At 41.7% G+C, this 114,105-nt stretch overlaps 1 protein-coding gene across 3 annotated transcripts; it reads right to left on the bottom strand.

Moving 5' to 3' along the window:
* Nucleotides 1–219: 219 nt before the first annotated feature.
* ZNRF2 (zinc and ring finger 2) lies at nt 220–70,597 on the bottom strand. Of its 3 annotated transcripts, none has more exons than XM_054991022.1 (5): nt 69,641–70,597; nt 40,160–40,255; nt 10,653–10,758; nt 6,973–7,053; nt 220–6,023 (listed from the first exon to the last, which is right to left on the bottom strand). In XM_054991022.1, the coding sequence occupies exons 1-4, from the start codon at nt 70,116–70,118 to the stop codon at nt 6,996–6,998; spliced, it is 738 nt and encodes a 245-aa protein (XP_054846997.1). In that variant the 5' UTR covers nt 70,119–70,597; the 3' UTR covers nt 220–6,023; nt 6,973–6,995. The 3 variants fall into 3 exon arrangements, with proteins under 3 accessions (XP_054846997.1, XP_054846999.1, XP_054846998.1); XM_054991024.1 differs by having other exon boundaries at nt 220–5,995; XM_054991023.1 differs by having other exon boundaries at nt 220–5,974.
* Nucleotides 70,598–114,105: the final 43,508 nt, after the last annotated feature.

Below are 114,105 nucleotides of genomic sequence, written 5' to 3'. Positions count from 1 at the left end.
ACCCAATAGTACAAAAGCCGAGGACCCTTAAAACAGTTGAACTATTTTGCCACTACAGGATGATGAGCAGAGACCAGAATGAGATCTTAAGGCACACCACAGATGCTTCTTTAATTTCACCACTGTGAAGGGCCCTAAATTGAAGAAAGGCACTCAAACGTTCTTGTAATCCATGGCTTTCAGAGATCTGAAGGCAAAGAAAGCTCAGCAGACACCAAGTCATGATGGAAAGTGTGCTTCAAAAGATTTATTAACATGTCTTTGTACATATTTTACACAAATGGAATGTTAAAACATACAACCCAGATCAGTAAAAAAAATTGTTTGATTGTATACTGGCAGACCAAACAAGATGTACCTTAAAAAATCTCAAGTCATTTTCTCAGTCGTATCACTCTATTTAAAAAAAATGTACAAGCATGTTTTACATTAAACGTTGCTAATTACATTCTTGTATATCAGCAGGGAAACAAAGGAAGACTTCTTGCCTGTCACAACTATCTCCAACAGCATTTCCTGTAGGTTGACCCATGCTCATGTCTTAGAATTGGTCATTTCTATCCAGTTGAGGGGTATTGAATGGTCCAAGGAGCCAACCATCTTGGACAGCACTCCCAAATCACTGCTTGTTAATAAAAACTATGGTTAGCAACTCACAATTAGCTTAATTCTACACATGTTCCTTTAAAAACCTGAACTGTGCCTCCCCATTCTTCAAACTACAATGGTATTTTATTAAGGCAGTAAAACATTAAAATGTAGCTGAAATGATCTTGTTTAGAACATATGGAAGTACACACATCAGACCAGTGGTTTTCAGGCTGCTGAAGTTTCCTCCATTTCAGAAGCCCGTCTGAAGTTTCCTCAGTTAGAAGATCAATAATGGTTACTGCCTCTCTTGCCCTGCTTAAGAATTCCTCTGTCACAAAGCCTGCACTCTGTTCACCCATAAAGCGGCCCTAAACCATTCCATATGATTTGATACTTGCCAAGATCCTCTGCAACACGCAAGGACTCTCCAGCAGAAAAGCCAATGCAAAAAGGATTATTTGACTACGGGAAATCTGAAAACCATTGCAGTAGTACTGTGGGGTACCATTCAATACACCATAAATCCAGGAATCCTGTTTACAGTTTTCATGAAAAAAAAAATACTCTGCCACTACTGACGCCTAAGACATAATGAAATGAGTTTTAAGGGGAAAGGGGAGGTTAATGGTTGACTACATAATTGCAATGTGCAAGGTTTAGGTCTATCAAGAGACTAGTCAATAATATGGCTTCTGATGGATTTCTGGATTGAAATAAATTTTTATATTATAAAAACTTCAATACAGGTATTTAGAGATGTAAAAGTACAAGGTAATTTACAATTTATTAAGTCATCAGCAGCAGAAAACCCAACCTTCGTTTTCTATTATGGCACACTCCAGAACCAAAGTTGCTTTTAAAAAACGTACCATTTAAGACTCAGTGTCACCAATGAAAATCGATAGTCTGTGTGGTGCAGCAGATCAAGTGCTGGGAAACTCTGGTTCAAATCCTCACTCAGCCATGAAACTCACTGGGTGACCAGCCTCCCCTCCCAGGCTACCTCAGAGTGTAACAAGGGGGAAATAGAGGAAAGAATCACATATGGATCCATCAGCTCCTTTGAGGAACAGTAGGATGAAAATGTACTGATAGATACAATTTCCACTAATGGATAATATTGGCTCCTAATGATCCATCAGCGATCACTTTAGTTCATTAAGCTACCACTTTAAAGCCTTGCAGCCCTAGGTCAGAAAGGAAAATCCTTGATAGGCAATAACCAAAGAACACAAGAACTGCCATAGGTGCATGAAAACGCAGACTGAAGGTTGCCAAAGGCAAACACTGCAAATGATTCACGAAGCCTTTTTTAAAAATAGGGAATAGGCTTTCTGGCCATTCATTGTAAACATAAAAGCGCTACTAAAACCAAGCCAAACAAATGTTGCAAGCACAACTCTGGGTTTGCTTAATATTACATTTGAACAAATGTGGCACTAACAGACTGTAAAGGGTCCAGTAGCACCTTTAAGACTAACCAACTTTATTGTAGCAGCTCTCTTCGTCAGATGCATCTGATGAAGAGAGCTGTGGTCCTCGAAAGCTTATGCTACAATAAAGTTGGTTAGTCTTAAAGGTGCTATTGGACCCTTTACTATTTTGTAACTACAGACTAACATGGCTAACTCCTCTGGATCTACTAACAGACAGGGTTCTCTCTATAGAACACCACCGGGTAGTCTGAACAATTTTGAGGAACAACAACGTAAGAGATGGGCTTTTCCCATTCTGCTTCTATACACCAGAGTTTGGCTTCACCATTGAGCTATTTTAGAACAAAGCACTTCTCTCTTTTCAATATATCCAGCAGAACATGGTGCAGCCGCTATACCTAATAATAAATAATAAAAAGACAACCTAGCTACAGTTTTAAGCATTTTGTTCTGCATTTCTTTGCCCAGGGCTGGATCAGAAACTAGAGTCAGCCCTATTCGACACCAAGGAATAGCCACTGCTTAAGTTATGGGGGGAAACGCCTCTTCTGTCAAGGACTGTGCAATGAATTGCTGAGGTCAACAAGAGAGTTGATTGGAAAAAGGAAGAGTAGAAAGAAGTTCAGACTGTACAGTGAGATGGGTTAGGAGGAGGAAGGAAGAAGGAAAGATTTGAGGCTTAAAGTCTGAGACGAGGAAGTATAAATAGCAAGGTATGCTACCAAGATCAGCACTGAGATTAACTCATTGGCAACAATGAAGTGGGGAATTTCCATACCAGCACATTTGCATCATAAAGCAAAACGTAGAACAGTGTTGGGAAATTCCCACTCTGGCTCAAATGCAGATAAGGACACAAGTATGGGGGGCAGGGGAGACATTAGAGGTGGACTTCTGATTTTAAAAAAAATGTATTAGAACAAGCAAGCAATATTAACGAGCCTCACTGAATACATCTGCTTTTACTAGCAGATGAATGTAAATGAGGAAAAAGCTTTCGAGTTCTCAGATGATAAGAGTGCTTTGCAGTTCCTTGAAAGATTTTGAATTGGCCACAAAAGATCCAACTGAGAACCCTATTTTTATTTCAGAGCCATTTTTCACATTACTTGGGATGAAAACCAGGTTGCCTGTACACTTGACAGAGAACCATAACCAATTCGGGTGTGCTGAGTTATTATTTATCAGGCATTTTTATACTCTGTTCTTCAAGGAAACTCACTGCCTCCTTTTGCGATGTTGTGTCTCTCACATTAACACTTCACATTTTTAGGTATTTTTAGATGTTTGTGTAAGACGTTAAAACAGGTATTTGAGAAAGTCTGAAAGGTTAGTATAGAGTCAAGCCCATTCAAATTTTGTTTGCTTAAAATTTCCCTGCCTCAGCACAAAATATCTCAATAGTTCTTCTTGTAAAATTATGGAATCCCAGCTGATGCAGCAGAGATTATTTAAACTCACAGGAGGGAATATTACAGAAAAGTGTGTGTGTGATGTTTCAAAGTACAACTGCAAAATTTAAAGCCAGTGTTACTGCAAGCCTTTACTGTTGGTAGACAAAGAATTTAAATTATAACAATAGAAATATGATCATACTATGTAGCTGCCTAATAAAACCTTGCACTACTTTTCTGTACTCATTAAAGCCTAGAACCAAGGCTTGCCTATCAGAAACCGCTATGTTGCTGTCTTTCAGAGGACAGGCGTTGAGGGATCCCTGTTTGTTGCCCATCTTCAGTTTGTCTCTGACATATAAAGATTGGTGGGGGGGGGGGGTTTGCTCTTTATCAACCCACTGTTTTTCTTTTTTTCCTGTGCAATCTTCTTGCTGGCTGGTTACCCTAAGCCTGGTTCTGACTAGCTTTTTCAAATCAAACAGGGAAAATTAACAGGTGCTGGAGGCATGAGAAAAATTGCAAAAGAAAATAGCCCCTTCCTGCTTCTTCTCTGCATATATCCGCTCTTTGTCCTGTGTAGATTGGAAAACCCGCGTTTTCCAAGCCTCTATTTCTGTCAACAACAGCATGTTGAATACGGTCAGAGTGATACAGAAAGTGGCTATTAGTCTTCCTGAAGTCAGCTATGACTCTTAACTACAGAACTGGACACATAAGTCACTGGATGGGGAGCAGAAAATTTTTTTGTGGAAAATTTCCCAACTCACATATATAAATATAATTTATCTATAGTTGTCGGCTGTTGTGTTGCAAATCAATCTTGTTAAGTGGGCTAAATGTGGGACATGAAGCATGAGCAAAGCCAGTGCTTATACATGATTCACACTAATGCATGTTGTATTTGCCTTTTTTTGCTAACATTATCTAAATCTTGCTCATGTTAAATAAATTATTTATTTAAACTTGGATCAGAAAATTTTCTGGAAATTTTCCCAGAACACCCACATCACTGCAAGCAGCTGATACTGGTTTAGCTACCGACTGAAGTCCTTGGTGGGCTGCGGACTCAGCCTGGGATTCATCATGAGTTCAGATGAGCACCAGGGCACTGAGTGCCTGCAGAGGCATGCGTTTATGACAAGGTAAATGCACCAAGTGCCTCTACCTGCATCACTGCAAGTTAATAGATAAGAAGAGAGGAGAAAAAAATACATCTTGACGTCAAGTCAAGTCAGAAAGGTAAAGGATCATAAAAATAATGTGACATACAGCTTATTTCTTCTATTTAAACATTTTAAAATTTTCAGTCACCTTTATTCAATATGTTTTCACCTTAGTATAAACTTCATAAGGTACTTTAATAAATTCCAAACAGCCCCTATTTCCTTGTGAAAACAAATATATTAAACTCACAATTTTTCTTAATGAGCCTCATCCCTCCCCCCCAATCCCAGATACCTCAATTTAAAATTCATATTAAGCTACAACAGCACAGTAAATGACTGAAGACAGAGTCAAATCTCTTCCCAGCTAGAGATGCTTAAACCCATATCAGTATGAATTATGAGCCACTGGACGTAGAATATCACCTGACCAACTGTGTTAGATGCAAAGTAGTACGATCTGTTACTGAAACAACTTTTGATTTAAAAACAAAATACAAATCAACCAAGGTCCCATCGTCCTCATGAAAACTTCAGGAATCATACCGCTTTGCCCATTTTTGTGGCTACACAGTCTGAAGAGTAAAGTATTATAAGAAAATAACTACCTGAAACATTAAAAAAAATACCCGTTATAATTACCTTAACTGGCAGCACTTAAGATGGTAACTCTTATTTCCCCATGATCTTTTTTTAAAAAAATTGCATAGCTGCTAAATTATCCCCCCCCCTTCAATTTCTGCTGCTGTACTGACACCCACAAGCAGTAAAGGTGGATTTTAGTATATTTATATAAGAATGAACACAGTATGCAGATTTCAACGACTCTTTAGCCTGATTAACAGTTTCAATTAACAATCTGCCCAGGTTATGTTTTGCTTTTGGGGCTGCATTTTGGCATATAGTTACTTACTTTAAAAAACTCGGAGTCAAAGAATGTCGCATTCTTCCACAGAAGAAGTGTGAATAGCATACTGAGGGGGATTTCATGAGCAAGGTCACATAATTTGACTGTCCTTCACTGTTTGCCATTTATTTTTCTTTTTGAGGGAGGGGTTTTTCCAACCCAAGAATGGCATCTTCCTTGTGTAAATGTTCCAGAACGTTGATCTAGAGTACACAGCTTCAATTAAAAAAAGAATGCGACAACATCCTGCTTCTCTAGATAGCATTTAAAAAATTAAAACTGAAAATTAGTAACTTTGGCCTGTAGATACAAAATGTTGTCCATAAAGTCCATAAAGGAAGAGGATTGTTCCTGAATGTGCAGCATTTTCAGAATCCCTGTGTCTCCTTTAGGCGAACTCTTGGGACAATGCAGGATGTGGTCTGTGCAACATTCCCTTTCCAGTCCAAAATGAACACAAGTCCACTTTCAAATCAGCTCCTGAAGATGAAATTTCAAATCCTTTACATGTGTTAATCAGTGTAAGAGACTACAAGGAAAGCCACAGAGAAGGAAGTTACATTTCTTCAAAGCTCAGTAAAATCTGTAAACTACACACTCTATAATTTGATGAATTTAGTAGTACCTTAGAGATCAACAAGATTTTCAGGGTATGAGCTTTCAAGAATCAGAGCTCCCTTCTTCAGATACTGGCTGACTTTTAGATCAAGATGGGTAGCCGTGTTAGTCTGTCTGTGGCAATAGAAAAGAGCAAGAGTCCAGTAGCACCTATAAGACGAGCAAAATTTGTGGTAGGGTATGAGCTTTCATGAGTCCCAACTCACATCTTCAGGTACCTGGCTGACTCTTGAAAGCTCATACCCTGAAAATCTTGTTTATCTCTAGGGTGCCACTGGACTCAAATCCTGCTGCTCTACTGCAGACCAACACTGGTACCCATACAAAACACTCTACAGTTTGCCTTTTATTCAGTCCTCAACAAAAGGCTCCTGAATTATCTCAGAAGTCATGAATAAGAGAGATGCCCTTTAACAGCTTAAAGATCACGAAGCAGAAAGTAGGAGTTCCCATGACACAGGGAAATAAGCAATGGAGTCCGTCTCCAGGGATCTGTTTTACGACATGTACTATTTAAATATGTTCATAAATTAATTGGAATCAGTGATGAAAGAGCAACGTAAGTTAGTATCCCACTACTGCCATGTTTATCCAAAGGAAGTTGCTGACTGTAAGACAATCCCCTTAAAGGCTTTACATAAAAGGGATTTCTATTAGTCTACCTAACTAATTCTGTATGTAGCACATGTAGAAAAAAACCCCCGTCTTCCTCCTTTTAGATAGTGTCCCCCTTGTGGCCTGAAGCCACTGCAATCAGCCATTGAAATAATGTAATTTTGCAGATTATAAACGGTACAGCTTTGGCTAGCAACACTTTTTTTTAAAGGTTAAAAGTAATATGAAGAAGCAACAATAGTTACCTATAAAACAGAAACCTCCACCATTAATCTGAGGGATGCTCAGGACAAGATCGGTTTACTTCAAACCATTCATCTATGCATCTATTGGAATGAAAGACAAGAAGAAATATCACTAAGGCTGCAGGATGAAGAACAGTTACTTGGAAGTGTTCTCCAACGAAGTTCAGAATTGTATATCATTTTTACTATCAGAACACAGGCATTTAGCCAGGGCTGTTATTGCTAATGACTTTTTCATCAATCAACTGTGTTTACTTAGTGAAGGAACTGAATTTACTTATTGCCAACCACAATGAAGGCAGGATCCTGTGAAAAAAAGACAGTGTTTCTTCTCATTGTTAAGGTGAATCACAGTTAGAAAGAGAGACTATCACCCTCCTTTTATTTTTCATAAAATATAGGAAAACCAAATGTTCCAGTTTAAGTAATTTCCCACAACCAAAATGGATTCAAATATAGCTAAGTTTATGACCCATCATGAGGCTTATTTACTCATCAAAATATTTATATTCCACCTTTCCCTCTGCACTTCAAGGTGACTCACAAATCATTTCATTCAAATTGAATCAAATAAAAACCATCCTGAAAACATACCTGTGTTAGGCTGCATTTCTCAAATCCCATTAAATACCTTCACATTTAGGAAGCGTTTAAACAGGGAAGTTTAAAAGATGTATTGAGTTTCCACTGGCTGCAAATCTCACACTTACAGGAAAAGCCGTAAGTTTTCCTCTTAACAGCAAAGTCATTAGTTAGCTTTGGACATAAATTAGAAAAAAACCAAGAATTTCCCCCATAAAGTCTGGCTTAGAGAGGAACAAGACAGCGGTCCTGTCTGTGAAGCCTGCAGTGATCAGTAGGGGTATGCACTGAAAAAAATCCTGTTTCCATTTTGGTTCTGGGGGTTCCAGAATAATTCTGTTCCATCACTGGTTTATTCTGGCTGGGGCAATGCCAGCTCAGATCTGATCCATTTGGTTTTTTTTAGTTTTCATGAATTTCAGTCCATTGAGTGTGAGCAGATGTACACTGTTCTTGGGGAGGGGGGAATAAGGCTTTTGGGCAGCTGTTTTTGCACCCAATGGCACCAAAATCACATAGAACACACTCCTCTCTCTAAAGCATTGACCCACAGAGTTTGAGATCACCAGGGTTCTGTGTTTATGAACCCCGAGGAATGCCTGGGGCAGGTGCACATCAAGATGAGTACTGGGCAACTGTGCATACGCGCACTGTTCTTTTCGGGGGGGAGGGGGTTGGGGAAATGAAGCTCTATTTGCATTTAACCAAAAACCTCATCATCCAAAAACCCATCGATCCAATGAGTTTCTCCTCAAGCACATGGATACTCACAACAATGGCCCCCAAAGAAACAAATGTTGGCAGGGCACACAAAGGCAGGAAACTTACTGACAAAATGGCACCAGCTTGGCACACTGGCCAGGCATGCAAGCAGGAAAGTGCTCCACTGCCAACTGGCACAGCACAGCAAAATTTTAAAAAATTATTCCTGCTTCAGTGACAAAGCCAATAAATTATTACCTTTGAGCCTTGCTGTTATGCCATGTTTCCCTGTGCCTTGCAGTCTCGTTTCTACAATAAGTAGTGAATCTTCTTCATCCTAATCTGCTCTGCAGCAGCCTGGGACTCCCTGTTTAAACCTGTCAGCCTGTCCTTGCACTGTGTGTAAAAGTGCACAAATAGGGAGGGCTAGATGTAGATTTTTGGACCAGATGAAATTCCTCCTAATGTGCTCCTCAACCCCTTACCTTTGGAGGACTACTTTTGTCACCTAAGTGAAGGACAGCATCAGCAGAAGGCCACTGAATGGACATGAATCAGCTCCATGTGCCTGGGACCTCCTCAGTGCAGTTCTTTAACAATTGCCTTTTCTTCTCAATATTAATGGTTCTATACTGAACTTTCCAATTTTCAGCCTAATCTGCATAACATGAGCCTTTGCAGCAGCTGGGGGCTCAGAGTCTGAAGAAGACCCCTCTCTTCTCAAACACACATGTGCATGCCTGTATGGGTGCTGCTTGCCTTTTTTCCATTGTGTGTCAAAATGCAGAGAAAGGGATGGTGGCTGGTGATGGCAACATGGCACTGATGGCACTGCACCCTCTGCTGCAGTCATGCGCACAAACCCTTCCAGCCAATGGAGTTAATGCTAAGGGCTTGGTCTCACCCCTTTGGATCCAACTGGTTGCATAATGAGTGGAGACAGAATTTCTATTAGACAGTCCACCTCTGCCTGACCTGTCTCCATGGTCTGTGCACAGTACGAACTAAACAAAACACATGAACTTTTTGCAGGGGAGGAGTCATTACAGCCTTGTTTCCTGATTTTTCCCCGCCTTTCTGAAAGTTGCTTTAATGAGCCGAACCAGCAAGTTCTGTGTGTTTTTGGCTTGTTTTTTTCCATTTGCACACCCCTAGTGATCAGCCCTTCCAAGTACCTCAAGCCCTAGAATCTTTGCTTGGTGTCAGCATCACCAGTAACATTCATGCTCCCATTAGAGGTCATATATATGGCTCTATTCTTGTGAATGGTCCTAATAATCAAAGAGAAAGCCCCATCTCTATCTATGAACAGATAGATCTTATCTTGGGTAGCTGACACTAGGGCTTGCTGTTGTCTCCAACTTAGAATGGTCTTCCTCAGACATTTACCAGTTTTGTAGTTCCCACTGACTACTACTCTAGATACTCTGCAGGTACCAAAAGGAGAAGGGGAAGGGGATCATAAAGGGAAACCCAGATCAGCTGGAGGTAAGGGGGTTTGCAAGAACTACTTCTCAGCTTAGATTCAAACCACAGGAACCCTTCCCATTTTAATGGACCTCTGCGTACAGCAGCAAATTTTAAGCAGCCATCTGGCCCAGTACTCAAATTCAGATGAAACAGCCACTGAAGCCAGTTACACTAATGGAGAGTTTAGCCTTATTTTGACACAAGAGTACTTGCTCCGCAGAAAACATGAATGAAAAGAAATTTCTGAAACACCAAAGATGCAGGTCAATGCCATGAATTTTGGGACTGCTGTTCCAAGGATAATTTTAGATATATCTTGTTCCTGCTTGCAGTTTTATCTCATTTAATTTGTTTTGTATGTTTTAGTTGCATTATATTATTTATTGTTTGATTTGGATATATACAAGCTGCCACAATGATATAATTATGGAATGCTCAGGGAATGTTCTAAATGAAGACTATAAGAACTCAAACCAAAGGCTTCCTATATGGTGTGGTGACCAAAAAGAAAATGGAGCTTGATGACACCTGCATTACCCTTAACATGCACACAAGACAGACACTCAAAAACTCCTTTTGTAAGGATGAGAAAATGACCAGTAGCTGCTGGATCAAGATCTAAAATATTTCCAAAGTTGGCTCTACCCAGGTCCAGAGCCCTCAAATAATTTTGAAAGCATTCTTCCATTTTTACCCAAAGCACCTGACAATATTTGCACCAGATCACTTTGTTGTAACTACTTATACTCTAATTGCTTCATGCATTTTGGAAGTTTTACATATTATTAGGCCAAAGAAGGACAAATTGAATATGTTGACAGGACAGAGCAGTGACAGACAAAAATAATGCTGAAATCATTACAAAATCAGACTCTGTAATGAGTTGTTTCAATGTTCTTATTGAATTGGATTCTGCATGTACTTACCCTTTATGATATATGCATAGACAAGGCAATCGTGCTATTGTATCCCCTTGCTGTAGCTCTTCCAGGCATATTGCACACTCCCCAGCATCCTTACTCAGCACATCCTCTACAGAAAACAGGCCAAAATAAAGAAGTTAAGAAAGCAATATTTGATTTCTGAAGTTAATAATATTCTAGAAACACACATACAGGAATAGTAGGGTCCATCAAGTTTAATGCCATAAATAAATCCTTTGAGACCTTTGCGGAGAAAAGAGGGTTTAAAAGCAGGTCTTCTTCAAAACCATGACACAAACAAACTGTACTGTGGCTTTGGTTTAATTCTAATGGAAATGTGCTCAAGCTATTAAGGAGCAGGGCTGATAACAACTCTAGCCACGCTTCGCAGATAAAAATACAAAACAAAGTTTTATTAATATTTCGAGTCAGATACAGACAGGAAAGACAATTTCAACTTTTCCCTTAGTTCTAATATCAGTCTTTATACTGTACACATCTATACTTAAGTATTTATTGCATTTAAATCCCACCTTTCTTCCACCATAGAAGTCACAAATGGGTGTATAAGGAGTTCCCTAAAGCTGAGCACTTCAACAAGGTTACTATATCGGCAACCTTTCAAGGAAACCCTGCAGCCATATCCCACGGACTGCTGCCTCCCATGTCTTTAACCCAGGAAAAAGCTTCTCTGACGTACTAGTCCCAGATCACTAATCAATTCTAACACATCATACTGCTTAGACTGCCACTGTTCACTTATTTTTAAGAACAAGATCAAATACAGAAACTAGATGCATGTTTTTCTGTAGACTCCAAATTGTCCCTTATGGTTTCCGGATTGCTTGCAAGAGAGGATAAGTAAAACCTGTAAACAAGTCACTGAGCTTAGATGAAGGTATAGAATTTCCGCATACCTACTCATTCCTAGATTTTCCTCAAATGAGAGTGTGACAAGGGGACACAGAGAATCAGCTGTATGTCCTGTGCTAATAATTGAGTATGAATGATTTCTAGTGTTGCCAATCTTGACTGAGTGACTACAGAAGCCACCATCAGGGTGCACTGGCATTTAGCCAGACAACAGCCTACACAGATAGTTGTCATGTATGCCTACCTGCATACATGCCAGTAATGTGTTTTGCATTTTGTGCTGATCATAAATGTTTGCTGAAGTTATATCCTGTGCGCTATACTAATCATCTGAGAGTATGTTAACTGCTAACATGAAATGTGCAGGAGAGTCAGTGGGGCCTCTCTGTTATCTGTTGAAGGTATTTACTTTCATTTTTACAGTAAGTGTCCTTGGATGCAAGCTGCAGGCAGCGAGCAATGTATCTTTTCTCAGAGATTGAGATGATTTCATTCTGTACTATGTCTAGCCTAAACTAATCAGTTCTCATGTAACTCTTTGGAGTTTTCGTGCCAGGACGTCAATGGACCCAAAGGGTGGGAAGTTTCCCTATAATGAGTAGTGCCCTTTTTTGAATAGTCACTTCTGCCAATTGCTACCTTTGTGTGAACACCCTGAACTGTATGGATCTCTAATAAAGTTGCCTCAACTGGAACACCTGTGTGTTAACTGTGGAGAACTTGAGGGACCTAACTGCCACGGACTGACAATAGTGTAAATTGATCCGGCAAGCTGTCCCTGCATTAGTCAATAGGGCAGGAGAGGTGGTGGGAAGGTCTGTTCTATACAATCCAAAACTAGCAAGGTCCAGAAACCTGCTGAAAATATTCCCACTTGCTTGGCCAAACCAATTCCACGAGTCTTTCCACATGCCCTAGAGCTCAAAATGAGATCCAAATTCCATTTGGGCAGAATTTGCTGGCATCTCTGCTTGTAGTTCAGAAATGAGTTTAAAAACCAAGGACAATACTTCAAAGCAAGTTACACAGGATAGAGCATAAACTGACACTTTTATTCCCTAAAAGCTTTTTGTGGGTCAAGTGAAAAAACCAGACCCCTCCCCCAACCCTTTAATTGTACTCCAAATTCTTAATGGATAAAAAAAAACAGAATATTGAATCATGCTGTATATTTGAGCAGAGTAAGGAATGTGGAATTATTTGGAATAATGCATATAGTTCCAGTCAGTGTATCTCAATAAAAATAAAAATACTTTAGTGTTCAGAAAAAGTGCAAAAAGTCTTAGGCAATTTATTTACAATAATATGGACTTGCAGGGTGTTGTAAAGATTATTAAAATAACGTATGCAAAGTACTCTGAACATTAAGATGCCATGTAAATGCAAATCATTATCTTCAACCACAGGAAGTTGCTAACTTTCTTTTTCTGTTACAGGAAACACCTGATTTAGACATTTGTCTATACAGGGCACTTCACCAAAACATGCAGCAGGGAAAAAGAAAAAGATGAATGGTCCTATTACTGCTGGTTCTATTCAGTTTGTGCAGCAGACACTCTGTGCTTCAACGCTACTTACATATTAACATCAGATATAAAGATTTTGGGGAGAGATACACCACAATGGCAGGTAACTGATCAAAAACCAAAGTATCAACAAAACCAACCCAATAAAGAGACTGGAGAAGAAACGACCTTAGAGTGTTCCAGTAAAAACCATTTAGCATGGCTAGATTACCAACAGAAAACTACAAAGTGCCACTTACTGCTGGTCTATTAAAAATCCCACTGTACTCTTAACAGAAAAACTGTGTTTCTGCTAGTCCACAGTAGTGATCAAGAAACTTAGAACCTTTTCCTCCGTGCCACATACAATACACATAAATGAACAGTCGATAGCTAGACTAGTTGAGAAACAGAGCGATAGTGCCAGAATAGAAACAGCTGGACCAGTGTGCAATTTCCTCCTTTCCCTTCCCCCCAAATCCCTCCACAGTGCCAAGAAAAGCAGAACTATGTAAATCTATAAAGAATGTACAATTACCCAAAATAAGCTATAAGGCAACCATGCTTAGTTTGCTCAATTAGACTTCTGTTAGGCACAGAGAGGACGAATGCAGAGCACCAAAACCCAGCACAGTACCTGTTGCTACCTCTTGCCCGACATCTTTTTAGTCATAAAGGCATGAAGTCTTTTTTTAAACATGAACAGTAACAGGGCTTTTTTTCTGGGAAAAGTGGTGGTGGAACTCAGTGGGTTGCCCTCGGAGAAAATGGTCATATGGCTGGTGGCCCCGCCCGCTGATCTCCAGACAGAGGGGAGTTGAGATTGCCCTCCGCGCCGCATGGCGCGGAGGGCAATCTCAACTCCCCTCTGTCTGGAGATCAGGGGGTGGGGCCACCAGCCATGTGACCATTTTCAAGAGGTTCCGGAACTCCGTTCCCCCGCGTTCCCCCTGAAAAAAAGCCCTGAACAGTAACATATAATTCTTCAGGCCTTACAAAATGACAGAAGCACAGAATCTCTTCTCCCTCAGATGTTTCTTGGAACATCTAGTTGAATGCACTGCCTGATGCAAGGCCACTATTCTGCACCTTGATCTCACATTACTGGCAATCAGCAAGAGGGGCAGGGCAATGCTCAGCATGACAACATCATGTGTTATGTTTAACTAGATGCTTCAACAAACAGGGTAGGGACGGGGAGGAAGACATGGAGCAGAGATAGCTGTGTGTCTCTCAAAAAGCCTTGTTAGGTCTTCAGAGCACTGAATATATTTAGCATTACATTCTAGTGGGAAGTCTAGAATATTCAATGCCTTATATTTTTCTAGGATATAAAACGGTGTTTCATCCTTTAAGAACTTGGAGACAATGGCTTCCTTTGCCTTCACACAGGACTAGCATTTTAGACAGTTAGGCTACAGCTCTCCTCAATTCCTGTTCTTCCGTGCAAAAATGTTTTATAAGCAAGGACATTTGATCAATTGTCATTTGCAATCTAAAGCAGGCAGTCCTGAAATGATATACTTTCCCACCAAAATATTGTACTACAGATTTTACTTTGATCTCTACAAGGAAAAGTCAATCTGTTTTTATGCTCTAGGTCACTGCTTTTCAACTCACTTGCTGGGGCCATCAGGATGGTCATGGATCCCATCAGGTGGGTCATCAGTCTTTCTAAAGATACTTTTTGGAAGGACTGGTTACTAACTAGCTTGTAGACAGCAAGGGTACTTCCTGCCTCTCCGTGCACACATGCAGAGAAAAGCAGCAGGATAGTGGGTCACTCAACAGAGGAGAAGACTGTTTCATTTTCATACAGGCTACAGAGACAGCTTTGCCTTTGCTCTTTCTCCTCAACCGCGCTCAGTCACCCTCTCATCCAATGCTCTGTGCATGAGTTTGCACCATGGAACCCACTCCTTCTGATGGCATCTCCTTGACTGTCTCTTCTCCCTCCCCCAGTTGCCTGACAAAGCACAACCATCTGCCCTCACCAGCCAGGTCTTCAATGCTCTGTGCATGTGCTCTTGGCACACAACCCCCTTGTTCTGAGAAAGCCGATCTTTTGCTGATGGGGGACCCTTGTGCCACAAGAGAAGCTCTCTCGTTTGGGCAACTAAGAGCTAATCATCCAGGCAGGGGTAGATAGAACAACTCTGTGATCAGAGAAGAACAATTATTACAGCCATAAATTTGGTAAAGACACGAGCTGCTGACACTAGCCCAAAGGGGAGGGCTGTATATACTGAGGAGTTTCATTTCCGTATCGGAATATGAAATATCTTCTGCGTCTCGGGTGTATGGTAATGTAAAAATACGCATCTTTGAGATCTATTACAATGACTCAGTTATGTGGTTCTAGGAAGTATCTCACACTAGAGAGGTTAACATCCAAAATTCTTCAACTTTAATGAACTTATTCAAAGATCAAAGGTTTAAAACGGGATGAACATCACCATCCTTCTTGTCAACTAGGAAGACTCCTCCTGGGGAAATCCTCTGAATAGTTCCCTTGGCTAATAAGTCAGTAACGGCAGGTAAAGGGCCTGAGAGGGAAGTGATAAGAGTATTCCTTGGCAGAGATAAAGGAGGCAACTTTGAAAAACGTAACCAATAACCCCTCTTAACAATAAAAATAAACCAGGTGACGCTGGTAACTATGCCCCATTGGGACTCAAAGGGGACTAAGTTTGTCTAGAAATGAACTAGGTTGTACTGGCTCTGTCAGAAAAGGGACTTTTGTCCTTGAGAAGATTTTGGAGACTGAGAATGAGGGGGTTCTTTGTCCTCGTCCTTGTACTTCCCTCCTGTATGCTCATAGGAAGGGCAATTCCTCTGGGGTAGTTTTGGCTGATACGTGTACCTTGCAGAGCGATGCTGGTAGGGTTGATGGCTTTGGTAGCAGTATTTTTGTGGCTGTTGCTGCTGTTATTGGGAGGGGGCGATGACCCCAATGTAGCGAGCAGTCTGGTGATTCTTTTTCATTTGAGTGAGAGACTCATTGGTCTTTTCAGAGAAGAGGGAGGTAGCCTTGAAACCCTCAATCTTATTATGCTTGTCTTGTGGCAACACAGTAGAATGTAGACATGCGTGACAACATAGGAAAATGGTGGAGGCCATAGACCTGACTGAGCAATCAGCTGCATGTTTCCTGGCTGATATTTGTTGTCTGGCCAGTCTTATGGCTTCACCTTGTAAAACTCTAACAAGTGCCCTCTTATCTTCAGGTAAATCTTGGGTATAGTTGGTTACTCATTCCCACTGGAAGAACCCATTATGGCCTGAAAATTAGACATTTGAAAATTAAGAGCTGCAGAGGAATAAATCTTCCTGCCTAATGAATTGAGCTCGTGTCTCTCCCTGTCCACAGGGGAAGAATGAAAGCCATAGCAATATTTGGACTGAACTCTTTGGCCACTAATGATTTGAGGCGCAGATGACTGAAAAGGAAGACACAGCCCTATTGCTTCAGTCTATAATAATTCTCAGTCTTGTGAGAAGTGGCCAGTATGGATGCCAGTTTCTCCCAGATGCCGAGCGCAACATCGAGAACGTCTTCCACTGCATGGAAGGTTACGGATGCAGATGAGTCTGTGTAAAGAGCCTGGAGAACTTTGCTTTTAGGCTCTGGAGTCGAAGCAGAGACATCTATCTCCAAGGCCCTCGCCATCCTTAACATTTGTTTGCAGAAGAGGCAAAAGTCCTTATTGGGGGATGATGAGGCAACCTCCTCAACCACTTTCTCAGGAGAAGGTCTGAAGCCAGTTCAGGTGTAATGTCAGAATGAGAGGCAGCCCCCTCCTCTTCCATATCCAAAACAGCTGGAGATCAAGTTCAGAACCAGCAAAACAAAACCAAAGGATCCATTAGAACTGATGGGGCCAGAACCCAGGAAATTAAGGCCAGAGCCATAAGGGGCGCATTCTGTAGCCAAGTGTGTGGGGAAGACTGAGCCAAGCGGCCAAGCCATGGGCACTGAAGAAGCTGCAGCAGACAGAACTGGAGATGGGCCCCATGTTTGTGGATGAGCCTGCTAGCTACCCTCTTAGGGTGTTTAGTCTTCATCTTTGCTTTGAACGGGATGTAGAACAGCATTTAGATGTTTCCACCCTGCAGGTTAGGTGGCGATCAGGCGTCGAATCATTTGGAGTGGATTGAAATGGCAAGTAAGTTCTGGTCGGATCCAGCATCCAAGTCTTCAGAACCGGGGAAAGTCACTTGGATAAGAGGTTGGGATGTTGCTCAGCAGATGACTTAGCTGCCGGCCTGTATGAACCTGATAAAACCATTTCCCACATCGCCGTATTTCGCACATTACTAATGACACATTTTTCAGAGAGTGAGACAGTGTGAGAGTGAGACAGAGTGTGAGAGTGAGACAGAGTGTGCGAGTGAGTGAGTGAGTGAGTGAGTGAGATTTGCATTCTCAGCGAGTCATTTTGAATAATTCAATACAGTATGTGCCTTTGCAGATAGATCAAGTCTAGAAGCATCAGATTCCATTCAGCCAAAATCCAAAACAAAATTAGCTTTTCTAAGCAAGTGCCTATATTTTTAATATGACACGGCAGCACAAATACAGCAAGCAGCAAAACAAAGCTCTATCTTCAATACTGATTTGATGAAAGCATCCAACAAGATTCCCTGCTCTACTTCATAACAGGAATAGCTGCCATTCGCGCCAAGCATTCAACACAAAATGATCTCTTTCAGCAAACAAAAAGGAGGGGGGAGGATTGTTGGGTAGGAAAGAGAGACAAACACTAAAACTTGACAAATTAAACATCAGGCATATTACCTGAACACTTTTTTTTTGTTCTTGAACCCACACCGATTGTAAAGTACACAAAAAGAAGCACAAGTCTACACTCGCCTAGAAAATCAACAGTGATAACAGTTTTACATCAGCAGTAATACAGATGCAAAAGAGCATAAAATGCTATATCCTGGCCAATGAAAACTCCCTTGATTTGTATTGGCACTTTAAAATATTCTTAAATGTAGCCCTTCATTTATTTTAATGACTAATCCTTTGGTTGCTTTCATTTCCCAACTTTGTGTTCCTTGCATTTACATGCTACAGGCAGGGCAAGACACAATGGCGCCAACTGCTTAAAGTCCTCAAGCTATAGTTCTATTACATGCAAAAATAGTTCCAATAAGGCAGTGAGTAAATTTGTGAACAATCTTTTTGCAGTTATACACTATAGCTGCTATATATATATATTTTTACAAACTTTGTATAGCTTTAGTTTTACAAATGAAAATCAAACCCTACATGGAACCTAAAATATAATATATCATTCTAGATGCTTTGCTACTGCTTTTAATGGCAAAGCTCTGGTCACTGCTAGACAAAAACAAAGAAGTTTGTTTCACAAGTCATTCCTACTTTTGGCAAAATAAATACTGTGACTGTAGTGCAGAGGGCTAACAGGATCATATGCGGCCCAAATGGGCCCTATGCAGCCCTAATGAATAGTACATGTGCTGGGCCCTTAACTTCAGACAGCTCCCTTTATGTTTCAAGTCAAATCTTTGAGCAATTTATAATTTGGATCACTGTCAGCTGTATGCTGAGGTCACGACCTGGGCAGCGTTTCGTAAATAGGAAGAGGCAGAATTTGCAATGAACAGACATGAAACAGTACAAATTCACTTTTATTGGAGAAATACTGCACACACAAAAAGACTGGCAAGAGACAAAATAAATACCAGTGCAATTCATGTATGTTCACATATGTAATCAAAACCTATTATTTGAGATACCCAAGTTCTAGAAGGGGACTGACTGCTAAGGGAGAAAGAATTCATGTTTCAAATGTTTCAATTGTTTATTCATGATGTTTTTATTGTTCTAAATTTTATGTTGTAAATTGTTGGTTGTTACACCACCCTGAGCCCATCTGACAGGGAGGGCAGCCTAGAAATGCAATAAATAAATAAATAAATAAATAAATATGAGGCTGATCTTGTCAGCAGGAGGAGTCCAGTGGAGGGAGTCTAAGGATGTGAAATGATGCTGTGTGGGTGATCCCAGGCAGCAATTGAGGGTCCAGAGGCCAAAGAATGAAAAGTAATCAAAGGTTCCGAGACCAAGGCTTGATTAAAGTCTCCACTGACGGTCCTGTGCAACATCACAGGGGCAGTAGGTGGAATGACCCTTCTTCAAAGTTATTGGTGGGAATTGAGGTAGATAATTCTATCATCTGGGGATCTTAGTCCCCCAGAATCAGGAAGGACTGCAGGGAAAAGTTCGCTTTCTACTGGATGGTTTAGAATTAACTGCTGTCACATTGAGGACTTGGTCCAGGATGGTTGAAGAGATTTTGTTCTGCCTGAATGCTTGGCAGATTCTTTAGTGCATTAGGGCTATTATTATAGTCCCCCAGGAGATGCCTCTGGAGTTCTGAATGGGGATGTGGTTGACATGATTGCCTTCGAGTGCACCTTTTCCACAAGAAGGGCTGCTTCCCTATTCACATATGGGAGTACTCAAACAGCTCCTGGAATCTTACAGGAAGCCCAGTTTAAATGCCTACTGTACTGCAGGCTTCAGGAGAGCATGATGTCAGGAGGTACATGATCAGCTGGGGAGGGGTCCCAATGACCAGCAGCTTGGTGGGCTTTACGCACCTGTCCCAATCTATTCATGTTGGCAAAATTCTACACTTTCTATAAGGAAAAGATTAGGGTCAAACTCTGTCATTGCCAGAAGTCACACATATGAACTGAGACGTACAGAACATGTGCGGATTATGAACCAGCCAGCCTGAAGAAGTGGGGGGGGGCTGCTTTGATCTCATTGCTGCATATTCACTGTACTCATTTTTTTTAAACATATAGTAGCTCATAACAAAAGCTTCAGTACCAATGCAAGATACTACAGTGCTGTCAAGTTTTCAGACTTTAAGACTGTGATCCCTGTTCTCACAGCTTGGAAAGAAAGTCTGCCAGAAATGAGATGGCATCTGTAAGATAAGCTGCAACTCATATGTCTTGTTTAGAGTAAGTACAGATTATTATTCAGGATAATAAGGTTCTAACAAAATAAAAATATGCAACCTTAAGGATAAACACTGGGGCTTCAGAAACTCGTATTAAGAGCATTTTCTAACTTGTTAATGTGGAAAAACATAGAAAAAGCTATCAATTTTCTATGTAAAAACGTAATATATGGAGTTTTGGGTTGACTTCTCTTTTAGGGGGTCAGAGCAGTGTCCCAGGATAAAAGTGAAACTAGTACTGAGAACAACCATTGGCAGCATGGCCAACGTGTGACAAGGGGACAGATGCAGATGTTGAGACTTTGTCTGATGGGGAAACACTTGTGCTCATGACCTAACAGTATACTACTATGAGGGTGGGGAGAAAGCCTGGTCTGGATGCTTGCCTGGGGACAAAGTGTCATAATTAGGGACAGATGGCAGCATATCTTATGTGAGGAAGAAAAGGCAGCAGCTGCACAGCGCTACTTTCCCATCACAACCCAGAAGAAAAGGAGGGATGGCGTCAAACTTCTTTTGTTTTAAGGGCTATTTGCTGCTGTTTCAGAATAATGCTGCCTGGCATGGCTTACAACATCTTAAATGCAACTGATCGTTTAAAAAATCAAAACAATGAAAACAACTAGCAGCAGTCAAAACTATAACGCAAGTTATAAGACAACTCAGACAAGCATTGATAAAATTAAAACGGTCAATTCAGCATAAAACAAAGTGATCAACTAAAAAACTAGTATGTCACTTACATCTGTTTTAATGTGGTGGTTCCTATTTCATTTTAGTTTACTTCTCTGTCTAACAAGGAACTTAAGTGTTCCAGTTAGTGCTAGAGACAGACCCAAATTACTGCTGGTTTCTCTTCCTCCCTTTAAAGAATTCACAGTAAAATTTACATTATCCTGAAGAGTTCTGATGGATTAAAAAAATTGCTGTGTAACATCATCGGTCCTAATAAAAGTTATTGAACTATCGGTTCTGTATTTCTTTCCAGTGGACAATATGGCCACTCGCAATGTGCATGTCTTCATAAGAGTAGTACATGCTAGCTGTTCTAGAGTAATCCCAAGGTGATATGGACAGAACAGCTCTCTAGCTGAAAGCTTGTTGTTAGGCCTCTGGCAATAAAGGGCCCCCTGCTACTTTCTAGTAAAGCAGATGACATCTGGGAAGCTACTGGGAGCAGAATAACAATGATGTTTGAGTGACAGCCTCCCATTTTAGTGTTCACTTCCTACTGGCCAGAGAAGAGTGGGACCAATTATGTAGAGTGGTATATGAGAGTCTGAAGCAACAGTATTACTGTACTGGAATAAACAATACCATGTGGTAGCTTTGTTAATCTTGAGGCATCTTAAGGACTAACAGATTTATTAAAGTATATTCTTTCATGGGCTAGAGCCCACTTCATCTCACGCACTCCTGTCTAGCTAGTGACAGCGTAAGCTACAATAAAACTGTTAGTCCTTAAAGTGCCACAAGAGTCAGGTCTTTTCCACAAGGGTTTTTTCCCACCAGTTCTGGTCCCATACAGCTTCAATGTATCCTCCAAGCTCTGTGCACACAGTTAAAATAACAATGTGCAACTACATCCTTTCCTCCCTGTCTCCCCCCACCCAGTCGTCATCCTTTTAAAAAATGTCATTGTTTGTTATATGTTGTGTGTGCGTGCTAACCCTGGTAAATATTCTTCTGACAACACAAGAAGCTATCAGGATGACACTTTGTTTTCCTTGTTTTTTTTAAAAAAAACATTTTAACAATATTATTTTTAAAAAAAATTAAAAGGGGTTGAGACATTGAGGACAAAAAACTCTTGCAATAGTTGACATTAAAAAATAATGAGAAGATCCCTAAATATTTTAAAGTTTCCTTCCAGAACACCTCAGCCAATCATAGAACCCCCTCTAACAGCCAAACATTACAGTGTTGTTAATGCATGAGCAAAAGCCCCCCCAAACACCCCACACTGATGAAAATACTGACATGTCATTTTCCCCCAGAAAGCCCTCAGCAGACATGGGGTATTTTTATAGTGTAGAAATAAAAACCAGACACCACTTCAGTTCGACTCCTTCAAGTGCAGAATTAAATAACTGAAACTGTATGGGAGCCAAAACCGACAAATAAGCAGATTTGATTCTCATGGGCTGAATATCCAGAAAACCCACTGTAAAGCCGAGTGCATGCAGAAGAGATCTCACTTTTGTCTTTGAATGAAAGATATGACAGAGTTCCTGCATCACAGGTTGCAGTCACAGCAAGGTTTAGTAAACTGAGTCCAGCACATAACCGACTATACTTTTTGTATGCAATTGGCATATAATGATCCCATCTGCAGAAGTACCATTTTTTCACTTTTCATTGATACATTTATGCACACAAGCACCAAATCAAGAGTGCAAGCAGATCCCATGGGAACATCCCTTGAATTTATTTCCTACTGCAAACTATTTTATGACTGAATAGCTAAAGTGATTGGTTGGTTTAATTTGATCTTTATGTTTCTTATCTTCATCGCCTCCCTCCCCCAAATCCGGATTACAATATAATTGTATCTCATTACATTCTCACAAACTCCTCTACAAAGAGATCTGCCTGAGAGAGGACTTCCTAAGGACCATTTAGTAAGTTTCAGACTTCAAGCAGCACTCGTCTGAATTTTAGTCTTGGCTTCAAAGTAAAAAAAGATAGAAGATAACATCAAGGCTCTCACTTTTGAAACCCAAGTACAAGCAGTTTAAGTAGCATAAACTGTAAACCACATACAAAGAGATTTAGTCCCCTTAAGGATAAACAGACTTGAAGTCAACTATTAGATATATATGAAATGTTATCCTCAGTTAGCTCTGAGGATTTGATTTACTATGCGTACAGAAAAAGAACAGTCTGATATCTCTATGTAAAGCTCAAATGTTTACAATACGAGCACAGTGACCATTTGCAACAGTGGTAATCAGAGAAAAAGCAATCTTCTTAGCTTTGCTGTGCTAATTTAACATCTGTAGTAATAATAATAATAAGGATAATGATGATGGTAATAACAACAACATTCGATTTATATACCGCCCTTCAGGACAACTTAATGCCTACTCAGAGCCATTTATAAAGTATGTCATTATTATCCCCACAATAATAATCTCCCTGTGAAGTGGGTGGGGTTGAGAGAGCTCCTAGAAGCTGTGACTAACCCAAAGTCACCCAGTTGGCTTCAAATGGAGGAGTGGGGAATCAAACCTGGTTCTCCATGTTAGAGTCCCACGCTCTTAACCACTACACTAAACTGGCTCTAGTAGGAGAGACATATTGTATCACAATTTGGCAACTTCTGATATAACTGCAGCTTTTCAGCCAACACAGCTGACGACACATTTTGGGGGTTCAGCATCCTCTAGGACATGCTGATTGACTACTTTGCGATCCTTGCACCTTCCTGGACTGCAGCTTGTAGGTATCACTGACAGCAAAAGACTATTTGGCATGCAGAGAGAGAAGATCCATTTGAAGAGACATGGACAAGTTTTGCAAGAGGAAGCAGAGAGGGGAGACAGTTGAAGAAGTGTTAATTTCATGGATAAAAGAAATAACCCATTGTCTAACAGGCTTCGAAGACACAGGAACAGAGTTATCCGGCTGTCAACGCCTGCTGAAGAAGTGTGAAGAGGACAGAAAAGAGACAGGAGGCTCAAACAGACAGCCACAAACACAAACCCAAAGGCAGTAGGGAGGCAGTAGGAAGAGTTCAGTCTTGCACTGACCCACCCCTGCCCTTGTATACCCTTGACCACCTGGCTGGAGTTAGGGGCAGGCTATAGGGCCTTCCTTTGCCCCCACCCAACTACTATATGCTTCACCCAGGGAAGGGGGGATAACAGGCACCTATAAAGCCTTCTACTTTTTACAAAATATTTGATGGGGGGGGGGGAGAACAGAACTGCATCTCGCACAGGCTTTTCACTCCATCCATTATATGCAGGATGCTAGGATGGGGGAGTGCCCTGCAAGACTACCAGGGCCTTGACATGCAAAGTGCTGAATTCAGAATAAGCTCAAACACAACGATAATTACTTTCATAAAGATCTGACAAAAGCTCATACTCTAGAAATCTAGTTGGTCTTTAAGACCCAGATCTTGCTCTTCTTCTACAGACCAACACTACTTACCCACCCGAACTATCTTAACGGATGGCACTGCTGATCATTTTTAAAAGTTTCTTTATTCACATTCTTTATAAGGTTTGTGGCACTGACAGCTGTAGGAGTAATTTTTAAAATGCAACTGTTCTCTCTCCAACACAAACAAATTGATAGAGGTTGTTTTGTACTGTTCAAAAAGGATTTTGTGTTAAGCATTTTCAGAATGCAAAGTTAGATGTCTCACTATCCTTTCTAATCTAATGCCAGATCACATCCTGTGGCACATCTAATCCCCCCTCTAATTTTATCTTTTATTCATGTACAGCTTCTGTGAAAGCATGTCAGTCACCAAGTTGTAAGAAATACAAGCATGATGAAGAAAACCAAATTTTTAACCCAAAATGAGTTTTTTAACCTTGCACTCTCTGCTGAAAGGAGGAAAACCCATATCTTATCATATTGCTTAGTCATCACAAAGCAAGCAATATGAAATAAATCAAAAAAACTTTGTGATCAGGTCATGCTGAACATCCATACTCTGATGCAGAATTGTCAAGAACAAAACTGCAGGCATTGCTGCAGTTTTAAGAGTCAAACAATGCAAAAGTTCAATGACTAAAATAACATTCCAACGTTACGAGGCACCTTCCAGATCAGTGCAGATGTTCCAAAGAAGATGCATAATTATCTGAACAACTGCCTAGCATTCAAGCCTAGTTCTTTGATGAGCTCAGAGATATGCAAGATAAACGGGCACTCTGTCTATGTTTCAGCAGACATAACTTTAACAAGAAATGCTAGACTCTAGTGGTACCCAACACCCATAGTATTGATGTAAAGAAGGGGCTTGACAAAGTAGATGCCAATGGACCACTGGATAAACATGTAGATGTTACAGCAAATGGAGCACCTGTAATGGTGGAAAGCAAATGTAGGCCTTACAATATTCTTGAAAAATAATCCCAGATTTTCCAAGTTTCTCCCTCTTCACTAATCATCCATCAGAAACATCTTGTTGGCAAATGTTTCAAGTAAGAAAGTATTACGGAAACAGCCCTGGGCAACTGTCAATTTCATATGCTTTAACAGGAAGATTCATCATTAGTGCAGACATTTCATTGAAGAGCTACATCTGGAAGACACACCACCAGTCCCTACTCTCTCACAACACAATAGAAATAATCTAAAACAGGTTTGTGGAATCACTGGAATCTATCAGTGCTTTCCTTACGAAAAAAGTAGCATCCCTATATGGAAGATGAAGAATTGACGCAGGTTTTGATGTTTTTACTGATATTATGCAGCACCTGCACACTCTCAACCTGGCTCTCCAACGGATAGATAAGATTGTTTCTGGGCCTTACAATCTTCAGCTTCCACAACAATAGACACAATGTCACTTTCTTTCCACAAGAACAGGGCAACCATGTCTCCTGAAATGGAAGAGGAAGATCACGAAATCTGAAGAAAACAGATTTAAATTTCAAGAACTACTTGAGGATTTTCTGGGCAGGTTTGAAGACCTACAGAAGTTGATATCCTGCTTTGCTTTTCTTGTAAACCCATTTATGATCCACCTAATTGGAGACAGTTGTACCCACCCCCTTGGTACAAAATCACATATAGCAGAAATGGAACTATGAGAACGGACCTTTGGACACTTACCGTGAAGGGTCCTTCTCCTCTGAGGAAAGGAGGACATCTTGGGTGATTCCCACCATCCAATCAGGGAGGCAGGAACTAACTTTCTTCCTCTTCCTGTCTAGCCTGTGGGACCACCCTCTCTTCAGTTCAGGTGACTCCACAAAGCAGTAACATTGAATTTATCATTCAGCAACTGTTAATACTGAGAGAAAAAACACCTGTTGCATTAACATGTACTGTAAATAAAGCATAACCCGGAGGAGGTATAAGAATGAGGCAGCAGGGTAGAGAAGGACGGAGACCCGGGGAGGGCAAGATGTCCTCCTTTCCTCAGAGGAGAAGGACCCTTCACGGTAAGTGTCCAAAGGTCCGTTCTCCCTCTGAGGCGGAGGACATCTTGGGTGCTCCCAAAGCAGTTTCCAGTTTCTGGGTGGGATGTGGTCTTCATCCATGATCATGCACTGCAGTACTTTTCCACTACAGTCGGTGTCCGCTGAATCATATAGATTCGATTTGTAGCATCTTAATAAGGTCAAGACTGACAAACTTGTAGCCTTCTTCTACAAAAGTGTTCCCGTGTAACGCTGCACTGGTAGTAGCATTGCTCAAAGAGTGAGCTGGTATTCCACAAGGAACCTCTGCGAAAAGAGTTTTTAGGAGTTTCGATAGTGTATGTTTTGCTATTGGCACCTACTGCTGCTGAAGACATTTTCTTCCCTAAACTGAGATGAGATATATTTAAGAACAGTAAGACTGACTTTCTAATTTGCACTATTCGGAGCAGAGGCCTTAATCCTCCTTCTGACATCTAGGTTGTGTCAGAGCCTCTCCCTCGTCTATTTAGGGTACAGGTATAAATATGGTAGCCTTATCTCTTGCAAACTATGCAGTTTGGAATACGGTTTTGGAAGACAGCACGAGGCATCACCTTACTATTGGGAAAGATACAGAGTTCAGGTCTGACTAAATCTTCTGTCAGACGCAAACATAATAAGGAAAATAGTCTTCATTCTCAGCCTTCTCAGGGGAACATCCTTGACTGGTTCAAATGGATGCTTGGTCAGGGCTGTGTAAAATGTCTACTGAGTGAGGGCTTCCCAATAAGAGTTGTAAATTCCGAGCATAAACGGTTTTCTGAATGCTAGGAGAATGTTGGCCACCTCTCAGAAATATCCCCATCTTAGGAAGGCGTTCCTTTCTATTTCCACACGGTTAAGCAGAGTAAGTCTAAATGAGGGAGCCAAATTGGTCCCTGCTGTAACTTGACCGAAGAGGTCAGTAGGGTAAAAGGTGGAAATATCACCATCTGTTGGAGGGTGGAAAGGCATGGTCTGTTACTAGTAAGGGTAGTAATACATAGAGGAGGCCTAATGGCCACTGCAATGTCAGGGCATCTGCTTGTGAGTAGAACAAATTTTGTCATGTACCCCGGTAGTTGATGGCTGTGTTGGGGCGCACACAGGTTCATGAGGTGTTGTGAAGTGCAATGTTATGAGATGTTTCTTAAGGGACTATTCCCGTTGTCCCCTCAGCCAGTCTGCCTGGGCATTGGATATGCCTTTGATGTGTACAGTTCTGATTGAAGCTAGGTGACCATCCTCCCAGGTAAGTATCCTTGCTGCCACCTGTGTCACTTCAAGGTCTTGAATCCCCCCTGCTTGTTTATATATATTTTGTCTGCAACCTTGTCCATACAGAGCTCTGAACTGGAGCAGGGCCAGACAAATTGCTCCCCTTCCTACGTCATTGATAGGGAGACATGCCTAACCTGATTCTTACACCTGTAAATATTTGTTGTTCTCGAGGGATCATGAATCTTTTGCTTTGTATTGGGTTGGTGACCTTAGCTCAGATGGGTTTTGATCTGAAGTGGTATCTGAATGGGAAGATCTGTCTTCTCCATGATCTGTTGTTAATGAGATCTAAGAAAGGTCTGAAGTGGTCTTGCCTATAGACGACCCCAAAGGTATTGCATTGTAGGTAGCAACTAGCAAACCCATCAGTTTCAGTAGTGTTGTGAGAAGTGATTATGCACTCTGATGACAGTCTCAGTCAGCAGTTTGGTCTTCCTGACCTTTTCTTTGGTGAGGGATAGAAAAAACCCTTTTGGTGACTGTGATCTAACCCAGGTGTTCAAGCTTGTAGGGACTGAATGGTGAATTGAGTGTTGTGGTGAGATTTTCTCTTGAACCGATCAGGAGATCATCTGGGTACAAGTGAACATGAATACCCCCCGTCTCTGAAACATATGATGAGGTTGATCATGAATTTTGTAAATACTCTCGGTGTGACGGACAGGCCAAAACAGGATGGCTCAGAACTGCCAATTTTTATTTTTATTTTTTTTTTTTTTAAACATAAAATCTTAGATAATTTTGATGGGCTGTCAGAATTGGTACATGGAGGTATGTCTCTGTGAGATCTGTAGATGTCATGTGTTCTTCTGATTGATTAGTCACTGCGACTGAGCCCAGAGTCTCCACTCAGAAGTGATATAATTTGATAGACTTGTTCAAAAAACTTGAGGTCTAATAACACCCTCCAGTCCCTATTCTTTTTAGGGACTGAGAAGAAGATTGAGTAGACCCCTTTCTGGAGGGCAGCTTTCAAATTGTATGGAATAGCCTTGTGAGACTATGTGTAAGGCCTGCCTGCTTGTCAACCTAAGCTTGATGGTAAAGAGTAGTTGGCCTCTCACGGGACAGCTAGCAAGTTCTGTCTTAGAGATCTGGGTATTAAGGTTGATCTCTTTCCCCGTGTGGAGAACTGTCTGTTTGATCTTGGGAAAAGGTAAGCATTATCCCCACAATACAGCTGGAGAGCTGGGACTGAGAGGACTGGTTTATCCAAGACCATATGGAAAGTTCATGGCAGCAGTGAGAAGTAAACCTGCAGAGGACTGCATCACTGTTCAGTTATTTAACCGCTATACTACAAGTGTGGTCTTAAAAAGACCCCCCTTATTAAAGGGTTGCCTAGATTAACCTCAGGATGGCCATTTGGAATCTTGTCTGGACCTTAGTAGTGCGTGTTATGAATAAAAGGCTGAGGTCCAATGGATCTCCTCTCAGATTGTTTGAATGTTTTTGGCAACACATTCTTCTGTCCTAGGTCTCAAGCTAGATCTTTCCCAGGGCACCCCCAAATAGCTTGTCTCTCTGAAAGAGGTAAGCCAGGATGATATTTTTAGAGTGTGAATCTGCTGGCCATGCTCTTACTCAAGTGTGCCAGCTTGTCACTGCTGTCAAGACCATAATCCTAGAAGAAAAAGGTAAATGTATCCAGGATGATGTCTGCCTTGAAGGTATTGACCCTTACATTTCTGTTTGCCCCTTCAATGGGGGCAGCTATTGTTGTACAGGAGGAGTTGGATCAGTTTCCAGATCCATACTTCTGACACTCTTGAGGCAATAGAGACAATAGCTGTAGCCTTAATAGCCATGGTCATGGCCTCGTGAGCTCTTGTTAGCATGGCCTCTCTCTTCTTGTCTAAGTGGTCTCTGACTGATCCTTACCCATCTTCTGACCAGAGCCCAGATGACTGAAGAGTAGCCACTGGAGGTTCCATCGCAGGTACCTGCAACAACTCATAGCAAAGAAAGGTAGTAAGTACAGTTTTTTGGGGGGACCAAGTTTGAGGATTATTAATTGGCTTATGGTGTAGAACACTCAGCCTTGAACCTTCTCCACAAATATTCTGGAAATGGGAGGACCTTTTCTGAGGAACCTTCACGAGGAAGTGACTCGTTTCCCTGGGCTGGATTTGGTATTCCCAGTCTAAGGGTCCTACTCCCCCAAGGCTAATTTTTACAGCTCTAAGGCTGAGAATGTCTTAGGTGTAAATTCTGGTAGACCTCAGATTCTGACAGCTGGACTGACTGCTCTGGTAGGGATATTTCTTCCTTTGCCACATCTGAAGGAATTCATCCTTCTCCCTGTCATTACAAACTCTATCTGAGGGCGATCCCCCTGCTCCGTGGGGATCCCTGACTGATAAACGTTGCAAACTGCCTTATTCTGACTCAGACCATCGGTCAGTGTTATCTCCTCAGACTGGCAGCAGGTCACCAGGGTCTCAGAAAGAGGGTTTTGTTTTGTTTTTCCCCTCCTCATCTACCTAATCTCTTAAACTGGAGTTAAGGGGAACAAACATGGATCTTTTGCATACAAAGCAGAAGCTCTTCCACAGAGCTACAGCCTTACTCATGGAGGGAGGAGGAGGCAGACACCACACCACTATTTCCTCTCTCCTGGTTAGTCTTAAGAGTTAAAAGGTTCAAAGACACCAGCAAAATTGCGCCCTTTATACCTTACCCATCTGACAGGGAAAGGCAGGGCTAGATCCTGTTGTAAAAGCAGGGCTAAATCCAAAGGGGAAAGGCCTGCTGTAAAATCTCCAGGCAGGAGATTGGCATGGGCACATTCACATGGAGCCAGGGTGGAGGAGATTCCTGGAATCTTTATAGGGCCAAGGTGCTTCTGACTGGTAAAGTAACAGGATTTCCTCCCTCACAGCCAGTCTAATTGCTGACAGGAATTCTGGAGGTATAACACGCTCGGGGGAACACTTACGTGGCCCTCCTGGGCTTGTCGGCTGGAGCTCTGGGTGTCTGGATTATGTTTCAGCCATGTTTCTCCTGCCAGGAGATTGGCAAGTGCGTTGTGTTGTTTCCCGCCAAAATTGAGCTCCGCCAGGTGGCGCTGTTCTCAGCTGGCTGGCTGAGGCACGCTGTTTGAACAAGCTCCCTCTGTGGAAGAGGGGGCTGTTGAGAGGCCTGCGTCTCTTCCAAGGCCATTTCCTTGCCGGGGAACACATACAGCCTCAGAGGCATGTTGGTGCCGGCTGGGCCTGTTCCCGCCATCGGTAGGACGGCACTCCATGGGAACAGCCCATATTCTCCTTGCCAGGGAACCCATACAGCCTCAGAGGCATGCTGGTGCTGGCTGGGCCTGTTCCCGCCACCGGAAGGATGGCTCTCCGTGGGAACAGCCCAAATTCTTCTCCATGAAGCTTTCCTCAGAGTCCGATGACTCTCTAGAGACCATCTCGTCCTCTTGTTTTCATTCTTTGGCAAGAGGAGTAAAAGAAGAGGAAATGGGAGGAGAGTAAGGTAATGAAGTAAGTAAGGAGTAAGGTAAAGAATGATTTGAGGAAGAAGAAAGATAAATAAGAGATAAAGAGAAAAAAAGGCAGCAGAGCTAGTCTGCTGCAGAACTGCTCTCCCTGGAGGCAGGAACAGAACTGGAGAGAGGGTGGTCCCACAGGCTAGACAGGAAGAGGAAGAAAGTTAGTTCCTGCCTCCCTGATTGGATGGTGGGAATCACCCAAGATGTCCTCCGCCTCAGAGGGAGAACTACAGGAGCAAATAGCTCTGAAGCTGATACATAAATCAGAGTCAGCAACTGAATTCTATGAGAAAGTACCAGGACGAAGTATCCTGGTGAGTGACTTGCTTCAATTTTTTGGCACAGCGCAGTGAGAATCACTATACTCGGAGATGAACCCAAACACTGGGCAGTGCTTACAAAACGAGTCCTGCCTTGGCAACATATCAGCCAAACATCAGAAGAATTTCAACCACTAGCAGTAATTAGGTGTCTCATTTCACTGTAGGTAACACCACCTCATTTGGAGCAAATCCATACAGCATCAATTTGTGTTTGCCATTCAGCTGCAGAAGGAATGCTCTCTAAATAAAACCTGATTAAGAAATTACAGATTGAGAATTTAATATTATTTTTAAAAAATCTTAAAATATATTTAGTAAGTTACACCTATCATTTGAAAATTAGAACTGCAAATTTATGAAATACATGCTTGAAAACACTGAACATTCTGGACTAACAAACAAACTGCTGCATAAATACAAAAAAAGATTCGAAGACTCCGTGTCTGCCCTGAAGTACAACTCCCAGAAGTCATAAGACTGCAGTAAGTGTACACACATTAGGGCATCACAAGTGACCTCACAGGGTAGAGACTGATTAAGTATAGGACGTTCCAGGTAGTTCCTATCCAAGATAATCACATGATATAGAAGACAATAACTGTACACTTGGTATGAGGAACACATACAAATATTTCAGGACTTGCCTGCCAACAAGTATTACACAGCAAAATTTTACACAAACAGCCCTCTTTGTAATTGTTTTCTGAGTTGTATTTTATGACTTTTTGTGAACTTTTAATTAATACCTTATTACAATTTGTAGGGCTAGAACGTCCAGTGGTACAAGTACTTCAGTTACCTGTTCAAGTAAAATTTTTGAATAAATGTACATGTGGAATTCCATGCAGATACGGTAAAACAATACTTACTCTGGCTAATCCAAACAACATGTGCAAGCTTATGCCTTGGAATGGTTCAAACAGAAGGTTTTGTTTTACTATCCTGAAAGGAACAAAGCAGCTACTTTGGTTTTAAATATGTGTGTGAGTCTAAACCATATTTAGTACTTATCTCCCCTCCCCTGAATTCAGGAAACAAAACTACTATTTACAGGAAGCTATGACAGAATGCCTCCAGCAAGTAAGGTATTTACTACATAATGTAGGCAACTGACGTGAATATGCATGTTGATATCAGAGAGGCTTAGTAATGAGATTTGTAGGTTGATATTATAACCCATGGGTGTACAACTCAGTTACAGGGGCTAGAATAGATGCTGGCTGGGCCATCCCACAAGATCACTGGACCCTGCGCCAAACAGTCATGATAAATAAATAAAATTTACTGTTTTGAATTCAACCCTTCAACTCCCTGCAGATGGCTGGTGTGCTATGGTTGCAACAGTGATCAGAGTGCCTTAGCTCATTTGAGAGGTGCTGATTTTTCCCTCAGCATCTCTCTCAGCAAAATTCAAGGCTTTGGGGGTCACCAGAGTAGCCACAGCATCCCATCTGTTTCCAGTGGCATACAGTGAGCCATTAATCATAACCTGTTGCCTTTCCTACAAAGCTGTGGGAGGAGAGTGCTTTGGTCTGATACAATTCAGCACCCCACAAGTGTGGCTGAGGCACAGCAGTTACAGGAACTGCACAGTCTTAGACTCAGCTGAGACAGGTGGATTTATCCCACAGGGAGGGGCACACTCTCTGCCAAGGGAGTTACTATGATCACCCTTGAAACTGCTGCGTTTTGGTGGTCAGCTCAGGACTTCTTCCCTGAGACATCCAGGGCTCCTTCCCCACCGGGGCCTATGGAAACACTGCAGTTTCAAAGGTGTTCAAAGTGCCTCAGTTGAGAAACTGCTCCCCTTGAGGAAAAAATCAGTTCTTGTTTATTAAGTTGAAGGCATTATTATGAAAACTAATGTCTTGGCCCTACCTGAGAGAGATGCTCATTTCCAAATGGCTGAAGTGTCACCATCCTTGAGCCTCAAGTGGGAAGGGGTAATTAAAGTTGCCAGTATGGGCTTTAGGCTACAGGGCACACCTCTGTGGGCCTATGAAATACATGTAATGTGCCCATGAAATACATGTAGACTTACCACAGGTATCTCTGACATTTTGAGTTCTGTGCACAATAAAATCCACTGACACTCTGTGATATTTGTAGCATTTACAACCTATGATCTTGAAACTGTTCACATTGATCTTGAAACTGTTCACATCTCTAATTTCCCAAGATTACTAATACTATCAATATTACAGTTTGTTTATTTAGAATGTTTCCATGCTGCCTCTTCAGAGTCCTGCTGGAAGCAGCTTAAAATGAAAAACTCCAGTATATATTTAAAAAGTCATATTTTTAAAAAATACACGCAATCCATTTAAAAAGCCATTAGACCAAAGTAGCACAAAAACTATCCATAAAGAAAAAGAGACCACTAAAAAGTGGATAAAAGATGGTCTTTCAGGTACCCTGGCCCCAAACTGCTTAACTGCTTAAGGTCTTAATGGTGAGAACCAGCACAATGAAAAAGATGGGTAACCAGCCCATCTCTTTCAGCACAGGGGCGATACGATCTCTGTACCCACCCCCTGACAGTAGCCTGGCTGCTACATTTTGGACCAACTGAAGTCTCCAAACCAAAAGCAGTTTTCAACGACAGCCCCATGTACAGCACACAACAATGACCTACAGCTGGGAAGTCAAGCCACATATTCTTGCCCATGTGCACTCTCATGATTTTTAAAAGGAGCTCTAGAGAAGCTTCTGTATTTTAGTTTTTTCCCCTTCTCCACCCACATTTAGTATCTTAAAATTAAGTCAATAGATTGAGTCCATTCACCTATTTTTATAAGACTTTTGCTTCACTCCTCCCAAAATGCATATTTTCCCCAAGTTCATTTTAGAGCAGTTGACAGCGGAATTCTGGCAACTGTCCAAATAAGCTTCAGTTCATGCAATTCGCTCCTTTCATGGGAAAAAAACAGAAACCCCGACAAATGTTCCTTCAGTTTTTAGAAGACTGAGAAGTGCTGGCAGCAGTAAACTAACGCCTGAAAGCTTCTTAAAAATCTCAAATACATGGACATACAAACACAGTGTAACGTTCTGCCAAGTAACTCTCAATGACTTTACTGCATGAGTCCAGGAACTGCATGAGTTAAAACAATGTTATTGATAAGCTACTAGTATCATTCCCTATTACATTCCTTGCCTAGAATGGTGTTTCACTACAGGAACATAACATATATAGTATTCTAAGCACAGCCTAATCCCCCGAGTTCCCACCCCCTTCAGGAAACAGCTAGCTGAGTTCAATAGAGCAGGAGGACAAATCACAGATGATGTGTTAGAAACTCCAAGGCCACGAGGCCCAGCTTCCCAGGCGAAAGAGAATTCGTACAGATAACCGCAGGCTTTCACATTCCAGGCAGAGAACAGCTTCAGCCTCTAACGTCAGAGTCAGACAGAATCAAACAGTACATAGGCCTTGCAGAGTACAAGCAACACACAGGACCTTGCAGAGTATGACAGGAGACATTCTGACAATAGCCTTTAAACTTGATGTCTTTGTATTCTGTTTCCAAATAACCTATGTAACTGCATTAACTATGCCATGATCAAGTTACTGTGGTAAGATGGGAAACTGATTATCATGATTTTCTTTATTATACCATCAGTTTAGTCCTTTGTACCTGAAAAGAAATTAAATCTAGCTCAATACTCCTTTTTCCATTAAGCTAAAACAGATCTGTCACAGTTCTCAACTGAAGCTTAGTTTACCCATGAACCTGTGCCTCCTATTGCCATACTACTCCTTTGTATAGTTCCCCCTGAGTCTTTGTGATTGCCGGTGCCTGGTTACACTTCTTTATTTTATTTTTATGCATCACTAAAAATACAAGTCACAGATGATATTTTAGAGAATATTGCAAAACAGAATACAGGATTAGCAACTAACAGAAGCAGCAGGTGTGTTTGAAAGGCAATGGTAACAAAGCAGCATGGTCAAGGAATAACCCACCCCAAATAATGAATATGCAGCACTACTCAGGTAACTATTGGCAGAACATTGGCTCCCATGAAGGCAGAATCTGTCTGAAAGTCTAGATCAGATATGGCACAAACAAGAAATAGGTAGATAAAGGACAGGCCTCAAGAAATGAATTCAGTTCATCCCATTGGAGCAAAACTGAAAAAAATGTTTAGTAGCAGGCCACCCTACACACTGAAATCCAACTGAAAGTAGAAGAAGAAAATTCAAACCAATCATCAACTAAAGGGGCAGGAAGAATAAGGTGAGTTACAGCTGGCCTGTAAAATGAGTCATTTTCACATGTGAAGGGCTGGGAAAGGACAGAATAAAAACTATTCTCCTTTAATCAACACAGGGAGCAACCCCCCAAAAGAAGTTTATGCATGCACATAGCTATCATACTGCCATGGAAACTAGTCTGCAATGTGAGGAAATCATAGGAGCAGTGTTTCCCAACCTGTGCGTCTTGATCCAAAAGCAGATCATGACCATAACCACAATTGACCATGACAGGCAACATATTATTTTGGGCAAACAGGCAACTGCTTCTGTTCCTCCCCCTTCTCCAGTCTCCATGAATCCAGGAGGTATCATTCATGATGCCTGGATGACATGAAGAAGTGCTTGAGCTACGCTCCTTTCCCCCAGCTGAGATGAAGAGAGGAGACAGTAGATCAATCCTATCTCTCACCCCCAATGCCTACAATTACTCAGCTTACTGGATCAAAAAGCATCTGATTACCTGAAGGCTAATGCTGTGATTTTTCAGGACTGCAGAACTAGTTTAACAAATAAAGACCACCCACTTGCATTTTAGAGCACGTGAAAGGTCTGCAGTTCCAAGAGCAGATTTTAGACCCCCCTGAACCAAGAGTAGCATTTAGCACAAATGTAAAGCCTCATAACTAATAACCAAAGCAGTGACTCTCTCAACTAGGATGTGAAGTAGTGGCCATTCTTCCAATACTGCCTCATTTTTCCTCTAAGGAGAAAATGCAGAAATCTAAAGTGACATTTCATTCACAATGTATACATTCAACAGTACACTGTGTTTCTCATGCTATTCTGAAAATAAGAGACAAACCAGAAGATCAAACACAGGGATGAAAAAAGTTCCTGATGATTAGGTGCCCAGGCACACAAAAATTGTTGTTCCAGTGCTATGCATTCAAAATATTTATTCTGGCTTGGCTTGCAAATATGCACAATGTTGGCTCAAAAATAGATGGTGCTGCCTAACCATTTAAATAATTCTGCAGCACAGGGGATGGAAGGATTACACCTTTCCTTAAGGTTTCCCCCCGTATCCACAACAGATTACAATACTGTTCAAAAAGTCCATGAAGGTTTTCTGAAGGGAAAAACATTTTTACTTGGTTGACACTGGTGTGCATACATTGGACTCTATTTGTTAAAGAAAAAGGAAAGCTTGTATAACGCTGAATCAATCCATGCCTTGTGTGAATGTTGTAAGGCAAAGCCATAAGCTGACCTAGTGCCCTGTCAGACAACAGCATGAAGTTCTATATTTCTCAGTAAGTTCAAACTGAAAACATACAGCACTTGAAGGCAAATGTCCAGCATCTGGCAGAGCTTCTTGAGAGGTGACTTAGAAATGACTGTGACTGATTCAACGATACAGGCTTTCAGCAAGGTCCAAATCTATTTTAAATACTTATAGTTTACTTTTCTTCCCAAAGGGACTCAAAGCACACACACACAAATTAGTAACGTTCCACTACTTTATAAGAACAATGAATATAAAGCCAGAACATAAAAGGTTCTTATTAGCCTCCTGAAGCCTTCTAAAAGCAAACACTGTAGATGCACAACATTGGGGTAGCTGCTGTAGAAGCCAGAGATTGAGCAGTCTCCTAGTTCCGCATGAAGGTATAGAGAGGAGGCTCTGATTACGTGATCACAGCTAACAAATAGGCTCATAAAAAGGCGAAATAATCCTCTAAATATGTGGGGCCCAGGTCATGAAGGCTTTTAAAGGTAGGAACTAGCTCCTTGTATTGAAACCAAACAAATAAGCAACCAACGCAACAATTTTAAGATGGAAGTACTATAGCTCCCTGCTACATTGAAGCACTATATGCTAGTCTTGACATTATTGTAGCATGGATAAGCATGGACAGGTCAACAAAGTCTAAAGGAAGGCTTGCATGCCTCATCCCTGGTGCTATCCAATTTCATCCTCTCCCGGTTTGCTGCAAAACATAAATGTGTTGCTATATTCAAATAAGCAAACTATGGTTTGCCACAAACCACAAAAGAAATCACAGTACATGAGGGTGCACAGGAGCTTGATTACTATTATTGTTGTATAGTGTTCTTTATGTTCTATCTGGGGAAAACTGTCCTGATTATGGGTATAGGTTTCCTAAAGGCTATGCATAAGCTGTTTGTTCAGGAATATAGCAGACAATAGTGGGTACAGAATGTAGCTTCCCAAGAATCATCTCCCTACCCTGGCTTTTGTTTTAAAGACTTTAGCACATATGCTGGCAAAGATTTATCTGATAATGAAATGGTACAACCTCAAAATTCAGATTGGTGAGTCAACAAATTTTCAGTGTTTGGAAACAGTCCTTGTCATTACTCCAAAACCAGAGCAAGTTATGCACAGCAACCACAAAAAGAGAAAGAAAACAGAGAATTATGCATATTTGTTCAATTTATGTAGGTCAGAGTTCAGCTTCTCTCATGTTACCATAATGAGTACACAACCCTGCCCTCTCTTCAAGAAGATGAAAACATACATCTCTCATACACATGCACACTCACACACAATCCTCATGACTCATCTTGAATACAAGGAAGGATAGTCTTTTCACTCTCAACCCCACTCCTATCAATATTAGCTAACCATCAACTGTTTTAATTCATCAATAGACTACAGTTATTTGAAGTCAAATGCAGCATTCCCTAGGCAATGACAAGGAGATTATTTAAATGCTACATTCTCTCTTTTCAATAATTGCCCTACTGTCAGAATACTTTCTCATTGAAACAAAAAGTAAAATGAAGCAAGAATGAAAATCGTCTCCCCACCCCAAACAAGGGGAATCTTACAATGTGTGGGGATGGTTTGTCTATAAGCATTGTGTCATCACTTTACATCTATGGCCTAAGCCTACATTTGGGTTTCCATGCATCCATTTTTTATCTGCTATTCCCTGACCTGCACTGCGCTTTGCAACACTTAAGGTGGCATAAAGGTTGTCCAAATTTCTAATTCTCTACTTCAGCTGCATTTCTTCAAGTGAAAGTTCAGCGCTAAGAAGGTATCTGCAAGTGTTTGGTTCAGATAATGCTACAGAAGTGGAGAACTAGGAAAAGAGCCACTTGCATGACTGACACCCCAACTACAGCATGTCTAAATCAGTTCTCAAGTACACGACTCTGTTCAACAAGTATCCTAGCCAATAATCAGGGACATTTGAAAAACTGGAAAGGGAGGGAGGATTCCCTAGGAATCTGAGGGAAAGTCATCAGGAAGGATCAGTTGAAAGGTAAAGTAGTTATCAGCATATTGTAACCACAGGTAGCTATTTAATTTATTTATTCAGTTTGTTATAGGATTTCATCCTGCCTTTCTTCCATCACAGAGCCACGAAAACAGCTAACAAATTAAAACATCTTAAAAATCATTAAATCCAACACACAAATGCATCATTGAAACAACTTAAAACCAGAATTTAAAATATATGCAAAAGATACAACATTGGGGAGGAAGAAGGGATCACTATTTTGCCAAGCAAAATAAGTAAGAGGTCACCTGCTGGTGGCTGGCAGTAACAAAAGGGGACAGGTGAATCTCCCCAAGGAGAGAGTTACAGATGTATTGTCAAAACGTCAGGAACTACAATGCTAAGACCACAGCAATACAGCCCGGAAAACCCACAACAACCAGAGAGTTAACAGAGTTTTGGTGTCACTACTGAGAAGGCCTTCTCCTAAGCTGCCACCTGTGTCATCTCAAAAAGTGGGGGTAACTGAAGCAGGGCCTCTGAAGATGACCTCAGTAGTGAGTTAGGTTCATGAAGTAGAAGATGGTCCTTCAGGTATGCTGGTCCCAAACCATATAGGGCTTTAAAAGACAGTACCACATTTTGAATTGTGCCTGGAAACAGATTGGGAGCCACTGTAGATGAACTAAGACTTCAGAGATATGTTACCCGCAACCCACTCCTGTCAATATCCTGGTTGCATCATTTTGCACCAACTGTGCCCCATGTAAAGCACATTCAATCGAGATATAATCGGGGTGGTGGCCAGATCTTGAAGCTGGCTAACCAGTCAAAGCTGGTAAAAGGCAACCTCTGGTCACAGCTGCCACATGCTTATCCAGAGTAAGCCTAGGTCCCAGAGCATCCCAAAACTATGGACCTGTTCCTTCAAAGGGAGTGCACCCCATCCAGAACGGCTGGGTGACACCTTAAATCCTGAGTCAGACCTTATGCTTATCAATAGCACTTTTGTCTTGTTGGGATTAAGCTTCAGTTTATTAGCCCACATCCACTCCAAAACTGTCTCTACAAACTGGTTCAGGATTTCTACAGCCTCTCTGAGATCAGCTGGAAACATGAGATAGAGCTGAGTGTCACTTGCAAATAGGGGACAATCCAGCCCAAATCTCAGGATGACTTCACCCGGTGGTTTCATGTAGATGTTAAAAAGCATGGGGGACAGGATGGAACCTTGCACGACCTCACCGACCAAAGGCCAAGGGGCTGAGCAGCAGTCTCCCATCACCATCTTCTGAAACCTGCACCCTACCTTCTGAAACCTCTGCCTTCCAGGACTAGTTATAAATTTGCATTGTCACATTAAAAAAATCTATATTCTACAGCTTAGTTAATATCGTATTGATTCAATTACCCTAATATATGAAGTAATACGCTTACTTTCTTACCATTGTAGGTTATCCTTGGTTTTGTCAAGCACATCACAAGATGTAAATCCATTTCATCTGAAGATACAAACTTGGAACAAACAGGGCACTTGAATCCTAGAGTGAAGAAAAATATTTGCATTAAACATAAAGCAAAACTTATTTAGGATTTGCAATTACTGTGCCCAAATATTCAATGGTAGAATTGTTTCACAGGACCAGTCCTTCTAACCTTACAGTCAAGTCTGCAGAAAAACATTTGAGTCACTGACATAGCATAGCAAACTGGACAACCATATAGCTGTCTGCAGAAGATGCCCTGTTCAGCGCTAAATCAGGGCTAACACTGGCAACAAAATGGATTATAAATTACATCTTATTAAATAGGAAACAAACCAAGGGTCAACCCTAGCATTCTCAAACAGAAAGAAGTTCCAGGTATAAGAAGGCCTAGATATAAAAGTGATGACAGCCAAAATCTCTTTCAATATAGATTCTCCTCAAAGAATAATCTGTATTTAAAGTCTCCCTGAATCAGACTGATACACGTTATCTCCTGTAATCCCTAAAGAAAACCTAAAATTAAAAATGTATGAATGTTATAAGTTGTACTTAAAACTGAAAGTTATTCAAGAACTCATTTCAAATCTCTATTGGCCACATTCAAATGTGTGTTAAAAAACCCTAATGATTGAGTGATTCCAGAGTATCAGTGAGCCAACTCATTTCCAAAATCAAGATGATAATAAAAGCCAATTGAAGAAAAGTCAGCTCCTCAGTCCTGCAAGATCCAATAAAAAACAAACACAAACATTAGCAGCAGAGATCCAAGAACTGAGCATGCTCTGTAAACTGCTCACAATATGCACATATTTAAAGATACAGAACAAAAAAATTAAAGTATAGCATAATTGATGAGTAGCTTTGAATGGGTGGGGATACATCCAGCCTATCATTTAACTTTTTGGTATACAATGTAGCCAAAGTAGTAATCTAAAATGTCTTTCTGAAGTATTAATTTATGGATATCAAGATAAGTATGAGTATATTTAGCAATGAGAAAAAAATCAGTTGCTATCCTCTTGGGGTATCTTCTCTCAAAAAAATCTAGACATCCATTAGTCAGATTCAGATTGATATTCTCCAAGAAGAGAAGAACTGTATTTGATGGGAAACAATTTAACATTATTGCCCAGATGTGGAGGAAGAAGGTGTAACAATGAATTACTGTCAAATTTACTTCAATTTGTATTTCTGTATCAAGAAACACTAACCTTCTATAATGAGAACAAGAACATTAAATAACTGGATGGAGACTGCTAATTCAAAGTAAAAACAATTGCTCTGGAAAATCTCATTAATATAAACAAACATACAGCCTAAAGTGTATCAAACCACCCAAATGGAAGACTGAAAAATAAATATCTTCAAAAGTAAGCATGAATAAATTGGTGATAGTAAGTTCTACCGTATTACCTTGATATTTCATCATTCTGAATTCGGGGCATTTTAAGTAGTAGGCACAAAAGAAACAGTTAAAAATGAGGTCACCAATTCACTATGCGTGCTGAAGACAGACTCATATACCACTGTAACTGAAAGGATATATTTAGTTGAGTCACTCACAGCCGATCAAGCATTATTCAACAGCTTCTCTCAGCCTCATATATGAGTCAAATTTGCCCCGAATAACCAATGCCCCACCCATATCAGCTGGCTTTAAATGACCAATATTTACTGAAATTTTCCAAGGGAATAAGTGGCCTACTGTTCTAGCAGCCAGTTTCATCTGAATGGAGGTAGCCTCTGAAAGTCCTTGTGATGTCCTTTCTCTGCACTCACAATATGTGATAAGATTAGAGAAATTCTTGCATCTAGGAACAACTAATTAGGACTAGGATTGAATCAGTTTCACTCAAACTAGGGCAGGGAGACAAGGTGTCTATTTGGCCAATCAAACAAAAGCTAAAGCTCTCAGGAGTTTGAACTACAGAACAAATGTCATTTGTTATGTTTTATTTTAAAATCAAACAGCATCTAGCCACCTGGCAATATAAGTAGTAACAAAATGATAGGCAGTATTGTTTGGGTTTGTGCCAATAAATGTAAAAATCTGTCATAGCCCCTGTAACTTGCAGAAACATCTAATTTTTGTGGACACCAGAGAGCACTTCAAAACTAATCCTACACAGAAATTTAAAAAGTGAAACTGACAACCTTGAACTATGGAAGACCAAAAAAAATAGTTTGCAGTTAATCAGAAGGAAATAATACAGTAACTATATTAGCCATAGCAATATACACAAGTCAAACATGTCTACAACATCACCTTTGACTTCCTGGCAGAGTCCAATGTACACATCTAAGTCATGGGAAAAGCCATTTATGACAGACAGGACTGGTTCCAGCACTGCCTCTCTTGAAAAACGAAGCAATGAGAGTTGGTGTCCACTGGAGGGGGGGGGCTGAGAGGGGCTTCAGGAGCTGCTGAGGGGAGGCAGCAGACAGAGATATCTGGCAGTTAATCTGTTACCCTGAAATGTTCCCCGTTTAACCCCAGGATGTTTTTAAGTTTAAAACCATTCACTCCTATGTCCCATCTTGTAAATAAAGTTTAATTTTGTTTTGTTTTAACCCTGACTGGCTTGGAGTCGTTGGCTGAGGAAAAATTTCACACACAGAGACCTCTAACACTCTGGTCATGTTACATTGGCATAGTAAAGTAAATGGTGGTAGCATATATAGGGGAAATAACCTCTAAATTCCTGTCCCGCAATAGCTCTGGGCAGTAGCTGGCCAGTTGCTCCACTCTGGGTGAGTGGAGATAAATACAGGGAATGGGCTGCTGGTCTGGTGAGGCCTCTGGAAGAGGAGAGGGGGGACCCTGTGAGGATTTTCTAAATTCGGCAAACATGATTCTATGACATTTTTCAGACAAAAAGGATTGTACATTAACAGAAAAATGTCCAAAGAACAAAAAGCTCCAGAGACAACTCTTCACTACACAACAAGTACAGAAAAGGACTACTGCTAGTACTCCATAGATAGAAAAAAGGAGTCAATATAACCTACTTAGTAAAGGCAATGAATCTAATCCCATTTGTGTCCCTTCTGAAGACACAACTGTCTCAGATTAATGACCGGAAAACAGAGCTCCACATGCAACTTGTGCTGTAGAAAAAACAGTAAGTAGGTTAGATTGACTCCTTTTTTCTATCAATGGAGTACTAGCAGTAGTCCTTTTCTGTACTCATTGTGTAGTGAAGAGTTGTCTCCGGAGCTTTTTGTTCTTTGGACATTTTCCTGTTAATGTACAATCCTTTTTCTCCCTATATATGCTACCACCATTTACTTTACTATGCCAATGTAACATGACCAGAGTGTTAGAGGTCTCTGTGTGTGAAATTTTAAATGTTTTTAATGGTATGTGATATTTGTATTTTGTTATCTGCCCTGAGCCTGCGAAAGCGGGGAGGGTGGAATATAAATATAATAAATTTAAATTAAATTAAATTACAAAGTGCTTATCTCTATGTAATAATGAGAAACATGGCCTGGTATATGAACACCCAGCGCCAGTGGCCTACCTCCATCCTCATGATACTCATTCAATAACATATCAAAGGAGATCCATCTTGACCCCCCCCCCCCCCGATTTTAATCTAAGAATAAAATTCTAAGAATCCAATATCAACATAGCCGTCCTATACTTCTGGCCTAATATAGTAAAGTAAGTATCCTTTCCACTTGAGAAACAAGATAGGCAAGACACCTATGGCATGGACTTGTACTTCTGCACCCTTGAGGACTGAGAGGCAAATTAGCATTCCTTCCAATGAAGAGAATCCTGTTCAGTCACAAAACCGAATCCAGAAGCCCCTCTCCACCTTAATCTCTAGTTTAACACCAACTGAGCAGTATAGGCATTCCTCTGTAAGTAACAAGAAGGGAACCAAAAGCCAGACACTGGGGGGGGGGGTATTAAAACCTGAAAAATCTTGTTTAATTATTACCATTTAGAGTTCAACTAGTGCAAGCCATGTTCTAAATTCCTGACCCTATAATCACAAAAAATCACCCCACGGACTGAAGAACGTGATGAACAGAACACAAACACGCTTCAAGAATGTGCTTCAAGAACTCCTTAGTAGGTGCTAAATGTCTTGAGGATGTGAGCTGTTTTGTTGCTGTTCATGCAGCTAAGATGGAATCTGGCATTTAAGACAAGGAAACTATCACAGAAATTATTGTGCAGTCCCTACAAAGAATCAGTGACTGATGGTGGGTTCTTCTACATGCTGGAGAAGCATATATGTATGTACACGTAACTAGTTATTAGTGTTCACGTCTACAAATAAACACAAACTTTGTTCAATACAAATACAAAGTGTTACTACCTGAAGGAGATCATGATCGAAAGAAAAATATGCAAATAAAAAGTTAATCAATATGTTTAAATCTTACACCATTGTACCAAAATCTACAAAAAGCTATTTAGCCACTGAACACAAAAGTGACACTTATTTAACAGTGGATCATAAGCAGGTTTTATGCAGTTGTTTAAAATGCCTAAGAGATTTTAAAACTGAGCCCCTCAATGGAAAAAATATGCTTACGCTTAGTACCACACGTCTAGAACAATATACTAAATGTGAAGTTAATCTGAAACCTTTGTTATCAGCTGGCCCTTGCTAGCTATTTGAAAAATATTCCTAGACAAGATTAATTCTTTACCAAACTCATAACTGTGAAGTACAAGATGAGAATATGGTAACATAGGACTGACACACCATATGAACACAAGTACGGGATAAAGGTTGCAAAACTGCAGTAATTAGATGATGATTAAGAGCAGTAACATTTGTAACAAGTTTTAAGTAAGAACAGAAGAGGCTGCCTTTAACAGTAAGAGAACACAGAAGACTCAGCACTTAAGAACTGAGCAGACAGGGACAAGAGAGCAAACTGCAGGCATCAGTGCACTGTGACCACCAAATAAATGGATGTTCTTGGAAAACATGCAAAGACAAAGTGCCCTGGAGAGTCTCAACTTTATCACTACACAAAGGGAATAATGGAGATCTGAGAAAGCACTGAGGTAACAGGCTTGTCTGTAGGTAACAAAGTTTTCACCAAAGTTAAGTGAGGGCATGGTGTCCTCACTAGGGTAAAACTTTGTAAATTATGATTGAGTTGATACTTACCAGTACCTATTGGTTCCTGAAGGAACTCAGCAGCAATAAAGAAAGAGAGGAAAACCTTATAAATGATAAAAGAGTCAGAGTTCAGCATTAATACATGCATACATCTGTGACACACTTTCATCGGATGAAGATTTCCGTGCGATTCCTCCTTCACTAGGGTGTGGTGCTGATGTAGTGCTGGTTCTTGCAAACTACAGTTTGCAATTCAAAAGCCAACAACATTCCCTTCCATTCCCTTACCTCTTTTCTGCTGTCAATTCCTACTCCCTTCCCTCATCTGCTCTACCACAGTTTATTATTAAATATAGACCAACATCAACTATGGTTAATGCTAATCAGATTTGCAAACTCATTTTAATCTTGTTACATATTCTGGTTCAGGCTGGATTCCTGTTTAACATTAATCATGGTTAAAGACCAATGAAGGAAGACAGGGAATTGCTGCCAGAGAACACAGTTTCCAAGGACAATTCATGATGGGCAGACCAATGATTCTCAGGGAACTTGTATTAAATCTAAGCTAGGTCAGAGGAAAATGAGGGCAAGACATGTTGTTAGAATGTAAAGTCCATATACATGTTGTGCTCTAGACAGTAGTCAATCTACTAGGTTCTCTGAATTCCCAAATTCCATCAAAAAATCTAACCCTTTTTGTTACAAAGGTATCAATTTCCTCTAATATCTCTGCAAAATAGGTTTGCCTATATGCAACTATACAGAATCCCATCAATTCTATAAAAGAATTCTAAATCAATGCAACATTGTTCATGAAACCCTACAAAGGCAACACTAATATACTCACACGAGGATCTGAAGCCAAGACATACTCTTTGTCCTGATGTACTGGCAAGCCACAATTTGCTGCTATGTGGAAAAACAAAAGGGGTCGTCCTCAGTTTCCTCTACTTTCCCCTTTCCTCACCCACATAGCTAGTTAATTAGGTGCTTAACTTATGCAGGCATCTGTGATTTGCCCTTCAACTATGGTTGTGCTTTAAACCTCACTTTCAGGGAAAGCACAAGTTTGGAATCCTGGTTTGAAGGAAAAGGTACTACTTTAGACCTAATAGCAAACTCTAATCAGATCATGACACTAGAAGCAAAGTAAGTGTTGCCACTGCATCTGAACCATGCTGTAGAGATATATTTTGGGTCATCTAGTTAATTCATGGCTGAAGATTTAAACTTGGGATTTCCCATTTCTTGATTTCTATATTCTATACCACCTATTTCGAATTCAATAGTGAAGCTCCTAGAGTCAAGTCTACATGAATTCCACATTTGTACTATGTATGCACAAGACAGAGTACAGAGTTTATCTAAGGACCTCTCTTTGTAGTAAGAAAAGAACAAGTTTGCAGTCTTCATAGCCACAATGACAGTTTTAAACATCTGCACTTTTTTTGGTTCAAACCGTTGCAGCCGTTACCATATAAACACTGTATTTATTTAAGATTGTATTGATTGATTGAACTATTGAATTGTGAAATGTCTTTGGATTGTTTAGCACTTTAGGATTATCCATTCATGCACTTAGTCACTTTACAAGACTGATAATGTTATAAATTTCATATTGGATTTGTATTTCACCACTTGTGGTTTTTAACTTGTACCAGGGGAGCATCTCTTGGTTGTTGTAAAGTTTAAAACGTGACAAAGCATGGTGAACTTTTATAATGTCGCAAGAATTATACAGGGAGCAGAGCAGTGGATGAGCAATTGCTGAAGTAGAGATAAGGCATACAGAAATGTCAGCAAGGCCAAACTTAGTAAGTAATTCCCTAAGGACTTGATCTTGGATGGCCGTTAGCATATCCAGCGGTAGTGGGTAAGACTCTGTCTCTGTCCTGGGCCAGTGCCCATCTGCTGTGGTCAAGTAGCTAAGGCCTGACTAAATAGAAGTGATACTGACTAAATGTAAGGATCCTGCTAAGGAATTACAAAAGACTCCACTGGTTGGTTTTTTGAAGCTTTATTGTAAGACCTAGTGTCATGATATTACGAAGGCATTGTTAGGAACAAGGCACATGGAAAAACCAGTCACACACACAGTTCAGAGATAACTAGTTCCCCCCCCCTTGGGGGGGTTGGGCATTCAGGCTTAGAGAACTCAAGGCCAATCGGCCAGGCTCCCAGCTGCACAACCTTGAAAGAGAAACCCAGCTGCACCATCCCTCACCCTTGGGACAGATGGCAGATGCCAACATCCTGACACTGGAAGAGTCTTGACGGGTGCTGTTCCTGTCAGTTATGAGGTAGAGGGACAGTTTTACTGCATTAACAGGTTGACAGCATAGCAGAAAATGTCTTCAATCAGTTACTTTGTGTTCAGAGGCTGGCCTCTTTCTTGGGCCCAGACAATCTGGCCATGCGGATCCAATAGTACCTTTAGGTTAGACTACTGTGGCACACTCTACATGGGTCTGCCTTTGAAGATGATTCAGAAGCTTCAACTAGAGCAAGATACACATCTTAACAGCTGGGGCTAGCTAACTGGCACATATTATGACTGTCTTGATATCTCTGTTGTTAGTTTGCTTCAGAGTTCAACTCAAGTTGCTAAGCTCCACATAACAGTAGGATCACATCTCCCAGTGCAATAATTCTGCTTCTCAAACATACTGTTCATTTATTTGGGGGTGAGCAATCCAGGATTCTTGAACCAGCTAAATAGCCAGATTTATGCGAATCTGGCATAATTCAACTATGCCAGATCACACAGAATCCCAGATTGGATTCTGATGGGCCAGATCATTTGGTCGCAGAGGCAACCACAGCAGACGCAGCACAAGGCTGGCGGGCGACAGGAGGCAACAGGCAGAATGTTCCCATCCCTCCTCTCCAACCCCACCTAAGCTCCACGGCTTTGGTAAGCCTCCCCCTTTGCTTCAGATTCTCGGTCTGACTTCATAGAGTTTCTTATGACAGCTCAGGTTTCCTGGAGTTAGTTTAAAACTGTTTTCCCTTCACAACAGACCCAGTGATCTCCTCAGAGCCAAACCCCCTTTAGAAACTGGGCAGGAATTAATCTTCTTCACCTAAGAAGATATAACCCTTTTTCATTTGGCTTGAAAGGGAGTCTCAACTTACTACCCAATCACTCTTTCCAAAACACACTCCCAGTCAAACAGGCTTCAGCTTCTGTTGACACTGATACTAAGAATTCTTAAATACAATTCTTCTTCAGAATAGTGATGTTACATATAAGGCAAAATATTCCTCTTCCCTCACTCCAGAGGGGAACCTGTCTGACCTTCCCTATCAGACTCACTCAAACTCTCTCTGAACAATCCTGTCAGAACCCAACTGTCAGACCTTCAGCCGGGTTCTAACTGACCAATCAAAGAGGAAAGAGCAACCTGTCAATCAAATGCTACATTCCAAGCAAGAGTTAACTCTTTCCCCTCCAGCTCTCCAATTGCTGCATTTAGGAAATCTGCTTTCAAGTGCAGTCCTTCACAAGAGGCTCATGTAAAGTTACTCAAGTCTGTAGGATGCACACAGAACAAGTCTAAGCCCATTGAATTCAATGAAGCTCCAATTTCTAGACAATACAAGGACTCAAAAATACTTTGCACAGGATGAATCAGACTTCAATAAGAAGAGGACCTTCTCTTTGAGTTTCACACTCTCCACTGCACTTGGACAATTCTGCTGCCTCTCTTGTTCCAATTTCACTTAGTGCCCAAAAACCTGAACACCATACCATTTATAAACACAATAATCAAGCAAGCATCTGAGAAGCTTTTTTCAAAAGATATACTCATTTCAAAGATAAAGCAATGTTGAAATAACAAACAAATCAGTATATACAACTTAATAATGTATACATTAAACAAAGTTTTCAGACTGAAATGAGATAATGTAAAGTCAACATGGTAACACCCACGTTATCTGGCTGCTTAGGTTATGAGCACAGCCTTTAAACTGACTTAAGAAGGAACAAATTAATTATGTTATAACAGTCTAATCACCAACTTGTAACTGCTTATGCGGGGGGGGGGACTAGAATAGTTCTCAAGTCAGTCTAGTGGCAGGTCTCTGGAGAGGTGGCATATACATTTTATAAATAAATATTTTCATGTGAAACAACAAGAAGGAACAAGGACTCTGAGGAGGAATCTCAAAACAAAAATAGAGAGAGGAGACAGACAAGCACAGGCCTCAGCACAAGTAGTTAACACAGGCAGACATGTGAATCTGGTATTTTGAATTCACTGACAAAAGCTAGCAGTCCTCTTATAGTTACACCGCACCCCCATCTTCAGCATAACAATGTAGAGTTCCATTAAGAAGGGGTTGTGAAGTCACAGTGAACCCTGTTAAAGTGAGGGGGGGCTCTGTACTTTTGACACTGAGGGCCTCACTAACACCAACCTTTTATTTAAAAAAATCATGGTGTTGGCTTACACTGCTCCACAGTAGCTGCATTATGTTGATTCCACAGCTATGAGGAGGTAATATTTCAGTAATTTCCTCCATGATGCTTTTAATTTTAAAAAATTATACAGTATTAGGATTCTGACTTCACACATGAAAAAGAAAACTCCTAGTGTGAAGTACAAAATTCTTCAACCCATGGATCAGGATCTTCAAGTGAGTGGAGGAGCACCCCTGGATAAATTGTAATACTATCTTGTTGTATAACTATCTTTTGTGGAGTACCTGCTGCTAGCATGCATAGATACAGAACAAGGATATCACATCCCTTCCCTTTTACCCTTTCACACAGCGAAAAGCAGCAGGACAATGAGGTCGCTCAGAAGTGTATAGGATTTGATCACCGGAATACTTCAGCATCAATAGTACATGCCCAAAAAAAGAGTCAGGACAGTTATATTCAGGAGAATGAGATCAAAGGATGGTATATCAAGAAGATCATTATCAAAAAGGTGGCACATCTAGTACAATGATACCAAAAACAAAAATTGGGAAAGAAAATGAGAGAAAGATGACTGGGGTAGGAAAATAATTCCACTAGTATAAAAAGCATATTCTGAGTGCACAGTGGTTTATCTGACAGGATTTACCTTTAATTTATTTCTCATATTTTATACTTTTTAACAATTTGTATTTTATTGTAATATTTTACTATTTTGTTTTATTATTAATGCTGATGTAACTTCTGAACTGCTAGTAATTGTTGTTGGAACTTTTTTCAACAACAGGACACTGCAAAGCAAAAAGCAGACAGCAAGAAATTCCTGGACAGTAACCTACTTTCACAAAGCTAGCATATATAATATATAAAAAAGAAAAGAGTTTTAGAAATGATATAAGGAGTAGGATAAGTAGATTTTTAAAAAGTGTAACAACTAAATAAATGTTTATGGAAACAAAAGGGAAATTTGAAGGTATATGGGGCATCAACTATATACTTAGTGATTTTATATATATATATATATATATATATATATATATATATATATATATATATATATAATCACTAAGTATATAGTTGATCTATCTATCTATCCTGAGACTGATGTATGTCTGCCTTGTGGTGAACCTGCTAAAGTTTGATCTCTTGCTGTAATCCCCCCCCCCCATTATTGGGAAAACCCAATTAAAAATTCATTAAAAAAAAAAGAAGAAGCACAAACAAGAAAGATCTGAGGGTCAAACTAGAACTCAGGGATTTTCGCTCTTAAAGGAATGGCACTGATCAAGGGCCATGTGGGAAAGGAGAGATTAACACCCACTGTTATTCCTTTAAAGGAAGCGCTAGCAGGCCACCTTTTGCTTTCTTTTAAAGGCCTACGTCCATTTGTAAAACCATACTGAGGTGAAAACTTTAAATGCTTTCTATGTGGCCCCAATCCAAATGAGAGATATTTGTAGCTGTAATCCAGCTTCAAAAGATGCTGGGTCATCAGTTTCGCAATGTCTCATCTAATTTGACCCTGAATCCCAGAGGGCCCCCGGACGATCCACTGATATAACTCAATATAAAGGCAATTCCTTTCTTTTCTTTAAAATTCTCCCAGAGAATGATTAAGGCTGGCACTTGTATGTATTTAGAACAGAAAAGTCTATGAATTACATTCTTGTGCACCTTCATGACCAATTTTTTCCTCTTAATTTTGCCATCTAGTACCAGAAACGTTTCACAAAGGGCAACCCTGAGCAAGTTTCAGTGCCTGCAATGAAGAACACATATTGTGTAACAAAGTAATTATACTAAATGGAAAGACAAGTTCCCCTTACCTGTACTACAAAGTGTTCCCTTTGTCAGCGCCCCTTCCCCCACATAGCTAGATAACCTATTCTCAAAACAAAGTTCAACGTATGCAAGGCCAGCAATTTAAATGAGAACCATGATTAGCATGTTGATCTTAATGTTTCAGACTTCTCTAAAGAGCCTGCCTAGCAAAATGCAGTGATATCATCCAGGACAATAAACCTAGTTAACCTCACTACCCTCTCCCAGACTTCCAGCTAGCTGGAAAAGGAAGTTCACTGGGCACCAAAAGGAATCCCTTCAACAGAGTACCTCCTTGGGTTGGAAATCATATTTCATGTCAATCCAGACATTCTGGAGACTAGTTTATCTTTACAGTAGTCAAATCACTGTTTAGCTTCCCCCAGCTCATATCCATATATTTTATCCTGACCTTGTTTCAAAGAGCTTACAAGGTTCTCCTCTCCGCCACTTCATCCTCAACATAGCTCTGTTAGGTAGATTATTTTTAAATGTATATCATTTTTTATTTATGTCATTTACAGTCCATATTTTTCACTGAGACTCAAGAAGGTTACACAATGTAAGTCAGCACAATAAAAGGGATGATATATCCAATAAACAATGCAACAAGGTTTGGATTGCACAAGTCTAGAATCAAGCAAAAATCTGAAATAGTGCTGAAACAAAGCATAAGCATTAACACAACATATTAAATAATGTAGAATGTAAGTAGTAGGATCATACTTACAGCCAGACAGTACGTATTATACGCAGCAGTATAGCTCACAGTCCCTGTCCTTTTTTCAAGCATCTTTCTAAATCATTTTGTTACAGTATAGCCATATTACCTATATAAAACAGTCCTCCTGAATAATTCAATTTTACATAATTTGCAGAAAGCCAGGGCAATGGGAGGCTTGCTGACCTCATCAGGCAAGCCATTCAAAGTGGGGGGCACAGAGAATGCGTATGTATGGGCAGTTGTTGATTTTACCCATTTGCAGGGTGGAACTGCAAGAGGCTCTGTTCAGATAAGTGAAGCTGTCATGGAGCTGGGGCCTAGGGAGAGCAAGCGGCTCAGTGTCTGAAAGCACCCCTTTTCGTGCCACTTGCATTTCCAACCCTGAAACCAGACCTTCCCTCAAAGGCTCAGATCAAAAGATCAAGCCCTCTTTTATGTACTGAGCCCATCTGAGAGAGGCCCAAAGCCATCAAAGAAGCTACAAAGACTCGGACTGGCCCCAGCAAGGTATCCTTGGCATGAATGTTGACGTTCCCCAGAACAATCTATCTAGGTGTTTCTAGCACCACACCTGAAAGCATCTCTGCCGATTCATACAGGGTGCCGACTGCAGAACTAGGCAGCCAGTAAACAAGCAGTATGCCTAATCTAATTAGGCTCAATGGGTTGGAACCGAAGAGACAAAATGGCAATTTTGTTCCCCTTCCTACTGTAGCTTACTAACTTGTGTGGCTGTTACACTACATAGATCCCATGACCAAGGGAATAAGCTTCCCCAGGTTGGAAAGGGCTCCTGGGAGGAATGTGGGAAGGATCCACAACTGCCAAACACCTTCCACTGATGGACCATAGGATCCAATCCAGAAACCGTGACTGCCCTATGGCTATCCAGTGTTTTAATCAGAGAATGGGAATTTGAAGCAGTTTTTCTAGGATGACACTCTAACCACTATACCACACAAGATCTAAGACCTGCTAGGTGATTACCAGCCTAGACACTACTTTCAGTCAGATTTCTATGAAATAAGCACAGATCGGTTAATCTATGTAGTCACACTGCCCCCAGGGCTATTTACAAGCATGGGTAGTTTTTGCATGACAGTACAATTTAGAAAAACTCTAATATCTAGTGACTCAGTTACTACAAAGATTGATTACACTCCATTTTTTTTGCATGAGGGGAAGAGAACCCAAACATATTAAGTATGCACTCCACCAACTGACTTCCAGTTTCTGTTTATGCTCCACAGTTCAGTAAACTCCACTGTACTTTGAACACATGAAGTTCAATGGAGAGAGAACAGTCAGCATTTTTATCTTGCATTGTGTCAAGTTTCCCCCTTCTCTTAGTGTTACAATTAATGTGAAAAAATTGCCAACCAAGGTTTTCCCATATAAGGTTTTAAGCCAACGCTGTTTTCAATATATCCATTGGTCAACTCCCATATATGTGGGGATAAGTGAAACAGCAAATTTTGAGAGCAGCAGGGTCAGAGAGACTTACTACTAGGTGTGGGCATCAAGAAAGTTTCCATTTCAGTGAGTGATTCCGCACACATTGTATAATGCGCTTCCAATCCTCTTTTAGATCATTTGAAACAGATTTTTGTGTGTGCGGAACAAAAAACCCACCTCAAATGACTGATAAAGTGCATTGAAAGTGCATTATCCAATGTGTGCGGAATCAGCCAGTTTTGGCTCCGGGAGTTCTGTAATCATCCCATTTCATTACTAGTTTGTTTCCAGCTGGTCCCAGCTCAGAACTGACCCATTTGGGTTTTTGTTTTAGTCAGCTGCGCATGCGCTGTTCTTTTTCGGGGGGGGGGGGGGAACACGAAGCTTTGGTTTTGTACTTTACCAAAAATAGCATCCATTAGTCCCCCTCCTAGTCAAACTTCTTAGTTTTTCCTCAAGCACAGTAACACAGAGACACACCAACAACAACAGTGAACCCGCAGAAGGCAAAGGTTGGCTGGTGGAGCAAGGGAGTGTTCCTAAACAGGAGAATGCTGCATCCAATGCAAAAAAAACAAACCTACTTCATGTTCACTTTTTTATTTTCTATAGTGCCAATAACTTCTTACCTTTGCAATTCTGTTGTTGCCTGTTGGTTTCATGTTTCCTTGTGCTTTGTCCCCACAATGAGGGGTGAATCCAAATCCCTCCTTTTGATGCTCGGCATCCCACTGCAAAATGGGACCAATCTTTTCCACTGCCCAAGTGCAGACAAGCAGGCAGGCAGACTAATTGGCTGAATTCCTCCTCCCCAACCCCCTGCCCAAACAGATCTAAGTAGGATTGTTTCCGAAGGGGAGGAGTTACATATTTGCCAATTGACTCAAAAAAAGAGAGAGCCCTAAAGACTATGGAAGCAACCCTAAACATGTCTACCCAGCTGTGAGTCGCATGTTATTCAATAGTGCTTACTCCCAGGGAAGTCTCTTTTGAACTGCAATGCTGCCTATTCCTTCCAAAGGCTTCCAAAGCTGATAGGAGGGGTCTCCCCTTGTGAGGACTGGATTGGCAGGGAGGGAGAGCTATTTCCCAGGTACCTACGGGGCAGGAGATGGGAATATGCACTAAGCCATGTACATTGGTTTTAATCCCCCTTCCAGCCAACAGAGTTAATGTAATGTCTCTCTCCCCTTGGGATCTGATTGGCACTGCTCAGGAAAACTGCTGGAAGGCATGAACCAATCAAAACACACACACTTTTTAGTGGGAGAGTCTCGTTTGAATTTATTTTCCAGGATTTGGTTCAGCATTCCGGAAGCTGCTTTAACAAGCCAAACCAGTGAATTCTGTGTGTAATTTCAGTTTGTTTTTTCCATTATGCACACCCCTACCTACTACATAGTACCTTTCCATAAAAGGAAATTATATGGTATCTAAACTATGGAAGGACAATGATTACATAAGAGCATTTGCCTCATATCAGAGACGATTTCTGGCAGCATACAATTGAGAGAATCAATTAACACAAAACTGACATAAGAAATCACAACACTTGGAAAGCAGGGGGCAAACATTTTAATTTTCCTGGACGTAATATTGCAAGTCACTGTTCTACCAAACACACACACACACACAAAATCCTTGAAGGGGAATATACAAAGTGTTGAATTAGAACTCATCAAGAAATTAAACGTATTCTGGCATCCTGGCTTAAAGCAAGACTTGGCTTACCTCAGTGTCACTTCTAATAATCCAACATGACACACCTATTTAGAAACTTTAATAGATTTTTCTTAACATGTTGTATCCTACTATATAAAAGGCAAGCTGTATTGGCGACAACTCACCTCTTATCCCCACACAGAGCCCTCCCCAGGGATTAAAACAATGTGTTGTCGCCAACGTGGCTTGCCTTGGAGGCTCCAAGGAGGCCACTGCCATGGTAGGAAGGCCCGGTGCAATGGCATAGCCCACCAGAGGCCATTTTCTAGAGCATTGTAACAACAACGGGCTTGGTTGTTAGTCATAGCATAATCCTTTACCTTCAAATCACTTCTTCCTTAATTAGTTGTTTAACTTGCTTTATTGTATTTTTGATCAGCTAGAACCTCTAATCTCTCTAGTCCTCCCTTATGTGTGAACAGTCCAAGTCATTAACAGAGAGGCATACCTGATTTACGACAGCAGGGCTCTCTTTGCTCACCTCTCCCCCTCCCTCTCTTTTTGTAGTTTTCTGCATAAATTTTTCCTCTTCCATTACATCTGAAGAAGTGAGCCTTGACATAGAAAAGCTCATGCTGTAATAAATGTTAATCTTTAAGATGCCACTGGACTTCTGGTTTGTTTTAGCATGCAGTTGGCCCACTATGATACTATGCCCAAGGTGAAGCAAGCAGCTTAATACTTGCTTTCACTGACATCAACAGAATGGCTCCAAAGGTCTCCGTTCTGAGAACTAGACCCATTTACCCCTCTCTACATCCAAAACAAGAAGAAGGTTATGAAGTAACACGCCACTCCTTACTTCTGGGACATCAGTAAGTCACCTGGCTGATGTGACTAAAGGTTCCTGCCCATCTAACAGGTGATAGAATTGTCAGACTATGGGGGAAAGGCAGAGATGAGTCAAAAAGAGGGAAAGCAGTATACTGTTTTCTTCTGCTTCTCTTCTGCACCAACATCTAATTCTTCATAAGTCCTATGTATTTTCGTAATATTTTTAGTCTTTCAACAGTAGCATCTGAAAGGAAGTCATCTGTCTAAATCCTGTGAAAATTAGTGGGAACTGTGCAACGCCGGTGAATTTTGTCTTTATAAGTTTATGTTGAGACATTTGTCTCCATTATTTAAAGAAGGTATACCTTAAGATCAATTTGAATGATCTGTATTATGACAGTAATTTAGAAAACCAATTTCATTAGGGAGGCTGTATTGTGAGAGTTTGAAAACAAGCTGAAATTTCTTCTAATAACTGGTATTCAACAGAATTTTTTAAAAAATTCAACCAGGTTGCAGTTTCTTTCATACACATGCAAATAGCCTGAATGAACTTATTATTTTATTTATGGATAGCCTTTCAAAAGCATTAAAACTTTATTACATTTATCTCTGAATAAGCAAAGGAAAGAATGTTCAGACTGTAAAAAACAAAAAACCCTGTTTTTACAGCTTTATGTCAGAGATTCAGATTAACAGTTTAAAGGGGAAATGCTCTCATTCCACCTAAACTCCTTTAACCTTCTGAAACTCCGACTACCTGACAGGGATAGGAGAGAAACAATGCCCTTTGTCACTGGGCCATCTGAGCCAATATGTGTGCTCTGAAAGAGGTACTTAGTGCCATAGGCTTATGAATGGAGCAGTGATCAGCATATCTGCTTCAATACTTCTTGCATAAGGCAGCTGTGCATTCCAAGAAGCAACTGTCACATGGTTTTAACTAGCCACAAGACATAAATAGAAGTCTAGCAGGACTATTCCTGAGGGCCATTCATGTTTCTACACACATGCCAGAGAAATGTTAGTAGCAGGTCATTTTTTGCCACATGACCTTATAGTTGCTAGTAAATCTTGCTCCTGCTATGATATACTGGAGTTAAGTGTACAAAGACAGGTTTGTATCTGTATTCTGCACAAACCATGTTTGAAACCTCTGTAACAGATGAGGCCTTACTGGAATGGTGGGATACAAGCCAGGGAATTTTTAAAAAATCTATCATATGTGGGAGCAGGCAAAAAAGTGGAATTGTTTCCATCTCCCATCCCCCCTCTTAAAGGGGGAAAACCCCACTGATCTAGTAAAGAACAAGTAAAAATAAAGCTGCTTATGGTATATATTTGTAAAACTTTTGCTATCTATACCTAGAGATATAAAATTCCCAGAAATTCTGAAGCTGTGAAGGGGCATAGGGGATTTGAAATATGTGCAATACTGACTTTCTTATCGATCCTACACTTATTTTACTGCTTTACCAAAATGAATCATTTATAACTTACTACTTTACATATTTATGAAATGTAAGGATATAAATACCTTTATTTTCTATAAGCAAAATTGCAAGTATTCCCACTACTAATGTGTGGTGAAAGAGAATATGCTTGCTGCAAACTGGTCCACTTGAAGTTAGCAATTTAGCACATCTATCTTAGTTGTTGCAATGTGAGAGGTCAGAAAAACACAAGTTGAAAAGAGAACATAGAAATTTTATAGAAAAGAGAAGAAAGCATTAATTGGACAGAAACAACCTCATACAGTTATCATAGGGCTAGATTTATATTTCAATATACAGTTAAATCTTGTAGCATGGAATTTTTCAATAGCATATTACCACACAAATTATAGTATAATTGTGGACACAAGTATACTATTGTTCTATGCTCTCCAGTATTTCCTAGAATTTTTTTCACTACTACCCAAAATATCCAAATTTTTTAAAGTCCTTGGGAAAAAGTATGGTGAAACACTCCAATACCCTATTCTTCCCTGAGCCTTCACATCTCTGACCTGGAATCCTATAAGGTAGGAAATACTTTTAGGGAAAGTGATTTTTCAAACAGATTAACTACATTAACTGTTTATCTAAAGACAAAGCATATACCTTTTGATGAACCATATACACACAGACAAACAAACACCCCTACTCCTAGCCTGCATTTAGGAACTTAAGACAATAACCAATAATCAATGCAGCTATCTAGCTTGACTTTTCCTACAATCTGCTTATGTTGCTTTTATTAGGCTTTTTATTACCACTTCCTGGTTAGGAAGACTTGGAGCAGTAGGATTCAATACTACTATTATGACTTCAATGTAATAAATGACCGCCTAGTTACCTCCTAATTCTGCAAAAGCAACTTTATCGTTGCCATCTCCCAGGCAAGCATCTCATGGCACCATATGCCTTCAGGCCTTATTCCCAGGCAAGCATATGCCACCATATTCCTTCAGGCCTTAAAATTTTTGGATATGAATTTAAATATACAGAGGGACGGAATTTAAATATATACAGGGAGAGTTGCTGCAATTCTCACTGATGTCGTTTTGACAGAATTACAAGTCAGCCTCCTTCATTTTATGTGATATGCCAGAATGGTTAGAAAGAAAAAAACACACACTATGTAGCTGTCCAAGATGCCATTTAATCTACTTATGCTTGCTAGGATTTGGACCATTCCACTGACTATTTGGTAACAGCAGACCGTAGTCAAATATTCCAGTGTGTTAAGAATACCCTTCATATACCTTGCAGGTAGCATAATGGTACTTTTAAAAGGGTGGACTCCCCCTGCTCCCCAGCCCTCTTCGGTCTACTTCTATTAATTCAGAGGCAAGCACGCCCTACCCAATCATTACAAATGCACCATCTTTTGTATAGCTGAAGTGTGAAGTTTAATTCTGAACAAACCCTGTAACTGTTCAGGCTATCACTGAGCCTCCAGATAAAAATCATGAACAATATGATTTCCTGTACACTGCTGACATTTATATTTACACAACACCGAATACCACCAATATTTGATAACAGCAGTTTAGAACTTGATTAACTGTTACAAAGCAATAAAAAATTGGACCCATTTTGCAGTCCACTTAGGAGGTCTACTGAATGTATTAAGCATCCTCCTCCCTCAATTTCTTGTAGGCCCTCAGATTTGTTTATCTATTAATAATTGAACGCTTAAAAGGAACAACCCGCTTTATCTGTGGGTTACCTGTCCATACACCAATGGTCCTCTTTAAACTATATCACACTCAACCTTCAGTACAACTGTTGACATCTCTCTTCTTGAACTGAAAATATTGTGCACATGTTTTTGACTAAGGTCCAAACTACATTTTGCTCTAGAGCTTTGTGGTTGGCCCTCCTGACAAGTAATTTGACCTTAGAACCAGCTAAGGGGACACATTTGATCAGGTGAAGTGAATGGGTGGAGGCCGGTTAACGTACTCTTCTCCTTACCTGACAGCTACATTGCTATAATATAGACTGGTAGTGGATCAGCATTAGTAACTGTGAGTAATAGATACGATCCCAGTTTCTGGCTCCTAAACTCTGCTTGCTCTTTATCAGGAATAGTAAAATTATCACCCATGCCAAAATATAAGAAAAATACTTATTTGAAGATATATAGATGCTTTTACAAGAACCAAACCACGGCAGCGACTATAATAAGAAAACGCTTATATTTAAGCAATGGGATGAAGAAAACTCTACTCATGTGGCTAAAGATCTTTACAAAAATTTAGGGGGGAAAAAGTATGGGCAGCATGGTATAGCCCAATAAAACTTTAAAAAAACCACAAATGTGCAGATAAGGATTTAAGCAAGTTAGCTAAGCCTTGACGATCTAACACACAGAGACAGCCATTGTGATATAGTGATTAGAGCATCATACTAAGATCTGGGAAACCCAGGTTTGAATCCCCACTCTGCCAAGGAAGTTCACAAGGTGATCTCTGGCCAATCATACACACTCAGCTTAACCTAACTCGCCAGCTTATTGTGAGGATAAAATAAAGGTGAGGAGAATGATGCAAGCCTCTCTGGGTCCTCACTGGGGAGAAAGGCAGGGTATAAATGAAGTAAATAAATATAAGCACACCTATTTATTTCAATTATATCAAGATTTAGGAGGTATTTAGGTTACAGATGGGGCCCAAAAGGAGAGAAACAGCCCCAGACATCTTATTTTTAATGAAGACAGGACAGAGATGGTGCAATCATTTCTATCTAACACAAGAACCCGGGATCAAAGCTCCCACGCCCTGGCTTTTTTTCCAGTACATTTCCGTCTCCTCCAGAAATACTGGTTTCGCTAATAATGTCTCAGTGCAGATTACAAATCAGGTCTAATCTAGTTGGTCTAACCTTTGTGTGCTATGTTGTGTCATTTACCAATGCCAGATAAACAGAAGCTTGAGTGCACAACACATTTTCAAAGAAGGATGAAGTACTATTAACAGAAGAAACCCATAGAAACTAAACTTCACACACACTGTTCTGAAGGTCACAGAACTTCCACAAGCAAGGTAAATGAACAGGCTACTGCTTGTTTACACACTCACCTTATCTTCACACAAAAGATATCTCTTTGTCTAATAAATGTACACAGCCCCCCTTCCATTCCATTTAATAGCTCAAGAGTATAGTCCCCCAGAGCTTCCAATCCCCAAAAGGGAACCTAACATGGAAACAAGTCAAAACTATGCATAGTGTTAGAGCGATGCTGAAAGCAGAAGATATACATGAATGAGATGTCTTGTACTTTTATCCCTGGTAGGACAAAACCATCCTATCTGAAAGAATACCAGTACTTCAGATTTCAGTTGTTTGGGAGGTGGCCAAGTTGTCAGAATATATTAGAATTTAAGATGACAGAAACCTCATTACCTTAACTTTTCCAAACTCACTGTACCCTACAAACATATTACAATATTTCATTTACCTTTTAAAGGCAGCTAATACACAAACAGAAATTTTAGGTTAGCTCCCAATTCAATCTGATATTGTCATTATTTTGAGAGCCAAAATAAGTATACATACCAGCTGAAAACTGCCATGGTGTCTCTCTTCTATCGAGTGTTAAATTACCCTTGAACCTGTGTAACTTCATTCCAATTCAGTTCTTAGGACTATCCTTAGGGAATGATTCTTTGTGCCATCATTTGAGCTTTAGAAAACTTAATATGGCTTTTTTTCTTGAACTACTATCATAACTGATAACTTTCATAGGCTGAGTAAGTGCAAATCTGCACTGATGTCATATATGTTAGGAGAGTTGCAAAGGGGTTGTAATATACACACCCATTTCTAAACAGAAAATGATATATAGTGACTGGGTCATAAGAAGGTGGAGCTTGTACCATTTTAGTTATACGCAACTAGTTCTGTACCACCAAACTGGACATCAAGGGAATGTTCCTATGATTTTTGCACTTCCATAGGATGCATAGATCTGCCTATCTCGATGATTATTCTCCTTGATTTTGTGCCTAGGATGAGACCTCATACAATTTGATCTCAACAAGAGGCTTAGGAAGACCAAGCTCACAAATTCTTATCCTAAATTTAAAGAGTTACGGTTGGTCTTGTAGCATGTAATAAAATCTCTCAGTTTCACATATCACATTCCCTGTGAGAGAAGCCTTTCCTTATTTCAGAATGTTCCCACCTCAGCTGACCACCACCTTTCACTGTGTAGCCTGCTTCTTATGGAGTACTGGACACTATCACCCTCAGTGAATGCCCCGATCTCCCCTTCCTGGACTTCACTTATAGGCACTTCAGGGTGTTCAGCTATCTCGAGAGTCTCTTTATATTCGAGAGTGACCCCCGCAAGTTATAGCATACCCTGGTGGTTTACTGAAGACTCTTTGACTTCTAGCTCTTTAAGCTTTAACAGTGAAACCTGCTGCCACCTTCCATATATTCAGTAGTCATGTGGAAACATGCTTATGATTTAACCAAACTTTACTCAATAGACATACATAACAAGAGAAGAAAAGGAGAATCTTAAGATAAAGATAGCAGGTAGCAGTTAACTAATAAATATACCAAACTGTCAGAAAAGACCCTCTATACATGCAGATACAGACTCCTCCTCTGACCCCTTCCCTACTCTTCACATTCATCCCGCAGACCCCTTCCAAACCTCAACCAATCATACTCCACATGGAAAACACTACCCTCCCACACTCACTTTCGCTCATTCCCTTTGCTACTCAAGCCATCTCTCCTCCCAATACTGAAACACTCACTATTACATTTTCACATAATCCAGAGAATGTCTCATGGCACCACAATGTCCCAGTCACTTGTAGCAATCCCTAAATACATTCATTTTATCCATGAGAACTATGAATATTTTTCTTTGCTGCCGAAGAAATTTTCAAAGTAGTTATATGGATGCTGACTGAGGAGAATAGTACACTTTTAAAGGTTGTATGGTACATATTCCCACAGTATTTTCCCCAGTACTCAAAACCCTAATTCACTAAAGTTTTATTAAAGAATCTGTAGTTGAGATGGTTAATAGAAACACAAAGACCACAAGTGGAAAACTGTAAAACACGACTAAGTGCAGTTCATTTTCTCAAAACCAGCTGAGCTAGAAAAGGTAGCGCTTCTTCATACTTGCTAATAACTCAAAACTTCCATTTGAGGAAATTTACACCAAGAAAATGTTAATCTCCTTCCCCAGAGTTTAGCTGCTGAAATAAGCAATTTCAGCATTCACCACCAATTTCTGGAACTAGGAAATTATACTACATCTGCTTCTATATGATAGCTAACAGAGCGTTCAACACAAATGAGACATCAAAGACATTTAGAAAGACTGCCAAGGTGGCCAACATGAAGAGAACAATCTGGAAATCATCCAACAGCAACGCCACCCACAAGTATGAAAACACCGAGTATTAAAATACAAGTAAAGTCTAACCACGAATGCTTATAAGAAGCAGGAGGAAGGCCAGTAGGTACAGATAGCATCACACATCCTCTCCTAAAGCTGCTGGAATAACTCTTCTCATCACCACCATAGCCACGTTTGTCTCTTTTAATTCAGTGGTTTAATAGTTTCAAAAACTTGTTTCTGTCATGTCTGTACCCATACACCCATGCCATTGTCTAATGTTGGCCTGATATTTTAAGCCGTTGCTGTTGCTATACCCTGATGTTATATTGCTAATACCATAGCTTGCTTTCACGGGCCCTCGGAAGCTGCAGCTGCCGATGTGTCTTATCTAACGCTTTGAAGCTCTCAGTGCTTATGACTTTGTACACTGCTCACTCCCATGAATTACTGTGTTTCAGTTTTAATCTCATGCCTTTTAGTGTCTAGACTCAATAGGTAAAATATATGAGAAGTTCTCAGGACTGGTTCGCACCAAAAGTTGCGTTTTACTAGTGGGAGGGGGAAAGGAGTAATTGTGCTCTATAATAGAAAGATTTTCACAGGTTTTGAGTATTCTTGTCAACCTGCTGTTACTGCTTAGTTGCTTACCTTGCTTCTAAGTAATCCTATGGACATATCTGTGGAAATAATCTGATTCCTGAATAAACCCTTTTAACCAAGAACCTAGATTTCTTACTGTAATGGTACAGGGGTCTATCTGCCATTGCCTGTCGTCCATAGCCTGACATTTTCCCTCTTTCCTCCTCAAACATTTTAGATTTTTAATTTTTTATCATAAAATGAAATTGTTGTAAACAGCTTTGAAAATGCCAGTTAAAAAACGAACATAAATCTAAGAACAATGTTAAGCAACCTGTCAGTGGGATGTCAAATAACAACAAGGTGAGATCCTGAGAGGTACTGCCAGTCAGTGTGGAAAACACTGTGCTAGATGGACCAATAGTCTGATTCAGTATAAGGTAGTTTCATGTGTGCATAGGAATCAGATTGCTGTAAATTACCCAATTTAAACAGACTATCGGGCATGGATGTTAAACTTGCATATATGGTATATGGCCAGATCACATGTAAATTTCATCATCTCACCTGACCATGCACTATTATTGCACTGGACCCAGAGAAATATTGCACGCAAATGTTACAAACAGGGTGACAGAGTGTGTAGCTTAAATGAGACACTGGCTGCTTGGAACTCAATAGAAAGCACTTTTATGAGTATGGCGGGGAGGGGGCTAATATTTCATTTCAGCGAAAATTTACAAGGTGGCACACCTGGAAAGGAGGAGCTAAAAAGCCCTGTGTAGGGCATCTGCAGCACTTTAGATCCTGACCACAGTTTTCTTTTGAGTTTTCATGTTGTCTTCCATCACTCATACCCACCACCGAATGTTGATGGTAAACTTTGGGATATGACACTGTCATTTATAAGTACCCAACCTGAAGACCTTGAGATATGATAGGCTAGATTTTTTTTCAACCATTGAAAATAAGTTTTGCAGTTTCTAATAAAAGTCTTAAGTGACACTGAAACTATTTATGTATTTGTTCTCTTTACAGAGATCTAGGTCCTTATATTACAGAATAAAGTTGAGAGCTGAATATTAACTTTTAATCTTTTTTCCAATTAGAAAACCAAAATCACGAATGAACTGCAGCCAAGATCAAAATTAATCTCAGATATAAGGCAGCATTCATATCCTTAAGTAACAAAAGATAATGATAATAACTGCACTTATATACACTGCTCTTCTATACAGATTAGTGCTCCACTCAGAGCAGCGAACAAAGTCAGTGTTATTATTATCCCTACAATACAGCTGGGGAGCTGGGGCTGAGAGGAGTGGCTTACTCAAAACCGCCTACTAAGCTCATGGCAGTAATGGGATTTGAACCAGCAGAGTGCTGATTCACAACCCAATCCCTTAACCACTATGCTACAGCAGACAGCTTCATGGGTAGCAAACTTATATTTAGCAGTATGATTCAGAACAAATATTAAGCCAAGTCTCAAAATGTTCAGCATAAGAAAAACCTTCATTTAAATTCAAGACTATAAAACAATGATATATCTCAAACGTTCACACTACACAAGGGAACTGAAGGATGCCACACCAAGACACGCATGAGCTAGCAGCACATTACCCTTATTAATATATGAATTATAAGATCATGTGTACAAGCTAAGTATTACAATAAACTGCTTTGATCAGATATAGAGCATTGCTTGCTTTCATTGTGGGCAAAGTTATATAAAGAAAGCAGAATACATACATGACAAAAATCAATCAGGTAAATTTACCTCTGCATAGTTTAGGTGGGTAGCCATGTTGGTCTGCAGTAGAACAGCAGACTGAAGAAGGGAGCTCTGACTCTCGAAAGCTTGTACCAGGGGTCCCCAATGTGATGCCCATGGGCAACATTGTGCTTGCCAACACCTTTTGTGGTGCTCGTCAAAAGTTTTTAGAAAGTGGGTGGAGCCAGGTGGAGCTTTTGCCAAGCATGGCTACTGACTGGCCATTGGAAATTTCATTGGCTGTGCAGATTTTTAAAAACATTGCTTTGGCAGAAGCTGCTTCCACAACACAATGATCTTCACTGTGCGACTGAAGGTAATCTAGAGTTGCCATTTTGTGGCTGGCTCCACCTCCTGAAGCAGCCATTTTCTGGCAGCTGTTTTGTTGCTGCACATACCACACTGTGTTAGAATTCCAAATGTGCCCACAGGCTCAAAAAGGTTAGGGGCCCCTGGCTTACACTTTGAAAATCTTGTTGGTCTCTAAGGTGCCAGTGCACTCAAATCCTGCTGTTTAATTCTGCATAGGCTGTAGTACACAAAACTGTTCAAATTAACAGAAACGTAACTCAAGTTAGTTGATCCTAAATGTACACCTTAGCTTAAGCAAAAAAAAAAAAAAGACAACAGTTTGAATAAGAAGGTGGTTCTCCTATCTCAGTACCCTTTGCAAGACTGCTTTCTCTTCAGGCAAAAAGCTACTGTACAACATACCACGGTAACATAAGATAATACATTGTTGATTCCCAAAGGCTAGGAAAGAAAGGCCTTGGCCCCCATAAAGCTCAGTGATAGACACCAATCTTTGACTCTTTCAGAACATCTTTACACAAGAGATACAATATGTACTAATTAGAATTTGAGGGAGACATTGATAAATGTATAACAAACTGTAAGCACGCATAAAGTAAATGTGCTTTTACTTCTAATTTGCATATTTCAGCTCTCTTCTCAGCAAGCATAAGGGACAGGCAGTTTTGATATTACTGTCTCCATGTGAGCACTACTCAAAAGCTCTTTCCTGTGACAGTTACTCATGAAAAAATGAGCAGTGTTTAACACTTCCTGCCCAACAAATTGCAACTATCTGGTGTTGAAGTGTTCAGCTTCTACCAATTGGGAGAACATGGGAAAGGAACATTAAACAGATCAGTTCCAAGGTGACGTGCTTTTCAGCAGAGCTCACATAAGGACATCCCTATCTAGTGGCCTAAAAGACAAAGGCTGAGATGAACCTCAAACACTGTTCTTAAATATTACTCCAAACATTCACTCAGTAACATTACAGAATTAATGTTAGCAGTTATACAGTACATTCTAGTTGTATATATTCCATAAAACCTACTAATAGTAGGAAAAAATGTCACAGAATAGAGCAGGAATACCTGGGGAGAGGGGAGCATCACAAAAATATTCAAGATACCTGTAGCTAGAGATAGGCACGAACCAAAATACGAACCAAAGTTCATCATGAACCAGGCCTGGTTGTAGTTCACGAACCAGCAGTTCGTCAGAGCCCATTTCTGACAAACCGCCATGAACTTTAGGGTGGTTTGTTTGTTTTAGGGTGGTTTGTTTTTTGGTTCGTCACTGCAGACATCCTGGTGCCAATCAATCAGTTTCCTAGGCAACAGGGGTTGGGCTCTCTGCAGACCTTCTGCTGACCCGGAAGTGACCTTCTGCTGACCCGGAAATGGTGATTTGCTGGCCTGGAAGTGACATTTTCATGAACCAAAAAACCCCAGTTCGCGAACCAGGGCAAGTTTGTGAAAGTTCATGGTTCGTGAAACGTGACAAACCATGGACTGCATGTTTCTTTTTTTCTGGTTTTTGCCCATCTCTACCTGTGGCATATGCATAGCTGCATTCTGCACAGCGATTACCGTAGCTTATTAATTAGTATCTAGGAAAGTACCACATTTTCTTCAGGCATACAAACCCTATTTCTGAGCATTCAAATAGCAGTATTACCACATGTCCAAGATAATTACAAAAAATGGTAACTTGTCTCAAAAAAATAATAATCCTGAACTGGCCACTGAAGGGAGGTAACTGATCAAGGCCATTTCCTGAAGCGTAGCTGAGATGCTGATTTAGCCAGACTGACCTGCCACCACTCAGGGAGTGAAGCAAGAACTGCATCTCCTATACAGGCATTTTCAGACTCAACATTCAGACCCCAAAGACAACCACCATACAGAGTAGATATGATACAAGAAAGAAAACATCAGCAGTCACATGTTACTCATTCAAGGGCTAAATGAGCTTTTTAAGTAACAGACCATTAAAAATTCTCTTACTTCCAAACATTCAGAAAATGCACAGATATTTGTGCCCTTGTTTGCAATACTGTACCTTAATAAACTGTCATAATATACGTAGGCAAGCTTACGATAGGGCTGAAATTTAAAGCACGCTTACTTGCAACTTGGTCCAACGGAGTTTAACAAGGCTTGCTCATAACATACAGGAATGTAGTACTACAAAGATTCATCTTCATCCTTAACTATTCTCCAGTATTATTTTCAATATCGTATACATTTAATTTATACTATGGGTGGTTTTTTAAGCACAAAATGTGTTACCAAAACTGCCCTAGTGCTATCAGAATATTTTATCCGTGGTATGGACAATTTATTAGCCTAAAAAATAAACCAGTTGCTTCTATGTTTTAAATTGGCATCTAAAAGAGACTCAGGTCAGATTTAAAATACAACGGATGGACACATGAAAGTCCAATTATATAACCAGAAGACAAGAGAATTTACAGATCTACCGATAGCAACTACTGCCAGGCCAAATAAACACACATGATACTAAGAACAGTGCTGAATTTCACTTTTTCAGTTCCTGTTCTGTTTCAAGGGTATTTTTAAAACATAAACAGTGACCAAACAAGAACAGGAGACTTCCCTCAAACTCTCTAGATTTCGTTAAGCTACCTTTGGTATAGTACAGACCTTAATAAAACAAGGCACATCACACTCACAGGTCTTTCCCTGTTCTTCAAGGAGAAGAACGGGAGGTGGGGGGCGGGGAGTGAAAAATTACAGATTTTTTGGAGAATGTTACAAGATGCAGTAGTATACCATCAAAAAGCTGAATTATTTTTCTACAATTATGTTGTAAGTACAATTATTTGTCATCAAAACCCTCTTGTTACTGCTATTGCTGTTTCCTGTTCAATACATAGGAACAACTAAGCATTACAACTAAGCATTACTTCTGCACCTAATGAAGTGGGCTGTAGTCCACAAAAGTTTGCACTGGAATAAAATGTTGTTACACAAGAGTCCAGTTTGTTATTGCCGCAACAGACTAATACAGCTATCCATCTGGAATTACTAAACTCTGTATTACTGTAGCACAGTGTTAATATTTCTTTAAGAGCAACCAATGGTGTTTACACTCCACTGAAAGTGAGAACACAGTAAATCCACATTGTTACAGCTTAGCATTGCTCCACCTCTGGCATTAATGTCTCTGAGATCCTTATTAAAAACCCTTCACAACCTGGACTTCTGTATCTGTGAGATTGTATCTTACCCATACATGTTCACAAGCCAGCTCTGATAATCAGACCAGAGATTATTAGTAGATTCTCCAATCAGGTCACTTAGAACCGTTTCTGCTTGAGCTTTCTCAGTAGCTGTTACCTATGCTATAGAATGGGCCTCCCAGGGGTTGAAAGAAAGCCCCAACTTTGTGAAGATTTTTTCAGTAAAGCAGACCTTTTCTGCCATTCTGCTGTAGAGGAAGGTTACAGCCTGCTTCTTTTTTCTTTTATTTCTGTGAATTGAGATTCTGATGTGGTTTCAAATGACCCAAGCTGCTTCAAGCCCTATCAATCGGGAGCACCGCTGAATATTTTTAAGACAAAAATTGCCTGGAAGGAAGCCTCCACAAGGCTTATTAAATCTTGTTTTGTACTAGGCTACAAGGGGGTGTGTCTATATAATTTAGCAGCAGCCTTGCTACTACTTGTCAGCGAGTCACACCTCCTGTGGAGGCACACAGGCATCCAACGTAAAGGGGAAAGATCCTGGTGCGTTTAGAATGTGCTCTAAGGGCAACAGAAAGAGGCATACACAACACTCCAACCTCAGATGTTTGAGAATTTCTACTCTCTCCCCCCCCCTTCATTTTGTGCCGCCGTCCTCGCTGTTCAGATCCCCAGCTCTGCCCCATGCCTGTTCAGTGGCCCTTTTACCTCCAAACAGGTGAGGCGAAAGGTGGGCAGGTAAGGAGCCGATGACCAGCCGGGGCCCGCCGCTCCCGCCGCCATGGCTTCCTCCTCCGCCGCCGCCGCCGGCGCCCGCACCGGGCCGCTCCCGCCCGCCTTCCTCCGGGGTGCTGTTGACCGAGTCCTGGGAGCCGTAGAGGCCGCTGCTGTTGGGGATGTTGAAGGCAGAGTGCGCGGCTCGAGCGCCAGAGGCGGCCGGCCCCCCCAGAGACCTGCTCCGGGGCGCCGCCACCGGAGGAGCCGCGGCCGCCGCAGAGCTGCCGGGCCCCGCGTGGTGTGCACCCGAGGCCAGGTGCGTGTACCTTCCGCCGCCACCTATCGGCCGGCCGCCGGTCCCGTTAGCGCCGCCGCCACCTCCGCCGCTGCTACTCGAAGGTAAGTCCCCGCCGGAGTAAGCCCGAGTGCGGCCACTGGCGGCGGCCGGGCCGCTCTGCTTGGCGCCCATGCTCCCGCGCCTTCTTCCTCCTCTTCGTACTGCCCCCCCTTCTTCTCGCTGGGGCTCCCGCCGTCCGTGCCAGGTGGAGGACAGCCAACCGCCCGCCTGTACAAGCCGAGGGGCGGGAAAAAAGAGGGAAGAAGCGGGCTGCGCTTAGCAACCCTCGCCGGGGCTGCGGCGGTGCCTCCACCGCGGCGAGTCCCTCAGAGTGATCCCACCGGCCACGGGGCAGGCTCTTGCCGCCGCCACCGTGGAGGGTGCCGCTGCCGTCGCCTGAAGGCTCAGTCCCGCCGTCTCCGCCATCCTCCTTGCTATCCCCCCGTCCTGGCTGACGGGGGGATAAACAAGCAGCAGCGCCCGCCGGCCCGAGTGAGAGGCCGCCGGCTAGCCCGGGCCGACTTTCCCCCGCGCTCACTCAAGTGTGAGGCGAGGGGGGCGGCACCTCTGCGCAGTCGCTCCTCTCTCGCGCTCCCCCTCCGTCTACCGTCGTGTCGCCATCATGGAAAGAGGCGGAGGCGGAGGCTGCCGGAGCCGCCGCCTCTGGTTCCCGCCTCCAGGCCCGCAAGTCACATTCTCCTCCTCCCTCCCGCTGAGGGACAGCCCAGCTTGGCACAAGGGTTGGCCGTTAAGCTGAGGAGAATATGCCTCCTGCCTCTTCCCCATCACACAAACGCGGTCGAACGTACGTCTTTCTTTCACACATACTGACTCACACAAACACATCAAGCAAAAATTCAACAGGTAAAGCTTGTCCGAGCAGAGCCATGGGGAAACCCCACCTTTTGAATTTGTCCGGCGTGCAGGTGTTAGCCGGAGATGGGGAGGGGCAACTTTATTAAAATAGATAAGTTCGAGTGAGTAGCCGAGTTGGTCTGTAGTAGAACTGCAAGATTCGGGTCCAATCTCCAGGGTGCTACTGGACCTGAACTTAATAAGGGCGAGTTTCACGGTTCCCAAGAGGCCTGGTGCAAAATGTACTGTCCCTTTTAAATTTTTTTAAAATATATTAGAGCAAAGCATTTTTAAAAAGAAGGAAACGAAACAGTGCTGGTGAATCTATACGTAAACTTCTGTAAAAGGCATCCAAATATCTAAAAATAAGTTGATATGCAATTTGTGCCATGTTCTATAAGGTCCTCAGACCAATGAGTTATGGAGTGGACTTCTGTCTTTCCAATGTCCTGTCCCTTAACAGTGGCTGAGTGTGCAGAAATGGGCAGCTGAAGCTTTTGAAGGCATGGAGGTAAATAACATCCCAAATAGCCTCTGTTAGGAGGACAGGATGTTTTTCTTCAGGCAGTTGGCAATCCTAGCAGGTTTACAGGGCACCAAAGAGACAGCAACATAGTGGTTAGCCTCAGCATTAGACTTGTATCCAGTCATTGCACCCATAATGCTTACAGTGGGACCTTGGACCTGTTGCTGTCTTCTAGGGCTGCTCCATAGAGGAAGTGGTGGTGGAAAGTGCCCTCAAGACAGCTGACTTATGGTGACCCCTGCTGGGGTTTTCAAGGCAAGAGACTAACAGAGGTGGTTTGCTTTTGCCTATCTCCGCAATCCTCAGGTTTTCCATCCAATTACTGAGACCAACCCTGCTTAGCTTCCAAGATCAGGCTTGTCTTGGGCTATCCTGCCTAAAAATGTGAAAGTAAATAAATAAGCATTGCCGTGCCCCTCCCTCCATTAAGGCCAAATAGGGACCTCACTAATTTCAAAGTACTGATTTCTAAAACAAAGAAGTGCCAGAACAAGAGGGAGTTTGGGTCACTGTGCTTTGGAAACTTTTGTTGCAGCTGTGTAGAGAGAGTAGAGTTGCCAGCCTCCAGATGGTGGCTGGTGGTCTCCCGGAATTACAACTGAACTCCAGGTGACAGAAATTAGTTCCCTTGAAGAAAATGGCTGCTTTTGAGGGTGGACTCTACGGCATTATACCCCATTGTGGCCCTCTCCCTTCCCAAACCCTGCCCCCTCCAGGTTCCACCCCCCCCCCAAATCTGCAGGAATTTCCCAAATGGACCTGGGAACCCTAAGAGAGAGGCAGGCAAAGTCTGCTGAACTAGAGGAGAGGAACGTGCAGTCTGTACAAGTTCAAAGGCATGTGCACCCCAATAGGGTTGCTAGGTTCCTATATCTCCCGGTGAGGGGGGGACCTGGCACTTACCTTGCACTTCCTGGGAGTGTGTGCTGGGAGCATGTTCCCACCACTGCCATGATGGTGTCACTTCCAGGAAGTGACATCATCATGATGGCCACAGGTATGCTCCCATGCTTTGCACAGGGCTAATTCAATCTGTTTAGGGCCAAAATTGGCCCCAGTGAAGCATGGCAGCACATCTGTGGCCAGCGCAATGATATTACTTCAGGAAGTGATGTTATTGCATCCCACTGGGAACATGCCCAGTATGTGCTTTCCCAGGTTGCCTGCCGGTGGTGGATAATCACCAAGGGGGGGGCAGGGCAGCGCTGGATCCAGGGTTGCCCACACCCGGGGCAACTTTTGGCTTACTGCTTTGTGCGCATGCGCAGCACGCGCGCGCTCCCCGCGCTGCGTGATGATGTCACTTTGGTGACATCATCACGCAGGGCGGACGGAGGCAGCGTGTGGGGCTGAGAAGCCCCCCGCCCCATTCGCTTCCTCTCAGGCGAATGGCGCGGGCGGCCTCACAGCCCCCTGTGCTGCTTTTGCCTGCTCCGCAGGACGGGGCAGCCAGCTTGCCGCGCACCCCCTGCCCTCCAGGGCAGGTGAAAGCAGTGCGGGGGGCTGCGAGGCTGCCCGCGGCATTCGCCTCCCCGCAGGATGGGGCGGCCGGCTTGCCACGCACCCCCTGCCCTGCAGGGCAGGCAAAAGGCAGCACGGGGGCTGCAAGGCTGCCTACACTGCTGCCTGCGCGCTCTGGCAGCTGGGAGCTGCTCCTGGCGCCCCCTCCCTGGTGGCGCCGGGGGCAGACTACCCCCCGCCCCCCCGTAGATCTGGCCCTGGGGCAGGGTTGCCACCTCCCACCAATTGCCCATGATTAGCAGGCAATGAGGCAAACCACTAGGAGATTGCTCACCACCAGCAGGCAACTGGAAAGCCTAACCCCTGAAATCAAGTTATAGTAGTAAGCCTAAGTGAGCCTTGCTGTAAGCCAGGCCCTTCAGATTCATTCAGAAACATCAAGTCATAACTGTAGATTTATCTGCTGAAGGCCACTTAAATTTGATACAGCATACAAAGCTGTAATAATAGCCACCTTTTGACTCTGGACTTGTTTTGTTCAACTTGCCTAGCCAGTATGTATGATACCAGCTATAAACACCGTAAAGAGTGCACATTAGAGCCTTGGGGTGTGTTGAAGCCTCTTGCAGGAAAATGCATTAATTCCGCTGCTCAGTATGTCATGAAAGTCAATGGGCTTAATTGGGTGTGACTCTGCATAGGATGGCACTGTAAAGACTGTAAAGCAATTCGCAGACTTTACCACAAGACAAGATTAGTAGTAGAACTTGTGGTATCTATAAAGTGAGCTTTCACATGGCTATAATCTGGCGTGCATTGTCAAAAGGGCTGAGACAGGATGTGTAGATGTTTCTTCTGCTAAGCTGTCCAGCATGCATTCATTGTCTTTCTATAAAATTGTTGATTAAATCAGTCACAAAATTAACCTTATTTGGCAATGTGCAACCCAAATAGTGCCCAGTGAAAGGGAAGAACAAAGGTGAGGTCTCCTCTGAGAAAGTGTAAGGCTTTGCAGCGTTACTTACTATTGATTCAAAAAACTCAGACCTTGGGTCTTCTCTATGATCCTATAAGTAACAACTGCTGTTTCACACTAGCTATACATCTGTTAAACTTGTTTATTTATTATTTAAAACATTTTTATCCTGCCTTTCTACCCAGTTCAGAGTCCATAAGCAGCAAACAGTCAAAACATTAAAACAAATTTTAAAATACTTATATATGTATGTGTGTATATACAGTTCTACAAAACACACACATAAACAGCAGGGAGGATCAATGAAGGACACTGAGAGAACATAAAAAAACCAGGAAAGTATTCATCCACTGGTGGAAGACAATGATGGAGGGGAACAAATGAATCTCCCTGGGAATTCCACAATTTTGGTGCCACAACTGAGCAGGCCTATTAGCCATTTGCTACACATATAGCCCCGAATGGCTATATGTGTAGGGCCTCCAAAGATGACCATAGTGGTCAGATACTGTATTTAGTATTTCCAAGGGGACTGTGTTCTCTAAGAAATAGACATTTCAGGCATTTCATCCTATCACATTTCTAAAAATAATTTTATTGACAATATTGTATAGTGTATTATTCAGGGAATACATTTGTCTGCTAGTGAAGCTTCTTAAAAACATGACAAAACATGTTCAAAGTCCTAGATTGAATATTAAGCTTCATTTTAAAACTGGATAACGTGTATTTGAGTTGTGAGAGGGATGGAAGTTATTGCGTAAGTTATTTTTTTAAAGGCTACACTTTCATATTAGCTAGCTTACAGCAAAATCTGAATGACATCTTCTGAAGTGAAAACATCAGGAAGTGTGGAAGAGGAAGGGGTGATGCTTGTGTGGTAGACCCTAAATCCAGTTTTCAAAAACGTTATATAGACAGAGAAGTTTTAGATTGCGCTACTGCTTTGTCAATATATGTTTCTTTTATCAGAAATACAGATACAAACTGTAGAGAACCATGCATATTTCCCACAAACTAATTGTTCAGTTTTCCTGGAAGCTTGCTTGTCAAATTAACATTTCTTGTTCAATCATTGCTGTACTCTGACTTTCCTCTTATTTCATATTAGGGTTGCCAGCTCCAAGTTGGGAAATTCCTAGAGATCTTGGGGGTGAAACCTGGAGAAACCTGGAGAAAGTGGGGTTTGGGGAGGGAAAGGAGCTTGGCATAGCATAATTCCATAGAGTCCACCCCAAAAGTAGCCATTTTCTCCAGGTGAACTGATCTCTGTGGCCTGGAGACCAGTTGTAATTCCAGGAGATCTCCAGCCACCACCTGGAGGCTGGCAACCCTATTTCATATGGAATGAGGCAATAATATTCTGTAAGAATAACAGGTGGTAAACAGAACATAAAGCTTTATCTTGAAACTTCTGGGGAATCCACAGCCCTCCCCCCTCGCCAAGACAATTACAGTGCAGTGTATAGACTGCAGTAGTCCTGCAGAGGATTGCACTGTTAAAATAGTTCAGTCTTGTTGAAATCAGTACCTGTTTTAAGGTGAAGTATCATGGATTGTATCCTGTTGAGGAAATGTACTTGATGATTAATGTACTCAGTCATTAATTCAATTAAATGAGTTATTAGAGAATAGATCACAAGCACAGTGTAGATTCCAGCAGAAGCCATTTAAAAATTTGCTAAAATTAAATGGGAAAGTAAAGAAAATGAGTATATGACCTGTTGCCCAGTCGATCTATACAAGATGGTTGGTTAGGAAAAACCAAAACAAGCGTTACTTTTCAGAATTCTGAAGAAGAGTCTTAAATCCAAGACTTTTCTATCAATGTTTAGTCCGTTTGTTCTCTGCGTATTCTGCTGCTGACAAACTCTTTTGTAATCATATCATTAAGAGCTGTAGTAGACTGCTGCTCATATGGCTTTTTGACCATAGCAACCTGTGCGATTTCTCATGTGCTATGACAGTTTGTTATAGGATACATTGATCCAGTTACTAGGTAATACAGTCTTAAAAATATAATAATAGGTCAATCCTTAGAGAAGAGCTCTTCATATGTTCATAATTAACTGCTGATCACTGAGACATTACAAAGTGCATTTCAGAATTTTCCAATTACAGCTAAGCTAACAACGACTGTTACTGTTCCACTTGCTAGCATGGCTGGAGTGTTTCCTGCTATAAATTATGTTCTTATGTTCCATCCTAGAAATTACTGTCCCTTGGAGCAGAAATGCAGCATATACATTTTTGTAAACATATAAACAAGCAGATAAATAGTAGCTGATGCACTGTATATGAATTAAATACTGAGCATGTAGTTAGGAATATCCAAAGGCACAAGAATACCCACAGGAATATCCCATTATGGTTTTTGTGTGAATATATTGACATATAATAAAGTATATGCTGTATAGTATGGTATGTAATCATGTTGGCGTATAGTAATTACATATGTCATATGGAAGCATACAGTTTTAGATGGTTCAAGACTCTGGAATTGAATTTCAGATCTTTGGTTTTGTGGGCTGCTTTTGAAATATTGCAGATGTGTTGAGACGTTACATACAATATAAAAGTATAACATGCATATCATTGAAAATGAGGTGAATATTTTAAAGTTAACATTTCAAAAATATCTTAGAAGTGAGAACATACTATCACACTCCGTGGCAGTAACTCAATCAATAATTCATTATTCATTATTTTCTAATTCTGTAATCCACCTTGAATTTCAATGAGAAAAGCAGATTATATATATTAAGAAGACAGAAAAAAAAGAAACTGATGCAGAAAGCACCAGTTGCAGCGGATTGTGTAGCCTGCATGTGGTATGAGCCAAAATGTTTTAAAGCTTGTGAATAAATAAATAAATAATATTTTATTTGTCATCTATTGAATTTGTAATTCTGTTCTAATGGCCCATGGAGAAATACAATTAAAAGTGACTTGACCTGAATGCAAACATTTCAATAGCACAAATAAGTGGATCTGCTTTCCCCCCAGGTAGTTAGTTGCTTCAGTGTCTTCCAGCCTTTAGACCCATGCACCAAACCAAGAAGTAAGAGAAGTTGCTATCATGCCGGGCCATTAGATTGTGTTCATTTATGAGACAAGCTCTTGGAGGAAAAAGCTACCAGTATAAGTTACAGCTCATAAACCGATACAAAATCTGCCTTTCCAAGAATCTCAGCATTGATTTTGTCACATTTCTTTGTTGTAGAAAACTGAAAATGTGCTCGTAGTATTTCTTAAGGAGATGGTGGTCAGTTTTCCCAATAGCCAGGGATAAAGCTTTTGTGCCTTGCAGTGTTCTCTGTTCATGGCCAGACTCATACACTCTGTTTTTCTGCAGGCTTAACATCCATACTGTCTTCCTTTGTCTCCTTGACATGTGGGAAAAACCCATGTTTAAAATAGTTCGGATAATTTATAAGAGCCAAATAAGACCTATCTATAGTACCATCAGTAATGGCTTTTCATATTAACATAAGCGCAAAATAAAAACCTGTCCAGAGGATCTTACAATCTAAATTTAGATTTGTGGGGCATGGATAGGTGAGGAGGAGGTAACCAACAATAGGAAAAGTCAAAATGGGAGAGGAAAGGGTAACAAGGAAGGAACATGAACATTTCTCTTGCACCCTATCTCAAAGGGTGGTTGCAATACAGGCTTATTTTATTCTTACAGCAGTCTTGTAACAAAAGCTACTTGGAGACACCATGACTTGCCCCAGGTGAGCTTTCTGGATGGGCAAGGATTTGAACCTGAGTTTCCACATCCAGATCTTGAAGGCAAGCTCCAAGGCAAATTACTATGTGCAACAGCGTGTCTATGAGATACAGAATAGGGAGATTATCCATTTTATTGTTTGTGTTTACTGCCCTTACATTCTGTGTCCCATTCACAGGAATGGGGTGTGAAGGATCCTATATCCTGCCTTCTACCTTGTGCAATGTAAGGAATAATATTTTCCTTCTTCACAATTTGATTGTGAAGGAGGGTGTTAATTTGGCTGGTGGGACTGAAAGCTGGCTGGAGAATTCTAAGGAAGTCTTTCTAATTTAATCAACCCCAAACTGGAGGATGAATGGAAGGGATTGCCATAACCCTCCAGGGCTCTTCAGCAGCCTCCCAGTGCAAACTGTTGCCTGTATTGATTGTGTGTGTCTTGTGCTGGGATCCAGTTTACCATCCACTTAGCTTGCCAGCAGGTGCCGTATCCGAGGATCAAACTAGAATTGATGGATGAAATACTGAGCCACAAGGACGCCACCATGATTTTAAAGTCATTTAAAAATGCAGTGAGGGTAGGCTAGGGCACTCTCATCCCCCCTGTGCCCCTTATCAAGTACCAGAATGGCCACCACAACCCAATAGCAGTTTTGGAACTTGAAAAGGCACACGGGAAACAAGAGTGCTGCATTGTGGGTTCCGTCAGAATCAGATCCTTGCAGCAATTTTAAATGACTTTAAAATGGCAGCATTATTAGCCATGATTGGAGTCTGGAATATCTGGCTCCAGCAGGCTATTAATGGAGTTGCTTCCCAGTCCTCCTCCCTCTAGAGGGAACACTGCTTAGTGGTTTTCATCAGAACTGAGAGTGCTCAAGAGAGCGGTAAGATCAGGTTGCCAGATATGGTGACTGCTCTCTAGACTTCAAAGATTAGTTCTCCTAGAGAAAACCACACCTTTAGAAGGGGACTCTGTGGCTTCACATCCCCACTAAGCATCCCTGCCCTCCCCTTACACTGCCCCCAAATCTCCAGGAATTTCCCAAACTTGATTTGGCAGCCCTATGGGGTGCTTTCTAGATCCTCATTGGTAGAAATATCAGACTGAATCTAATAGACCAGCCTATTCATTTGAAAACTTATGAGGTAGCATTGATAACAGTGAAGAAAGTTTTTTCTCTGCTATGAATTGCATCCAGTTCCTTTGTTCAGGGTGATCTGGCAGTGATGACTACAAAGGGCAAGAAAGATGTTTTGCTTTAGCTATGGGGATTTTGTTTGTTTTTGTTTTTTCATGCTTCTTTGGCAGTAAAATCAAGAGTTATTTTGATCTGGATTTTGATTTATCAGTGGGTCATTTGATAAGGGTATCTTTAGCACTGTGTGACCCTAGTTGTATGGATCATTTCAGTTTGGTCTTTTGGAACAATAGTTCTATAGAGGTCTATGCTTGCTCCCATTGTAGTCAATATCTCTATGAGACCGCTTAATAATAACATCCATAGCTTTCAAGTGGGTGTCATCAGTATACTGACACGCACATATATATCTCATTAAATAATCCTCTTTGCCGTCTTCATCCTGGGGTTAGAAGTGAATGTACTCACAACATTAAAGGGGTGCAGCTCTCTCTGACATATGCTGTCAAGAGTTTGAAGGTATTGTTAGACCCTGCTCTGTTATGAGATTGCTCTGGTGGCTAAAAATGCATTTTTCCAACTGCATTTCCCCTGGAAGTTTTTGCCCTGTTCAAAGACAGTTGATCTGGCCACACTGATCCGTGATGCAATACGTTCAGGGCTTGACTCTTGTAAATTGCTGCAAGACAGAGCTTTTAAGGAGGGCTTTGGAGTCTCTTAATAAGATTAGAGGACTCACATGGAATTAGATTCCCAGCTAGGGAGGGTGTTCTTGTATTTTTGCTGGCCAATTAAATGAATTTTTGTTTTAGATCTTTATAATATTGTTTTATTTTTATTTATGATAGTATAAATTATTGGTTCAAATTACTGGGAGAAACATGAGCTTCTATGTGAATTTTAAAATAAGGGTCGAATCCACATTCACCCATTACCCGCATGTTTATCGGATATCTTCCATTTGCCTCCAATCCGCGATTTTTTCCTCTTTGTTCACATTCCTGCTTCCAATCCATCTTTCTCGCGTGTCCCTCCGGTCACACGGCTGCTCGAAAACCGCTTTTTTGGGCGGGACCTTTTTTCCCCGTCCATTTTTAAAAAAATTTTTGAGCGCACTTTTCCGTTATTTCGATCTTGCCTTATAAAGAAACATCATTGAAGATAATGATGCCTCTCTTTCCCCCACTGACAGCACTGATGGCTCTCTCCCATTTCTTTTTTGGAAATTTGGAAGCATGTGGGAAGCTTTTGTGGGCATTTCCTATGCAGGACAGTTCAGTGCCTGAATTTTACTGAAGTTTCACTTCCTTGGAGTGTCATTATTTCGATATTTCGTAATTTCGATATTACAGTAATATAAAATAAAATTTAAAAAAACAGTTAAAAAGGAAGTTTCGCAAGTCCGTTCTGAGGATGGATTCACCCCAAAATGATTTTTCAAACTACCAGATTTGGTTCAGAAACAGCATAATCAATAAATCCAATGCTATGAAGTCAAAAACCGTCTTTTGCAGACTACGGAGCACTTGCAAGTTGAATCAGCCAATAGGAACTCTCGGAACGGCCGGAGAGACAGGAAGGGGGGTGGTTTTTTTAAAAAACCGCGTAAATTGCGCATTGGCCCATTCACAGCCACCGTGAAACTCCCGTTGAAAACCTGTGACCACATATTCGGGAGAAATGCGAATGAAATGCGTCTGTTTAATGAGGTAATGTGACCAGCACTCAGGATTGCGTGGGGAATGCGGGGAACATGCGACTTAGAATGAGTATTGTGGATTTGACCAAAGACTGGACCAGTGTTTAACTGATACTGAAAGAATACATAAGCTTTAGAGGGCCTGATGTCATTTCAAAGCAGCTAACCCTTTGTACAGTCTGAAGAAGGATCCCTATAACAGGAAATCCGCTCAAACAGTGCAATCCTAAGAATCCTTGCCTGGGAGTAAGCCCCATTGAATAGATTTAGAATTACTCTCTAAGCCATGATCCTAAAACACACATTTTCAATAGCGTTGCCAACAGGCAGGCCTGGAGAATATATCCTGTCCCTTTAACAGAGACTTGATGTGTGGAAATAGGCAAGTGGTTTCATGGCATGGAAGTAAATAACATTACCTGGTAAATAACACCCCATTAAGCCTCTATTGAAGAGACGGGACATTTTTCTCCAGGCAACCTAAATTTTAAAACTAAATTCTGTTTCCTGCCATGTGTTTGTGTGGCATTGAGGTGCCAATCATTTCATTAACTCCAGTTGAAGTTCACAGTTTATACTGGGTGAGACTCTTCATTAATATGTGCATATTGTACTCTTCAAGATGGCTAAGGATTACATTCACACACAAAAAAGGTGTTCAGGATAGGAAGAGCACTACAGCTGATCCAGAATAAACAGAAGCGGTAAATAGAATAGAATGGCTGGAAGATTACAAAACATTCAAAGGTACTGGTTACCTTTACAGACTAGATACTCTTCTTAGGAGAAAATAGTCCTTCTAACTGATACAAACATTGCAATCCTTTTTTATTTCTAGAGAAGAGAGCATAGGGTAAATCTCAGTCAGTAGTAAACTAGTCCACACTGACCCCTAGTGATAAGAGTTTTGGACTGATCAGTGCTGAAGCCAAGCATCATCAGGGGATGGGAAGATTAACAGCCTCATCTGGAAATGATAATGCATACATTCCCACCACCTCTATATACAGAAGCGATAATTGGACTAATTCAGCAGGACTCTCATTTACTCATTGGTAATGTGGAGCCATCAAGTTATTGCATCTATATCCCTCAGTTGAGTGCTTCTAATAAAGAATACTTACATAGATTATTTACAGTCTTTGTAACAATATAAAATATTACAAAATAAACCATAGTAAATAGAATGCACATATAACATCTACTGAAGTTTTTCCTTTATCCTTCCAGGGCTTTTTTTTAGGGGGAATGCAGGGGAACGGAGTTCCAGAACCTCTTGAAAATGGTCACATGGCTGGTGGCTGCCGCTTAGCGGCATGGAGGGCAATCTAAACTCCCCTCAGTCTGGAGATCAGGGGGCGGGGCCACCAGCCATGTGACCATTTTGTCCGAGGGCAACCCACTGAGTTCCACCACCTCTTTCCCCAGAAAAAAAGCCCTGATCCCTTCAATAATTAATAAAAGCTAAGCAGGTTTCTACAGCCGATTAGTTTTCTGTTTTCCTTCTTTCTGTTTTACATAGCTTATTAATTTAGTAGTATAATCAAAGTTTGTTTTCCCATTATTTTACAACTGGGTTCTTGTTTATTGTCCAAGATTTGGCATAAATTATTTTGACTGTAGTGCCATATATGCTATATATGTGTCATGTTTTTGAATTACTTCATTTGCATAATGTAATACGAACTGAGTAAAACTCTGCAGACTCTGGCTTTTCAGAGAGATGGTCCAAAATGAACAGACAGTTCAGTTACACCCGGCAGCACTCTTCTTGCTAACATCACGTATCGCTATTCAGGGATTAAATAGTATTTTACAGGCCTCTCCACCAAAAGAAGGAAGGGCTGTGGCTCAGTGGCAGAGCATCGGCTTAGCATGCACAAGGTCCCAGATTCAGTCCTCAGCTTCTCCCATTAAAAAGGATCAGGTTGTAGGTGATGTGAAAGACCTGAGACCCTGGAGAGTTGCTGTCAGTCTGAGTAAACAATACTGACCTTTATGGATCAATGGTCTGACTCAGTATAAGGCATGTTATGAAAAGATACATAGAAGAAATCAGGGCTTTTTTTCTGGGAAAGGAGGTGGTGGAACTCAGTGGTGGAACTCAGGACCACACAATGACGTCACTTTGGGTCAGCTGGAACAAGGGGGGAGTTTTTTAAAGTTTAAATCGCCCTCGGCGAAAATGGTCACATGGCCGGTAGCCCTGCCCCCTGATCTGCAGACAGAGAGGAGTTTAGATTGCCCTCCGCTCTGCTCCAGTGGCGCGGAGGGCAATCTAAACTCCCCTCTGTCTGGAGATCAGGGGGCGGGGCCATCGGCCATCGGCCATGTGACCATTATCAAGAGGTGCCGGAACTCCGTTCCACTGCATTCCCGCTGGAAAAAACCCCTGGAAGAAATGAATCTGTTCTTTGTGTGCCAGTTTTATGAAAGACCAGTTATCTGTAATTCTTTTAAGTACTCCTCTGTCTTAGAGGACATTCAAACGAGAAGGGTGATAGACAACTTTGTCTCAGAAAGAAAAGATGTGGCCATCAAGACCTTCTTCCAGATCTTTGCCCCAGAAGTGTCTTCTCTCAAAAACAGATGCATAACAGCCTTTTGGAGTGCTTCATAGCTTGATACAATTTTCATCTACCACAGACAAGTCAGATGGACTGCCAGTGTGCCATGTAAATGGATCACTTTGCATCCAAGTGGTCTGAGATCAGTCCCCGAATTCCATTCATGTCATGGTTCTTACAGCAGAGAATGTGTTCAGGATTGCACCCATAGAGTTAACATGCAAGACAGGTATTAGTTCTGAAAAGAAGACTGTCCCTTGCCCCTTTTCAAACTCTTGTATGTGGAACAAATAATAAGTTTATGAAAAAGGCTGGTATGGGCTTTGTTTAAATCCTCCAGCATTTTGGAATGACACAACTTAGCAGATGTAGCAGAAAATGTATTTAAAGTGAGTGCCTCCACGGAGGAAAACTGCATTCAGTTTCTTTTGTATGGAGACCGACAATCTAATTCCCGTATTAGATATAGAAAAATGCATGATTGTTCATAATTTTGTTATGATTTAATTGTTGATTTCCTTTATCTGTAAATTAAGTCAGAGCTGTTACTAACAGTAGCGTCACATGTGCCAAGCTGACTGCAAGATTCTCTCTTGTAACATTCTCATAAAGTAACCTGTGACACATGCATTCACTTTTTAAAAAATGTTTCTGAACCACTCAACAATTAACATTCCTAAGGTTCTCCACAACATGATAGATATTACAAATGCAAAAAATCCAATAGCAATCAAGTGAAAACTAACAGCAATAAAGGTTAAAATAAGCAATTAAAATGAGGTTTAAAAGCCAGCAAAATAGCTGTCAGTACTAAACAACCATAAAATACTGTTACCAAATTCCTGGGTGGAAAAAAGTCTTCATATCACACCTAGAATTTAAAGAATTAGGGGCCAGGTAAAGTACTGCAGGGATCAAGTTCTACAGATATGGTGCTGCTACAGAAAAGTCCCTCTCTTTGTGGCCACTCATCCAGTTTTAAACGAGAGAAGGCACCCAGATCAAGGCCCCTGATGAAATAATCTGATAGATTTATATGGGAGAAGGTCCTTCAGGTACTGTGTCTTCAAGTCTGACAGTATGAAACAACTCCCACTATAAGGTCCCATCCCAACTAAAACTGCATTTCTATGATTTCAGCAGGATAGTCCCATTAAGGTCTTCCCCCCTTACTAGTGCAATCTTGATAAGAATTTATTCTTTTTTATCCAACAACATTTCAGGTGTAACTACATCTGATTAAAAAAGCAGTTTGTTACTTCAAATTTTTTGCTGGTATTATGTGGGTTCTAAAAGCTTATCATTCAGAAGTTGTTTCCGAGAGATTGTCTTGAACCTCCCCCTCAGCAGGTATAATGTAATGGGGAGGCAGAGGATCATGGCAGCAATCTCCAGAAGAACTCTAGGTGCTACCTGGAAGTTGGCAACCTCAGGTCCTAATAAAAGGCATTCCATGACTTCTTTTATTTCATTTGGACATTTTCATAGTCTGGGAAAGCAAGTCCCTTCTGAGTTATTCAAGAATGTAAGAAGAGCCTTGCCAGATCAGACCAGTGGTCCATTTAGACCACCCTCCTGGTTTACACAGTGGCCAACCAGTTGCTTAGGAGGATCAATATAGAGGCAGAGGCCTCCCCTAATGTTGCCTTCTGGCACTAGTATTCAGAGCTTCATCACCTCTGAATGTGGAGGTTCCCTTTAGTCACCATGGCTAGCAGCCACTGATAGACCTATCCTAGATGTCTTTGTCTAATCCCCTTTTAAGGCCATTTATGCCTACAGCTGTCCCTTTGGCAGTGAATTCCACATTTTAATCACTCATTGTCAGTCCTGAATCTAGCGCCCATCAGCTCCACTGGTTGGCCTCGAGTTCTAGTATTTTGGGAAAGGGAGAAAAAGGGTTCTCTGTCTGCTCTCTCTTGAGATACTTTCACAATGGTCTCCATGCAGTTTGTAAAAAAAGCAGGCTCCAATCTCTGTGAAAAACTAGTTCCACTTCCCCCATCAATCTTTTGTGCATAATGAATACATACATAAACAGGCCTTATACTGTATTAGCCCACTGGTCTGTCTACTCTCTCTACCCCATGCATAATTTTATGAACCTCTATCATGTCCCTTCTTAGTCATCTCTTTTCTAAACTGAAAAATCCCGGACTCTTCAGCCTTTCCTCATAGGAAAGGTGCTCCAGCCCCTTAATCACCTTGGTTGCTCTCTTCTGTATTTTTCCCAGCTTTGCAATGTTCTTTTTGAGATACAGTCAGTGACAAGAACTTCACAGTATTTCCAATGAGGCCACACCACAGATCTATACAGGGGCATTGTAATATTGGCTGTTTTAGTTTCAATCCCTTTCCTAATAATCCCCCAGCATAGAATTTGCCTTTTTCATGGCTGCAACACACCATTGATTTGACACTTTCATTGAGCTATCTGTTATTACGACCCCAAGGTCTCTTTCTGTCTCAGCAAGTTCAGACCCCATAAGCAAATACTTGAATTTAAGACTTTTTTGTTCCAGGATCCATCGCCTTATGCCTTATGCCTACATTGAGCTTCATTTGCCACATTGCTGCCTACTCACGCACTTTGTGGAGAACCTTTTGGAGCTCTTCACAGTCAGCTTTGGTTTTTACCATCCTGAATAGTCATCTGCAAACTTGGCCACTATGTGCCTCATACTCAGATCAACACCAAACCTTATGTGACTCCATTGCAATGCTTACTTCTATTTTGAGTCAAAATGTTTTTATTTAATTACTGTGCTTTAGCTATGAAACCTGTGTAGTAAAGCATCACGTTGTTGATCTTGCCCCTAGCTTGTCATTTCAAACACTCCTGTGCAGGGCTTTCTTTCTGGGAAAAGAGGTGGTGGAACTCAGTGGGTTGCCCTTGGCGAAAATGGTCACATGGCTGGTGGCCCCGTCCCCTGATCTCCAGACAGTGGGGAGTTTAGATTGCCCTACGCGCCAGTGGCGCGTAGGGCAATCTAAACGCCCCTCTGTCTGGAGATCAGGGGGCGGGGCCACCAGCCATGTGACCATTTTCAAGAGGTTCCGGAACTCCGTTCCACCATGTTCCTGCTGAAAAAAAGCCCAACTCCTGTGTGAGAGAGACTGCAGCATTTATGTGTGTGGTTCCTTGATCCTGACCCGTACAGGCTGAGGGAAGCATCAATTCCTTATCCTAACTCACTTGAGTCCAGGGGTGTTCATCCTGTGTAGCTACCAGAATTTTTAAAATAAAAATTGGCAACACAAACCTCAAGAAAAAGGAAGGGTATCTGTTTCGTTTTCAGCATTTGTCTTAAAAAAAAAAAACACCCAGAAATTGTATCACAAAGTATGAATAATAAAAAGTAAGAGTTGTGCTAGATAAACATTCATTTATGAGAAGAGGATTTAACCTAGAAGAATGGTTTCCTGTCATGGAGAAGCAGGCTGGCCACCATCCAAAGAGTAAGTCAATTTGCCTTCAGAAAGTTCTATAGAGCCCCTGGGGTTCTTCTTCTCCCTGACTCATCTTTTAAGATCTGGGATCCCTGCCAGGTTCTTGAAGATATAATTGTTAACATGCATGCATAAGCTGGGCTATTATTAGGAAACCTGTGTATTGAGTCTATGTCAACAAATAGAAGTCTAGAAGCAACTATGGTTTAAACGTTCAGTGGAAACCAACTACAAAGCTTTTCCTACATTAACCTCTATAGAACTAGAACCATCTTAACAAAGTCTTAAGATGGGGTTTCTCAGCATGGCACCTGTGGGCACCATGGCATCCTCTACTATTGCCTCTGGCACCGCCAGTTTTGTAGAAAGTGGGCACCACCAGTGTAAGGAAGGACTGGTTATTGGCTGCCCTCATTCAAATGAAAGGGTTTTCTGTGGCTGTAATAGGACTGGCGGATCAGGAAGACTGGTAAGCACCTGTGCTTTCCTTAGTCAGTGGGTGATTCCAGTCCCCTTTCTGGCATTCCTTCTGTTTATTCCCTGTTCTCCCCCCTACAACCCTGGCCACACTTTCATTCATTCGTTTTCATCCCCCAGTCTCTTCCCACTCCTTTGAGCTTTCTTTATTTCTTTTTATCCCCCATCTCTGATTCTTTTGCAAAGTGAGGAGGGAGGTTCCACCTCCTACAGCAGCCATTTGGTGGTTGGCTTCTCCTTCTGCGGCAACCACTGGTGCCACCACCCCTTCTCAAAATTTCAAAGGTGCCCACATGCACAAATAAATTAGGCTCTCTGGCTTGATGGAATCCTTTAATTGTGTACAGCCTGAAGTTCTAGAAATTGGCATGGGTGTAACTGCACAGAGCAGTGTAGAATGCTGTGGTGCAATACTATAGCTGTCATTAATAGTGCCATCTTAAGCAGAGTTACACTCTTTTAAGTCCATTGAAGTCTATGCACTTTCCAGCAATGGTGCTTCCACCTCGGGTGAGCCCTATGCAGTTGCAGTGGAGCGAAGGGTTTCTATAGGAAGGTGCTGGTGACATTACTGTGTTATATCATTAGTCCCTTCTTCAACTGCCCAAGTCTTCTGAAAGACCCTGCCAATATAAAGTTGTTTTTGACTTTTAAATGTTTTTTCTCTTCTGAGGCTGTGTGCTCACTCTCTCCAAAACTCATGCGCTTCTCTCTTACAAGTTAAAACTGGACTACCACAGTGAGGTTATTTCCACCAGTAAAAGTCAGCCCTGATTATTACTGGAATGGGAGAACACCAGGTTGCTACACGGAGGCAGGCAATGGCAAATCACCTCTGAACACCTCTTGCCCTGAAAACCCACGGGGTCATCATGTGACTTGCAAGCACTTTCCACCACCACCAAAGGTTGCCTAATTCTATGAAATAGAGGTAGGACATTGTGTGATATGGCTAGCTCCAATAAAGTGTTCAGAAGGGAAAAAAAATATCCCACTTACTGGAAAGGGCTGCCATCCAGAGATATCCCTAATAATCCTATACACATTTGCCTAGGAATATCCTACTGCATTGATTGGAAGTTACTTCTGAGCAATATGCAAAGGATGGGACATACGTCTCACTTTGACATGACTTGTTCACTTTTTGAGCTTTTTTTCAAAACATGCTTTTGCTGTAATTTTAAACTACCTGGGAAAACAAAAAAAACAAGAGTGCTGTTGGAATAATTCCCAGTAAAGAAGCAGAATTGGGGCGGGGGAGCAGCGTCAGACAACATCTCAGGATTATGTGCTCTGTTTCAGACCCATCTCCTGTGATTAATCTTCAGATATTAAAGCGAGGGGGGAAAGAATGACTGATATGGGAACATCGCAAATCTTTCCTGGAGCCATGCATGAGCGTTCCGCAAACAGACAATGCCTGATTTGCACTGTAAAAGGATATCAGATCTGGAAGCAAAAATGACTCAGGCTCTCATCAGACTAGTATGGGCAAGTAGTGAACATGTATATAAAAATAAAGACAGAAAGCCGTGCACACCCATCCTTGCTGTACCTAAATACATAAAAATAACCAGTGTGTGTGTCTTTTTTCTATCACAATTTTTGTTAGTGCATTGTCGTCAAAAACAAGATCTTTGATCCAGGTTCTGATAACAGAAGAGTCAAATACATAATGCAAAACAGGTTTATTTTCACTCTGCTACATAAACAGTAAATTTAACAAAATAAAGCTATTTCCTGTAAATATAACACTTAAGTTTTTCCGTTGATTAAAGTGGCTCGGTATCCAGGCTTGTTCCTTAACCATGGCCAGGTGCAGCTTTTCTTGGCTACATCTGATATACATTTTTTTAAGGTTAGGGGATTTGTTTCCTGCCTTTCTGCTTCCAAAAGCCATCCAAAATAACTTACTATTGTAACACCAACAAATAATAAAAACAGCAGCAGATGAAATGATAAAACCAGACAAGTTTCACCAAGAGATATACCAACAGTCACTTCTCAGATAACGAAGGCTTGGGTCGGAACCATTCACAAGCTCCTACCTTCTCTGATGGATCATTGTAACACACTCTGTGAAAGGTTTTCCCTGAAGAAGGTTTTCCAAAGTTTCAAAAATGGTTTGATTGTACATTTTGGGAGCAAGAATGTTGTTTAAGGAACACATCAAAAGCACCACTAGGATAAAAGCTGTGGCTCAACATGGACAGGTGTTAAGGAACTGAGGTACCACTGAAAGCTGTAAATTATTTATTGTGCTACCCTAAGCAAAGTTACACCCTTCTACAGTTTAGATTGCAATGTTGGTTTATGTATTTTACCACCATGGAAAGGGGATACCATTTGGATTTTTTGCTTCTATACCATAATGTCAGGGGCTGGAGCATGGATGCAAGAAAGACTTCCTTGGTGATGGTGTGTGTGTGTGTGGGGGGGTCATAATATAGCAGATGAGTAATATTGACATGCTTGTCAGGTCAGGGTGCCGTTTTGCAATTGGCATATTATCTAAGGGAATGATGGATTACAAATTACAGGTTTTGCATCAATTACGCTTCAGAATATTGGGCCAGTCCCTTGCAAGCAAAGCCATAATGCTCTGACATTTTTTGGAGTATCACATAGAATCATAGGACTGGGAAGGGATATCTAGGGTCATCTAGTCCAACCTCCTGCACACTGCGGGAAATTCACAACTACTTCCCCTCTCCACACTCCAGTGACCCCTGCTCCATGCCCAGAAGATGGCAAAACACTGTCAGGATCTCTAGCCAAACTGGCCTGGGGAAAATTGCTACATGACCCCAAGATGGCAATCGGCATTACTCTGGGCATGTAAGAATGGGCCACGAGAACTAAGCACTGGTGTAACCCTTCCTGCCTTCCCTGTCATGATATTCCGAGGTTCACAGAATAAGCATGGCTGTCAGATGTCCATCTAGCCATCTGATTCTTCTCTGTTCCTGTTTATGACTGGCATTATGCTATGGATATTACACATATGCTGTAGTGGACTACAGGTGATCTGCTGTTTGTTCTGGACAGACTACTGGTGTATTATGATCCTCCTTAGCTAGAACTACAGTCCCTGCTCTCCTTGTGTGTGCTGATGAAATTACTGCAGAGTTTTACAACGTAGTCCAAGGTCAATTCATTGCCCAAGCAGCCACTCAGGGTGCTGAAGTGGCAGAGGCCAGCACATCAGAGGTGGTGACAGACATGGTTTGTGACTGCTACAGCCTCCCAGACATATACTGCTGCTGCCCAGGCACAAGCTGGGCTGCAGAGGTGCTGCTCCTACAGCTTGCCTTAGAGTCGACCAGGGTGGCTTTGGGTAGCACAATGCCTTGAGACAGCACTGAAGTGCTCCAATAGAGATGGCAGAATAGTTTATAGATGCTGCAATGCAAGAGAGTGCAGAACTATCTAGGATATGTCTATGATATGTGGTGTAGTGGTTAGTGTGTTGGACTAGGATCTGGATGGCCCAGATTTGAATCTTCACTCTGTCATGGAAGTTCATTAGGTGACTTTGGGGCAGTCATACACTCTCAGAGTAACCTACCTCACAAGGTTGTTGTGAGGATAAAAGGGAGAATGGGAGAACAATGTAAGCCACATTGGGTTCCCATTGGGGAGACAGATAGGGTATATATGAAGTAAATAAGCCAATTATTCCTTTATTCTTTTGACTTAAGCCATAAACGTTAAGTGCCATTTCATGGTTTTTGATTTTGTCTGTAAGGTGGTGGAGAAAGCCCTCAAGTCATAGCTGACTTATGGTAACCTTGGTGGGGTTTCCATAGCAAGAGGCTAACAGAGGTGGTTTCCCATTGCCTGCCTCTGCAACCCTGCTCTTTGTTGAAAGTCTCCCATCCAATTACTAACCAAGGCCAACACTGCTTAGCTTCTGAGATCTGATGAAATCAGGCTCACCTGGGCTATCCAGGTCAGGGTTTGTCCATAAAGTAGAGTGTTTGAATAATCTCTTCACACAAAGAATGATGACTGCTACTTCTTAAGACAGAAAGTTCCTCCCGAGAACTGTCTTGACATACTTGGTAGTCATCTTTGTGTTGAATTTGCATTTGCACACTTTCAAATCAAGCTCACCATGTACCCCACAGTCTCCCTGGCTGTATTCCTCTCATGTGTGGCTCTGATGTGGAGAAGTGCCACTTGTTCTAGATGCCATGGCCCATCTTGCAGCACTACAGAGCATACTATTCAGCAGATTAGTGCTTTAAAACCAGAAGTTCTCTGCAGTGAGCCAAGTCCAGCTTTAAGTGCCAAACAGCATGTGAGAGATTCTTAGGAAATTGTGAACTTAGCCACATAGATGAAGGGAATTTCACTAAGAATACATTGGTGTTCATGCCTTCTTTGTGTAACATTCAGAGCGCATTCTTGGATCATCTCATAGCTGTTTCTATGACAACAGGACATAATTTCTCCATGAAAAGCAGGCCTCTGATACCCAAGCAGGTTTGCACATGTCACTTGTTCAAGATTGGATTGAAATTGTTAGCAGAAAGAATGTGTTGAGGCATTTAGTTAAATGGCACTATGGAATAATTAAATGTGAACAGATTGTCTATTTTCCTTTTTTAAAGTGTGTTTTGATTTCCCCAGCCTTCAAATATAGGATTTAACCAAGGGGGGAGCAGGCAAGCATATAAAGAGATGGCACTAAAGCAGCAATGTCGTTTCCCCCCTCCCCCCTTCAGCATCTCAAAATCAGCATCCATCAATAGCCACTGCCCACATGTCACATTTTCTAGAGAGACGGACATATTATACACATCCCCTTGCGTTCTCCAGGTTCCCACCTAAGATATCAGGCAGTTTTGCAGGGATTCAACAACTTTATTACTTCAGTGGTTTTTTGCACGCTCCCTGTTCAGTTTCTTGCCTTTGCTCACCATTGCATTCAGCTGAACATCAGCAGTGAGCTTAACTTTGTACGAGAGTGTGCACGCAGGCTCCCCCACACAACTGGGAATGCAGCTTTTTGCATGTTCAGTTCTTTAAACAGAAGCATGGCGTGAGGGCACACTCCAAGTAAATGCTTCTAGCCCACTTATACTTGCAAACTGACTACCAGCAGACAGCCCTTTCCACTCGGACTGCTTACTAAGGAACACTTGTACATTTGCTACATTGCAGAGAATGAACAAACGAAGCTGCCTTATACTGAAGTAGACCATTTGTCTATTTAGCTCAGTCCTGACTGGCAGCCGGTCTCCAACAGGGGAAGGTCTTTCCCGTCACCTGAGATCCTTGAATTGGAAACGGCAGGAATTGAACTTGGGACCTTCTGCTTGCAATGCACATGTTCCATCATGGAGCCTTAGCCCTATTCCTAGGAAGACATTATGCAGTTCTCATGACAACTTATATTCTAGAACACACTCAACAGACGATAGTCTCCTCTTCAGTATCCCAAGAGCAGTAGTATCCCAAAGGAAAGTTGCAGAGGAAGAGCAAACTATCACAACGGAAAGCTTGTTTGCTATTCTTTCTGAAAAATCCCTAAAAAGCTTTTAAGAGTGACTGAGAACACTTTCCTGAAAGTAAGCCCCACTAAACAGATCTGAATAGCATTCTTTGAGTAGACCTGCTTAAGGTGGTGCTGTAAGAAATTGCAGGGGTCTCTGGAACACAAACTGGAAATGACTATTCTAGTGTAAGTGCTTAATATATAAGTTGGCTATGGTGGGTACATTCATGTTTGCCTTTGCACGTCATGTGGCAATGAAAAGAAAGTGCGGTGTGCCTTCAGCAGCATGCACAAACCTTTCTGACAGCTTTGTCTAACATTTGGTTTTCTCAGCAGTAAAGTTGCAAGTAATTTTCACTTGCCTCAATAAAAGAAACTATTATATTAATGAATCTTTCAGTGAGTGGACTGTGGACTCATTGTTTGGTTCATGTATTGATTGTTAGCGATCAAGCCATTTAAGCTTTTCTGTATAAATTACTGCCTATGGTCCATTTGTTTTGTTGAAATCTCTTGTGCGTTATGCTCATCCTTCCCGTAAAGCCAATCTCTTCTTCACTTTTTGGCAATAATAAACACATTGACTGATGTTTATGAGCTGTCATCGTTCGGAGCCCTGTTTCTATGCTACCGCTTGGTTCAATTGCCAATGCTAAGCAACTCATTCCAAAGCAAAGTGCCAAGGTAATGCATGGCACAGATTAGTACCTCCTCAGTCCAAATGTTCCATAGTTAATTTATAATTATAAGCATAATTATAAACAGAATTGTCTTTTTCCCAAGAGAAGAAACTTAACAGGAAGAAATCATTCATCTTCAGGAATCATTCTGTACATACTAATGTAGCTGGATGGAATGAACTATCATGTTAATTGATTTGCCTCCATAAAATATGATGAGGCAAGAGGGGAATAGTAAAGTCAGATGGCCAGGGATCTCTAGGCCTCATAATGGATGTCAGTGGTATATAGGATTCTGAGCTCTTTGGGTGTGCATGCCCGTTTAAACATGCTCACTAGATACCAAGCAGACCAAAGCTTCATTCTGAGGAGTCATTATGAAATCTCTGTCTGGATCCAAACCTTTCAGTTTAACATTTATGTTTATAGAGAGGCGCTAGCATTTTTAATATCCTAAGGGAATTGACTAGGCTTCTTATGAGAGTTCACATTAGCACTGTTTCCAGTCGTTTTTTTGACATATTAGGGGTGTGCATATTGGAAAAAAAGAATGGAAATGACACACAGAACTCAGTGGATTGGCTCGTTAAAGCATCTTCTGGAACTCAGAACCTAATCCGGTAACAACTCCCCCAACGTCACTGAAAAATGTGTGTGTTTTGTTTTGGTACCGTCACCGCTCAGAGATCGTGCCAGGCAGTTGGGGGCATTTGGCAGCATCTTGTTTTCTTTAACGGCAAGTGTGTCTCTGCATGCAACCAATTGGCTCCAAAGGGGAAAGACTTAGAGCCAAGCTACAAGTGACGAATTACACTTGCATGGCAAGTGAACAGACTCATGTGTATTCCTCCCTGTTCACTTGCTATTCACTATCCACTGGAGCGCAAGTGAATGGCAAGTGAACAGGGAGGAATACAGGTGAGTCTGTTCACTTGCCATGCAAGTGTAATTCATCACTTGTAGCTTGGCTCTGAGCCCTCAGTGTCAACTCCATTGGTGGGAAGGGGATTGCGTGGCATGTGTGAGTGCATTTTTTTCAGTGATTCTTGGGCAATAGGGTTATGGCATTGGCACTGAGTGGCTTGCAGGGATCAAAGATTTGCTTTGCACCAGGTATGGGAGCAGCAGATGGCATAGTGCCATCAGCACCAGCATCGCCATCACTATCCCTTTCAGTGCACTTTTATGAACAATGCAAGGAAAGGCCGGCCTGGCAACATCCACGCAGGCATGTACACACATGTGGGTTTGAGGAGGAAGGGATCTCCTTCATCCTGTGAGCCCTGGCTACCTCAAAGGCTCATGTTATGCCTATTAGGGTGAAAATTTAGAAGAAAAAAGCAGTAATTAAAGGAGAGCCAGGCGGTTCCAGGCATGTGGAGCTGGTTTGTGCCCATTCAGTGGTCTGCTGCTGCTGCTGTCCATTGCTTAGGTGCCATGATGCGCCAGGGTCACTCAATGTGACTTAAGAAGCCCTCCAAAGATAACAGGTTGAGGAGCGCCAGGAGGAATTTCATCTTGCTCAGAAAGCCTTCTGGCTTTTGGGGCTTCTCTAATTAAAACTGTTAACCCAGTGTTAAATGACAGGGAGGTAGCATGTATGTTTGTGCATTGAACACACACACGCGCGTGCGCGCGCGCACGTACGTACCCCACCCCCAATCTTTCCAGATCAGTAATCCACATAGAAGGACCAATTTGGTCAGATTTTTTTCTTTCTGCTTATCCGTCTGTGATTTCTTTTCATTCAATTCTGGGTTAGTGGTTTTACAGTGAGATCCTAAGCAGAGTTACTCTGTCTAAGCCCATTGGAATAAATGGGCTTAGACAAGGGTAACTCTGCTTAGGATTTCACTGTTAGTCAGAAAGACTGGCAGCCAGCAACCTGTCCACTCTCCTACTTTTACCAGGAAAAAATAGGGGGGAAAGAGAGCCATCCTCTCTTTACTTCCCTTCCCGTAAAGAAAAAAACAACATCTAGCCCTCCCTTTCTGTGCACTTTTATGTACAGTGCAAGGACAGGTAGGCTGGTAGCTGGCGGGTTTAAACAGGGAGTCCCAGGCTGCTGCAAAGCAGATAAGGGTGAGAAACATTCACTCCTCCTTGTGGAAACAAAACTACAAGACACAGGGAAACATGGCATAACCACAGGACTCAAAGTTAAAATGAATTGGCTTTCAGAATTGGCTTTGTTATTAAAGCAGGAATATTTCTTTAACATTTCACTGTACTGTGCCAGACCAGTTGGCAATGGAGCACGCTCCTGCTCGCTTGCTGTGCTGGTGCAGTTTGTTTCCCGCAATTGTGTGTGCCCAGCAATCGCCATCACTGGCCTTCTTTGGGATGAGGGATGAGTGAGTTTTCATGTGCTTGACGAGACACTCATTGGATCATTGGTTTTTGGAAGATGTGAAAAGAACAGTGTGTGGATGTGCAGCTGTTCAACACTTGCCTCGACACATGCGTTTCTCATTCCTTGGGATCCATAAACACAGAACCCCATTGTTGCTTGCTTTCAAATTCATGGGTTGATGGTTTAGATGTTTTCTGTGTGATTTTGGTGTCATTGCATGCAAAAACAACTGCCCTAGAGCTTCACCACAGGGTGGATAAAAATGATTTTTTTTTTAAAAAAATGGATTTTTTAAAATTTAAATTGGGTTTTTTTTATTTAAATAGGATTTTTTTTAAATAAAATGCTTTTCAAGGAAAATATATTATCATCCAAAGGTTATTCCATCATGAAATAAGGGTTCGTTTTTAATTATGTAGCATAAGGCTATATATGTTTAAATTTTTTGGTAAATAAAATCCATTAATCCATTCACAATGTCATGCTCTTCCAGAGGTTTCTGTAAGATTACTGGGCAGTTTCTCTGGCTACAAGATATCACAGATGCTTGGTTTTGCAGTTCTCAAAATTATGAATTTGTGTCTGCAGACATTACATGCCTCTTTTTCACAGCAAAAATGTTATAAAATGAACAGAGTTGAGAAAAACCTTAATCCCATTTTTCTACAAACCTATGTACACAGAATCAACCCCTTAAGTGCTGATTTTCAAAAAGTTCAATGAATAGAAAAAGATTGTTTGGAGTGGAATAGATCTGCACAAGAAGAAACTAAGTGTGAGGAGGGAGGGGCAAGCAGTAAACATGAAAGCGAAACTGGAGATAATTCACCTCACAATAATTTCATAATTATCAATAATGTGCTTCTAATAGTATTAAAATCAATATTTATATAACTGTAAAACGAATATGAACAGTTGTTATTCTAAAAATGAAATCTTCATCTAGTTGTATATCAAGGTTATACCAGCAAGAATGAGTCTTTATGTAGAAAACTATTATTTAAATCTAGTCTTACTGACTAGCGATTTAAATCAAGGTTTAAATCAGTTTGATTTCAATCAAATCCACCCTGCTTCACCCCCTTGAAAAGAAGAGCATGTGTTTGCACATGCATGGCCAACATGCACACGAGGGGCTGAAACTCATGAAATGAAACAAACCAAACAGATCCATTCTGAGCTGGCATTGCCCCAGCTGGAACAAACCGGTAATGAGACTCGATTGTTCCATAATCTTCAGAACCGAAATGGAAACTTTCTAGATGCACACCCCTATGACACACTGGGCAAGGAAGAGCAGTAGTGGATTAGGGATGCATGTGTGAACAAGCAAACATGCACGATAATAATTCCAACTTTAGTTTTGATACTTTTGAGGTAACCTGCTGTTATTGACTTTTTCTATCAACGGAGCATCCTGGAAAATGTAATCTCCAAAATCATAGGACAAAAGATACCAGAACTGGAAACTGTATACACTTCCAAAGATAGAGATCTGGTTCCCTAAACTGGCATATTATGTTAATGAATAAGATTTCCTTTCTGAAACTAGCTTTCTGAACAAGATAACAAGTGCAAAACTTGTGTAATCAGTGGTGGACTCTTTTTACTGAATACAAATGTTCAGTCAGAGACTGTAAAAAAAGAAGTGTTAAAATCAGGGCTCATTTTGAGGGGAAACGCGCCAGAACACAGTTCCGGCAGTTCCCCAAAGAGGTCATATGTCAGGTGGCCCCACCCACCAGACTCTCGGCCATTTCGGGCCCATTTCAGCCTGGATTGGGGCCGAAACAGCCCGGATCGGGCCTCTGACAGGTGGTGGATCACTCTCCCACTCAGCAGCAGCCTGATCCTGACCATTTTGGGCCCCTTTTCAGCCATTTTGGGCCCCTTTTTGCCATTTTGGGCCCAAATTCGGCCCTAATGGCCAGGATTGGGTCCAAAACAGCCAGGATAGGTGATGTCAGAGGGTATGGTATATGCAAATCAGTTATGCTTATGACATACTTCTGGTGATGTCAAGGGGCATGGCATATGCTAATGAATTATGCTAAAGAGTTCCTCCAGCTCTTTTTCTATTAAATGACCCCTGGTTAAAATTAATCTAGAGGGTTTTATCATGTTAACCTGGAATTTTCTAATTATGTCTTTGTATTGTTTGTGTAATGTATTTTGACAAAAATTTAAATATTTTAGTCTTGTTACTTTTACACCAAAATATACAACAGGACATGTGTCAGGACATGTGTTCCTAACCTGACTCACAGTTATACGTTCAAGTAAGGACTCACCTTTAAAAAGATCTCCTCCATTTGGCTGCAAATGAGGCATGGGACAGGAAGAGGCTTTAGGCTTCCCTCCCATGTCTTTTTCACCTCCTGAAATGTTGCCAGGTCGCATGAAGCCAGAGGAAGGGCAAATGTTTCCAATGGTGAAAAAGCTATAGAAGGGAAGTCCAAAGCCTCTCCCTCCACCATGCCCGATTTGCAGCCCAGTGGAGAAACAGAGAGCTTTTTAAAGATGAGTCCATGCAAGAACATATTGCTGTGAGTTAGATCAGAAACCCATGTCCTATCACATGGATTTTGTATTGTGTATTTTGGCCCTTAGAGTTCAGATAGTTGTTTCCCCTCCCACCCTCTGTCATCATCTTCTCCCATCAGCTGAGGAGCCTAAAAAAGTTGTCTCTGCAATCACAATACAGAAACTACTAACTGATGAATCTGCAGGCACCAGTGGATGCAACTAGAGAAGGGCACGAACTGCATTACAAACTTCAAAACCCCACGAAATTGGCGATCAAGCGATTGCGATCCGGCGGTTCGTGGTTGTCCACGGCCAACGAACCAGCATTCGGGAGAGGCCTGGTTCAGTGTGTTCGGCAGTGGTTCGGGAAGCCAGACAGTCAGGTGCCAGCAATCAATTCCCCTGGCAATGGAGTTGGGGGAATGCCTGAACTCTGTCTGCACTCCTTCTGTTGCCCTGGAAACCCGAATGGAAGCCCAGCTTACCTTGATCGGCAGGTCTTCCTTCCAACCACAGAGCTGCAAAGCGGTTACATGTTGGGAGAAGACACCCAGGGGAGGGAGGGGGAAGGGGGTGTTCTGTAGCCATGGGCACTCCAATCTCATCCCTGCAAACCCTGATAGGCAGCTCTGACGTCCAAACACAGACCTCCTGTGTTGCTCAATGGGACCTGTGCTTATAAATAGCTGTGGGCTCCCAGGCTGGATTTCACTTTCAGCGAGCAGTGGAGTGGGACAGAGCTCTTGCTTGACACTTCCTGGCCTTTGGAGAGAGACTGAGAGTATAATTGAGCTTGGATTTTTGTGGGAGTTTCCTGGGGGCCTTGGATTGGAGAGGGTATAACTCCAAGATCCCTTTTGCAATCTTGTCCAAACTTGGGTGATGGCTGTAGGAGAGCCTGCAAAACACTCCCTGGGAGTATGGGTTCTCTAAGTGCCACAGGGGCCGTTCCGTGCCCCGCAAACCGCGAACCGGTTCGGCAACGGAAAATGTTTGTTGCGGTTCGCGACTTTGGGATAGTCGTCAGCACTGAACCACGAACCGCTGGTTTGTTAATTTTTTTTTGGTTCTCGCCCATGTCTAGACACAACCCTCACTCGCTAGAGCTGAATGGAGAACTCAGATTTACTGGGACTGAATATGTGGTACTCAGACTACTTCTTCTTCCAGTTTTTTCGTATATCAGGAAAAAACACTGTAAGAGCCCAGTTGCCTTGGACTGATTACATTCTGTTTCCCAGGTCGCTAACCACATCAATGGTATGTCCTTTGCCATTAAATGCCAATATATTGAAAGACAGCAATATATACAATAAATTGTACAGTGCAGAGTCATCCCTATAGAGCAGCAGTAATAAAAGTCATTCAGGCAAGTAATGCACTTGGAAGCCAGCATTGAGTCCTGTAGACTTGTAAAAATATATCTGCATCCAAGGATGGTCTAAACCAGGAGCATCTGGAAAGTCAGCATGCGTGGTTTAGAATCAACTGCTGTTACTTGTCTTCTATTGTTGCTGAGGCTGTAGAATTACTGGTAATTGGCATTAGAGGCAAAATGAAACGTTTGCAGAATTTCATAATCAAATGAATTTTCAGATTTGGATTTTGATGGGAACGTTTGGCCTTGATATTGCAGGGAAGAGTAACCTGACATTTCAATTTGAAATTCACCTATTCTGGAAGATTAAATGAACAAATGAAGCTAATATAAAATTACTAAATGCCAATGCAAGCCATCTGTCAAATATTGTCAAATGTTGGCAGCTGTGTGTGTGATGTGTCACCAGAAGTTACCTATCAAATGTTTTCAAATATTCACTGCTTCATATGAGATACTGTCAAAACTGATTTCTGTTGTCACAGACACAGCTGTCAGATCTTGATTGCTACATGTCAGATAATTTCAAGTATTGACTGCTACTGTATGCCAGCTGCCAGATACTATTAAATATTTCAAATCAATATTTGATAAATATTTGGTAAATATTCATGCACTCCACTTTAAGTTCTCCCCAAAACTCTGCAGAAGATCATAATTTTCTTTACAAATTCATTTCAGCTTTAATTTGCACGCGTACTGATCAATCTGTTGCCCAAACTTCTTGTGACAGCCGTTCCATCTCTCAGGCGAGATCTATACTGATGTCATGCCCTACAGTCAGTGGGACCTGCCAGATCAGAGTAAATCCTGTGATTGCTACGCCAGATGTTTTGTCAATCTGCAGATCAAAACATGTTTTATTTCAACCCCATTCCTGTTGTCTGTCTTGTGCTCTGCAGGCTGGCCTGGATTCCGCTGGAGTAGGTCCACTAGCTTGGCCAGCTAGGCTCTGGAGTGCAGAGCTTGGAGCTGAGGGCTTGTGCCTACTTGACTGGTTAATCCAGCAATGCAGCCTTCTTAAGCCTCAGCCTAAAAAGGCTAAGCGGTGATCTGGCTCAGCTGCATCTGCTGGCAGTGTGGAGGCTGTTCTGGACTCCAGTCAAGATCTTGCCAGAAACTACTACTCCCAGTGTTCTGCCTTGGATCTACAAGGAGGTGGCACACAGCCAGCCTAGTGCTTGGCCTTCTCTGTGCCACCTCAGCCTGGGTCCTATGCTGCCACCGTTTCTGAGGAGTGGAAGACGGTCCTGGGGGCTGTGGCCCAGGTTTGTGTCCTGTCTGGCAGTGGCCTAGTGGTTCTCTCAGGGGCCAGTGGTGGGGGATCATTTGCAGGCTCTGGCAGGGTGGCCTTTGCCATTGCTGGAGGATGGTCAGCAGCTGCTTCTACAGCATCAGGCCCTCCCTGACCCCACGGGTCCTCCTAGTTCCCCAGCCCCAGCCCCTCTGGTTCTTCCTTTGAGCTCCCTCTAGGTCAGAGCCTTTGGCCTGGTCAGAGAGCTGGTCAGGGGGGGTCATAACATTGGTTAAGATTATGGACCCAGGAAAAGATCAAATTTGTGGTCTGCAAAGTACATGTCATAAGCACCGATTATTGATAGGGTTGCCAGGTCCAAGTTGGGAAATTCCTGGAGATTTGGGGGGTGGAGCTTGGAAAGGGTGGGATTTGAGGAGGGGACGGGTCTCAGAATGGTATAATGCCGTAGAGTCCACCATCCAAAGCAGCCATTTTCTCCAGGGGAACTGATCTCTGTCATCTGGAGATCATTTATAATTCCGGGAGATCTCCAGCCACCACATGGAGGCTGGTAGCCTAATTATTCAACCTGCCAATCACTGTGAAAGGATAACAAAGATATTCCCTTCCAGCTATATTTCTAAACCCTGTCACTCATTTATTGTCATGTCAAATTGATTATGTTTTGTCTCGATGTTGTTTCAAATGTCTTCAGTCTACACTGTATTGTATTGTTTATTGAATATCCCAGCTGTTGATCATGTTGACTTGCACTGTGTAATCCATCTTCAGTCCCAGTGAGAAAGACGGACTATAAATAATGTAACACAAACAGGGCTTTTTTTCAGCAGGAACGCGGTGGAACGGAGTTCTGGAACCTCTGGAAAGTGGTCACATGGCTGGTGGCCCCGCCCCCTGATCTCCAGACAGAGGGGAGCTTAGATTGCCTTCCACACTGCAGAGCGGTGCAGAGGGCAATCTAAACTCCCCTCTGTCTGGAGATCAGGGGGTGGGCCACCAGCCATGTGACCATTTTCTCCGAGGGCAACCCACTGAGTTCCACTACCTCTTTTCCCAGAAAAAAAGCCCTGAATACAAACAAACAAATAAATCCTCAGAGGATCTTTTCAGGCTCCCCAGAAGGCGGATGTCAGTCTTAAGCAGAGCCTGAAGGAAGCAAAAAAGGGGCTCTGGGCATGGGAAGTATTCCAGGCACAGGGAAACTGCAAGGCAGGAATGTACAGAAGAGTGACCATGTTTGGTCAGAGCAGTGCTCCATCTTGTCCAGCAGCTTGTTTTACACAGTAGCTGACCAAATGCCACCAGAAAGCCCTGTGATATTCAGAGGGTTGTTGCCTTTGCTAATAGCCATTCATAGACCTGTCCTTCTTGAAGTTGCCTAATCCCCCTTTTAAAGCCAACTAAACCAGTGGTCTGTACATCACGAGGAAGTGAATTCCACAAGTTAATTACTCTTTGAGTGATGAAGTATTTCCTCTTATCTACTGTCTATTGGCTTGATTTGTTGCCTGCACTTGCTGTCAATCTATTTTCTCTGCCATATGCACAATTTTGCAGATCTCTATCATATCTCCTACTTAGCAGTCTTTTTTCTAAGCCAAGACTCTGAATTCCTTACCCTTCTCTTATAAGGAAGGTGCTCCAGTTCGTTTATTGGAGAGCTGTTTTCCCATACAACCCTCCCCCCTGCCCTCTGGAGACATCCTCAGCTACTCTCTATCTGTCCAACCATCTCTCTTAAATGCCAAGTTGGTGGTTAATAAAATCAACTGAATTGTGATATTATACCGGCAGGGTCCACTGATCTGGCCTGAATTACTGAAATTTGGTTGGCTTATTTTATACTGTTGCCTGTCTGGTCAATGATGAAGGTAAAATGTAATGTCTTCACACTGCAATTTACAACTTATTGGTGAGCTTGCATTTCTAACTTGATGTCTAGAACATGCAGAGAAGCATATATTAATCAAAGAATCTGAGATCATTCCCTCCTGTAACCTGAGGTGGTATGAAAGAATTTAACCACAATAATTTCATGCCAGCAAAATTGCTTTTCAACCATTTTTTTCTAATCTGATAAATAACTTTATAAATTACCAGAAAAAATCAATGATATTAAGCACAGCAACAATTTCATTAAACCGTCATTATTCAAAGACTCTGCCATCAGCTTTTATCTCCCCTTAGGGATTTTTTCAGAGTGCTGTTGGCCTGTGATTCTTTTTTTAAATTAGCTCTTTTACAGATACCCAAATTGCCCTGGGGTCTAGATTTTAACTACTGAATACATGGGGAAATGTCCCCTCCCCAATTATTCTTCTCATTTATGAAAAGATTGTATTACAAGCAATCTGCTCATTCAGCCAGTCAGAGGCTAGACATCAAAGCAAGATGGCTCCAGTATTTGAAGCGTATTCACTTAGACAGTTATCTGGTTTCAGCAAAATGGGTGCAGTAGAATGTACATCAAAGAGATCTGCTGTTTTATGGCCAGCTTCTGAGTATGACTCTAGGGATGTGAAAGAACCACTTCAGGGAGGATATGCCACATAGGTGTTGAATATACAATTTGGCTCTTTATAGGCCAGACTACCCACTAGATTGTATGACATAGTCCTGTTGCTGGGGGCAAACTTGGGGGAGGCTTTGGCCCCTGTGCCCTGCCTGTAGGCTTTCCGGGGAATCTGGCTGGCCGCTGGAGAAAACTGTATGCTGGAAGTGCGGTTGCCAACCTCAAGGTGGGACCTGGAATTACAACTGATCTCCAAAATACAGAGATCAGTTCCTCTGGAGGAAATGGCAGCTTCAGAGGGAAGATTCTGTGGTATCACATCAACAATGAGCTCCCTCCCCAAACTCTGCCCTTTCCAGGCACTGCCTCTAAATCTTCAGGAATTTCCCAAGGTGGCAACTGTGGCTGGAAGATACGGACCACCAAGCTGATCCAGCAGACGTCTCCTTATTTCTCCTCCCCTCTTCAACATGTTTCAGGATTCTTGGGGTGGGGGAGCGTCAAGGACATTACAGTGGCATAAAACAGAGGTAAGTTTGTAGTATAGATATGCCCTCAGATTGAGGAATCTTAGCCAACAGTCATTTTATTGCAAGACTATCTGAGCTGCTGCAAAGTCTGGTGGGGGAAATGTACAAAAATCACTTGGATTCATGGCACAGTAACATCAGGACTAGACTACTGTAATGCACTCTACATAGGTCTCCCCTTAAAGTCAACTCAGAGACTCTAGCTCATGTACTCTTAGGAACCAGACAGAGCGTGCATATTATTCTCATTTTGCAGTCACTCCATTGACTTTCCATCAGTTACCTGGCTCAATTCAAGGTCATGACTATCACATTCAAAGTCCTTCATGGCCTTGGCTCCCCAAATCTATGAGAGCTCCTCTCCCCTTATGATCCACCACAACAGCTTTGTTCATCTGAACAGGGCCTTCTGCAGATACTTCCTAGCAGCTGGGCAAAATCAACAGCTGCCCACACACCTCTTTCCTCTGTGGTGGCTCCCACCTTATGGAATGGCCTGCCTGCAGAGGTCAGGAAGGCTCCCACTCTCCTAGCTCTCTGCAAACTCTGCAAAACTGAATTACGCAGGAGGGCTTTCTACCCAGATTATAGGACTATGTCATAAGAAATAGCTCAGAGAGACGCTTTGGTAGGGACACGAGCTATATGCTATGCTATTGGTTAAAGTCTGCTGATGCAGATAAGCGCCACTAAGGACTTTTCATGTTGCTTAACATGCCATGCAAGTTAGTTATTACATTGTTTCAGAAGATTTCATCTCTATGCTTGACTTTATGCTATTTTCAAATTTCCTGCTACCATAGCCTATTGTATCTGTTCAATGAATACCCTAACTATTGTTCATTATGCTACTTGCTCAGTGACTGTCCTAGCTGTTGATTACATTGTATCTCACTTGCACCGTGTAATCTGCCTTAAATCTCAGTGAGAAAGGCAGACTATAAATGAATAAACAAAAATAAAAAATAAAAAAGGGAACATCATAAACCTGGCTGGTATCCAGTGTTTATTATTCCCCCTCCCTTTGTCTGAATAGTTCTGTCTAAGGTAGCACCAAAGAGGCCCCGGGACAAACAGTCATACTTTCCTCTTAATGGCTAGAGGCCAAGTGCCAGTTCAAAGGTGCAGAGAAGGGGACATGCATCACCTGAGATGGCATGGGGTGGGCAGGGCCTGGCTGTTTGGAGCTGGCAATGCTTCCAGCTGTTCTTGATTGCGTAGCTTGTTCATGAAACAGTGCATCAGGAAGAAGACCCCACAGCTGCTGTTCCGCGCACAGAGGGTAGGATACAATAGCATCCCTGTGCCATCATAGTAGCTATGATCTGAGGTTTTCAAATTCTGGGTAGTTTTCATTTGAGCAGGAATTGTCTGATCACCCACTTAAGTTCCTGACCTATATCCTTGTTAGAAAATAAACAGCTTTTCTGAATTTTTTGTCTCTCTGGAGCCAAATAAAGTCTAAGTTTAACTCAAATGTTCCACAACATGAGCTTTAGGCGCTTTATGATGGCTTGAATTATTGTTGGGATGTTTGCTTACCATCCTGATTGAGAGATCTTCTCCCTGTCTGCATGGCATATGAGCAGCTGGTCGGGAAAATTAATGATTAACCCTTTTATTCAGGTCATTCAAGTCCAACCTGTGGGTACACAGCACTATAGTGAGAGATGAAACATAGTTTGATCTACCCCAGAGGAAGAGATACCTAATTAGCACCTCTGATCTTTGGAGAACTGCACCAGTTCCAGAAAACAGGGAAAGAGCACCTTGATTTGGGTTGTTGCTTTACTTGATTTGATGTGCAGCAAGCAGTGTTTATAAATGCTTTTGATATTAGTTAGTTAGTTAATAGTTCAGCCCCCTGACTAGCATGTCCATGCAGGATGCCCTTCCCCGGGGGCCACATCAGGTATATACCTATGCAATTAGCTGTTGTGTAGCAATGGCTAATCTTTTGTGCCTCATTTGCAGGTCATCTGTATACCTGACCTTCTCTGATCTACACATACAAGTTACCTTTGCTCAGTTCCAGCAACACATCCAGCAGGATCCAATCAGAGTGTGCCTGGGAGCAGAAGAAGGGAACCATATTGGGAGCAACCCCTCTTGAGTGAGGTGTGTAGCTGCATCCTCGGTGCACATTGCAGGAGTGGGGGGGATATATTGTAGAGGACAAGGGTTTTCTTCTTTTGGCACATGCTAATTTCCCCCCCAATTGAAATGAATAAATACTTCTTAAAATATTTACAAATTCTGGAAACAGCAGACACATCTAGGAGCAGTCTGGCAGTGAAAAACCATCCTTAAGGCGTATCATCTTGAAGGGTTGTGAAACAAAGGCTGTAACCCCCTCCCCCTGTGGCATAATTGACAGGCACTAAGATGAAGGCACAGCAGGAAGAGACGGTGATTGTAGGGCAGACGCTTGCAAGTGTCACTCCCTCCTCCCATGCAATTCCCTCCTCCCTACTCCAGAGCATCCATTCTGATCAGATGTGTTTTCCTTCCTGTCAAAGACCAGCCCTGGGGGAATGGGAATGTGAGCACCCTGTCATTGCCCTGTCAACCACCCTATTGTTTCCTGGAACATGAATGAGAGCCAATGTCTGGATCGGGGCTTAGCTGGAAGCTTCGCGCCACTAATTAGAAGCCTTTGGGTTTTGAGTTGCCTCTGCTCCCCAGGAAACTGACAAGAAATCATCCACCAATTTCCCCACACCATTTCCCAATGAACATTCCATCCAGTGCTCAGCTGGCAGTCACAATGTGTCCATCATTGCATGCATTGATTAACATGCACACTTTCGATTGTCAGACACATTTTTGCTGCAATGGTTGCGTCTTCACACCTCTGTACAATATTATCAACACAGGCTACTTGACCTGTTTGCAGCTGGATTCCCAAACAGTGTTTGAGCTTGCCACCCAGCCACAATTAAATTCAAGCCGTAAGAACAGTTTTGTTAAAATCACCCTTCCTCTTCCGTTTTAAAGATCTACACGGTTGACAAGAGCTAGCGTGGGCTGAAAGAGGCAGCTCATAAAAGTGTCCTAGATATGGCATGGCCATGATTGGTCCACAGTGGCCAACTTAGAGCCTTGGATGCTGGCATTCGGATTATCTCCTTTATACATATCTCCTTTATACATATCAAGAAGCCCTGTCAAAAGAACCCTAAGAAGAACCCTGCTGGATCAGACCCGGAGTCCATCTAGTTCAGCATCCTGTCTCACACAGTGGCCGACTAGTTAATATGAAGGGTCAACTACACGGCATAGACGCTGAGGCCTTCCTCTGATGTTGCTTCCTGGTACTGATATTCAGAGATTTAGGGCAAATCCACACTCACTCATCTTCTGCTTATCTTGTGCTGTCGTGGCAATCGCTTTTATTCCACTACCAGGTGCATCCTCACATCCACCCTTCCGGTGCGTCTTCATGGCGCAATCAGTTCTCCACACGCCACTGAGTACGTTACCGTGGGAGGTTCCATCCTCTGCCGTCAGAATTGACGGCGCACGTCACTTCCATTTTTTTTTTAAAAAGGGGTCAATTATCTGGTATACCGATATCTTGAATTTGTTTCCCGCACCTGCCGTTCACTGGAGGCGACCGTTGTTGGAAATACAGGATTGCTCAGCTTAGCACCTCACACTCTTGATAATTGGGGAACTCAATAGGGAAACGGTCCCCGTGCAACATGCGCATGCTCCGGTGACCGTTTCTTTTCCCGCGCAAACCGCTGCTCACTAGGGTTGATTTACCAGTATACCGACCATTATGCACTGTTTAAAAAAAGGGAAGAAAACGGATTTCCGTGAATATCACGTGGTTTGGAGGGAACGCGCAATAGTGGCGCGGTGATGGCGGGGAACACACGGAACGGGAAAGCGTGTGAGTATCTGCGTGAATAGCGCGCCACTTGCAAAAAAGCCGTGGAATCAAATAGGTAGTGTGGATTCGGCCTTACTGTGTTGAATGTGGAAGTTCCCTCTAGTCCCAATGGCTAGTAGCTATTGATAGATCTATCCTCCATGAATCTAATCCCCTTTTATCACTACATCCTCTAGCAGTGAATTCCGCATCTCAATCACTCATTGTGTACAGAAGTATTTCCTTTTCTCTGTCCTGAATCTAGTGCTCATTAGTTTCACTGGATGTCCTCAAGGTCTATTATTTGGGGAGGGTGAGAAAAAGTTATTTGTCTACTTTCTATCCCTTGTGCATAATTTAATAAACTCTATCATGTACCGCCCCCACTCCCACCCATTTAGTCATCTCTTTTCTAAACCGAAAAGTCCCAGGCTCTTCAGCCTTTCCTCATAGGAAAAGTGCTCCAGCTCCATAATCATCTTGGTGGCCCTCTTCTGTATTTTTTCCAGCTCCTTTTCCAGTCCTTTTTGAGATTTGCTGACAAGAACGGCACACAGTGTTCCAAACAAGGCTGCACTATAGATCTATACAAGGACATTATAATATTGGCCATTTTATTTTCAATATCTTTCCTAATAATCCTCAGCATAGATTTTGCCTTTTTCACTGCTGTGGCACGCTGAGTTGACACTTCCATTGAGCTATCCACTATGACCCCAAGGTCTCTTTCCCTCTCAGTCTCAGCAAGTTCAGACCCCATTAGCATATACTTGCCTATATTGACCTTCATTTGCTACATGGTTGTCCACTCACCCACTTTGCTGAGATCCTGCTGGAGCTCTTCGCAGTCAGCCTTGCTTTTCACCATTCTGAATAGTTTCGTGTTGTCTGCAAACTTGGCCACTGCACTGCTCACCCCCAGTTCCAAATAATTTATGAACAAATTAAAGAACACCCGCCCCAGCACTTATTCTTGTGGGACCCTACTGTTTACTTCTCTCCACTGTGAGATCTGTCCATTTATTCCTACTCTTTGCTTCCTGTCACTTAACCAGTTTTTAATCTATAAGGGAACCCGTCCTCTTATCAGCTTACCCAGGAGTCTTTGGTAAGGAACCTCGTCAAAAGCCTTTTGAAAGTCCAAGTAAGTGATGTCTGCAGCATCATTGTTGTCTACACACTTGTTCACTTTCTCAAAGAAATTGGAAAAGTTGGTGAGGCAGGACTTCCCTTTCCAGAAGCCATACTGATTTTCCTGTAGCAGGCTTTGTTCCTCTATGTGCCTAATAATTCTATGTTTGATTATAGTTTCTACTAATTTGCCTGGGTCAGACATTAGGCTAACTGGCCTATAATTTCCTGGTTCCCTTCTGGACCCCCTTTAAAAAACTGAAGTAACATTTGACACTCTCCAATCTTCTTGTACAGTGGCTGGTTTTAGTGGTGCCAAATTACATATATGGATTAGCTGATAAACAATTTCACATTTGAGTTCCCTAAGAAATCTCAGGTGTATGCCATCAGGACCTGGAGACTTTAATTTCCCCAGTAGGTCTAAAACATCATCTCTTGTCACCTCAATTTGATTCAGTTCTTCAGCCTCCCTTCCCGCAAATTGTGGCTGCGGCATGGGTATATGCCCCACTCTTTCCACAACGAACACAGAGGCAAAGAATTCATTGAGCTTCTCTGCCATCTCATCTTCCTTTTGCAGTCCTTCTATACTTTGGTCATCCAAAGGCCCAACTGCTTCTCTGGCTTCTTTCCTGGCTATATTTATAGAAATGTTTATTGTTCTATTGTTCATCTTGATGCTTTTAGCAATCTGCTTCTCAGATTCTCTTTATGCATACCTAATTATTCATTTACACTTTTTTTTGTTAGACCGTGTGCCCCCTTCTATTCACTTAATTGGGGCAGAACTTCTACTTTTAAAAAAATAAGCCTTTTTGCTCTTTTTGGCTTCCTTGATTTGGGTTGTTAATCATGCATGCATTTTTCTAGGCTTGGCAGTACCGTACCATTCCTGAGGAATGCATTCTACCTGGGCCTCAGTTGGTGTAGTTTTAAATAACTTCCAAGCAGCACCTAAGGATTTGGCTCTCCTTTGTTTCCCTTTCCACTTCCTTTTAACCATTCCCCTCATTTTTGTAAAGTTCCCTCTTTTGAAATCAAATGTTACCGTTTTGGACTTTATAGGTAACTTTCCATCGACAAAAACTGTGAACTTTTGGTCCATTGGATAGATTCCTTCCTGGAGATGAAAATCTTGGTGCTGGAGTGATTTATGTATAATTAAGAGCGTTTGATAAAGAATTTGCCAAAATGGAATAATAAGCTGAACCAACCACAAAACCAAGGAGGTAGAACCAAAAATGTTTAATAAATTTAGATTTTTATCCAAAGTCTTTTTCTTGTTATTCCATGGAATAACAAGCTGGCAGTACCCGTCAGGCTCTTGGACTCATGCTTGGCCATCAACTATAACCATTGGACTGCATTGTCCTTTGAAGAAAACTTCATAGTAACACCAATGAACCTATAAAGGAACAAGCAAATAGAATTACATCACATAGCACATCTCTGGAAGACTTGCATTATCTTCATAGGATGAAACTTTACCGGTTGAACTCCTGACTATATTTGTATATTTTGTATATTTGGATATTTATGGGATGGTCTATTGATACTTATGTGTAATATTTATTAGAAATTGCATGTTGACACTTTAGCACTTTGAATTCAAAAATATATATTTTAAAATTTCAACCTTTGCACCAGGAAGGCAAGTCACCATTCCTGTCACAGTGCCCCGCTTCCTATATTCCTAATAATTGAATCCCCCACTAAAGCCCATGTTCCGCACACCCAGAGGAGTATCCTTGGTACAAGAGGATGTTGGTCCATCATCTGAGGAAGGGCTTCCATCTAAGGGATCAGGTCCTGCCTCCTCAGCCTGATGCCCTCCAACCTCAAGACTGTCAGCACAGGAGGACGACTCTGGTGGGAGGTTCCTGAAAGTCTTGTCCACAAACCGCTCTCTTCCTCAGTGAGAGCCAGTTTGGTGCAGTGGTTAAGAGTGCGGGACTCTAATCTGGAGAACTGGGTTTGATTCGCACTCCTCCACTTGAAGCCAGCTGGGTGACCTTGGGTGACCTTGGGTCAGTCACAGAAGCTCTCTCAGCCCCACCCACCTCACAGGGTGTTGTTGTGGATATACTTTGTAAACCGCTCTAAGTGGGTGTTAAGTCATACTGAAGGGCAGTATATACATCGAATATCATCATCATCATCATCATCATCATCATCATCATCATCATTCAAATTATCCAAAACACAATCAACAATAAGCATAGGTCACATGTCATTATCATTATCATTATTCCCTCAGCTTTTCCATGTCAGCAGCCCTAGCCTGAAGGGAATGAACAGAGGTTCCCTGTGAGCCAAGAGCTCCATGCATCAAACACACATCCACAACTACATGCAGCACTCTCTGCAAAATACTGAGTAGGCCCCACTCCTCTGCTGACCTTCTACCTTCATCATCACTTTTGCAACCCGAGCAACTGCACACCCATCAACATTCATACCAAGTGATGGTGCGCATATCTCGCCTCTCACTGGCAGTTGATCCCAGGCCACCGCCTCCCTCCAGATTGCACCCGCTCTTTTCTACTATCACATATAGGTCATCAAGAGCATGCTCCCCTTCTCAAGGCCAGATGTAGGGGCATATGACTCAGGCTCCCAAGCTCTGTAATACTGGGCTTGAGGGTTCCATTCTTGGGGGGTGCCTGCTTGTCATAACTATCCACTAGATACTTGAAACAAATAGTGCAAACAGTTCCTCTTCACTTGGGAAGCTGGCAACAACACCAGCACAGCCAGCAATACATTAACATTTCTCTGTGGGTGCAATTTTGTGGGAATGTTGACACCAATGCCTATTTAAGACATGGTGCACATGTTAGTGACTGTGATACCCTTGGTCCTATAAAAGTAATTGAATGTCATGAGACTAATATGTTTCAAACCCACATCAACACAACATTCTTTTTGTGAACAGGGAGAAAAGGGGAAAATGGAATGTCTCTGGCGCTGTGCATTCACAAGGGCAAAAGTGAGAATAGTGACCTTTTGAACGAAAGGACTAGGGTGAGCATTCCAAGGCTGCCATCTATTGGAACACTGTTTCATCCTGGCCCACCCAATGTGGATGCAGAGTTCAGTTTGTTGCTGCCAGCACATTTCAGTTATGCTCAGAATTACACTATTTTTGAGACTTTACAAGAAATGTCTGTTTAGTTTTTTTTAAAAATTGCTTAAACATGGCATGAATAAATACAGAGCCTAGCATGCAAATCTATTATCTTAAGAGATGGGGATAATCCATGCATGCAAACTGGGCATTGGAGTTATGAAAGAGGCCCCAAAGCTATAAAGCAATAAGTTACCGAGCAGCAAGATTCAAGTCCAGTGGCACCTGAAGTTGAAAAGCTGAGCAAATGGACAGTGGACTCCGCTGAAGATGCAGTTCACCTGGGACACTGCTTGGCCTTGGGGCACCCATCGTATTAGCCCTTTTCAGATGACAACAACCAAGAATGAATGAACACGTGGATGGAGGTGGGGCAGGGTAAGCAGGACTGTGCCTATGACCTCTCCCCCAGTCTCCAGATATTCATTCAAAGTTCTGTGTGCATAGAAATTGTACACGTGTAGGCTTTTCTCATGGGACCAGGAATTCTGCATTTTGCAGGATCCTCCGTTGTGAATGCAGTACCTTTGATTAACTCATGGAGGTCATTGTGAATCAACTGGTGCCCTCCTGCTCCCCCCTTTCAGTCCACATGTTCATTCACTTTAGTTGTTATCTAAAAAGGACTCTTTATTTCTCCCACCCATAAAGTAATCTTGGTTTCCAAGCATGAGTTAGAAACAGCAAGTTTACCCTGGTTCTGAGGATGCAAGTAGATGTTACACTCAAATGCATGCAATGTTCTTTCCTAAAGCTATATTTTAAAAAGAAAAGTGCTAGTGGGGAGGGGGCCCTTAACCCTTTTCTCTCTTGCTGTTTCCCTGCCTCAAATTGTTGCTAATTCCCATCCCCCCAGGTCTGCAAATATTCATTGAAGGTAGTGATTCAGAGCGGGAAACGGCAGGCAAGAAAAGAGTTAATCACAGTCCTGTGACTTGATTGGTCATGTGAGCTCATAATATTTTGCCTGAAAGTTGACTCACTGACAAGCCTGATTGTCTATGGGGCTCTAAGGGGGTCTCCCTCCTTAAGGAGGGAACTCTGCTGCACAGAGTTGGCAACCTAGACCATTAGAGTGGGTCACCCTTCCCCCACTCCTTTTACTAATGGAAAAATAAGTAAAAATAGGGGAAATCATACAGACAACATTCTAACCCTTTGCTCTGTAAAGAAATAAGTGTACTCTGTGCTCTCAGTCATTCTCTTTTATAAATGTTGTATAGTATCTGTACGTCGAAACGTGTATGTGTGCCAACTCTGCCCTGGCAGGCCAACATTTTGTCTGCTGCCCACTGTGTACAAATCTTGTTTTCTTTGTGAATAAAGAGACTTTGATGGCTTCCTTCCCCATCCAGAAATCAGATCAAATATACCCCATATTTGATTTTCAGCACTAAGTTTTCAATTTTGTGCCAGATGGAACTCTTGCTCGTCAATCTCTGTATGTAGGCTCCACCCACCTTGCCTCTGTGAATGGCATGACTTATGCATTCAGTTTCCAATTTGCTCTCTTTGCCAAAGTCATTCTTTGCATATTTGTTTTTAGCATCTACCACTACTGCCACTACAGGAAATGGCAATTTTAGTTCCTCTTTTTCCAGCGGGTGTGTTGAATTTGTAAAACATTCTATGTAGAGATGTCTGGACACTTGTTTTGTCCCAGTTTTGTTTGTTTGTTTGTTTCAAACGAAGCACTATTCATTATGCAAATTATTTTAAGAATTGCTTTTGTCCATACCTTTCATGAATATTTTAGTATTGTCTTTGATAATAAAATTAATTTTTTAAAAAATAAATAAGTGTATTGTAGTCTGAAAGTGCAAAGTCACAGACACCAATGGCAAGCACCTTGGGGCTTTATTTCCATTTTATTTTTAAAAATAATTTCATTTTATTATTATTATTTTGTTTTGTTATTATATTGCAGCTTCATATTGCTTACAACAGGTCCTTGCAAAGAACCCTAGTACAAAATCCCTGGTGCTGGTTTAGCATTCCCAGCATTCCTGCTGTCTTTCCAGTACTCTGTGATTTCTAATCATGTCTGATGCCCGTGATAATTGGGACTAAGGCACAGTGGGGAGTAGAGTGGGGAAAATGCAAGGAGGGTTTGTGCTACTCTAATTGCTATACTACTTGGTACCAATGCTCTATTGGCAGCCTGTGACTGATTCATCTATGCTCGAGTCTGGTCCATTCTGGGCAAAAGCTTAAGCACAGTGAAGTCCCAACAGGCTTGATGGGGACTGCAACTGACAGTAGCACACATTAAATAACAAGTACACATAGAGAAAAAGCCAAGCAGAGCTGAAGAGAAGTAGCTTAATTGAGCAAAGTACCAAAAATGTTGGTTAT

This window comes from Eublepharis macularius, chromosome 11 (genome assembly GCF_028583425.1).
Source record: "Eublepharis macularius isolate TG4126 chromosome 11, MPM_Emac_v1.0, whole genome shotgun sequence".
Taxonomy (NCBI): domain Eukaryota; kingdom Metazoa; phylum Chordata; class Lepidosauria; order Squamata; family Eublepharidae; genus Eublepharis; species Eublepharis macularius.
The sequence above is the reverse complement of the archived record's forward strand: the minus strand, read 5'-3'. Positions and strand labels throughout refer to the sequence as shown.

Bases quoted from the DNA above. Each gene is read 5' to 3' on its own strand.
- ZNRF2 (XM_054991022.1), bottom strand. From the start codon at position 70,118: ATGGGCGCCAAGCAGAGCGGCCCGGCCGCCGCCAGTGGCCGCACTCGG. The intron at 40,256-69,640 runs GTAAAAGGGCCA...TCTTCACTCTAG, and splicing joins TTCGCCTCACCTGTTTGGAG to GATTCAAGTGCCCTGTTTGT. The intron at 10,759-40,159 runs GTAAGAAAGTAA...TGTTTTCTGTAG, and splicing joins ACCAAGGATAACCTACAATG to AGGATGTGCTGAGTAAGGAT.